This window comes from Xenopus tropicalis, chromosome 9, assembly GCF_000004195.4.
Source record: "Xenopus tropicalis strain Nigerian chromosome 9, UCB_Xtro_10.0, whole genome shotgun sequence".
Classification (NCBI taxonomy): Eukaryota; Metazoa; Chordata; class Amphibia; order Anura; family Pipidae; genus Xenopus; species Xenopus tropicalis.
Genome location: NC_030685.2, coordinates 25,348,197 through 25,474,744, shown reverse-complemented (window position 1 = coordinate 25,474,744; position 126,548 = coordinate 25,348,197). Strand labels below are relative to the sequence as shown.

Genomic DNA, 126,548 nt, shown 5'->3' with positions numbered 1-126,548 from the left:
GAGTCGCAGGTACAAGCAACATCGGTACTGGCGGGAAGAAACGAGCTGAGTGAGACAGTTATCGGAGTAAGAGAAAGTGTGGAGGTTTAAGACTAACGCTATTAAGAACGTGCTTGAGCTGGGTGAGATTGTTCTATTTTTCATCTTATTACAAACTCTACGCCACACGGATATAACGACCGGGGGACAGCCCCATTAGTCGCTAGTGTATGCTGGAAGTAGTTTGAATTGGTGGTGGTAGGAATGATCACCTAAATAACATCTATTATCTGTGCAAATATATTGGCCGCTAGAGACTGCGGTAATTTTGCATGTTGTACAGCAGCACAAATAAGTACAATTGAACTTTATTAGTGACATGGTTATGCACAAACCTCACCTGAATTATAAAAGAAGTTAACTCTGCAAGTTAAGAACGCTGGTTCTCTAATTAACCCCACCAAGTTGAATACCGTGGAAACCTGCATAAATCATATAACACCTCTCTCCTTCAGGAGCAACAATCAATAAAAGTGATTTTTGGTGGTTGTTTTTGATTTTTGAATTGAAAAGTGACTCTTTAATTTCATTTTATTTTTATACTTTGTTGGGACTTTTCTTGATTTTTAATTTTTTACCTCCTGCTATACAGTACACTTATGGTATTAATGTGATTATATGTGGTTGTGAATGATGGTAGGCTGGCCGGCCATTTCTTAAACTGATTTTAATGCGATGGTATATCAATACTAAATAAATTTGTGAAATAAATGAGTGCCTGTGAAGGTGGCCAAACACATGCCAAATGAGCAGATCTGCCCCAATATGTCCAGCTAAGGATCATAGAGCTAATCAAGTCGTTTGGCCCTAGGCCCAAATGATCACAATACAATGATGGAAATACAAACCATCAGAGGGGTGATGCAGTCCTCAATCCAACAGGAAAATCAAACCTGCCTGATTGACATTTGGCCAATTTTCAGACAGATATTGGTAAGGGGAGGCCTGTCGGAGGGACCTATACATGGACATATAAGCTTCTGATTTGGTCTGAAGGATACAAATGGTCGGCTTTAATCTACCTGTGTATATAGTACAAATGCTAGCTATTTAAACAGATTTTTTAAATATTTTCTAAGAATCTGCAATAAATCTAAAATGATAATTGTAGCTGCCCAAGACAACAACAAAACAACTTTCACAGTGAAACCAGTCACACAGGCACGGTGCTACAGAAGGAAAAATAAAACCCAGGCGCATATTCTGTGGTTTAAGAATTTATTAATTCAAACATGCATGTAAAACACTAAATTGCATTAGCAAAAAGATCAATGTAAAAACACTGTCCACGAGTTCTCGTAACAATTGCAAATTCTCTTGTTTGTTCAAGTGACAGAAAGTTGTCTCAGTTTTGTACTTGCTAGTGTTCAGCAGTGCGCAGCCATATTAACAGGCGCTCACACACCTAAGGACAGGATTAATAAAAGCATTAAAGGTTTCACAAAAAGTGAAAAGAAAGTTAAAACGCGTTACATCATGGTCTGTCAGTACAGAGATACGTCTGGAGTGAGTTAACCACTTCTGTGCCTTCTCCCCTGCTTTTGTGGCACACCGCCGGTGACATGGATGAGTAAATGCACGCACATTGCTACCCGGTGACACATGATTTTTACACCTAGTGTTAATAGAAGGAAGAAGGCCATTGCTCGCACACCGGCAAGGAAAGGAACATGGATAAACAGTATTAGGTTTAATTTGTCAGTTTACAAAATTGCAAATTACAATAATCAGAAAGATAATAAAATACAAGTTATCAAATCTACAAAGAAGCCACCATGAAGAGCTTGTACATCTTAGGATATGTGGGAATCAAAGTTGCAAAACCGTATGACAATACAGTTACTTGCCACAAAGGTACACACGAACAGTGTCAACCATTGGCCTAGGCGCCAGCCCCATACCCCTGGATTTAGCATCTCTGCAGTAACTGCCCAGGACAGGGAAAGGCAAATCTTGGCATTCTGGCTGCAGCAGAAACTCTTACGTATTTACTGTCAGGGATGTGGTTATTCTGCAGCAGCTGGAAGGCACACAGACTGCCTATCCTACATCATGATCTATGGCACACAGGCCATTACTGTAATCAGCAGCGCCCAAAACACCCTCATTCTGCCTGTTACTGCTTCCCATTGAGAAATAAGGAAACTGCAAGGCCTAAAGCAGTGACACGCAGACCTAAGCACAGTCTAAGCAGATGTCACCCCTACATGTGCTTTAGACAGCATACATCCCATAGATCCCTATGGACAGCAGTGACAGGCGATAGGACCAATGCGGTTTTCAGCCAAATTACAGAGGCAGTCACGCCCCGTGTCCATTAGCCTAAAGCTGGATGGCTTTATCGAAGATGGTTTGGTCACCCCCAGCAACAAAACGGTGCAAACAAATGCCCTATGAGTAAAGGAAAACCAAACGACAACAGAACTCAAATACTTACCTATAGCAACCCTTCTTACTGCAGTCATGAGATTCTACAGCTGATGCTTCGTCGCTGTCATGTTTAAATACTGTCACTTATTTCCACTAGTAAACCCCAAAACCTATGGTTACATTTCCATCGTAATACAAATTGTAGCCAGAAGAGCAGATTAGTACCCTTAAACCGACTATGACATTTCCCCCCACGCAGTAAGAGGATACACTGTGTTCTAAACATCTCTAAAGGAGCCGTTGGTTGATTTACAGTGTGATACAGTGAATGAAAGGATAAGAAAGGATTTAATATAAGCAGTAAAGCACCATACTGCTTCATATCTAAAAGGTACATTTTTCCCAAAAAAAAACCCGTTCCTTTGTGGATGGCTCATGTTATACGCATTAATGAGTTGGTTAAACATTTGGCAACAATTGATTAGTTACAGCAAAAAAAGATCATTTACTGTGAATAAGGCCTAGAGGACTGAGCTGCTATTCAGGATTTAAATGGGCTCAGGAAAAATGTTTGTCACTAATAGGAACGAGGGTGAAAATAAGAATTGGAGAAATTCAAAGATTATATTTATAGGCAATAAATGAATTATCACAAATAGGGTCGGGAATTGGCATTTGAGTCAATGATCCCATCAGAGCCTGCAGACTCAGCTGGGATAGAAGATGGCATGTGGGAGTTATTACAACAGCAGGCATTTTCTCTTTCGCTTCTTGACTGGAGGTGGGCACAGCACTGCTCGGATTGCTTCGTCAAACACAGTCTTCAACCCTCGCTGCGTAAGGGCAGAGCATTCCAAGTATTTTACAGCACCTGCAGAAAGAGAGATTGGGGGAAGAGTTAAAGGAAGGGACTGTGCAAGCTGGCTAGGGGCTACAGTATGTTTGAAATACTGCACTTGTATAGAAAAACTTGGGACTTGGGGTTTAGTTCCCCTTTAAATACTGCTATGCATGGATGAAATTCTCAGGCAGATGCTACTCTAAAAAGATACCAATACCAGCCCTTTTGTAAGAGAAGGAAATGATCTCCTCCAAAAAAAAAAAAAAAAACACAACCCAACACCAATGCCGATAAACAGTTCTTACCAATCTCTTTAGCCATGGCGAGTCCCTGAGGGTAGGTAATTGGTGTGAGCTTCTTTTCTTTCAGCTTCTCAATAGTGTCTTTATCATCTCTCAGATCAAGTTTGGTGCCCACAAGGATAATGGGAGTGTTGGGACAATGGTGTCGCACTTCTGGGTACCACTGGGCAGAAGACAAACATTTACATAAGCACCAGAACAGTAAAGGGCTTCAGTTTCCTTTACAGAAAGGTTAGTGCCGTTATGTTATGTGAGAACCCAAGTGTTAAACAAAAAGAACAATTCTACAGAACAAAGGGTGTAGCTATACATACCCAGCCCTTGATCACCACCGCACAAAATGTAAATGCGGGTGAGAATGAAGGAGCCACAGTTACTGCACCAGGTGAGGGGGTTGTTGGCCCGGGCTACACTGTCCCTACAGTCAGGCCACCCCCTAAAGCAGTTTGCAGCAACCTGTCCTTTATACTCTACATCATTTCATATGGCTTGTCCATTTAATCACTCTGGCATGATAGCTGTAACTTATTATTATTATTATTATTGCTGTATGAGATATTCTAGGCCTACTACATGTAATATCTCATACAGGTTCAGATTAAATTAAAATGATTATGGAGCCTCTGAGCGGTCTGGGGGACATAAAAATCTTTTGGAGCTCCAAATCTGGCCCATGGGTCTCCAGTTGGACAGCCCTGGTCTAAACCAACACAACCCCATGGCACTAAGACTATAATTTAGAAAGTAACAAAAGACAGCCCCAGTACACCAGTCTTTGTTTTGGACAATCTGTATGTAGGTCAGTGCACTGGTAATATTAATGAATGGCAGCAGCCCCTGTGGCTTTATGTCACTGCCCAAACACCCCTCCTTCACCAGTTCATGTCATATTAATACGCAGCATTTCAGGACGCAGCTCTTACCTTAGCACGAACATTTTCGAATGAGGCTGGGCTAACCAGTGAAAAGCAAATTAAGAACACATCCTAAAAAAGAAAACAAAATAAACCACTGTAAAAATTCAAGTTGGCCCTCTGACTGCATGACAAGAGACACATACAAAATAAGCGCAAGCTACAATATATTAACAAGAAAGAATAAACAGGAGTAAATAGAACATAAAAATAAAATCACTTCCTGTTATTTTTCTGTGTTACCCCCGATCAGGGTATAATTTGAGATCAAGGTGACATTAAAGCATTAATTGTGCGCCACATGCAAGGGAAACAAGCTCTGTTCCAATTACAGCCCACACCAACAGAAGGTGGTTTGCATTGCCACCCACTCAGCTAGCGAAAGGGGAGAAAAACTCACCGACACATTGGAGGCTTTGGGGCTTGGGCTAAGGGCCTAACAGAAAATATTTAAGTTCAAATGCAGATTTGAATCTACAAGGCTTATTTTCTGTACATTTCTGAATACTGTATGAAAAAAATGGATTTTCATACACAGAATATGCAATGAGATTATCTTGTTTGTAAACACTATTTACATGCAGCAGTCGAAAGCTATGTCTGTTGTGTACGCCGCACCTGAAAATAACACACTTCTCAACAGCCCTATCCCATAGCTTTATAGGGCAGGTCAGCATCCTTCAGGTGTGTTGCAAGTCATGAGACTAATACAGTGAGTCAAAACCATAATAACTGGAACAGCTTATCTGTTCTGGCTGCTAATCTCTAGCCAGATTCTCAGGCATACTGGTTCCCCACAGAGTGGTTTGAGCAGATCATGCAGCCCCAATAACAACGGATGCCTTAATAAGAAATTCCGCTATATTCATACAGGGCACAACAAAATTATAAAGGAAAGGCAGCCAAACACTGCGTGATGCTACCTGATTCATCCGCCCACTGGCTAATTGGCCAGACAGGAAACAACGGGGCTGTACATGGAATATCCAAATTTCTATTTATCTGCATACATGATCAGAACTACAGGAGGAGAAGTGGAGCCGTGGATCCTCTTCACTTCATTTATTGATACCCCATAGACTAACAGATATAGCGAGCTGGCATATTAATTGTATGCCATACACACACAGAGAACCATAAAATACTCAATTTTCTACAACTGTATAGGTGCATGCATGGCCAAGCTTAAAACCTCTGCTTTCATTGCAGTAAACACACATACAGATATGGTAAATTACATAAGCACCATAATCTCCCACAGGTTGGACAGGGGAAGGGGAGTGGATACAAACACAAGACAATACACGTACAAACAGGTTTGCTATGGAAGATACTGTACACATTACAGCATTTGTGCAGAGCTAGATACAGTATCCATGGCATCCTGTGAGTGTACATGGACATTGTGACAACTGGCAAAATGTAAACTTTAAATAATTTTAAATCAGGACTTATATGGTGAAAATGGAATAGTGCAGCTAAAAAATAATGCAGGAAGTCCAGAAGAGCAGGGTGTAAGTTTAATTACAATCTTGCACAGCAGGAGGTCCTGAGAAGGTTTTACATTGGCGCCCAAAGGATGCTGGTCATTGCTGAATAAGTATAAGCGATAATGCTGGCTTTAATGCAAGGGGTAACGAATCAGGCATTTACCGTTTGAGGGTAAGACAATGGACGTAATCTGTCGTAGTCCTCCTGTCCGGCTGTATCCCATAACCCCAAATTAACTGGTTTTCCATCCACCATAACATTGGCAGAATAGTTGTCGAAACTAAAATGGAGAAAGGAAAGCAAGGTTTTTATATGAGCAGTAACACAAGAAAGTTACAGTCTCTCGTCATGTCTAAACAGGCAGAACAAAGGCAGTTTCTCCTTGTTTATTTCCTTGGATCACAGGTAGGTAAACAGTACAACAGAAACGACTGTCAGCTATAAACGGAACAAGGAAGCTAAAAAATAGCCCACAGGAAAGGCATTTGCTGGGCTTAGAAAACTACAAGAACAAAGTTCAGATTATCCAACTATCAGACCCTGCAGTCCATGGGTGGAGTTTGTTATATAAAATGAGGGTAGTCAAGTATCCCAGGAACTGAAATAAGGAGAAGAAAAAGCCCATAAGCAAAGCCCTCATGCTGAACTGCTATATAAGGGAAGGGAATGATTAATGCTACTTAACCGTTTGATCCCTATAATATAATTCAGACAGGGTGACCGGCTAGGAACTAGGAACAGATACGGAGCAGCTATACACCTACAGCCAAAACCTTTTATGGCTTTGTTTATGACTGACAGTAGCCTCTTTAAAGTAAATAAAAAGGTCTTTAAGATACTCCCTTTCACCCACCAACCCCTGAAGAATTTGAAGCATTTTGGAGACATCACAGGCCCCAGGAATAATCCCAAACCTGGAGACTTTTGACACTGAATCGCCACAAAAACAGTTCAATATTTTTCTACGAAATTAATTGCAACTATTTTATGAAGCCATATGCAGATGGCTTAGGGCAATGACATAGCAGTCAGCGTCCCACTGGTAACCGCCTCTCCCATAAGTGACAAAGCATCCAAAAAAATCCATTCAAACTGGTTGTTCACCGTTAACTTTTATTATGACATAGGCATAGGGCCTAGTTTACCTTAAGGTCCCCATACACGGGCCAACTATAGCTGCCGATATCGGTCCCTTGGACCGATTCGACAGCTAATCGGCCCGTGTATGGAGAGAGTAGAGCAGCCTGGCCGACCGATATCTGGCCTGAAATTGGCCAGATATTGATCGGGCAGGTTAGAAAATCCGGTCGGATCGGGGACCGCATCGGCTCGTTGATGCGGTCCCCGAGCCGACTGCCCCATTGCTGCCCACATAATCCGATCGTTTGGCCCCAGGGCCAAACGATCGGATTATTATTTTTTTTACCTAAATCCTCCCCGATATCGCCCACCCGTAGGTGGGGATATCGGGTGAAGATCCGCTCACTTGGCGACATCACCAAGCGAGCGGATCTGCTCGTGTATGGCCACCTTTAGTATCCAAGAACAATTGGGATCAGCGCATATAAAGCAGTGATTCTATGTAATTTGGTCAAAATCCCTTCTTTCATATTTTCCTGTAATTACCCCAAATCATCCATAGCCGACAAATAACTCCATCTGTCTGTCAATAAGCACTGACTTGTTAATAAATAATAATAATAAAATAAACCGTGCAGTGTTTGTGTGTGTGCGCGAGTGTACCAGACTCGCTACAGTGAGCCCAACCAATCGCAGTCTAGTACAGAAAGGCTTATAAATCTAACACCTTACAAAATAAAGAAAGATAAATAATGCTAATAATTTTGCTCTAGTAACTAGAAGTTACTGTAAAGTCCATCTTCTCCTTTATGGAAATTCCATTTCCAGGCACAGCTAAGTAGTAACTAAGCCTGGAAGAACATTACCCTGTGGTCTGAAAGCAATCATGTAGCATTGTGCTGCTATTCCTTACGGAGCTTTATTGGGGTAAAACATTTACAAAATATGAAAGAAACAAGAATATGCTGCAGGGGGGGGGTGCCTGTGCGCGGAGAAGTTTTGCAAGCAGTGTGCAGATAGCAAGGACATCTCTGAGATGCAAATGCTGATAATTTTAGAGCCACCCACACAACTAATGAGTCAGGGCCCAGAGACTCCCAGAGTCAGGGAATTCTGCCTGCATGTTCATGTCAGAGCCTTCCACTGCACCGGGCTACAAGGAGGGCACCAAGCCTCAAATTGGCACTGCGTTATTTATGCTTAAACTGGTAATATATGAATATTGTAACCCCTTTAACAACAAGCATATGCATCTAAAACAATTGACACAAAGGGCAAAGCTAGATGTACACAGTTCCTGCAGGGTAATTAAAATGTTTTGGTTGTCCGTTAACACATTCACCATTATGGGCTATATACCAAAGTGGTCCAAGAGCAGATACAAAGCTAGACCCACTTTTAAAGGGCCGGGTAACCATTAAGATAGCACTTAGTATGTTGTAGAATGGCCAAAAACAACTTTCCAATTAGTCTTCATTATTTTTCTTTAATAGCATTTGAAGTATTTGCTTTCTTCTTCTCTTTGCAGCTTTCAGTAACTCCAGCAGGCAAAATACTATTGCTCTGTGAGAACACAATTTCATTGTTACTTTTTATAACAGGTATGGGATCTGTTATCCAGAATGCTCGGGACCTGGGGTTTTCTGGACAAGGGATCTTTCCGTAGTTTTGATCTCCTACCTTAAGTCTGCTAATAAAATTATTTAAACATTTAATAAACCCAATAGGATTGTTTTGCCTCCAATAAGGATTAAGTATACCTTAGTTTGGATCAAGTACAAGGTTCTATTTTAATATTACAGAGAAAAAGGAAAATCAATTTTTAGAAATTAAGTGAGATGGCCTTTCCATAATGCAGAACTTTCTGGATAACAGATCCTATACCTGTATTTATTTTTATGTTCAAGCCCTATCCAATTCATATATCAGCCTCTCATACAAACCCCTTCCTGGTTGCTAAGGTAATTTGGACGCTAGCAACCAGACAGCTGCTGAACGGCAAACTGCAATTGTACAGCCATTGTAAATTGTCTTTGAATATAACTCTCTACATCACTCTAAAAGTTAAGTCAAAGGTGAACAACCACTTTAAGTAATGGATGAGGGGAGAAATTAGGGATGGGGTGACTTCTAATGTCAGGCCTGTACACGTGCCTTTATTCAGTAATTTCTCATTACCCAAATCAAATGCAGTTAAAGGAGCAAGCATCTGTTTGGTCATGCTGGTTGCACCATCTTTTAACGGCCTTACATACCAATGTTTCCTAGCCGACAGTGAAAACTGTTAAATACAAGATATGACATGCTACCAAGGCAGAAAATAACCACCCAGCAAAAGGAAAACATTATTTAAATAAACAGAGGCATGGATTTGAAATAAGGTATTAGAACGGAATACTTACACAGTTGGGATATATTCCCCAGGAAAAGCATTGGTAGTGTAACTGATCAGCAAACATGTTTTACCTACAGCCCTATAGGAAAAAAGAAAACATTGATTATTCAGTTGCTTCATAAAATATAACACTTTGCTGTTCATTTGACATGCAGACAACCCAATAACCTATAAAGGTGTATTGGAAAAAGACCAAGTGACTGATGCACTGTTGGTGACGACTCTTACTCTGAAGCTTGTGTTGCCAGGTGCTATATGCAACAGGCTATACAATGGCGGGGGGCACACTGTGTGACCCCAATGGGACATTGCTCTACAGCTTCTGCTTGGTTTGCATTTGTTGGAATAGTTTCGCAGTTTTCATAAGAATTGATGCAAACACCATCTGCGTTTGTATAGAGACTTGTGGAAAAAATGTACACTTTGTTGAGCACAAAATAAAAGCTTAAATTATTATTAGCGAGACCAAAGAGCACCTTGACTGTTACTATGGCAGGGATTCTTATCCTATTGGTAGGTATCTGTATAGTGGAAGTTCTCCATAATTCCCCTAAATAGTAAAATTTCTTCCTAAAAGATAAAAATGTAACAGAAACAATGTGTGCAACAGGTTCATAAACAATTGTTGGTTTGGTGGCTCATCCTCCAACTTAATCTGTGCATCCAAAAAATCTCATGATTTTTAGTCAGTGTGTGTGGTCCCCTATATCAAGCACATTGACAGATTAATCTCTGAGGCAATCACATCACAGACAATTAGCCAAGGGGGAAAGTCAAACCAATATCCGACATGGAATGTATAGGGCCTGGGACACAGTGGGTTAGCTGGCAATCCCTAGCCATTCATGCACGTGGGCATTTCTAGAAGACCTCCCCATGAGGGGCCAGCTAAACATGCTGTATGTAACTTTGTCCTGTAACTGAACCAAGAAACAGCCCTTAAAACGTTTATAATAAAAAAACCAACTCATCCCTGACACTTATTGCAAAGACACTTCCTTTTAAAATGATAAAGTACCTAATGGCGTGCGTCAGGGTAATATGATGCTATGCATGCCTTTCAGGTTCTTCTCAGATATGTTCCTGGTTTGTACAATGTCAGTTTGTTTTTATAAGGCCATAACAGGTGACATTCTACAGATCACAGAGATTACAGGGATTTACCAAAACATAATCTATGTATTTGTGCCCATAAACAATGCACAATGAATTGGGAAAGAGCAATTTACGGCTCACTGCTGCATTCTCTGAGCGGTAATCACCTGACACGCGACTGCTCTGGCAGGATGAGCGGCAATTCCATGCCAGTCTATGGGGGGGGGGGGGGCATTCTGATTGTGATGCTGCCTGTCCTCAAACTGAAAAAGTGTCAATAGCAAAACATGAGGAGTTCAGTTGCAGTAAGTAAAAAATCTTCCCAATAAAAGGAGAAGGAAAGCAAAAACATTTGGCAGACCCCAGTGATTTTCTATTTCCTTCCCTTTAACAGGAAAACACAACGTGCCAATGGCCAATGAGACACCAGTGTTTTACCTTCTAAGAACAAGCGCAGCTAAGTTACACCTGAAATCAGCAGCGCTGCCATGGGCCTTTACAAGAAAGAAAATCAAATCCTGGCCTAGACTGAGAAGCAAAGCAGTAAATAGATGATTATATACAAGATGGAGGGTGCCCGTTTCAACTAATTTCCCCAACTCCATCTTAAACCAACATGAATTCTACTGTCGAACTTGTTAAACTGCTTGTTTAGCAGTTTATTACATAGACAACTGTTTTAATACACATTCATTTTTGCCCACTCTCCAGGAAGCTAATTCTGCCCCCACCCCTACATAACTTTAATATGTAATAACATAAATGATATAACTATACTCTATTCAGTTTTTAAAATGTCAAACTCGATTGTTGGAAAAAAAACTGGTTACATTACTCCTTTAAACTCAGATAATATAGGAGGTAAAGAAGTACAAGGTATAAGTACAAAGTTGAATTCATACTCATACATATCACATAGATTTATCTAGTTGCCCAAGCAGGGTGAGTTTTAACTGACGTCAAGGCAAATGACATGGCCTAAAGAACTATATGTCACCATAAAACTACAGTGCCATTTAAACTGCTGCAGCACTATCCAGGTGCAACTCTGCAGCAGTGAATAGCAAAGCTCTGGCATTCTGCAATGGTTGCAGCATGGCATATATACTCTGGGCAATTGAGAATAAGAAGATTTAACAGGAGGAAAACTGCTGAGCTAAGGCCGATTCCTAAAAAAAAAAAAAAATCTTGTAATGATCTACCAGTGTAGAAAGGAAAATGAGCTTTTAGTGGGTTAAGGAATAGTCATTAATCCTTATCATAACATAGATAATATATTAGTATGCTATCATTTTAAACATGCACAGAGATAAGTTGAAGCAGTGGAACAAAATGGTTTACTTAGAAAATATATTTATATACATATATATATATATATATATATATATATATATGTCACACAATATCCTTATTGCACAAATCAGCTCCAGAGTGAATTCCATTATGGGATCTGCAAAGAGCATAAATAGACTAAGGGAAAACAGGACTTCCCACCGCACAGATATATTACTTCCTGCAAAGGCCTTACTAGTTCCAAGCACATCTATGTCTCCAACTGCAACAAATCAGCCAGAATGCAGGCAGAGAAATCGAGCACAACCCACAACATTCTCTCATTTACCTGCCTAGCCTCCACTGCACTAATCACAATAAGGTAAAATAAATAAGACTGACATATATATTGAAATCTAGATATGCATAATCATACAGAACCCTCTAATACAAATATGTAGGATATTATTTTTTTTACAATGATTGTTACTTGTATGGGCAGCAACCCCTCGGATATCCATCGGTCATAAAGCTACAACAGGTATATTTGTCTCCAGCTAAAGGTTTCATACCTCCCTTTGGGTCTCACAAACTTTTTTTTTTTTTATGCTGTGTTCCTGTGTGCTACAAGGGTACAGTTTAGTTAAGTCATGTTAAACATTCCTACTTTTACCTACTGCAAGTACAGTGTATGGTAAAAGACAAGGTATTTTGGTCATCCAAAAGCCTGTATGTCCATGCCTGTACGTTATTAAAGGGATGCTGTCCCTTTCAACAAATGAATTTGTCTGCGAGCATTTAACATGGGACAGCTTCTACAGTAACGTGCTGCACTACTTACAGCCACATATCAGGATTGCAAAAAGCAAATTCTTATCAGGGCTGCCTTAGACTTGTGCATACTTGCATTATATACGCGATAGACATTCCAATCGCTCACATATAAAAATCACAGGGGAGCAGAGCAAACGTAAAGAAGCCAAACGGACACTTGTATCCGATTTTTTTTTTTTTTTTTTTTAACACTCACATCACTGATAGTGCACATTTAAATGCAAGTATGAACAAGACCATACTGTGATTAGCCAAGCATTACATAGTGCTTCACACGCTTGCTTTCTAACACTCTGCCACCTTCAATTCAATACATGGAATGGTGACCCTACAGCAGCGCTATGGTGCCAAGTGGAACATACAAAGTGCTGAGTGATGCTGCCCATGCAATAAGCTTGGCAGGATTTGAAGATGGAGTCATTCTTATAATCCTGAATAATTCTTTGTGGCGCGGTGGTAATCAATGAGTGAATGCTGCCCTTCAGTGTACCTTTTTAAAGAGTCAGTGTAAAACAGCAATCATTAAAGGTGTTAGGTGAATGTGACACAATTAAACATTGCAACACACACTGGGTCTCATAGGGGGACTTTCCCAGTAAAATGAAAGCAATGGACTTTAACATTAGTCACACCAGTGAGTGACGGTAAAAATCTTTTCTATTTAATACAGCTGCAGCCTGTTAGCATGTAAGACATAGCACAGAAAATGATAAGAGCTGTACTACTGATGGAGGGGTTGGGGCACCCTGAAACATTTAGTCTCTGTACGAACAAAAAAACAATTGTTTTTCTATTTTGTGTGCCTTTTTCTTGTGCGTCTTTTAGACAAAATGATACACAAGTTAAGCTTGGCCACCAAGTTGCCTAATAATATGCTGAACAAGTCGCCATGTCCACAGGAAAAAATAATTGTCTGATTGATAGTCTTAATGAGGAAAGAGAATATACACAATGCAGCCATAAGCAAATCGGTACTGGGTGTTAAGCTGCTGTTTACTGAAAATGAAGAAGATTTGTGATTGGGAGAGCAATAACTGAACTGGGGAACAGTGAGGACAGAGGGCACCATAGCTACAACATGGTAACACCCAAAAAGTATAAGGGAATGATGCTAAAGAAACTCTAGGACAGTGATCCCCAACCAATGGCTCATAGCAACATGTTGCTCACCAACCCCTTGGATGTTGCTCCCAGTGGCCTCAAAGCTGGTGCTCATTTCTGAATTTCTGGCTTGGGGCAAGTTTTGGTTGCATAAAAACCAAGTATAATGCCAAACAGAGCCTTCTGTAGGCTGCCAGTCCACATAGGGGCTATTAAATAGACAATTATTGCTCTTATTTGCACCACCAGGAACCTTTTTTCATGGTTGTGCTGCTCCCCAACACTTTTTCCATTTGAATGTGGCTCACTAGTATAAAAGGTTGGGGATCCCTGCTCTAGCATATAGATGTAGTAATTTAGCCAAGTTTGCCTAAAGAGATGGACAACCTCTGTGTAAGAACAATCAGCACTCCATTGACTGGCACATAAATAATATTTTTGACAGCAATACAGTTACACTGCACAAACACCATACAAAATTTACCTTAAGATTATCAAATGATCTGAAAAATCAGGAAACATACAAAATACCCAACTAGCAGAGCTGAACTGATTGGCAAGTTACTAAAGTGCTAGGAAATGCCATCAGTGCTGCCCCACAAGTTGGGTTTCCTATTACTGGTCCTGATTTTCAATTGTTCTAATAACCTTATTTATCCTAGCTCTCGGGGGCACCATCCCATGCCTGCCTGCCACTAGTGGTACCCTATGAAACACATAATGCGGCATTATGGATGCAGCCAAATACAATTCATGTGACCGAGGCATTTGTGGCACATGTACCCTGCATTTAAACTGACGAGAAGACATTTAAAAATACCCTCATATACTAGAAAGGAATATTGTCTAAATGAATGTCTTGTTTACATGTCGGGGCAGGGACCTCCTTCCTACTGTGTACTTAAATTGTAAGCTCTACGGGGCAGGGACCTCCTTCCTACTGTGTCTCATGGCACTTATATATATATATATATATTAATTGTATTTATTTATTATATCACTTGTCCTCCCTTGTATTCTGTGAGATTGTACAGCGCTGCGTACCCTTGTGGCGCTTTATAAATAAAGTTATACATACATGTCCACTTGATGCTGGAACTATACAATAACATTTTGAATGGACAAATTTACAGTCTATTAAATCAAAGCCCAGGACAAAGAGAGAAACCATAGTAAGTAGAAAATATAACAGCTTAAATAGCAAAGGAAAGATTTAAAGTACATTACCCAGTGAAGTTTCAATATATCTAACCATGGAGTGAGGAACATGAGCCGATCTGGTCTATAATATTGACCATAATCATACGTATGCATCTAACAGTGTTTTTCCTACCATTTTTCAAGGGAAATAGGCTCTAGCAACGGTGATTACTGGGAGAACACACACTGCCTCTGGCATAGGAGGACTCTTCTTCCCTTGCAGCAGGAAGCATCAATCTAGAACATGTTCCATGCTGCAGCTATAGCCTTAGGGCACTGAAATCCAAGAATGTAAAGCAGCCCATATGAACTGAGAGGGTTTTGCTCTATATTCTGTATACATATACTGGGGGGCACAGCGCATCAGCACATGAGGAAGTGAAGGGGAGATGAAACGGCGCTTTACTTCCTGGTGCTCCAATCGTAACAATGGGAGGGTGGCCGTATAACTGTATAGTCCCTCCTGACGTATCTTTCCATTCGCTCCTGGGTTGATTGCTGGATATTGATGAGTATCAGTTAGTAACCGGACATCTAATATATATATATATATATATTTTTATTATTTTTTTTACACTACAGGATTTAAGACTCATCACTGCGGACGAAGGCACCTTGGCCCAAACGTTATCCATTTTATATAATATTAGCACTATAATTTGCTGACACATTTACAATATATTACAAACATGGACCCTTATGCCAATTGTGCCCCCAGCACCCAGGGAACAGCTGGAGGGCAGCAGTAAAAATGAAACCCCAAATAAATATCTAGTAATCAGAGACCTGCAGAAAGATTTATCTAAGAAACCCAATGAAGAACGAAATGAGTCCAACCAGCTGTTATGAACTACAGTATCCGACATCCTCTGCGGGTCTTGTAGTCCCCAGCAGCTGGGCCGCTATGAGGCTGACATGCCACAGTTCCAGCCGAGGAAGGTGAAAATTCCACCGCAGAAGAACGCGTAGATCCCCAGAGCCCCAGGCCAGACGCGACACACTGCGATTCAGCGTCTAACCCCATTCATTCGAATTAAAAATAAGCGATAGAAGCCCGTCACTTACCCGTCTCCCACGACCACACATTTAATGGCCTGCATGGCTGCGCTGGCAGCGGATCTCCCTGCAGCCCGGGCGCAAAAGCGGATACAGATGAAGGCTGTACGTATGGCCCAAGCAAGCTAGGCCGCGAAAGGGCTTCAGTAGCTCAGAACACACCCTCTCTCTCTCACTCACGACTCCTTCTCCTTTGCTCTCCCTTCAGCGTCTATGAAGGAAAAACCTAGAGCAGCCAGCGCCCGACAAAATCAACTCTTCGGCGAGATAACAGGAAGCTTCCCCGCCTGCGTCACTTCCGGCCTCGCCTCGAAAGCCCGCGGGAGCGAGTGGGGCGCGCCCAGGAGTCGGGAGCGCGCATTGAGTGACGTCACTCCCTTAGCTCTTCTGTCGGGCAACTGGCTGGCGGCGGAGAGTTATGGGAGGTGGAAGGGTAGTTCCAGGGTTCTTTTAAGTATTAACATGAATATTAAAGATGTGTCAGTTTTACCTTTATTTTCTCTGTAACATATGTGGCAGACCAGCAAAAGCGCTCTCTTTCCCCTGCCTCAGGGGGAAGAAACAAAAATACCGGGGCCGCTGCTGGCCAAATGGGTGCCCTAAGCAGAAATTTACTTTTGTGCCCCCTCTCCCAAATATTACGGAAGTAAAAATAAAATAAAAAAAAACACCTACTATGGGGGCCCCACACACAGTGCCCCCAATTGCCCCCATAGACAATGCCCCCATAGTAAGTAAGTTATAATATAGAAAAATGTTTTTTTTTTTGGAGTAGCTGGGATGGTGCCCCCCTGGGAGTTGGTGCCCTATGCAGACTGAGTACTCTGCTTATAGGGAGCGGCGGCCCTGAAAAATACAAAAATAGACAATGCTTGATAATTGCCTCTGTGTTTTTGCAAATGCAGCTGTTAGTATTGTCTATGGCAGGGTATATTCTGGCGCTTAGTAGCCCTGACAATAGCTACTACTAAGTAGCTTCCTATGTTTTTATCCTAAGGGCCATGACACACGGAGATTAGTCGCCCTGCAACAAATCTGTGTTGTTGCGGGCGACTAATTTCCCCGCAATGCTATCCCACTGGCTAGAATGTAAATGTAAATCCGGTTGGATGGCATACGCGGCACCGTGATTTGCCGAAGTTGCCTTAAGAGAAAGCTTTGGCGACTTCGGCAAATCACGCCACCGGTGATGTACATTCTAGCCAGTGGAATGGCATTGCGGGGAGATTAGTTGCCCGTGACAATGGAGATTTATCATGGCCCTAAAGCTACATGTATTTTAGGTGGGTTTTAGGCCCTTCCAATAATGGGGGGGTCATAATTAGGTTAGACATGGGAAGGGGGGCACTCGCTGTGAGTGGTGGGGTCCCAAAAAGAGTGACTGACCCCCAAGAAACGTGACTTGCCTCCTTAGCCAGTTCTCTTATGCTATAGTTTCTAAAAACATTTATTTTAATGGAATAATTGTAAAACTTACAAACCCTCCTGAATTTATCTGTGTAAAGGTCCCCATACACGGGTCGATTGTAGCTCCCGATATCGGTCCCTTGGACACGCTCCCTTATATCGCCCACCCATAGGTGGGCATATCGGGTGAAGATCTGCTCGCTTGGCGACCTTATGAGTCAGAGATGGGGGCACAATGGGGCGTGTCCATAACACTAGAATATATATATATATATGGCAGAAGAGTGTTGACCTCTCTGAAAAAAGGTCTCAAAAACTCTTGGCTTATGACCCGCGGTTTGTTGGCCTCTCCAAATAAGGTCTCAACTAACCCTTGTTCTTCACCTGATGAACAAGGGTTAGTCGACATCCCTGAAAGCCTAGGGACCAATTGGCACTTGCACCTTCCTAGCCAGCAGTTCATTGTTGTTTTTATTAATTGGGTGACTAAGGGCTCTGGCACACGGGGAGATTAGTCGCCCGCGACAAATCTCCCTGTTCGCGGGCGACTAGTCTCCCCGAGTTGCCATCCCATCGGCGAAAATGTAAGTTGCCGGTGGGATGGCACACGCGGCGGCGCGATTTAGTCAAATCGCCGAAAAATGCCTCGCGCGGCAACTTCGGTGATTTGCCAAAATCGCCTGTGCAGCGTGTGCCATCCCACCGGCGACTTACATTGTCGCCGGTGGGATGGCAATTCGGGGAGATTAGTCGTCCGCAAACAGGGAGATTTGTCGCGGGCGACTAATCTCCCCGTGTTCCAGAGTCCTAAGCAGGCTTGAGCTCGAGCAGAGAGGATCCCTGATAATTCTGTTAGTCTGGGGCCTTGATGTGAGTGTGTAATTACATAAAGTTTGCGTATTGGCGGTATTCTGTGGTTTGTAGTCCAGCAACACTTGGGAAGCTGTAGGCTGGAATCTCTGTCACCGTTTTACAGTGTCTATGTATAATTCAGCGTGTGAGTACCATGCTGTTTTTTCTACAGTTTGTAAAATAGGCCCTGGCATTCCAGGTGCTAAAGGCTTAAACAGCAACTGTCTAATGCATCTTACAGCAGCCCCTCTGGCATTTTCCAGAATCTACTGATTGCCAGTCCAGGCGCAAGCACCCCACAGTTAACACAGAGTGACTATGTTAGAAAGTCATCTCCAAGAACAGTTTGTTGCTGGTCCTTTGACTCATACAGGGAAGGGCTTCTTTACCTCTGGGTACGAACAACAGCTTTACAGCAATGGATTAAGCCATTTAGTTAGCCAACCATGAGGGAGTGGAGAGGATAACAGACAGTGAGGACTGATTGGATCACCCAGCTACTGTGCATGTGATTAAGGACCAGGGACTTTCTCTGGTAATTACGGTTTTGTGTTGTGTTTACCAAATCCACACTTGGAATTTTTTAATGTGCAAGGTTACTGTCGTAGAAACAAGAAATGTCACCTTATGCTTGAAAACAATGACTACTATTGTGTTATGTACCAATGTACTGTACTTTTGGAAAAGTTGTTGTCACTGCATGTGCAAGTGTGCTTCTTGGTGCTCCGGGCTGGTCTTACAGCTTCTCTCACAAACAGCAGTCTTTTATTATCCTACCTAGAGAGTCTGAAAATAGAGTTCCTATCTGGCAAATTCTGATTCTGCAAAACATTTGACAAGATCAGCTTATCTCAAAGGCACCTTTACTGCTGTTTTGCCTGCAAGTGACTTAATCTATCTGTAATAGGAAATAGGAAAACATGGCTGAGGCAGAACAAATAAAAATGGTTTTGAAAAGAAAACTAGATTGTCCAGCCATTTGTTTTAACCTTTTAAAGGTCCCCATACACGGGCCAACTATAGCTGCCGATATCGGTCCCTTGGACCGATTCGGCAGCTAATCGGCCCGTGTATGGGGAGAGCAGAGCGGCCTGGCCGACCGATATCTGGCCTGAAATTGGCCAGATCTCGATCGGCCAGGTTAGAAAATCCGGTCGGATCGGGGACCGCATCGGCTCGTTGATGCGGTCCCCGATCCGACTGCCCCATTGCCGCCCACATAATCCGATCGTTTGGCCCCAGGGCCAAACGATCGGATTATTTTTTTTTTTACCTAAATGCTTCCCGATATCGCCCACCCGTAGGTGGGGGTATCGGGGGAAGATCCGCTCGCTTGGCGACATCGCCAAGCGAGCGGATCTGCTCGTGTATGGCCACCTTAAGTCCCTGCCCTCAGTGGCTTTACCCACACCCCCACCGGCAAAAAATGTATACATCTAAATGAATTGGCAGCCCACATGCTAAACATGCTAAATTGGCATTTAAGGAGAAGGAAAGGTAAAATCACTGGGTGGTACAAAACTTTAGGCACTGTCCATTGATTGCTCCAATTTGCTTTAATGTATGCGATTGGTCTGCCATGTTTTTTTAATTTGCAGAACTATCATCTATAGACTCCTATATACAGTAAGATCACCTTACACTGATTAACAATATAAGATGGGGGTTCAACTGAAATCTCTTAATAATGCAATTGACAATGAAGACAATATTGTAGTTCCCTTATGTATTTGTAAATGAAAATCTATAAAAATGGCTTATTTTCCTATTAGTCTTCTAACCTGTCATTCAAACCACTCAATGGTTGCTAGGATCAAATGGATCCTAGCAACAAAATAGCTGCTAAAATTTCAGACTGGAGAGCAAATGAACAAAAACCTAAATAATTTAGAAAAACCAAAAAATTCATTACAGGTATGGGATCCCTTATCCGGAAACCCGTTATCCAGAAAGCTCCGAATTATGGAATGCCAGTCTCCCATAGACTCCATTTTAATCAAATAATTCAGAATTTTAAAACTGATTTCCCTTTTCTCTGTAGTAATAAAACAGTATCTTGTAATTGATCCCAACTAAGATACAAATAATCCTTATTGGATGCAAAACAATCCTGTTGGATTTAATTGTAGTTTTATTGATTCTTTGGTAGACTTAAGGTATGGAGATCCAAATTAAGACCCCTTATCCGGAATACCCTTGGTCCCGAGCATTCTGGATAACGGGTCCTATACCTGTATTACTATTATTGTTAACACACCAACATATTCTGTAGCTCTGTACAATAAATAACTGATACAAGGGGTAAAGAAGGCCAAACAAGTTTACCATTAACGAAGACCCGCTGCAAAGTAGCTTAAAGGTATCATATCCTTTTAAATACAATTAAAGTAAAGTTTAGACAACTGAATACAGTTCTTTTTTGTGGGATAAGGTCAATCAAGCTTTATAAAAACCATATCAGTAGTAGCAGTGGGACAAGGCAATTTAGGCCATGGCCCATGATTATTAATGACCACTGTTTCTGAGATAATTACTGAAACAGTGGCACAGGCCCTGTTTATTTTGTAGTTCCACCACTGACTGAGAGCTCTCATAGTAATGCAAAACAAAAGATGCATACATAACTTGCCAAGGATCAACACAAGCAGAACCCAGATAATGTAGCAGCCTTAAGATTGCTGTAAGCATGGAGAAGTATGAACATCAACATTGTTTCTAGGACTGTAACTGCAGCATGGCTTCTCATAGACAGACCTCTCTGGATACAACCACACTGCTCTGGTGGTGCAAGCCTTCCGTAGGACTGGCAGGTCCCTGTCTTCGGCAAATAGTATTGTGACGGAGCCCTACACACACAAAGATATATGCAGTCGGGGAGCTTAAGCTGGCCATACACGCACCGATACTATCGTACGAAACCTCGCTTCGTATGATATTCGGTGCGTGTATGGCATGTCGGCGAGTCGACCGATATCGCAGGAAGCTGCTGATATCGGACGACTCGCCGATCGGCCAAGTTAGAAAATTTTGATCGGGCGCCATAGAAGGCGCCTGACCAAAATCTGCCGTCAGGGCTGAATCGGCAGAAGGAGGTAGAAATCCTATTGTTTCTACCTCCTTATCTGCTGTTTCAGCCCTGACTGTGTATGGCGGATCTGATGAAACATCGTTAGATCGCCACGTGTATGGCCAGCTTTACTCTTACTCCATTTATTGTGACCACCTAGATCAATGTTTCTGAGGGGGGGTATGCCCTCCCTTCATCGGGATGACGAAATGTTGATGTAGTTGGGTAACTCCCCGACTGCTTATATCGTCGTATGTGTGCGGCTCTGTCACAATACTATTCTCACAGACAGACCAACACCTTTAGGTTAACTTTTTATTATGTAATTTAATGTCCTATTCCTAACAACTTTGCAATTGGTATTAATTTTTTATTTCTTTATAGTTTTTAAATTATTTGCCTCCCACTTCTACATCAAGCTTTCCAAAAAATCAGCCAAAATCTTCTGTTAAGTGAGCTAGAGTCCTGCTGCAGTTTAAATAAAAAATAGCAGGTACTCTGTGGGTTTGTGAGTAGGCTTTTCAGATGCAGGTATAGCTGTGGGTCGCAGGTTGGGATATGGGTCTTATCTGTATTTCTTATCTAACTATCTATCTATCAATCTATCTCCTATAAACATTTTTTTAAAAAATTTTTGTACTTCCTCGTGCTGATTTCAAAAATAGGTTCTGCACAGGACTTTAATGTAGGGTTGCCACCTGCCCCGTTTGGGCCCAGACATCCCAGATTTGGGGATACAGCGTCATTCTTTCTGACACGTGATGTCACCACCCCCTGCCCTGAGTTGCCGAAGACGGAAGGTGGCAACCCTACTATAACGTGAGCTTACAATTTTATTATTATGGTGACTTTTTATTATTTATCGTTCTGTTTAGCCCTTCTACTATTTATATTCCAGCCTCCCATTTAAAGCATTCCCTGGTTGCTAAGGTAAACAAGATTCTGGCAACCAGATAGCTGCTGAAATTCCAAACTGGAGAGCTGCAGAACAAAAATCTAAATACGAAAAACCCACACAAAAAAAATGAAAAACAATTGCAAACTGTTTCAGAATATCAATGTCTACATCATTCCCCTTTTAATAGGATGTCAACCTTTAAAGGGAACTTGTAGGGACATATTTGTCTGAAAGGGTTAACTCTCACTTTTAAGCCTTTGTTAAATATTTCTCTAAAAACTCCATACAAGTGAGAGTGGCAGAATTTCCCTCTGGTTGCTTGTGGTGAGCTCTCCCTATGTTTTCCATTGCATTATACACCTCTAATAACAGAGGAAATGTATTTTAAAAGCTGCCTTTTGTATAGCTTTAATGAAAATTCCCCCTCCAAACCTTGCTGGCAGAATTGTGTTCCACTTCCTGCTGGCTGCTTTCCCAGACTGTGCACAAGAGCTGGCGTCTTATCAGGACTTTGCACTGCTAGGCAGAACTGACAAGAAATTGCAGTTTATCTTTTCTTGTGTAAAGGCAGAACTGTGATTTGCCCTATCCCTACTGTGCTTCAGGGGGTGTTAGGACACACCCATGTTACATAACCAGAGAGGATCTTGGGGAAACTTTATAAAAGCATCATTTTTTTTACTTAAGCTTTTTACAAAGTAAACATAATTTCAAAAACTTTGCAATATACAGCAGTTAAAAAATATGCAGGCTTTTTGTCACAGGTGATGTCAATGAGGAAAGGAACATCACAGTGCAATGCATTGTGGGTTAAGTAGTTCCTGCATGTTGTCTGTAAGCTGTGGAGATGGTGTTACAATTTTGTAACAATTTGTAACACCAGTGTTTTAGTCCCTTCTCCCCTGCCAGGATTTGAAATCCTGCAGAAAGAGGAAAACTGTTTTGCAGCTGGATTTCAGCATATAAAAAAAAACTTTTGAAGGACCAGATTACGGTGATAGGTAGGGGCTTCTGTGTTGTGTGGGGCTATGTTATCTACATGAGAGGGTGATTTTCAATATCCTACATGTCCCCTTTAAATTAGCTCTTACCAGCCTTTTCTTAGCAACTTTCCAATCAGTTCAAAGTTGTGACTTTTTAATTATTTATCTTCTTATTTTGCCTTTATCCAGGTTGCAACTTATTTTGTTGCATAAGTCACTGACCACAGCAAACGAAAAAATGATTCATTGCTAGGATAATATATTTGACTGTTATTGCTTAAGCCTTATCTTTCTGTTGAGGCCCTCTCCTATTTCATATTTCTATTCAGAGCAATATGTTAGATGTTTCTTAAACCACAAAAAAAATGAAGCACCAGTAAAACTGCCTTGTACACATCATAATGAGAGTCAGTTTTAATGTGAGCTAAACCCATTAACAGAACAGGGAAACGTTAGATTGGTCACGGAGGCACCAAAATACAGTGTTCTGCAGGGGAAGTTACAGGGGCCGGTTGTGTCACTTTTACAGAAAAATCTCATTTTGAAAAGAAGTTGGTGCAGTTTCATCATCTAATATCGACCGAGAAGGTTTTAAAATCCCATCAAGCGAGGACCACGTTGGCTTGTTGATGATTCTTGATGATAATACAGTGACTAAATATGCCATTTTAAAGTATAAGTAAACATTTTATAAACACTTTTGCAACTTACATTATTTTTTTGTTCCATTTCACAGCTATTTTAAGTTTTTCTAACTGGCAATATAATACATTTTGTAACCACCTGCTGGTCAGTTCCCATAACTGTACAGTCAAAGAGATATTTTCCTTCAGAAGGAAAAAAGATAAAGGAGAACAGAGAAGCATCTGGGGCTTCCGATTCTAAGCAGAGCGACATCAAACACTTCTCTGTTTCTCGTCTGAATTTCTCTCTCTCTGACTGTACAGTTACAGGAACTGACCAGCAGGCGGTGCTGTTGTTATGAAATTAATTATATTGGCAGTTAATAATGAATGTAAATTGCAGAACCGCTTAGAAAAGCACTCTGAGCAATTTCACTTTCATTTTTATTTTTTTTTTAAATAGATTTGTGTAATTGTTTGGCAAGGTCACCAAATGAGCGGATCTTTACATGTATGGCCAACTTTACTCTGCTGTCTGCATGGTCCCACAGCCACCCAATCGGCCGCCTACTTCCTCCCACACCTCATGCATCCATTCAGAGTATGGGCCACTATTGCTGCACCATCATGTGTGTCACTATCTAATTGAGAAATTGCATTTTATCTTGCCCTGTGTGAAAAAGTGGCAGAGGCAAAGTGAATTTAAAGGCCCATCTTCATATATGTAGCTCTTGCAATGGTGATACAAAGAGGGTTTTGCTGTTTAGAGGCATTGGGAAGAAAACATGATTCAGTGATGGATAACAGTATCCAAAGACAGACAAGTACTCCATGAAAAATGTCTGTAAACAAAGCAATCAGAGCCTTACCTCAGGTAGATCTTATGTCACAGTGTCAAATTAGTAGTAGTTTAGGTGACATTAAGGGCCTCATTGCAAACTGCCCTACTCCCACTAGTACATAAATAGATGTTGGCAACAGAGATCTCAACAAAGGCTCTATGCCTGAATTACCACTCCCATCTCAGTTATCACACCCCCCTCTAATTACAGTTGTCAACTCAGGATTATCCCTACCAATACAATTATATAAAGGAAAGAGAAATCTAGCACTTAAAGGGACAGTAACATTTAGCAACTAAAATACCCTAAATGCATTTACACATAACATATTATTTGCAAACATATGTGAAGGGTGCAAAATGCAATTTTTAGTGCGAATCACCATGTTTTTTACACATCATGATGCTCCCCCCCCCACTACATAATTCCAGCTTGGTTGTTACTGCTTTGAAGCAAATCAGATGCAGGAGTGGGGGTTGCATAACTAGCAGAGCGCATGTTTCAATTGGAATTTGCATACTGGGTGCAAGTCTGATGTGTCTATCGACTCAGCTCAATATTGAGACCCTCAGGGTGGTAGCTTGGTGGTTCCCTTGCATTAATGGGCACAGTTACACACAGGAGCGATTCTCACTCTGGAGCGCCCTGAGGTGGCTCCTACGTTTTGGCCCCCCTCGCTTCCCAGTACTTACTTTTCTTTTAGCTGAAGGAGGTCCAGGGGCCCACATTGTTAGTGTAGAGAGCTTAATTGCACTCTCTGCACTTGCAGTGCCAAATTTCCAGTTTAAAAAACGAAATTTGTTTCTTAAAGTTACCAGGAGCTCCTTTTTGCTGCCCCTGATAACTATGGTGTTACTCAACTTGCCCCTAATGGCAGCAGCAGCTCTGGTTACAGACCATTCTTCAGAAGAGGCAGGAAGGACACATTGGCAACCATGGGGAGTACAGTATATTTGGACACGAGTACGTTAATGAATTGTATCACTATGTGCTCTCCACTGTACTGTATCTATTTTAGAGCACCTGATGCATTCATAAATTATCCCTGTCTTCTTCATTTAGTCTTCTTTTATTAATTCTATTTAATTTCTAGAATGCACAACAGTTTTTCCAAAGTACCTGTAGTTTTGCTGGGCTGTGAGTCAGGTCATAAAATTGCATTATCTCACCTATGAAAGAAGTGGTGTGTGCATGGAACACTGCACTAAGTCTTTTCCCAAAATAACCAAATTACTGAACCCCAAGCCTGGGCTAGTTTTAAAATAAAATATGTCCATGATACAGTGGTGGAGGTTAAACTATTGAACTTCCAGACCCTCAAAACTAAATACAGCTTGCATGTAGTGCACTCCTATTTTAAAGGAACAGATATAAAGGCACACCTGTGTGCGTACAGGTAAAACCTATAGATTGTTATGGCATTAGAGTAATCTGCACCCCCAAAATGACTGAATAATAATCCCATCTTGTCAGTGGTATGTAATGATCCTATTACAGGCCAAACCTTAGGTGCTCTGAGCACCAAGGAAAGGTTCAGTCCAAGGTGGGTCCAGTGAGGCAGAATGTATAATGCATGCCCAGGGTCTGGGCAAATTTGGGGGTAACGTAAAAAAGATGTACATATAATACACTGAAAAATCTGAGATGTCACATAAGCCGAACACATTTTAGTTACATAGTTACATAGGGTTGAAAAAAGACCTGTGTCCATCAAGTTCAACCCATCCAAGTAAACCCAGCACACCTAACCCACACCTACCAATCTATACTCACATACATAAACTATAAATACAACCACTAGTACTAACTGTAGATATTAGTATCACAATAGCCTTGGATATTCTGATTGATCAAGAACTCATCCAGGCCCCTCTTAAAGGCATTAACAGAATCTGCCATTACCACATCACTAGGAAGGGCATTCCATAACCTCACTGCCCTCACCGTGAAAAACCACCTACGCTGCTTCAAATGGAAGCTCCGTTCCTCTAATCTAAAGGGGTGACCTCTGGTGCGTTGATTGTTTTTATGGGAAAAAAGAACATCCCCCAACTGCCTATAATCCCCTCTAATGTACTTGTACAGAGTAATCATGTCCCCTCGCAAGCGCCTCTTTTCCAGAGAAAACAACCCCAACCTCGACAGTCTAACCTCATAGTTTAAATCTTCCATCCCCTTAACCAGTTTAGTTGCACGTCTCTGCACTCTCTCCAGCTCATTAATATCCTTCTTAAGGACTGGAGCCCAAAACTGCACTGCATACTCAAGGTGAGGCCTTACCAGGGACCTATAAAGGGGCAAAATTATGTTCTCATCCCTTGAGTCAATGCCCTTTTTTATACAAGACAGCACTTTATTTGCTTTAGTAGCCACAGAATGACACTGCCTGGAATTAGACAACTTGTTATCAACAAAAACCCCTAGATCCTTCTCCATTAAGGAAACCCCCAACACACTACCATTCAGTAGATAGTTTGCGTTTATATTATTTCTACCAAAGTGCATAACTTTGCACTTATCAACATTGAACCTCATTTTCCAGTTTGCTGCCCAGTTATCTAATTTTGTCAAATCGCTCTGCAAAGCGGCAGCATCCTGCATGGAACTTATAGTTTTGCACAATTTAGTGTCATCAGCAAAAATAGAAACAATACTGTCTATGCCCACCTCCAGGTCATTAATAAACAAGTTAAACAGCAAAGGCCCAAGGACTGACCCCTGCGGTACTCCACTAACCACACTGGTCCAATTAGAAAATGTTCCATTTACAACCACTCTTTGTACTCTATCCTTCAGCCAGTTCTCTATCCAATTACAAATATTATGTTCTAGGCCAATATTCCTTAATTTGATCATTAACCTTCTGTGAGGTACTGTATCAAACGCTTTAGCAAAGTCCAAGTAGATGACATCAACTGCCATTCCAGCATCAAGGTTCCTGCTCACCTCCTCATAAAAGGCAACTAAATTAGTCTGGCAAGATCTGTTACGCATAAAACCATGCTGGCACAAACTAATAGTATTGTGAACTGCAATGTATTCAAGTACCCTATCCCTTATTACCCCTTCCAAAAGTTTTCCTACTACTGATGTCAGACTAACAGGCCTATAGTTTTCAGGCTGAGAACGGGATCCCTTTTTAAATAACGGCACCACATTAGCAATCCGCCAGTCTCTTGGCACCATGCCAGACCTCAATGAATCCTGAAAAATTAAGTGAAGAGGTTTGGCAATCACAGCGCTCAGCTCATTTAATACCCTGGGATGAATCCCATCCGGCCCTGGACCTTTGTTTACCTTTACATGTTCAAGTCTCTTTTGAATTTCCTCCCGAGTGACCCATGCGTCAGTAGCTAAATTACTAGAACTGGGCATATTACATTTGTCTTCAGCCTGCATATTAATTGCCCTATGAATAGAATGCATGTCCAGCTTTAAACAGGTGATCACACCATACTAGGGATGTTATACCAGCAAAGGCTGGGGCTAATATGACCTAGGCAGCCCATTTATACCCCCCAGTCCCCCCCAGAAAGTTTTACGAGCATATCTGGCAATCCTATACATAAATCCCATATATAAAGTCATTTGTTCCAACAGTTTTGCTGGTTTTGGCTAAACAGCCAGAAAGCCATGGGGTTTTTTGTTCTTGTTCACATGTGAAAAGGCTGGCCAGGTTGACTACGGCACCTGCCCAGCTTGGCCTGGCATTGCAGAATGCTAAAAAGTCTTTTACCAAAATACATTTATTAAGAGTATATTGTGGGGGCGGTGCCACTCTGTCGCAGGAAGAGCTAGAGGTTTCCAGTCAGGGAGAGCACTGTGACTCCTGCTGTCCCAGGGAGAGCAGCATCTCAGCCACACTTGGCCTGTGCTAGAGAAACACAGATAAACAGAAGAGGATTACTGGGTCACTGGTGAGTCTTACTGCAAGTTAGCATGTTAACTATAACAAGGCAGCAACAAGCAGCGAGAGATACAAAAAACAACAATCATCTTCCCCACCACTACTTATTCCTTTTAGTGGCAAAACACTCGTCTGTGGCACCCACACTGGCAATCAGTAGCAAATGCCAGAGAGGATGCTGTAAGATGCCATAGGCAGTCACTATTTAGTGGGCTTGTATGCTATGCACTTTAGATCTACTGATTTAGAAAGTGTTCAAAGAAGGGCCACTAAGCTGGTTAAAGGAGATGAACCTTAAGGTCTCTGGTACACAAGAATGAATGTAAAATCTTCTCGGGAGTGAAAGGTCATCTGAGGCCTGATCCCTTTCCTAAGCGCTAGGACATTGGAAGAGGTCTCCAATTTGTTCTGAATATGTTCTTCCCCAGTCAGAGGAACTGACCAGCAGGTGGCACTTTGCTTACAAAATTCATTTCTAAACAGCTTAATAGCTTTGAAATGAAAGAATAAAATAATGTAAATTGCAAAAGTGCTTAGAAATCATGCTAACCAATTCTACATTCAACATTTTTTAAAAGAAAAAGTTTGTTATGACAAGCAGTTGGCCAAGTTGGGATTGTGTACACCCGAAAAGGCTGCCGAGGGCCCTGCTGGGTGTGTGTTGGCTGCTGCCTGGGGTAAGAACCAAAGAAAAAGGGAGAAAAGGGGTGTATGCGGGGTACAAAAAGAAAAGGCCATGCAAGAAGAGTTGCATTTCATGTGAAGGAAGGAATACCAACTAACTAACTTTGCTAGTAATAAGGCCTAGCGATGCTTGGGTTGAAAAAGTTTCAGTTACATCGGTGCCACCTGTGGCAAGGTTCTTACCCTACAATATGGCAGATGCCCTGTGCAGATATATGAAATATTTAAGATATTACTTATTCAGCCCTGGGGTGTATAGATGTACTTGTGGGGGGCATTGCCTGTCCTGAGCACTAAAATACTTCCTGCCCTAATTAACTTCTATCCATATAGCAAAGAAAGTATCGTCCGCATTTTCCTATTTATCCAATAGATGTCACTGTTTCTATAGTTTTGCAGGGTATTCTGCATAGAAACTCCAAATTATATATCTGTGAGTACTTGAAGCTCTATACAGAAACTAAGCAAAATAATACACTGGCATTCAGCAGAAGATCAGCCAAGTTACCTGATTTAGAAACATTAATCACATTACATTACATTAGATTAGTTTGCCTCTGATCAACCATACAAAATCCTACTCTCCCTATGAATAGCTCTTGTGTTTATCATCTTCCAACTGAGAATCTTTCAGACAGAGTCTCCTGATACTTTTTGGCCATGTAGGGTATCCCAAGCCTTATCCTTTAATTGATCTCAGGCAGGCTGACCACAGCCTTCCTTAATTTGCACTTAAATAGATGTGTTTGTGTCAAAACACGTTCTAATTTAGTTGAAGATGGCCTGATTGTGAGTCACTTGGTCCCTGGCTAAATTATGGGAGTCTAACCAGGGCAACCTGAAAGAGCTTTCATTTTCCAGCATCCTGGTCCTTGTGAGAAGATCGTTAATCAGATACAAACAATAGGCAGAATACAATTGCCCACTAAACCAATGGAGCAGGTATGTACCACCTACTAAGCAGAAAGGGCAATAAAACGGGCATAGAATCCACTTTTGCTATTGGCCATAGACATGACTACAGGATGAGCTGCTGTGAAGTATCCTTCACATTTTGATCCCTGAACCAGTGAGACAGGCTCTTTGGCATCTAAGGGCCGTGACACACGGGGAGTGTGTGCCATGACAAATCTCCCCGCAATGCCATCCCACCGGCTAGAATGTAAATTGCTGGTGGGATGGTATTTTTTATATCTCCCTCTGGCACGCCAACCGTCAGTATTTCTGTCTTCAGTTTTCTCAAACAAAGCCTTCATAATAAAAAAAGTCTTCTGCTAAAACCACATCCTTCTTCCATATTACAAGTAATAATGATGAAGAACTTGATGATGCCATTCTTTTATTGAGGCAGATAAATATTTAGGGGCATATTTAATAAGATTCAAACCAGAGGAATACCCAGTGGACTCCCAGCAGTTCTAATATTATCATAGACATTATCCCCTTCCTACATTAATGAATTGGTGTATATCCCAAAGACTGTTGGCTCTTTATATGTATGGAAATATATCAGATTCAACTGCTTTGTGTAGTTAAATTAATTTTGCAACACTGATCTCTAACCCCCAATCTGTCCCCAAAAACAGCAGTGCATGAATATAGAGGGCTTTTTATATAAGAACATCATACAATGTGTATCTTCCATATTTCTCTTGCCTAAATATAGGGCACCCGTATGCAGCTATCATCTCAGCTTCCCTCTAAACAACATATAGCATAGATCAGCACTGAAGGCTACAAGGGAATAAGAATAACAGCCATCTAGTGTAATAAAGTTAATAGAAATATACACCCATGTGTTCAAAATTCTGATGTTTTTATCACAGTGCTTGTGCTGCATAATCCTTTGTATAAAGATGGCTCTTATTCCCTTATAGCCTTCAGCGCTGGTCTATACTATATGTTGATTTGAGGAACTATGAATTGGATCGGCAAAGGGATTTATTATAGAGGCTTTACTTCTACTTTGATTGTTATGAATTATATTCCCCTCTGAATAAGTTTGGCTCACATGTTAAGGCCTAATCGGCAAATGTGCCACCTGCATGGTTGAGGTACTTCCTGGTATTTGTTTATTGCGCCACATTCATTTATCTGTAGAGTGCCAACATGTACCATCCATGGGTTTATATTGCACTGACACAATTATACATCACATTACAGAGATTGTCCATTATTCACATCAGTCCCTGCTTATATTCTAGGGCCCCTATCACATTCGTACACACTAGGGTCATCTTTATTACAAGTCAGTTAACCTGGCAGATATGTTTCCATATGTGTCCTGTTGCCTCCAACATAAAACCCTCTCTTAACCCTGCACTTCCTGTAGAGTGTGAGCTGGGACTTTGGGTCTCTTCCCTTTGCATCAGTGTAAATGTATTGGTATTTCTTTGTATTAATTGGAACCTACCCTGTAAGGAAACACAAAGATCACAGTCTTTAAAAATAGCATGTTTTATTTTCATATATTTACATTGTTCTTCTAGTGCCATACATAAAGTTAGGTTTAATAATTAGGCAAAAGGGGCATTTAGCCAGGTCCATCAGGATAGGGGCAGCCACCATAAACCATAACGTTTGAATGCAGCATTGCCCAGAAATGGCAGACCCTCATTTTTATCAGGTGGCATGGCTCTTCAGCAGATCCTGTCATTTCTCCCCATTTCTGGATTGGGTTGCACATAAGACGCCTGGTGGAGCTCGGCAGCAATGGCTTCTTCCTGGCCGTGGTTCCTCAGAGAGCTCAGTAGGGGGTTAAATGAGATTTCCTTTCCCTGCATCCGCTCCATCTCATACCTGGAAAATAAACAGCAAGAATTAGATATAAATGGTCATTAAGGGGAACTACTGTGAAAATGTAATATCAGCTTCAACTCTTTGTAATTAGAAACTGTATAAGTATAATTAATAAAATCATTTACAGTTTCTAACAAATTAAATTCCTCTTCTCTATCCCCATCTCAGCAGTCTGTCTCTTTCCATGCAGGAGCCAGAATCAGATTTTGATGGACATTTAGCTCTAATACATCATGGTACATGCTCCCTTTGCCTAGACAATGTATTAGAGCTGGCTATCGGAATAACCAAGACAAAGTTTTCCTATAGAGAGACAGATTGCAGAGAAAGAGAGAGTGAAGAGTAACTTGGTAATTTCCATGAGATAAAGCTTATATTACATTTCTATTTTTACAGTACTTCCCCTTTAATTATAACCCAGGTTGATCTAATAGAAAATATATTTTGAAAAACTTGAAATATATGAGAACAGCTCCTTCTTATCCCCGGTTCCTAGGAGAGCGCAGGGGAGAACTCAATGAGATTTCCTTTGACCGCAGTCGCTCCATCTCACTCCTGAGAAACAGAAACACAGCAGCAATTTCATCTAAACGCCCAGATACAAGTTGGTCCAATATGAAAATACATTTTGACTTGAAATATTGGGTGTGAAATGAAAGAGTTGGTTCTTACCTTGGTACTAGACCTTTTTTGGCTGACGCAGATGGAGACATTTGTGTAGTAATCTGCAACGTTTTTGCTGTGGAAACATTTGAAACTTTTAAAATGGTGCAATTATTTGTTTTTATTTAACATGTACATAACATTTACTAATGACTTTGAGTAACTGAACTTATAAAGGGTTTATCTGTAAGAACGTGGGCTCACCTGCAGGTACTGTTGTTCCACCATTAGGCTGTTCCTCCACAACTTGACGTCAGGGAATCCAATATCCATTTCGTACCAATGAGGCTTCTCATGTGTATCTGGGGCAGGCCCGGGGTGGCAATCTGTAGATTCTGGTAAATGCCACAGGGGGCTGTTTGGATCTCTTTGTACTTGAAATGCCGGGGTCTCTTTTTAATCTCAGTCCAGAACTCTGCCCCTTAAGGCTGACGTACAGATACTTTGGCGCCACCATTAGACTGTTCCTTCAGAAATTGATGACTTGGGGCATCTGATATTAACTTTAAGTCAATGGGGCTTCTGATTTGTATATGGACTGGCCCTCCACCCGCCCTTTCCAGTCATATATCTGCCCCTTGCAATTGCCTCTCACTCAGCGGAATAGTCGAATCCTTCAAATAACGCTTGTGCTTGTGCTGATATCGCTTCAGCTGGTGGCATTAATCCCCAGGCTTGGCATTCAGATTGCCTGGTACTCTCTGTAAGGCCACTGACATCTGGTTTAAATGGAGGCATCTGTTCTCTTTCAAGAAATTCTTCCCAATCAATATCCTGTAAAATAGGTGAAATTAAATAGCTACACACATGAAACATACAGATTACATACAAACACTGACAGATACAGGGGGTATAAGGGGTTTTGTTCATTAGAGATCCTACTATATTCCTGGCTTGATGCACAATAATTACAAAATAAACTTACTTCAAAGAATTCATGGGCTTTAACCTCTTCAGCACCAGTCTCGCTGGATCCGAGGCGATGACATGGATTTTTCTCCAGTAACTACAATAAAGGTAAAACCATTGTTAAATTGACAGAACCATCAGGCCCCATCCCAGTCCGACAGCCAAATCATCCACTTACTCTTAGTATTAGGCACTGAGCTTCCTCTGACAATTCCTCTGTCAGGGCAGGTTTGTCGTTCCTGATGCTCTCAAATAATTCCATGTCATCTTCTGCATCAAATGGGAACTGAAACATGAAATATTATTTCTTTATTAAACCAGTGTTCTAATTTAATATTATATATATATATATATATTTAATAATATAAGCATTTTAAATCCCATTTATAATTATAATGACAGTGATAGCTGATTTGTAGGCATTATGCTTACCTGGAACATGAGCATGACATATAACACAACCCCAAGGGCCCACCAGTCAACGGCCCTGCTGTATGCCATCTCATCAATGATCTCTGGGGCCATGTAGCAGTTTGTTCCGCACCGGGTCTTACTGCGATCTCCATTTCGGAAACCTTAAAGACAAAAAGACACTGTAAGATGATCTGTATCCCCTATCTGTGTGAGACTTCCCTCAGCTGCTTGCATACATACTGCTCATACACAGATAGATATATATAAAAATCATCCAAATCAACCCCAACTATTCCCTTATATGCTTTGCAATTATAACAAACTTTACCATCTTTGCTCAGGCCAAAATCCACAATTTTCAGATAGCCATGCACATCCACCATTAGATTTTCCAGTTTCAAGTCTCTGAATTTAAAGAAAAATGAAAATAGTAACCATTATAGCAATGGGAAGACAGATATTAAGACACAGATAAATTAGACTTTTCTTCATTTTATATTGGATAATGTGATTTGTACAGTGCTATAAGAGCCGTAACACTTACCTATGAACAATATTGTTCCGGTGCAATTCCTCCAGGCCGAGGACTACACAGGCAGTGTAAAACCTACATAAAGAGGAAAATAATTCAATGAGTGATTTGATTCAGGACATATATGTGAGTGCTAGCCAGACACCCCAATATTTCACATGGATCAACCCTGAATCCCATCCCATCCCACTTACATGGCTTTTGACTCCTCAAATGCTCCTTGATGCTCGAGCAGATGGCACAGATCACCTCCAGGGAGATATTCCATAACAAAAAAGAGGTGATTCTCACTCTGGAATGTGGCGTATAAGGAAACCAGGAATGGGTGCTCTGTGCTGGTAACCTTCTGAAGGATTCGCTTCTCCTTGAAAACACTGGGGGGAAAGAGTATAAAACTGTCACTACATGCAGCCTGCATGGGGAACACTAAAAGATCATTAAAAGATCATTAATCACTTTTTCTTTAAAGTAGCAATAAACTTTTATCATACTGACAATACTTTGCCATTTTATGTGCAGAGACAGCAAAAGCAAATCATTATAAATATACCTGTATATGACTAAATTAAAGCTAGGAGATTGCAGAGAAACAGCTAATGATGCCCATTTAACTGACCTCTTGATATCATTCTTGGCAATAATCCTCTCTTTCTTGAGGGTCTTTATGGCACACAGTTGTTTTGTTTCCTTGTACTCTGCAAGGAACACCTGGAATGAGACAGTAAGGTCAGTGGCTATGCTTTAGCAGGGTACTAACCCTTATTTGGGACACAGCAACTCACCTTTCCAAATGTGCCTTCACCCAATACCTTTCCCAGATTGAAGTTTTCCATAGACATGGCAGATCTGGGTATGGAGCTGAAAAGAAAAAACACCATCAGAGAGTTATATAATAACAATGGCAAGAAGAATGATAGCAGAATACTAATACCAGAGATTATGGTCTAAACCAATACCTGTCAGAGGGTCCGTCTGCTCCTAATGACTCGGCGTCTGACTCTGAGCCATTGTCAACCATTTCACACTGCAAAGGAACAAAAGGGATTATATATCATATGATGACTGAATATTACATAGTAAGAAAGTGATATGCACATCATTTCTAAAGAATACATGGAATGTACTTACAGCTGATGGGACACTAGAAGAGGTGGCAGTGAAGTTATCTACCGTGTCCTCTTCAGGCTCAAATCCACCCTTCTCCTGTGCTGGGATAATTTGTCCAACAGTGTGGGACAGTCCAACCTCACTTTTCAGAGGCTCAATTACTTCAGGAGAATCTATAACAAATAACATGGCATCATTAGCACTGTACCTTGTGAGTGTTATTGTAACCAGGACACCCTCCCCAAAAAAAAATATATATATAATCAGGAAATAATAGACGATAATATATAATGTTACCTGATTCCTCATTGTTTTAACAAAAATTTCAATAGTGAATCAGAGTCAGGAACTCATAGTATAAACATTACAGGTGCATATTAGTCTCTTTATGATCACACTTACCCAATAATGGCGCGGGGTGGTCGGGCATCTCTACAGTGGCAATGAATTCCACCGGAGGCTCCAGCACATCAGTAATTTCATGTATCTTCACAAATGTAGGTTCAAAAGATTCAATGGAATAGTTCTGTAAATGTGAAGTGCAGAAAATTATAGAAAGAATAATTAGAAACAAATCAAGGGGGTTATTTATAAATGTGGGCAATGTGCTGTGCAAGTGACCATGTTTATTTTCACCTGCTGAAATGTTGTGTTTACTACTATACACAAGCTATGCTAGGCTATAGGTGTGAGTTTTATGCCCATTTGTAAACAATGCACACTTTGCATCTGTGTCATTGTGGGAATTAAGACGGTGGGCATGGGCATTCTCTTATATGCATCTATTGAAAAAGAGAAGAGAATCTATTTACCTTGGATTTAGATAAAGTAGTAGTATAACAGCAACCCATCACCTTTTCTCCTGTAAAAGAAAAAGACATGGAATTAAATACAGGCCATGGAAACTGCTCAATGTTGAATCTCCCAGTGACATGTACTTACACATCTGTAATAAACATACATCATATAAATGCACTCAGATAGAGAACTTATTTTTTTATTAAAACGCATTTCATCAGATATAATCTTTGATGTGACAGGAGGAAATATTATTGGGATTAATAAAAATGTATAGAGAAGTGCCAGTATTGCTGTAATTACAATAGAAAGTCACGTGCCAGTGAGCCCACTGGATATGGGAAAAATCATACGTCTTGTGCTTTTAGTTTTTAGTAAATGCAGCCCAAGGACTGGCAATGGCTCCCTATTAAGGAATTAGCAATGTAATAACAGGATTATTTCCATATTTAGCAGGAAAATGCACTTACAGAGAAAGCAGGCAACAGGCAGGATCTTTAGCTTTGCAGCCAACTGTCTTAAAAAGCAGTTGGGCAGTAAGAGCATCATGTGACAGTATCTGAATGCAAGCATCTGATTGGTTGCTCTGCGACACTAGACCTGGTACAAACTCTGTGACAGTTATTACATTGTCCTAATAGGATTTCCATACTGTGTTACCTTTCTTTCAGCCATCGACCAGCTGTGTGTCTTTAACTGTCAAAATAAAGCTTCAAATCCATTCTCAGTAATGGCTGGAAACATGGAAACCTCTGATACAAGAAGCTGGAGTGGAAACAGTAACACAACAGCATTTTGTATCTCATTAGAACTGTCATTAACTTTTCATATAAACTTTTATATAACTTTGTCCACTATGCCAACATTTGCCAGTCCTCCCAACCCCCTGCTGTCTTTTATTTAGTACATTCCAACATTGTAGATTATAAGCTCTACGGGGCAGGGACCTCTAGTCTCTTGTCTGTTTGATTCTTATCTTATTGCAACTTTTTGCTGCCCCTGGTAACTTTGGGGAAGTTGACTTGCCAGTCCGGGCCTAACCATTAAAAGCCACCAATTAAATGGGACATATAACCTACCATATAGCAATAACCCTACCATATAACAATGTAACACCGCTCAAACAACTCTTCTGAGAACTTTTCCAATTTTCTTTATTTTTAGGGACTTTTTATATTAATACTTTTCACACTGCCAATATTATAAATGTGTAATCTGAAGACCCCCTGCTGTTTAGCCTGGGCGAGAAACCCAGGAGGAATGGTTATAACTTATTTTACTGAACCAGGGGTGATTCACCTTTAAATTCACTTTTATTATGTTATAGAACATATAATTCTAAGCAACTTTTTAATTGGTCTTCATTATTTATTTGTTATAGTTTTTCTTCTAACTCTTTGCAGCTTTCAAATGGGGGTCACTGCCCCCACAGCCAAGAAACTATTGCTCTGTGAAGCTACAGTTTATTGTTATTGTTACTTTTTAGAACTAATTTTTCTATTCAGTCCCTCTCCTATTCATATACCAGTCTCTCGTACAAAGCACTCTCCGGTTGCTAAGGTAACTTTGACACTAGCAACTAAATTGCTGCTGAAACTCCCAACTGGAGAGCTCCTGGAAATTAAATAACTAAAAAAAAAACTACAAATAATATAAAAAAAAGACCAATTGCAAATTGTCTCAGCATATTACCCTCTACATCATAAAAGTTAACTGAAAGGTGAACATCCCTTTTAAAGCTTTCCTACTTGTTTCTGTTGCTTTATTGTCTCCCTCTAAATATCATTATTAGGTATCAACATTGGTAGGTACTGATATGGGATCCCTTAACTGGAATCCTGTTATTAAGAAAACTCCGGATTACAGAAAAGTCAAAATCACTTTACACAATTATAATTTTTAACTTGAAAGGGAAATTTGAGAACAAACTTCATGTTGGTTTGAAAAACAGGTGAAGTCACTGAGAGAAATCTGATTGGCTGTTTTTGGCTCCACCCAGTTTTTCTAACCATGGACCACAGTTATATAGTAATTTGTAAAATATAGTAGTTTGGGGACCCTGGTTTTAATAGTGTCTGATTGGCAGCAATTTAAATTTCCCCCACTGAAAGTCAATGAGTGACATCTGATTGGTGGTATGTGGCCCTGCCCATTGTTTCTAAATAATAATCCTGAATATTAGTCCCCCCATGATAAACTGTACAACGATTGGGAACCCTGGTGTAAATAGCGTGAGAATGGCAGCATTTTAGATTTAAACCAATGAAATTCAATGGGTGAAATCTTATTGGCTGATGATGACCCCACCCACTTGTTCTAACCTTTAGCCCTAGTCCGCCAGTGACCAACTGTGAAAACTTTGGGGACACTGGTGTTAAAGGTGAGAAAGGCAGCGGTTTAAATTCCCCCATTAAAATAAATTAGATAAACTAAGGGGCACATTTACTAACCCACGAACGGGCCGAATGCGTCCGATTGCGGTTTTTTCGTAATGATCGGTAATTTTGCGATTTTTTTCGTATTTTTTCCGATTTTTTCGTATTTTTTGCGATTTTTTCTGCGTCTTTACGATTTTTGCGAAAAAACGCGAGTTTTTCGTAGCCATTACGAAAGTTGCGCAAAGTCGCGATTTTTTCGTAGCGTTAAAACTTGCGCGAAACGTCGCGCCTTTTAAGTTTTAACGCTACGAAAAAGGCGCGACTTTGCGCGCAAGTGTTAACGCTACGAAAAAATCGCAACTTTGCGCAACTTTCGTAATGGCTACGAAAAAAAGACGCCGAAAAAATCGCAAAAAATACGAAAAAGTCGCAAAAAATACGAAAAAGTCGCAAAATGTTCGTTTCCAATCGGAATTTTTCCAATTCGGATTCGAAATCGTGTCTTAGTAAATCAGCCCCTAAGTCTGCAAAGTTATGGGTCTCTGGCATAAATTGTATGAAAATGGCAGCATTTTATAATTCAAACTTTAATAGGTAGAATATGATTGGCTTTTTTTGGCACCGCCCACTTTTTCAATCCTAAACCTGCAATTCCCTAGTGGCCAACTGTGTAGAGTTTGGGGACCCTGGTGTTAATATTGTGAGAATGGTAGCAGGCTCAATTCCCCCACTGAAAGGTTATGGGTGAAATTTGATTGGCTTTTCATCACTCGGCCCACTTTTGGGCATCCAACAAATGTCAGGGTGACCCCATGATTATGTTATTCAAGTTTGGGGTGTGTAGCTTCAAAGCTGTAAGAGTGGCAGCAGTTTGAAAACCTTCGCTGTCAAAGTCAATGGAAAAATTGGGCGTTTGGATCGGTGCCACAAAAAGACAGTTTTCACCACAAGGGGGCTCTGTGATGCTGGGCAACATCATTCCAGGTGGCATTCAGGGACCTGGGTAGGTGCCAGTCGGTAGGTACAGATGTAGCGTTTGCCCTGGGAGAAACATTAGAGAGATAAAAGAGACGCCCGTCACATACTGAGCAATTGGCTGTTGGTTGGCAGAGGCGCTGCTATCGCTATGGAGTATATGGTTATCGTTCCCCACCTCGTCATAAATCAGATTCGCCTAGAGCAGTGGTCCCCAACCTTTTTTGTACCAAGGACCGGTGGCAAGCAGATAAAATTTTCCACGGACCGGGGGGTGGGTAGACGGGGTTGCGCACACGCTTTTCTACGCGCATATTCAGCGCGGCCAGGAACAGAGGCGGCCCACTACAAAGCGTCCCGCAGCCCGGCGGTTGGGGACCCCTGTCCTAGAGAACTGCAGATACGCGGGGCCCTGAGAATGGGTCCTGGAAAATTCTGCTCTAGAGAAGTTTCATAAATGCTCTCAGCGGGAATTGGTGCGTCTGACGCATGTTTTAAAGAGATATCACTGTTACCCATTCGGTGGTTTGTTTCCCCTTTCCTTCCTATGTCTGGCCAGAGATTAGTGCCCAGCAAGCTGCCTATTAGTCCGACTCATGAGCTCGTTTGCCTCTTGGTATCGGGCAGGGGGGTTAATGAAGAAGGAATTTTCTTTCTGATGAGTCCACTAATTGCAGTAGCACAAGCACCACAACCACACAGACCGGACCTCCAAATACCCCAGCACCTGGGTCTCTACATTCTGGGTGGAGTCTGCAGCTGGTCAGAGACCCCAGTAGCTGAGTTACCCTCAGCCAAGTCTGGTCTGGGCTTCAAAATAGGCCCTGGCATTTGTAGTACACAGAGGCCCAAACAGCCCCACCAGGCCAATAAATAGTGACTGTCTATGGCATCTTGCAGCAGCCCCTCTGGCATTTGCCAGTCTGGGCCTGACCCCTAAAACTGTAGGAAGAGAAGTGCTGAGAAAATGGGGGGGGGGCGCTAAGAATAAGAAGCGGAAGAATACGTATGTTGGGTTTGAAACCAACATAATAATGAATTCCTGTTACTCTGTAATAATAAAACAGGAGCTTGTTATTGATGGGAATTAATCTGCCTAAATCCATACTGAAGGCAAAACATTGCTACTGGGTTTATTTAATGTTTCCATGATTTTACCCACATCTATTTATGTATTTGAAAAAATATGGGCACCATGGATAGATCCTGAGCCCCGTCAGGACCCCTAAATCTACCCTAAGCCAGGGATCGGTCCGTTCCCCCCTGTTTACCCCTCAGTTCACACACTAATACTTACTGAAGCAAAGTAATACGGTCCCAACAACGTTGTTAAATAGCAGCTAATGTATGTTCTGATACAAATGGCGCTGGAATGCTTTCTTCTTTCCTCGTTACTTTAATTTTCTTGTACAACAAGCGCAAATGATAATGCAATCGTTTTCAAAGTTTCACCATTGATTGAAATATTTCATGACACAACTTCTCCAAATGTAAATAGAACTTTGGAATCATCTTCAACCAAAATTTATTTAATTTATTTTATCCGCCCATAAAGGTAAGAGTTAATGCAGTTTACAGTGTAAGAGAATGTACGTCAATGATGAGGTTTGCTAATAAAGTTACATCAGAAAAAAACTTCTAACATCTGTCATCAGGTGTTTCTGGATATGCAAAAGTCAATGATGATGTGGCAGATAGAAAATGGCCGCCTGGTTAAAGCAGATCTTTAAATCTGGAAAATGGGACAGTTCAGACTAATGGAGGGGGATGAGAGAGAAAAGTCTGCACTTCAGGTGGCGAATATGTGACCAACCTAAAGACATGGTAAGCATTTATAGCGTTTACATATCCTTTAAGGTGTAACTGTCATCTTTCATGGACATCCGAAAAATACGAAATCTGTTCCTGTGCAGGGAGTTTATTAGTGCACTAGGAAATCAATTACCCGCTATATACCAAGGGATCAACTTTTCTAGTGAAGTATATTAAAACTGTAAGGCAATAGGGGAGTGGCCAAACTGCAGGTGCCCCTTTCTGTCCCCACGGAAATCTGCTCACCTTACTGAAGGGACACATGACTTACCTGCTGCTACAATCTGATGCAGAAGAGCATCTGTACTGGTCCCCCTGTGGCCAGAGTCCAGGATCTAGCTTCTTCCTATCTCCTCCTATGCTGCCTGCCCTGATCACTGAGTTAGAGAAGAACAAAACAAATAAGGTTTCAATCACTAAGGGACATTTTACAGCCTATTTCCCTGGGCTTTGCAAACAATCCCAGGCATTGCTGGATCACATGGTGCCACAGACCATAATGCACTAGTGAATAACAAGGAAAAGGGCAAAGAGAAATGCAAATTTGGTAGGAAAGGCTAATTGAGTCAGTTCTAAAGCATGGGGCCTGCCAGGCTTGTTGGTTTTCTTCCCCACTTGGGCTATCAGGGCTTCATAGCAGCAATCTTCATTCCATGCATTCCATCATTCAGACTCTTTATAGCATTAGTGCTTGTCACTGAAAATTGCTGTTCTAGCGTATGTATATATTTTTAATGGACTCTAGGCACAAATGATGTTTGGCGTGGGGACCGGCTGCAGGAAGATTTTCATTTCCTTCCCAAAGTATAAATGAGTGTGAAGCTTATTGTGGCAGTGAGATTAGAGAGAGAAAACACATACATCATGGTGCTCTAGGGGATGATTGGGTAAATACAATAGCAGGGCAGCTGGCCCCAGATCTGATGATGCTACAGCAACATTGATTAATCCCATTCTGTCCGGTGGTTATGTTCATGAACAGCTATTTGAGAATTATTACAATCTACACAGTTTTATGTAGAGTTATAACCTAGGTCGCCTGGTCTACGTTCATAACCTGGCATATACAGGTCCTTTTCAAAAAATTAGCATATTGTGATAAAGTTCATTATTTTCTGTAATGTACTGATAAACATTAGACTTTCATATATTTTAGATTCATTACACACAACTGAAGTAGTTCAAGCCTTTTCTTGTTTTAATATTGATGATTGTGGCATACAGCTCATGAAAACCCAAAATTCCTATCTCAAAAAATTAGCATATCATGAAAAGGTTCTCTAAACGAGCTATTAACCTAATCATCTGAATCAACAAATTAACTCTAAAAACCTGCAAAAGATTCCTGAGGCTTTTAAAAACTCCCAGCCTGGTTCATTAAGGTGGCCATACACGTGGCGATCCGACGATGTTTCGTACGACCATCGGTCGCACGAAACATCGTAAGATCCGCCACACACCATTCAGGGCTGAATCGGCAGGTAAGGAGGTAGAAACAATAGGATTTCTACCTCCTTCTGCCGATTCAGCTCTGAAGGGAGAATTTTGGTCAGGCGCCTTCTATGGCGCCCGATCAAAATTTTCAAACTTGTCCGATCGGCGAGTCGTCCGATATCGGCAGCTTCCTGCGATATCGGTCGACTCGCCGACATGCCATACACGCACCGATTATCGTACGAAACGAGGTTTCGTACGATAATATCGGTGCGTGTATGGCCACCTTAACTCAAAACCGCAATCATGGGTAAGACTGCCGACCTGACTGCTGTCCAGAAGGCCATCATTGACACCCTCAAGCAAGAGGGTAAGACACAGAAAGAAATTTCTGAACGAATAGGCTGTTCCCAGAGTGCTGTATCAAGGCACCTCAGTGGGAAGTCTGTGGGAAGGAAAAAGTGTGGCAGAAAACGCTGCACAACGAGAAGAGGTGACTGGGCCCTGAGGAAGATTGTGGAGAAGGACCGATTCCTGACCTTGGGGGACCTGCGGAAGCAGTGGACTGAGTCTGGAGTAGAAACATCCAGAGCCACCGTGTACAGGCGTGTGCAGGAAATGGGCTACAGGTGCCGCATTCCCCAGGTCAAGCCACTTTTGAACCAGAAACAGCGGCAGAAGCGCCTGACCTGGGCTACAGAGAAGCAGCACTGGACTGTTGCTCAGTGGTCCAAAGTATGTCATTCGGAAATCAAGGTGCCAGAGTCTGGAGGAAGACTGGGGAGAGGGAAATGCCAAAATGCCTGAAGTCCAGTGTCAAGTACCCACAGTCAGTGATGGTCTGGGGTGCCATGTCAGCTGCTGGTGTTGGTCCACTGTGTTTTATCAAGGGCAGGGTCAATGCAGCTAGCTATCAGGAGATTTTGGAGCACTTCATGCTTCCATCTGCTGAAAAGCTTTATGGAGATGAAGATTTCATTTTTCAGCACGACCTGGCACCTGCTCACAGTGCCAAAACCACTGGTAAATGGTTTACTGCCCATGGTATTACTGTGCTCAATTGGCCTGCCAACTCTCCTGACCTGAACCCCATAGAGAATCTGTGGGATATTGTGAAGAGAAAGTTGAGAGACACAAGACCCAACACTCTGGATGAGCTTAAGGCCACTATTGAAGCATCCTGGGCCTCCATAACACCTGAGCAGTGCCACAGGCTGATTGCCTCCATGCCACGCCACATTGAAGCAGTCATTTCTGCAAAAGGATTCCCGACCAAGTATTGAGTGCATAACTGAACATAATTATTTGAAGGTTGACTTTTTTTGTATTAAAAACACTTTTCTTTTATTGGGCGGATGAAATATGCTAATTTTTTTAGATAGGAATTTTGGGTTTTCATGAGCTGTATGCCACAATCATCAATATTAAAACAAGAAAAGGCTTGAACTACTTCAGTTGTGTGTAATGAATCTAAAATATATGAAAGTCTAATGTTTATCAGTACATTACAGAAAATAATGAACTTTATCACAATATGCTAATTTTTTGAAAAGGACCTGTATTGGGCGCTTAGCATGTTAAGGCAGAAGCAGATGTTTTTTAATCACTAGGATTATGGCACCTGTATATAACCAACTCTCAAAGTGCTCTTAGCAAAAGGATTTTACCTTTATTTAAAGGAGAAAAGCAGTAGAGTGAAATGCCACACTTTACTGCGCATACGTGGGCCCAGGGATCACAGCGAAGGCAGAAGGAAGGAAGAGGATTGCTCGCCTACATGTACCCCAGGCTGGTGCAATCTTTTGCCAATAGGAGCACCAGCTTGGGTTATCAGGTAAACGATCTTAAACACCCCCAGTGATTTTAACTTTTTTAATTTAAAACAATGGGGGCATTTATTTACACCCCGGACAAAAGTACAAGAGCACTAAGCGGGGCACAAATGCTCCCTCTAGTGCTCGTTAAGAAAACTGCCATAGGGAGGAAGTAAGTACCAATATGGCCTGTGACTGCCGGTGCTTCCTGAATGATGGGCAATTAAGGGACAGGCAGAAGGGGGTATATGTCAATGTGCCTCCTCTTGCCTGGCCCACTTGTACAATTTAACACAGGCAGAACTGTATTCAAGTGCGAAAGACTTGGCAGACTGTGCACAAGTCACATTTTACACCTTGCCTTGTGGGTAGCAAATGGGCCCATATATTTCACTCTGATGGGCAGCAGCATTACTTTCTCCACACTGTACTGCCTGCCATCCAGACAGCATGCAAAGACGGCAGTGCTGCCCACCTAACCATATCTGGCACCGCGGGGGGGGGGGTCTGGTCCAAAGGAAGCCTAAAAACCAATCAAAGAACCCTTAAAAATGCTATAAAATTGATCACTGTCAGACACCACGTAATGTCGCAGACATGAATGCAGTGTTTCTTTCTAAGGCAGCAGGAATCCTATTCATCTTACCATCCATGAGGAGAAGCCGGCCCAAAAAGAAGCAGTGGCAGCCAGGAATCTTCCAACAATATACATTTTAATGATAGTCTATGAACAATATCTGCAAAGGATTCATTGCTGTAATAATCAGTTTGTATTGTAGCTTTTCTCTGGAAAGATACATAATTCTTCATGCAAATAACTGACTTCAACATAAGCAAACATAATGTACAACTTTACAATATTTACACTTTAAAATTATATTTCAATGCAAATAGAAACATTCTGAATTGTACTAAAATAAATAATGATGAACACCACGTTATTTGGAACTGTCCTTTCAGGTCTATGAATGACCTATTAACACGGGTAATGCACTGGTGTAACAGGGGAGGCATCACGCTGCTTCCCTAGAATACAAAACAATGGGTTTTATGACCTTTAAAAAAAGTTCTCCAAGTACAAGATTTAGGCCAGCTCAATCTTGAAACATATTTCATATATCTTCCCCATGACCAGACTGGGGTCTCTATATGGACACAGAATGAAGCAAATGTAATTAACTGAACATGGAATAAGTCCTTTACACATAACAGGGGGGGGAGTTAATGTTACAGCACATAACATGGCGACACTAAAGGGTTACTAGTAAAGAACAATGGAACGTCACCGGCAGATTGTACTGAAGGGTAAATACAGCGGGGGGGAAAAAAAACACTAACACCGACTTATAGTGTGTGGTTAGATAGATGGCTACAACCCTGCTATAAAACCATATACAGATAGTGGCTATACCATTGGAGTGGTAAGGATAAATTGCTTCTTACTGGTGTAGTATCTGAATGGTTATAGCCAGTAAGTAGAAGCCTGCAGCGTGGGCGTTATAGGGGACTGCAAAGCCACTGTAAAACTGCTCAACAATACGATACACCAGCAGATGCTTCCTGCATCAGTAAATTAAGCTTTTGCTGTTCTGTTCAGAGCAGGGGGAGCTCTTTTAAAAACATAATGAACCTATTCAAATTGCATGTTTACAGTTTTAACAGGCATTTCTCTATTTTAATGTTTATTTTGAATGTGCGTCTGGTGCAAAAAAATGAAGTGGAACACAACTATGCTTAAAATGCAGATCTGAAAGCTTGTTGGTGCAACCGGTTACAGTCTAATGGGATTAGCTCATGCTTTTAGGTGCACTTGAACCTCAAACGTGTGAAAAATGTGTGTGTGTAAGGGTCATTAATTCACACTGCAATAGTATCGAATGGCATTAGTTTACCCCAGAGAACTCACACTGCTATAAGGCAGTGCCCTACATTGGCATCAGCTTTTCTCTGTGCCTGCACCCGGAGCCACAAAGAGTATGCTCGAGTATGCATCTCGGCACCAAAATCCACTACGTGTTGTGCCTGCACCCAAGTAGCATAGCGGCTGCAGTGAATCAGCCTCGTGTGGCTTAAAGAAGTGCAAGCTTTAATGGACTATAAAAGTGCGAGCCCTGTTCCTGTGCCTGCTAATTCTCTTACAGCAATGCAGTACAGAGATACCACATTTGACTGGGAAGGCAATTATGGCGCAACAGCATATGCTGGATACTCAGGTGGGACCAATGGGAAAATGTGTTCATTATTAATAGATTGCACAGCAATCAATAGTCAGACTTAGTCCAGAAAAAAATGGGGGTGGGGGTGTGGCTTCTCTCAAAACCACTAAAAAATGCCCTGTACATTGCGACTACAAACTAGATAGACTATGGTTAATTAAGCCTAACATACTTTTGATTACAGTCTTAATGGAAAAAAAAGTATAACCACCCCCTGCCCCTGACTATTCTGTCATTTGGAATTTTGGTTTCATTTTACAGAGGAGTTGTCTCAGAAAATGTAGAAAAGTCAGCACCTTTGAGCCGTCTAAAATTTCTACTGAAACATTTAGCGAACGAAAAAGTCTGATGGAAATTTGAGGTAGGTTCATTAACTGCCTGTCAGTTGCCGCACAAGCGGGTCTGTGAAAAAAATGTAAGCCATACACATTCTCTCTTGAAATATACATACGGCAAATATCAAGGCGGCCGCTGAGCAGCAGGAATGCATTAAGGCATAAGCGCTGAGAATTTGCAATATGAAAACATGGGAGAATTCTTGCTGAAGCAGTGTGTGCTTAACATGGCTTCCCATGCATTGGCGGCTGCGTTTATCAGATTATAATAGTGCACTGTTGTTTCTCAGGGCGGGCACGCTTTGTGGCATCACAAAGAGTAAGTTGGCTTAGGGCAAGAGAATGATACAGAGGCACATTCTGTAGGGTTGAAAGGGGGTGTATAGCTTACAAAGATCCAGAACCCTGTTGAAAGTATTGGTTTGTTCATCTCTAGGCTGCAGCACGTGACATGATGGGGCAGTGTTACCTGTGCTCTCGATAATGTATCCCTTGGGATACCCATAGGATTATCTAGCCTATATATATGGCCAACATGCAGAGGTAACATTGTAGCTCATCGGGACTAGGGGATTTAGTACCATTTATATACCACTCTAGGGAATATACATTTGCAAATACTTGTTTATATAGACTTTATATACTACACGTAAGTTCTCTCTCTCGCTCTTTCTCTTCAGGAGTAGTGTTTTTGGCTTAACGCCAATTAAGCCAAAGGAGTTGATGTTATTTACATTGTGTCAAGAGTCAAATTCTGGAAATACGTTGTCCCCAAGGTTAAAGAACTGACAAATAAAAAAAAACCCCGAAAATAATGTTTAGCTTCTCAAGGGGGTAGGTCAGTATAAGGTTTCTATACCAGGATAAACGGCCAATAATAGTTATAGCAGAAGTCCTCTCTGGTAGTAGCTCTTCTTCCCATGAAGCTTTGTGGAACTTTGAAACCCAAAAATCACACTGGACTGTCAGTTAGTACCATGCATTCAACTGCTAGAAATTTTTGCAGCAATGTTGTCAAGGGAGCACAGTTATTTTTTATTGGCGATTCTCCTCTTCCTAGTTGCCAGCATGTCATAAAATGGATCCCTGCTGATGCTTGCTCTGGAAAACAGAAATAACAGATTCTTATTTAAAAGAGAAATATATTTTGTACTTTGCTATTCGCATGGCCAAGCAAGGCTTAGGTTTAAGATATTCATTTATACACCTCTACAAGGATTGAAGGGAGTAAATGCCTGGGGCTCAGCCTCAAGAGAAATGAGGGTAATATTTGGGGTAAATGATGATTTACTGTTCTGGACACTCAAAGGGCACTACAGGAGCTGTAGCTATGGGTGCTTGACTTAAATGGTATATTTCTGTGCACAGGTATGGAACCTGTTTTCCAGAATGCATTTACCTGGTGTTTTCTGGATAAGGGTTTTTTCCAAAATTTGGATCCTTAGGTCTACTAAAAAATCATTTAAATATTAATTAAACCCAATAGGATCATTTTGCCTCTAATAAGGATTATTTTATGTTAGTTGGGATCAAGTACAAGGTTCTGGTTTTTTTTTTATTACTTAGAAAAGGAAATCATTTTAATAATGTGATTATTAAAATGGAGCTTATGAAAGATAGCCTTCCCGTAATTTGGAGCTCTTTGGGTGACGGATTTCCAGATAACAGATCCTATACCTGTACCTCCAATCTTGCTGGGGAGTGTAACAAATACTGGCCAAATGAAACCCTGAGAACTTCTGGTTAAAGGGACAGAGCACCAAGGGCCAAGCAGTGTGAGCCCTACACAAATAGTTTAGTCTCATGCTGTAGCCATAATTTAGAAAAGCCACTATGTTTTTTCTTTATGTTAAATCTCGGAATAATTAAAGTCCCGGTGTATTCTATGAAGGAAAAATTATAAGAGTTCCATGCAATGCTAAGGTGACATAAGATCTGCTAGCATTTCAGAGCCAACCATTAAGGTGCACACACTCACTTGATTGATTTTATCCATTCCTCCTTCTCTTCGGGAGTTGGTGCCGATATTCTGTACACAACATGGTTTCCCTCTACCACCCTTCCATCAGCTTCGGTTTTGCAGGCTTTTATTACTTGTCCTTTGTGACTTGGATTGTACAGTTCAAAGCAGTTCTGAAAGGAAGGGAGTGCATGTTCTGTTAATTAAACTGAATTGATGAACTGATGGGACTTAAATCCCGCAATCTGCTTCACAGTACAAACTGGGGCACATTGGGTTTGCTGGGAAGGATACATTTTGTTTAGTTTGCATTAACTGATTCTAAATGAATTTGGCACATGGGGTGGTTATGAGTTTACTGAATACCATTATATGAGTATGATATTTAAACTTTGGTATTTCTATAAAGCAAAGACCAATAATTGGTAATTCATATACACATATAACTGTTTATTAGGGTAAGCTTCCTCTGCATGGAGACATTGGGGCTCATTTATAAACACTGGGCAAATGTGCACCTGGGCAGTAAACCATAGCAACCAATAAGTGTTTAGCCTTTTTCAGCCAGTTGCAGGTAGAACAATGAAAGCAAACATCTTATGTTGCCATGGGTTACTGCCCAGGTGTAAATTAGTCCAGTGTTTACAAATGACCCCCACTGACTCCGTTCTTCTTTGTGATTTGGCTAGTGAATATACGCTGGTGATCCCATTATGTGAAGGTTGGGAGGAGGCTTTGTACAAATGTATCTTGGCATTTATATATGTGTGTATAACTTTATTTATAAAGCGCCACAAGGGTACACAGCACTGTACAATCTTACAAAATTACACACAGGGAGGACAAGTGTTATAATAAATACAATAAATATATATAAATGCATAGGGAATAAGTGCCATGTGGTATGAGACACAGTAGAAAGGAGGTCCCTTCCCCCGTAGAGCTTACAATCTAAGTATATATTAATTTAAGAGAAAGAAATCTTACTGGCTTTCGAGGATCTTCAACTTCTCTAATACTAAGGTTTTCCAAAGGAATTATACCTCTTGGTTCTTTATCCTGTTGATCAAAAGATAAAATCTTAATGAGGAGAAACAGAAGGAACGTAGTGCAACTACTTTACTAACCACTAGGGGTAGACAGAGATACAGCAGATGAGATTGTCAAAGGAAAAATCTTCTGAAAAGGAAAAGTGTACAAAAGGAGAAAGTCTCACCGAACCCCCAAAATTATACAGATTAAAAAGCAACATTTTTATTTTATACACATTGTGCAGAGTTAGTGGAACATTTTGAAAGCATATATACCAAAGTAAAAGTCAGATATTTAGGTAGCCCATGGCTGCGGAATGAACCAATACACACAGACAAATCTCTTGTTTAGCAGGCACACAAATGTACCAGATTTAAAGCACAGACAGCTTAGGAACCAGCCAAAAGTGCTTAAAAGATTAACACTTTAACACAAGTATACACCACCTATACATATTAGTAATTCAAGTCTTAAGGTGGCCAGATCCATTCATTTGGTGAGGCTGCCAAACAAGCAGATCTGGGACCAATTTGTTCATCCACATGCTGAGTGGATCATCCATTGGGGTCTGTGTATATATACAAATAACTCAAAAACATTACAAATTTGTAATTAATGTATATTGCAAAGTTACTAAGAATTTGGTTTTCTTTTATTAGGCAAAACATTATATTCTGGGTTGACTTGTCCTTTAAAGGAAAAATAATCCCCCTAGGGCTGGCATTCCAACACTGGACTTGTTGTAAAAGGGATTATGGTAATAATCTCCCACCAGATGCTCATATATAAGAGAAAAAGCCAGGATAAAGATTCCTATACATCATTTAAATATTTGTTATTTATTTATATATGGGGAAATCTGGATATCATTGGCCATATTTCAAAACTGCCTGGTGAGTCTATCCCAGAAAAGATTTGTATCTGTGCAGTATCTGATTCTGTCAGGTCACCACCGAAGGAATGCCTTCTTTTGTGCCATTCCCACCTTTTTTCTTGATTTCTACGTTGCCTTACCCCCCTGAGTTATAATGGAGAGGCATCCATGCCATATGAATCATGGCGTGTCTGTGCTCCAGCTAAAATTAAGGATGGGGGGTGTAGTAGGAAAGGTGGCAAAGAAAAATACAGAGAAAGCAGTCAAGGCATTACCTATATGTGGTGTTACCCTGGGTGTGTCAGCCAAGCCAATATATTACAAAACTGATGAAGCCAATGCCATTATTAAATCACAGGCATCCAGTTGTAAGGAGCCTGATTGGAATGCAGACATGATTGAGTGCATATACACTGGAGGCATCTGTTGCTGTAGCAGGAATCAATAACACCCCCATCAGGCCGGACACAATGACGTTTGTTATAAGACACTAATGAGAATCTTCCATCTATATTCACCCACTGAATATAGATGGGAGATTCTGGGGAAATGTAAAGAGCTCTCTGCAAACAGGCTACTCTTGTGGAATAAAATTAACCACTTTTAATAACCAACAAAGTAAGAACAAAACATGTGAATTACAATTGTATCCTCACCCATTAGATCACTTAATTAAGTCTGAGATTTGGTTTTGTGACCCAGTATAAAATTAACAACAATGGGGACCATTTTTTTGGGTACCACTGAATTACACAGAACAAAGAGAACAATTTTTTTTCTTCCTGGAAGGCTAGGGGTTCTCATTTGTGTAAGCATTAAAGCCAATTCAAAGGCATAATGTCCCCAAAATGAGGCAGAGGTGTTGTAGGTAAACGAAAAAGACAAAGTGCAAAGAGTAAGCCCAAATTTCCATGCAAAATTGCATGTAGTGTAGAACTGTCCAATGTTCCCATCTCTGGTTTTATAACAGAGTTTCCTTGCGAAACTTTTAGCCCTGTTTGATGGCTTCATTACATGAACACACTGCAGAGTATTGGGCAGGTGCTCTGTGTGGCCTTCAGATCTGGGCAGTAAAGGGAGGGGGCTACCAACTGGGCCCATAAATGTTATTACTGACCTTAAAGTTATGATATACACAGAGAGCAATTAATGGCAGTCTATGACATGCAATTTGTCACACAGTTTAAAAGAACAGAGGGTCGGCTTTTGTAAGTTAGGATAGAATTTCAGCACCTGCTTGCTCTGTTGTGAAGAAAGGGGGCTGTGTGTGTGTGGGGGGGGGGGGGGGGGGGGGGGGGGGGCGCTTGCAATATCAATGCTGTATTTTGCCTGTTTTCAAACAAAACCCAAGAATATAATTTCCATGAGTGACCACAATCTGGCTACTGTCCCACAACCCACTAGCAACACTATGCTGCTTCTTTAGATGTCAGATCAAAGTTATATTCCTCCATTTTAGGTGAACAGAACCACATAAGCTTTTATGTTTTTATACTTTTCATGGGGTTTATTTATTTAAGGCTGATCTGGGGAACCCAGAAGCATTATTTTAATTCCAATTGATCAAAACCTTAATGACTGGCAGGAAGAAAAAAAAGATGCATTTATCAATGCTGATGACACGTCAATTAGTCTGCATGCTATGAGAAGCCAATCACATTAGTGTTCCAGGGCCCACCAGTGGTTTACTAGCCGAGGCTGCCCCCACCCCCACCAGACTTGTGCTGCCCTTTATCATACCACTAAGGTGGTACAGACCATCAGTCCTTTTATCTGCTTTAACTTTTGCATGAAGCAAACCCCAGAAAAGGAAGACCCTGTTATTTTAATTTAGCTCTACAACAATCATTTCTGTGTTTTCTGAGGGTAGTACAATCTAAGAGGAGATCTTGCCCTGGCCCTGAGTTCAGCAGCAGCACTGAGACCTAATGCCCAAAGCCCTGGTTAATCCCAATGAAAAATGCATACAGGGATTAATAATCCAGAAAACTATTTTGGGAGCTGGACAAATCATTTCAGCATGGAAAACAGGTACCGCTTCAGTGAAAAGAATATGACCAATGGTTAGTCCCTTAGTCTGTAAAGAAATGGCTGATGAGCCATTTTCTAGCCCCAGAATATAAAATCCATGGTGCTGTCTATCAAGGACCAAACTTCAGTGCTTCAGTTTCTAGGTTCCAATGTACCCTAAGGGAAACTGGGAAGTCTTGCAAGGCATGATGGTGGCTGTCGTAGTGGGCATTAAAATGGTTCAAGGTGTTAAGTAACCTCTGTGAAGTGTACTCCCCCATAGCCAAACTCAAATAATTCTACCCATGTGGCCCTTCGTGCCATTTATTACATGTCTGCTTCACAGGGTTTAACCTTCATACTTACTGTTGTGTATTCAAAATAATAGAGACAGTTATCAGTCAGGATAAACCACCTGCGCTTCCAAGTTTTAACTCTTCCACCTAAAAAACAAAGAGCCATCTCATTAGAACACCTTCAATAATGCAGGCTGGCCATGTACATACACCACTATTTGCACACTATGTACTACAAGGGGGGCCTGAGTTTCTCACAAACAGGCACCTTTCCTTTAATAGTCCTTGTGTGGCTTCTTCTGAACTTTAATTTGGATTTGTTTGTAGTAGCCTGTGTGTCATTTTTTTTGCCAAATATTTGCTTTCCAGCAATCATTAAGCCAGCATATCAAAGGAGAGCCTTTCAGCTACAGAAGTGCAACGCCCGGCATCCTCACTCAGCTGGGTGGGGTTGCACTTTACTGCACTTTTATGGCTATGCCTATCATATGCCAGGGCTCAACCATTCAAGTGTGTTTCATTTTCTAACACTGCAGACTGAATTTTAAAAGATTGCCAAGAAAACGGCAATTGTGAGAATTTTGTCCCCTAACCATGGTGCAGCAAAGTGCAACAATAGCCCCGTGTGCCATTGCCCTAATGGCGAGGAATTTTCCTCACAAATAAATTGATGCATAAGAAGTTTCTTGATTGCTTTCCATGCTGTTTGTAGAAGACATTTCTCAGCTGGGGCACAGTAGGGCTCTGCTGTTAATCTGTCTGCACAAAGAACAGAACCCAAGGCTTGCAGGGAAGAGCCATGTGTTCCTCCCAGCTGAGAAAACATGAAACATTAATGAAACAGAAACACAATTTAATCTCATTTATAGCAGCATACTTTTTTTTACAAGATGTATCCCCCTAGTTCATGTATGGGGGGGCTAAATAAAAGCATAACTCTTTCATTGCTGAATTTGAGCTCCTACCAGCACTGAAAGGGTTTTGCTCTGTAAAGGCATTTTCAATGGAATGAGGCAAGTGACCAGACCTCCCCTATGAAACATTATCCCAATAAGAGGGTGGCTGCACTGGTTCCTGAACAGTGCTGCGCAATTATTTTCCCACCAGACCCTGAATTAAGAGAAAGGTTTGGCCACCTAAGAAATGTAAAAAATATATCCAAAGAGGAATAAAACTAAACAAACAAACGTCTGGATACAACAGTGAAATGAGAGCACAAACAGCAGCCAATGGAGAAGCAGACCACCAGAGTGAATTAGAAGCCGAGATGTTAAAAAGCTGCAAAAAAATGCATGCTTCTTAGACCGAATGCTTTGTTCCCTACAAAGTGAATTTCTATTGGTGCCTAGGGATAAATGCTCTTCTCCCAGTTGCCTGCGAGGTTATTATAAGTGGCCTAGCCTGGGAACAAGTAATCTCTTGATTAGAAACATGCACTTATTTTTCCGTTCCCGGTGACTGTGTTGTTCCTTTGCTGGCTCTTTCTTTAGGTGTGGAGCCCGAGTATCCAGAGAGTAACCAGGTTATGGAATAAAGTAATTACTGATCATGTTATTAAAGGTAATTCCTAGATGAAGGAAATTTCATTATGTCCTTTACCTATGAGTCATCGGACTTGTCGGAAGCATCCCATGCCCACCCTATGAGGCGCCACCGCCAAGACGGAAGTGTGGAATATGTAGGTTCATTACAAAATACACCACCATCACATGACCTCTCAGAAAAGATACACACAGACAGTCCTTTTTAATTGTTAAACAGGCTGTGGCAGAAAAAGAAATTAGTACGACCACAATGACTCCATGGAGAGACACAACATGGAGTTAAAAAGGAATGGCGGCCCCCTGAGAATAATGTGGTTGCAGGAAGCACTATATGGCAGGTCACTTATGCACCAAGCCTCACAAGCATTAAAGGATTCTAATGAAAAATTAAAGAACATGATGTAAAATTCAGAGACAGATATCAGAGGTGGATCTCTGTGCTATCTGGTTAAAATTAGGTTGATCCGATTGTAAAGGAAAATGATTGGCTAGAGGCCAACGCAGAACCACAGGGAGAGGACCATACTAAAGGGGCAGTGCACCCCCTTTGGTCAACATGAGTGCAATGAATAGCACTTGTGCTGAATATGCTTTGTGCCTATTATTTAATTCAGGTAAAATCTATGGTTTTTGTTATTTCTTGAGCTAAACAGGGTTATTAAAGGGGACATATTGTGTGAAAAACAATATTGAGCCAATGAGCTGGACTCATCTAAATACAGAAGGAATGTGCTTTAAAAAGTAGTGTTTTGGGCTGACTGAAAGTTTTAACTGCTCCGCTTCCTGCTGCCTCCTTTCCCAGGCTGTGCAGTGAGGCCGGGGACACTCAGCACACTGCACTGTAGGATAGGAACCAATCAGCAGCTAGGCTGACCTGATAGGGAACTGACGCCTTTGCTTTAACTCAAGTCTTTGCTTGTGTGACTGCAGGTCTGTGAGTGGCTACTCTCCTCCTGCTATGCTTCTGGCGGGGACCTTTAGGACATGGCCACCCCTCATTTGAAACACGAACAGGAACATGAGAGGACTTTATAAAAAGGGGCCATTTTTACAGATAGTATTAATTAATTTTTAGACCAAAGTGAAAGCAGCACCACATATTATTCATAATTGCAAGATTTTTTGTTTATCTAATATATCTCCTATAAAGCTACTCCATGGTTGGTCCTTGTCAGGTAGATAATTAGATTACTAGTATATAACTCCCTCCTTTTACCTTTTCTTTGTCAAATTTTTTAGCAGTAGTTTATTACGAACGGGGATTATCTGTGAATCTAAAAGCTACTCCACGTGACCAAACATAGATTTCCCTGTGTGACTTAAAAAATAACAAAAAAACATTTTTTTTTAATCAATACAATAGGCCAGAAGTATGTTCAGCACAAGCCTTATTCATTATCCTCATGTGAACAAAAGGGTATACTGCCCCTTAATGTCCTGATGTGGCCCATACCTGACTGGATTTTCAAAAGGTATCTATAGATATCTGGCTGACTCCTAAGCAGGTACTGATTCTGCATTAGCCAATAAGCTGCCAACTCAGTCTGGACTGCCTGAGGTGGCTGCCAATTTTGGCTCAAGCTATAGCCAATAGGTACAACCATTGGTGAATTATATTTATTAAACATAATCAACATAACGTATTCCCTATAAGATGTAATAAATATATATATGTCAAGAGTGTCCAGCATAAGTTTGTGGAGCTTTAAGCCCAGTAACCCATTTACAGCCAAAGAGCTGTTGGGAAATGCCGGGAGTTGTCATTCAAAAACAGCTGCAACTTGAGCAAACTTTTTGCTCAACACAGGGCCGCAGCAACTCTGCAATCCCTTAACCTGCCTTTTCTATAATATGTTTTAACAGAAAAATAGAGGAATACATATATGTGTGTCCATGCGACTATATTAATGCTAAATACAGTTGAACGGTACAAACTAAATATCCATATTAGTATTTCTTCACACAGAAAGACAAAGAGAGATCTGTGGCACCTTGAAAACTAACCATTCTAGAACTCGGAACATCAGAATGTATCTATCAGAAGCCCATGCCGTTCCTATCCAACACCAGCACCAAGTCATAAGGTTAAACCATTCCCAAAAATGAATCAATGCATTTTTTAGGAACAGAAAATGATTAAAGAAAAAGGCGGTTTTAGGAGTAAAATGAGAAAACCAGTGAACAAGTCAAAGCAGACCTTAAGGCCTCCTCCTGTTTAAAGTATTTTAGCCTCCCAATGTGTAAAACAAATCTTCACGCCAGAGCACCAAAACAGATGTAAGGACACAACTAGTTTCCTCAAACCGACATGCTGGACAAGTCAGAAAGGATTAAGATTATACATAAGCAAGACATCATTTTTAGCGATCCAGTTTCAGGCTTTCCACTAAAGCAGCGTTGGAAGCCCGCAGCCTGTCTACAGGATACGCAGACATTTTTTGTAACAGATTTGAACAGAATTTGGCCAGTGAACCTGTGGTATACCAGATAATCGACCGCCAAATTATACAGCACTGCAACAGGAAGTCATTCTGATACATCTCGTATTATGTAAACATAAAAAATCTATTATACAGCTACATTTTTTTCACAATCCCACAAAACAAACCAGCTGCCCTGTTGTCAACTAGTAGCATTTGTACTAGAAACCAGGACTAGATAGGTTTATAGCATGCATGCTTCTTTTCAGCAATGAGTGCCAGGGAGCAGAAGGGAACCAGAAGAACATTGCAACCACCAGTCTCGTTGTGCAACTCTGCCTAAGGTCTAAACCCTGCTTGGTACGATACAGCATGGCATGTAGAGAGGCTGATTTGGTTTGGGAGGGGCGCCTCCTTTAAGCTCTGTTGAGCTATCCACAGCTCTAGCAGAAAGAAGACACCTAGGCAACTTTGTAACTGGTCTTAAGTTACATCTTTAAAACATCAAGACCCTAGAAATCAGAGTAAAGCATGATTATAAAGCTTTTTTTTACTTGTTTTTTTTTTTTTACTAGTTTCCCTTATGAACGTTACGGTCAGGCTTTAACTGGCCTGCCAGAGTAACAGGGAATCCCCCGGTGGATATTTCCCAACTGTTCTTTATTATATGCACCTGAGAGCCATAGCATTTAGAATGTATTACTTTTGCGATGAGCCCTCAAGGTCCAGTATGACACTGGTTACTGTACAGGACTTTTCCTCTGTCTGATAGCTAGGGGCCATTAATCAACCAAAAGCATTTTAGATACCCCTTCAAAAATAATTTCATATAAGATTTATGTCTTATATATAAAGGTGCTCAATTTTGAATTTCTGGTAAGGAAATAGTTTTGGTTGAATAAATACCAAGTATAATGCCAATTAATTCTATCAACCAAAGGCTGCCAGTCCACATAGGGGCTATTATAGGCTCTAATTGGCAGTCCCAGGAACCTTTTTCATGCTTATGTTGCTCCCCAACATTTTTCCATTTAAATGTGGCTCCTGGGTATAAAAAGTTGGGGATCCCTGGATTAGAATTTAATGAGGTCTCATCTGATTCAATCTACTTTGCTCCCGTTTATACTTACCAATTGCCATAAGCACATTAATTTAGATGACTTTTCATCCAGTATAGCCTTGTGTGCTCTGTCACAGTACGCTATAAAGTGCAGTGACAACATATTTCATATTTAGAAAATAAATCAGAATATAAACTGTCACTAAAATAAAATTCCTTTGGGCTTGTCTTATTCAGAATTAGAGGTAAATATATGGTTAATGGTTTCCTGCATGGCACAGGCATCTACCTGTAAAGCCTACCTACTATGTTTAGCAGCTGCAGTACCCAGTATTGCATACAACTACCAAGAATATTTTTAAGACTAATGTCTTCTTAAAGGAAAACAATGAGGGGCAAAGATGGAACTGAAGAATCTAGGGTTCCCAGTAGTGATAAAAAGGTCCCCTATTCCTCAATAATTTTCAAACCATATTTGACGTAAGCCCTCTGGTAAAGGGATGAGCAGCAATTTGCAAATGTGTCAGCCACAGGGGTCTGGGGGCAGGACTGAATTTACCAGATGTGTTGGAAAGAATTAGGTCTGTCAAAGGAGTAATTCGTTGGCCCAAATTTTCTTTTGTGGCCAGCCTGCGAAATGCTAATTCACAGCAGTATGATAATTTTTAGATTTATCAAAGTTTAGCATTCATCAGAATGTGTTTGATTGCTTTCTTTCCTATGGGTTACTAGTGTTCTATGGGTCCTATTCCAAAGGTTAGCAACAAAAAGTAGTAAATTCCAATGAGTTCTAAATATTCTGAATCTGGCCAGGCTCCACGGGCTATCAAATTAGTATTAAGCATTGTTTCTCAATTCTCTCTTATGCACTATTAAGCTTCTTGTTATGAATGAAAAATGGCTTTTAGAGAATCTCCATCCAGGATCAGGTTAATGAATGAATAAAACAGTCACCGCTTCCTTTGAAGGTTTGTTTTTTCTGCACTAGAACCTGGCAGAGGAGTATAAATGGTGGGCTCAGTTTATTCCATGGTCCATTAGGGGCAGATGTTTCCTAATGGATTTACATGTGAATCATTTTCTTAACCCATCACATTCCAAAAAGAAGAAAAAGAAAATCATAGTTGTTTGTGGGTAAGGACAAAAAAAAAAAAAAAAAAGATATGCACTCTAAGTACATTTAATGGGGTTTCTGTGTGGAGATAGCAGGATATGCAGATCTGCTGGCGTCCATGTAGTAGTTGAGGACTGGTGGAAAACAATCCCATTTAAAAAGCACTTACGTGATAGAAATCACACCAATCTGGGGCTTTAAATGACTCACTCGCATCTGAAGGCATATTTTTTTCATAAAGTCTTGCTTATTAGCAGAGCTAGGAGAAGCAAAGTGCAGGGATCGCAAATGCAAACCCCTTGGGGACCAAAAGCCAGCGTAATGCATTGTAGCACTCTCTGGCTGTTAGGGGCTGATCTGATGAAAGCCTCACTAAAATAATACTTGAATTAAATGTAATTAAATCAATGATCTCATTTGTTAGGTGACAGTACAGTAGATACTGAAGCTGACCCGATCTCATCTGTAGAGCTCACTTATTTCTATTGGGAATTCAGTGACCAGAAAAGAGCATGACTAAGATCTATGACTGGCCATGCAATACCATAAAGATAGGGCTCTTCATGCAAACAGATCACATAACTCATGGGGGCTACAAGGCACTAGTTATTTTTCTTTCTATTCCCTAAACGAGTAATCTGCAAATTAACTCTCTGTCACTACCACCATATTTATACCTTTGGCTTCAGGACCAGCAAAGGGACTACAAAGTTGACTATATCTCAAAATAAAAGGGAAGCCAATCATTATAATGAACTATGTGGATCCAAAAAATGAACCTTAAGGAGACAAGACAGTTTTAAAACCCAATAGCTTACTGTTTGCACAAAACATTTCTGCTCTGCATATTTGCAGGAGAAGCTAAGCAGTCATTTAACTGCATATACTGCAATAGCAAAAGCACCACCTTAATAAAGTCTGAGTCCCTTCCCCTTAAAGGTAGGTGAATGACTGTTCCAAACCTTTATAGGTTTCTTCATGCGGTGGTTCTGAAACTGTGGGACTAACCTCAAGAGGACTGTAGATTGGGAAGTTGTTACTGAAGTAAGGTAGTAAAATGCCTATTAATGCTGCTAGAAACCTGGAAGCTCAACGCAAAAGAGGCCATACACAGGTTGACATAAGCTGCAAATTTGGCCCTTCTTGCCCCATTTATGGGGCCTTCCCAACAGCCTGACCAAGCTGACTGGGGCCCTTACTAAATGCTGGGATTTAAAAAGTGGCTTGAGCTGAGAAAGTTGATAACTAGTGCAGAAGAATGCCAATCTTAGACACGCAAGTATCCATTGTTTTATCTCCTTTTGGGCACCATAGTGTAAACACCCATAATAATGAGTTTTGTGCTGTGTGTCCAGTATTCATCACCTTTAAAGTGTGTATATCTAAAATCAACCTGTAGTCATCAGCATTAAAAACATTTAGGGTTCTAGTGTGAAAAACGCACATCTACAAAAAGCAAGGTTAATACCTCTTTTTTCTGTATTGCATGTGTCACCAGTACTGCTGTTAGTATTTCTCTAGACTACATTAAATGAGCAGTTACTATGAGAGCACAGGTTAGTACTGTGTATTAATTGTATAATGTATTTACCAGACTCTTTCTGCAATGACTGTATATACTCCCTCAGCATGCAAGTTATGCTCTCTCCCTCCCAGCAAGAGCTGAGATCATTTTTAGTCTCTGCTACTTGATCTGCATGGGGAAATTGCCTAGAACCAAAGGCTTTTTGTGGTTAGCAGGAAGTAAAGTGATCATGTCCCCTCTTCCTCCGAACTGAATTCCCCATTGCGCACTTACAGTCAGGGACTGGTAAATCTCCCCTGGTATTAACCAGCTGCTATTAGAATATTAGAGAATCAAAGCTTGGCAGATGGATCAGGGAGAATTTTTTTTTCTGCTAGAAAGCAAAAAAATAGAAGAAGCAAAATGATGATTATTTATGTGGAAATAAAGCACTAATCTGTGATTATTTTTTTCTTTTTTTAATCTGCCCAAAAATAAAGGGAGAAAAAAAGGAGCGGAAACGCAAACGTAAAGGTGAATGAGAAACGTAAAAAATGTGTGTGGCTGATAGCATTTGTGTACGTACCTCCTAATGCAGAATAAGCAGAGACAGCCAGTCACAGAACAGAAAGGTGAAAGGTCATAGGCCATAAGGAAAACAAGAAGGCACATTTAAACCATTCATTAAAAATCATAGCCAAAAAACCAAATCAATACAAACTCACAGAGAATATGGAAAAATAAAAGACATACAAAAATAATCACCGTTTCTAGATAAAAGCATTGCTGCAGAAAACCATCTTGAATTGTCACAAGTTAAGATACAGCTATTAAATAAAAAAAATATAAGCACTGTGTCCACATAAATATAAAAAAATATCAATGTACGTTTACAGAGTGGGAAACAATGAGTCAATTCTGTGTTATAAAACCAATTCCGCCATGTGGATTTTTATCGTATATCAACAACGTAGTAGGCTCAGGGTCTATAAAGAAGAAGGAAATGTAGGTTTTGTATAAGCAGTGCAAATAAATTCCCCAACTGCAGTACTAGAGCACTAACAGCTCACAATGATAGGATGTTGATGGTGGTCTGGAATACTCTGGTAATCCAGGTTAAATACTGATCATTTGTCTTAATATAATCCAGTATAGAGTGAGGATTTTTTTAAACTCTCTGCAGCAGCTGTTGCTGTACTACAACTCCCAGCACTTCCCCCTATTTTCAAGGCATATGCAAAACCCTGTTGGCGATTTTCCATTTTTCTGATAATTGCCTTCATGCCAGTATAAGTGGCACTGTTGAAATGTATCCTTCACTTATTCAAGCCAAACTGTATTGACTTTGGCACTTCAACCTTTAAAGAAAGGAATCAGACACAATAAAAACATAAAAATGACATATGGTAAGGGCAATTTCCACTAAATGAATATTTCATGCTCGGCGATTGTTCGTTCCCCTGAGAAGGGGAAGCCCCACCTTATATGACCTCACCAGGACGAGGCTCAGTTCTCACTAAAGATGCTCCTCTGAGACTGTGTCTGGGAATATATTGGCCATGCACAGAGATTGAAACAAGCAATGCAAGTACAGATAAACTGGGGCGTAGTGAGAAATGTCTGGCCAGAGAACCACCCAGGCCAGTTGGAAACAGGCTTAGAGTAGCTTGATTGGCCAAACAAAATACTGACAGAAACCTGCAGATCTTTAACTACTGGGTCCCTATTTATCCATTTATCAATTGGAAAGCTTTATATAATAGGACAACATGAATGTTGCTTTGTGAAAGAGCAACAATAAATGTATTAATATTTGGTGGAAGTCCATTGATTGCAGGTGATTATGCATAGAAATAATGGAACCCAATGCATTGGTGTGTTGTGGAAGAGTTATGGCACACACCACTAGCGGTACAGAAGGGACACAGTGATTTGTTGGAGCAATAAAAAGAAAATAGACTACAACACCCCCCCCCCCCCCAAAATGAAATGCAAGGCCTTACTGTCTTTTGACGAGTTTATTTTGTGTGTATGTGAAACAAAGTTAAGGTAACATCCTTGCAAGCAATAGAAACCAGAGTACCTCCCCTAACACTGTGGCAACACAAAACAGAGCTTAACATGACAACCAAAATCACAGCCAGATACAGTATAATCTGTCATGGAAATCAGAATGATATCATGGGTATTGGTGGCCCACTGTTGCCTGTGGGTCAATGCTGGGGTCAGCAAGAGTCTGTGGGGGTTATTTATAAAGACTGGGCACATTTGCACATAACAACCAATCAGACATTTGCTTTCACTATTCAACTTGCAGCTGGATAAAAAAGACTAACCACTGACTGGTTGCTATAGGTTACTGCCTAGTTTTTATAAACGACCCCCTGAATGTTTTGCCTGTGTGGGTTTTCTGGGGGTATTTCGGTTTCCTCCCACACTAGCAAGTTAACTGGCTCCTGAAAAAAGTGTTCCAACTGTTTATTGGACCCTTAGATTGTAAGCACCAATAGTGCAGGGTATAAAGTGAATTCCGTATAACAACTGCTTATAGTCACAGGCCAAGTTCTGTCTGCGCCCAAGGCCGGCACCCAGTCATCTCTCCCCGCATTCCCCCTCCCTGCCAGAGGTTCATTTGTTTATGTTTCCCCCCACATCTGCCACTTCCACTAGCTCCAGCTCCTGACTGCTGTTGGCACTATACAAATAATGAAAATAATATTTCCCCACATGGCAATAACATATTCCAGTGATACTGCCACTTCAGTACAAAATATAGCCTCTAACCAAGTAATTACAGCTAGAATAATTCTTACAACAAGAATACTCTTATATTTCCTACCTTTCTGCTCATTTTGCCCACACAGGGCTGACCTATTGGCAAAAAATCCATCTAGGCTTTTTGCCTCAGTAGAATAGATTTAAATAATTTACTTTCACGTCGGCTTTAGTTCAAATTAAGCAGTAATGTAGCCAATCAGATTTACTAACTGAGGATGCTACAAGTCTAAAACAAGTTTAAATTTGTGCAAAAAGTCACCAACCATAGCCACTTAAATATTGAATAAGCTTAGCACCAAAAAAGTTAATGGGTTTATTAAGTGCCACAGGCAACGTTTGGCCCCTGCTTGGCACTTCTTTTTGGCTTGAAGGAGCCTGTAAATGTAACTTTGATGAGTCAGTTCTTTTTAGTGTGCACATTTGGGTCATTACCCTTAGAGGGGTTGTTCACCTTTAATTTCCAAATCTTATTATACCACCAAAAATGCTCTCAGTGTGTTAAAATGTCAATTCTCCATAAAAACACTGTAAAAGCTACTTTTTACACCTGTTAGTCCTTTGTCTGTCTCTCTGATCAGTTTTCTGATGGGATAGGAGGGGCCTATTTTGAACCTGACACACCGAGAACTTCCTATTTGCTTACATCATCACTCCCAGGCTTTGCCCTTACTTTTTTTTTTCTTGGGAACTCTAACCAGTTGCATAAATCATGGAATCATTGGTTAATGTCCCTCTTGCAATGGCATAGCCATAGGCAAACAGACTGGGCATATCACTAATCTCACAAACTGTTATGTTAGATTTGCAGCAGTCTGTCACAGGCACAGGAAGCAATGATCTATTATCTTTTTTTGCACCTTCTAGCCCAACCTTCTGTGGCATCAGCAATGTCATGATCAGTATCAAAAGTCAATCAACCTTTCTACATTAGCCAATCAATATTTCTACTGCTGCACCAGGACATTCATACAATCAGGAGACAAAAAGAGGCACAGAAAAGCTAGTATAAGGATAACATACAGAACAACCAATATTTAAAAAAAAAAAAACAAATTCAAAATATCATATACAAGTTGGATGGAAAAAATTAGCCAGCGCTTTGGACCTAAACTGTGCCGTAAGATCAAAAAGGCACAAATTTTTAATACATTTTTTTGGGGTATCCTTATAGCGTTAATATGTTCCCAACCAACTCAAATATCAACACAGTTATTTTAATAGTAAATGTAACAAATGTGTGTATTTTTTCCCCTGATTTTCTGGCTCAATACAAAAACAAATGTTAGATATGACTACTCAATGAGCATATCTGTATAAGCTAGATACTTTCATGCCAAAAGTGCAGAAGAATAAGAATGTCATTAGGCAAATCATTAGAATGACAGAAAGCAACAAATGTTTTTCTCCCAAGTTAAAACAGGGTTACTGGTATTAGGATCTGAGGTTCATAATATGTACAAAGGCACATTACACAGGACATTAATAAAGACCAAATAACAGAGAGAGAGAGAGAGAGAGAGAAAAAAAGAATCAATCAAACCCCCTTCCAGTTCTCATTCCACTGACCTAATTTTAAGAGCCAGCCTTCTCTGTCTGGATTGAAAAATGTGTGTGTCAAGTCGTTTCCATCATCCTCCGGAATTTTAAAGGGCTCATTTTTAATACTTTCATACAAATTCTGTGAAAGAAGAATACAAAGTCTGAAACTAATATAACAAACAAAGCGAGAGATTTAAATAAACAGCAGTTTCAATAGAATGCCTTATCTTTATCAATACAGTATTGCCATATTCTGTATTACTACAAAGAAGAGCTGCTTTGACGTGCTCTTTACACTAAACATAGGCTCACTCATGCAAAAGGCAGAACTGATAATTGGGATACCTCCTCCAGCAAAATACCCTGAATTTGGTGTGTCATCTGCACAATCACTGTGATTAGATAGGAACAGTTTAATTTAGCTAGCAGCATAATCCGATGGATCAAAACCAAAGCTCTGTTAGAATATAGTAGTAAATAATTAGAAGGTACAAAAAAAAATGTTAATGCAGCCAGGAAGAAGACTTCTTATCTAGCATCATGTATGTAGAATCAGTGTTTGAATTGGACTGTTTCATTTAAATGAAATGAAACAGGGCTCTGGTACAAATGTTTTTAACATATAGTGGACCTGAGTTTTAGAAGCACTCGAAACAGAATTGAGAAACGTGTACTTTGCTCAAGAACATTTCCAACAAAATGTTATTTGCTGTGTACCGTATTAATCTAAGTATCTGTAAATCTGACTAAACCATCATGATAAATATGAAAAGATAGAACTACTGGGAATTCTCCTGAAATCTTGACCTTTCATAAATATGCCTTATTTTATTTTTTATTGTTATTTATATCTGTTCCAGACCTATTGTACTAGGCCAGGGTATAGCAGGGACTATTTTGGCCCAAAGATGACTAGCGACTTCAGTAATCAGCTTTACTAAAGGCTATTCTAACTTAACAAGGTAAAATAACTGGCATACACGGTTAAAGAGGACCTGTAACTCATACATAAAAAGCTGTATACTAAAAGTCCTTTTTAAAGTAAACACAATTTTTTTTTTCTTCATTAAAATCAAATTTAATTTAAAAAAATTACATTTTATTTTTTTTTCTTTTACAAAGCCCATGTACTAACTTTACAGCATGTAACAAATTACAAATACTGCAAATTACATAGTTTTAAACAAGATAAGGAAAGGGCTTTTTGCATCATGGGCTGCCTAAATCTAATTTGTCCTAGGGAAATAAGATTATAAGCAAGCAACTGTTTTTGTATAAGAAGGGCGGTGCTGTAAGCTTTTCATGCAGGGATGCTAGAGTGACGTGCAATGGTAATTATTACCCATCAACATGTTGGTTTAAACTGAGCGCACAAATCTATAGTCTTTCATGGCCAGTCATACTGATGAGCACAATTACAGTAGTTTGGGTTATAGAAATAACATTTACAAGACAAGTATATTTGACACTGGCATGAATGTGTTACAAAATGCAATGGCTTGCCAGTTGAGTAGCCATTACTGATTAATACACAAAGTTCCTTGCATTGCTACTACCAACAGAACCACAACCTTGTGCTGGGTTTTTTTTCAGAAAGGAAATCTAGTTATCCATGAAAAGATGCAGTGGGGGCCTTGCCCATACACATGGAAAATGAACAAACATTGCTTAGAGCAAAGGTCTTGAGAGAGGCATTTCTGAATTATGTATGTGATCCAGCAGTGGGCTGGCCAGACAAACCCCATTCAGCAAGCACATTTTTTCATTATGTAGTCAGCTGAAGCAATCTTCCATCCCACCCTACCTTGCTACTTTTTAAGGTAAAAAAGGGTGATATGTTGAGTTTTATATAGAATCATTTAGATTGTTATGAAGTCATTTTTTGATCAAGGGTTCATTTATTTTATATAAAATCGTAACCCTATCCATCAGAGAAATTACAATGACATTCGTGATCTAATCTGTAAAAAAATAATCACTTTAATGCTCATTAATGTTAAAAGATATAAACCCAACTGATATAACCCTGTGCCACACAAAGTAAAGACATCTGATATCACCTTCTGCCCAATCTACCACTAAACAGCAGCAATCAGCTCAGATGAGGCTGAAAATGAAAGGGCTACTTACATTTCTTGCTCAAGGCCTGGTTATAGTGATCATGTGTAGAAAAGTCTAAAGTGGTTTAACTGTGCCCAATAAAAGCAATGGCAGACACAAACTACCTATTGTAAGAGTTAATTGAGCCAGAAGAATTTTAGATACCATTTCCTTTTAAGGCTTATGTGGTTTTATGCTGCAAGCAATGAAACAAAACAAGTTCGCTCTCAACATAATCCATTTTGCAGTGGATAAAACTGCCAGGGCCAGTAAACAGCTAAAGATTTAAATATCCCCTGATCCCACCACTGAGAGGGGATTTTTAGTTCAGTAAAGTATTTGAGTATGCACATAAAGAAGCTGATACATATTCAGCTAACTAGCACTGAAATAAATACACCCAGTATCTATCAGTACCCCTCAGAGCCATTGAGCCACAGCAGAATATGGGTTCATGGAATACTTGTTTTAAAGGAAGGAAGTGCTGGCAGGGTATACTGTAGTATATTCATGTGTGGCGCTTGATATCTATTTATCTACCCTTTAAAACCACAAATGTTATTACATGGTGAAGATACCATTCCCTCCACAGACAATAATTAATCAGCATTACTAGTGATCGGTATAGGGTAATTCAATACATATGTATAAATACAGGTATGCAGAGCACATGAAAACCTATGTCCTCATACTTCACTGTTTGTTTAAGGGAAAAGGAATTGCAGATAAATACTGTATGATTATTGCAAGAAACGGTCCTTGTTGTATATATATATATTGTGCACGTATTCATGTCTCACCAAAAAACTTATTTCAGTACAGTATTTAATAACTATACAGATACATAAAGACATCATCCTTTACACTGGGTTTTAAAAAGCTTTAACAAATGTGCAATCCCAGGATTCTAGAAGCAACTTACCCGTAATAATTCCTCTGGAAGATCCCCACCTTCATTAATACCACGATTCATAGATATAAACCGCTCTACAGATGGTTTATCCCTTACATTGGGATTGTGCAAGCTGGTGTTAAGCATGATGATTGCAAAAGACAGGACATAGCATGTATCTGCAATAAAGACAGAGACAAAAAATAATCAGGCAAGAGGTAGATCAATTTGAACCAGTATCTGCTTTTGTCAATAGAGATATGACATTTTGACCCCAACAAAGGTCTTTTTCAAAGTGCATAAATATATATACACACAGACTGATAGCGACTAATAAGCTTTTGTGATTTGGTGGTAGTGTATTAAAAAGACTCTGGGCTCAAGATATAGATATTAAAATCATGCGAAAGGTCCCAAACTCTCAGGTGGTTTCTTCAACCGAATAGCACATTTCATGCAAATTGGGTTTTTCTTTTCCCAGACAAAAAAAATAAAAAGCCTGACACCTAAACCATGTGAGACTTTGAAAACTCTGCTTGGTTTTAGTATCTGAATGGTCGAGTACAAAGAAAGTCCATGAAATAATTGCACATTTTTATATTATTTTATCAAGTCCATGCCTGTTAATTATTTTCAAATATGGAGCCAGTCACTGCATTACCCAAGGGCTGTAGTCTGGGTTTCTAAAATACCACAGTGACCTAATTAATATATTTAGTAGACAGAGCAAAGTTGAAGGCAATCAAGGTTTCTTTGGGTAAAAGATAACATTATTTCTGCCCTTGGCTAAGAATGAACTGTAATCAGATGCAGGGTATACTAACGGTAAGTTCTCAAATTTACCTGTTGACTGAAAAACACCAGGATTGCATAGACAGTAACGAGATGCAAAGGCTTCCATCATTCGGTCAATTTTCTGGGCTTCACCAGGTAGTCTGAAACTCCACAGAAATTGCCTACAAGGACAAAACCACTTAAAATGTCTCTCCTCTGCATGGCAAGAGATCAGAAGGGTCACTAAATAGCAATGTCACCTCTTGTATCGGTTATTGGTTGCTTTGTATGTAATTGTGTATGTCCAAAATATAAACCCATTTATTGTACAGCACTGCAAAATATGTTGGTGTTTTAGAAATACATGTTAACAATGATAATAATAATATCCTTGTAGCAGCCGGAGTTTCAAATGCTGCATCTGGTTGCAAGAAGCCATACTGTGGCATTCCAAACTTACTCTATGAAACCAGTAGGATTTTGAAAAGATCTGCTCTTTATCTATGCAGTAAAAACTTAGACCAAGCAAAAATAAGTAAAAGCACTGTATGCCTTAATGGGATCAATAGTAACCAGAAGTTAGTTTGCTTGATTTGAGAAAGTAGGGTGTATGACATTTCTTCCTAGGAAGAAATGCCAGAGGTAATGCTGAGCTTGGCTCATGTCAGATTTCTTACTGACCTTAATGCCTGGACGAGGTTCAAATCAGCAAACTCATGGAGTTCAACAAACGCCTGAAGGACATGGATGTTGAAATCATCCCTTTCAGAGAGGGGAGAGAAAAAATAAATAAATAACAGTTTTTCTATGCAGTTGTATAAATCAGATCTTTTTTGCTTCTGTAACATAAGAATACTGTTTTTAAATCTTTAGAACTGACATCTTCTCCACTCAGTTTTCTCTACCACAATTTTCCAGATTTACAACAGAGGAAGTTATATTTATAATTAACAAGAACCACAGTGGTTCCCATTTCGCCAGCCTGCTGCCTTTTGCACGTCTAATGAACACTTGCGTGCAGACCACCAACAATTATAAAAAAAAAACCATGAACATTTAGTAGTAACATAATATTTCTATTTGCCCATATGAATAACCAGGTACATCTCAAATGTACATGCTGGATGGCTAAGTAGAAATGAATTAACTGTAGATGCAAACTACATGGCTCTATAGACTGTAACAATGTAATTCAGTCACTAACATGGGCTCAGATTGAGGATTTACTATGGTGGGTTTTTTTTTGCAATAAAATTTGGCACCGATAAGAAGAGCTACGAAAAGAAAATCAGGTTGAAATGAAAGAAAGAAAGGGTCTATATTTTCTGAAGGTTTATGTTTCAGTGTATTATTCATGCGTGCTGCTAAGGCAATCACTGTAGTAATTTTTGTTTATCTACACAAAGAAAGCAGAAACCCAAGTTTTAAGGAAATAATCGCTGTGGTTGTGGCACACACAAACACTTCTCAGACTTTTTCCCAGAGCCAATACTTTTGTTTTGTCTTCGTGACTTTTCCCTGGAAAAATATCACACAGCCCATCAAAGATTACCCCTTGTACCCTTAAGCTGGCCATACACGTGGCGATCCGACGATGTTTCGTACGACCATCGGTCGCACGAAACATCGTCAGATCCGCCACACACCATTCAGGGCTGAATCGGCAGGTAAGGAGGTAGAAACAATAGGATTTCTACCTCCTTCTGCCGATTCAGCTCTGAAGGGAGAATTTTGGTCAGGCGCCTTCTATGGCGCCCGATCAAAATTTTCTAACCTGGCCGATCGACGAGCCGACCGATTTCAGCAGCTTCCTGCGACATCGGTCGGCTCGCTGACATACCATACACGCACCGATTATCGTACGAAACGAGGTTTCGTACGATAATATCGGTGCGTGTATGGCCACCTTTACCCTTAGGGTGTGTAAAACAATGAAAGGCACATTTATCCCCTATTCCCTCACTAAATTAACTTTTACTATTGTTAGTGCAGATAAGTCCAAAAATAGTTACTTCTGAGTTCTGACATAATTTGGAAAATGTGCCTAACAGAAAAGATTAAAGGAACAGTAACATCTAAAAATTAAAGTGTTTTAAAGGAATGTCAATATAATATTATTATTATATAATATTATACTGTCGCCCTACACTGGTAAAACTGGTGTGTTTGCTTCAGAAACACTACCATAGCTTATATAAACTAGCTGCTCTGTAGCCATGGAGGTAGCAATTCAAGCACAGGACACATAGTAGATAACAGATAAGCTCTGTGGAATCCCATTGTATGCTACAGAGTTTATCAGTTAACTGCTGTGTAACATGTGCCTTTTCTCCTTTTTCGGCTTTGATTGGCTGCCCCTATGGCTACACAGCTTTAAAGAGATATTGTCACAAAAATTGCTGTAGTGTTTCCAATATCAGTTGCAACGTTTACATTTATTGAAAAGCTGTTCTACTGTAAAATTAGCACTGATTTAACCGTTCTCTAAAGCTGCAGGCATCATTATCAGTTCCACCATGACCCCCTACCCTACATATAAATGAACAAAGAGGCATTGCATACTTCACTCAGCACCAAGGTACAGAAGTGCTGACAGTGACACCTCTCAAGCTCATCTCCTTTGAATTTTATTTTTAAACGCAGAGGAGACTTTCAGTGTCTGCTGGAACTTTTAATCCAACAAATGTCCTATATTACTTGAAAATGTTTTCAGTCTATGCTTCTGTAGAGAATAATGAATTACTTTTGACACTAGTTTATTTCCTTGTGTAAGAAGTAAAACCATTGTATCTTACACAGCTTATCTGTTATATAATGTGTGCCCTACTGGACTGTGAGAGGCTGTCCCCATGGTTGGATTATGATTATAAACTGTAGTGTTTCTGAAGCAAGCACACATTTTATACAAGGGTAAGAGTGAACAGTTGTTAAATGAATACAACATGCTTTTGGTCTTACTGGTCCTTTAATATGCTAGGGGTGCATTTTTTCTTTAAGTAACACCTCACTCTTCTTAGTCTGTGCACACCACTACCCTCATGCATGTGCTAGTACATAGGGGAAAGAAAACAACTTTACTGGTCTTATGCCAATTTTACTGGTCTAGTCTGAAAAGCAGGAATGTCTGCTATTTAAACACAGGGGACAAGAGGCCCACTTGTTAGCAGTTACGCCACTAATCTCTATTCCCGACCAAGTGCTGTATTAAAATCAACAGCTTTTTATTATACAGTAAGGTGTTATTCAAGCCCTCTGAATGACAGTGCAATGCCTTTAATGCCCAAAGGGTTCATGTAGATCAGTTTTGGAATGTTGTGTATGGAACGTGAGGCTTTTCATAAAGAACTGCCTCAAAGGAAGCAACCTGACGCTGGTTGTCTCCAACATTTAGAAAGATTCATAAATCATTTTAGGTAAGAGTAAAGTACAAGCTTACTGGAAAACTGAGACAAGCTACCACCGCCTTAAGCATTTCACTCAACAAAACCAACGGTATCTCTTTAGAAATAATAAGTGACTTTCAATTTACTTTTTACTAAACTGAATTTCAGCATATAGATTTACAGGATCACAGAGAGGGAGCTACCATATTATTGCTGCAGCAAAGGGACTTCAAATCCAGGCCTGGATTGCCAATCTGTGGATTCTGGCAAATGCCAGAGGAGCTGCTGTAAAATGCCATAGACAGTCAGTATCCATTAGGCTGGTGGGGGGCTGTTTGGTCCTCAGTGTATTTGAGATGCCAGGATCTATTTTGAATCTCAGTCTAGGCCTGTCCAAATCCATAAATAAAGAGGCAACCCAGCAGTAATAAACAGTTCACACTGTTTTACTGATGTCTAATAAATGTCAAGCAATATTAAAATTCCAAGCAAAATGCAAGCAAGGTATTGGTGTAACAAGAAGTTTTTGGGATTATAAAGCAAAATCATTTCCTTATAAACTTTGGGGACATGCTATATTTCATGAACATTTATCGAAACTGATTATGAGAGTTCCACTGGGCACTCTATTCCTCCTTGGCCCTTGAATGGACGCGGGAATTGCTTCCTTTATAGGTATGTTTAACACAAAATAAAAAACTGGAAATAGTGATTAGTATGGATCTTCTGCCATAGGTGGGCTACTGTGTATACTGTACATCTACTCACCTCACTGCCTGTCTCAGAGTCAAGCCCTCTTTTAACTTTAGAAAGGAAAGTTAGTCATTTATTATGTTTTGTTTTTGTTTTTTTTTATTATGTACCCTAATTATAGAGACCTATAAAGCTACTGAAGCCTTTAAAGGAGACATATTGGATAAATGGGAAAAACTCTAATTTTGTAGGCAATTATGAATAATATTCGGTGCTGGTTTCCCTTTGGGCTAAAAATTAATCCTCTCTGTAAAAATGGCCCCTTAATTGGAGCTCCCTATAGATCGTATCACTTCTCCCTCCAGTGTGAAATGAAGAGTGGGCGTGTCCTAACGGTCCCTGCCAGAAGCACAGTAGGAGGGGGAGAGCCAATCACAGCCCTGCAGTCACACAAGCAAAGACAGGCTTCAGTTCCCTATCAGGTCAGCCTAGCTGCTGATTGGTTCCTATCCTACAGGGCAGTGTACAGAGGGCCGCCGGCTCCCTAGCTCATCCAGAGAATTCAGCCAGCAGGAAGTGGAACAGATGGGTGGGGCTAGTGGGGTTTTTGTGTAATTTCTCAATAAATCAGTCAGAAACACAACTTATTTAAGCACAATCCTTCTATATCTAGAGGAGTATAATTCAATGGTACATTCTTAATTTTTATAGAATATGTCTCCTTTAAAAGAAAAGGACAAGTACTGGAAACGTTATCCAGCTGCATGAATCCATATTGGTGAAAAAACAATCCTATTGGGTTTATGTAATGTTTAAATGCTTTTTAGCAGGTCTGGTGATCCAAATTATGGAAGGACCCCTTGAGGGAAAACAGGTAAAACTATGTAACTGCCCAGACAAAGGTAAAACTTAATCTGCCGTGCAGTTGATTTATTGTCTGCATAAGTGTGAACTTATTGATCTCAAAAGCAGATGACAGATACCTGCATATGGCATGGAACAAGAGGGAGGGGATAATATATAAGGCCGGTTGGGAGTTTACACAAAGAAGTAACTATGAGATCGAATTACCTCTCCCCCAGGTAATCTCCAATGACTGTCTTATTGAGCCCTTCCCCTTTGTACAGGAACTGAGCGATATCCTCTGGCGTGTTTTGCAGTAGGTCGTTCTCTATGAGGAACTGAATGCCCTGCAAGAAAACAGCTAAATGAATACACATTTACAATGATGCGTACCCAAAATATTACCATTGAGGTCTCAAGTGTATTCATCCTAGAACCCTAGCATTAAGGAAAAAGGTAGAGTTCTACTGCTGAAACAGTACTAAATGTATCTACCTGGCAGAAGGAAGGATGAGTAATTAATCAAAATCATGGCGCCTGAGGCCACATTATTATGCTCAATCTCTTTACAGCTGGACAAATTACTCAGATGGCAAGTATGCCTGCCTGCCTTTAGGCACACCGTCTCTACAATTATTCACCAGGATACACCATCGCTAATCTGTGGAACTGCAAGACTGGACAGGCACAAATTGGAAGTTAGACTCCCTTGCTGGAATTGACATCATATTTACACATTACTTTTTTATTTCTGAAGATAAACAGGAGAACTAAAACTACTCCATGTCTGGTCCTTGCAACATAGATAATTAGATTACCAGTATACAACCCCTTCTCTTTACCCTTTGTTGTGACAGTTTTGTAAGCAGTAGTCAGTCATGCAGGGGGATTATTTGTGAACTGGTAATCTAAGTATCTACCTTGCAAGAACTAAACATGGAACAGCTTCAATTTCCCTTAGGACACTTCCATACGGGGCAAATTCTAGGCCTGTGGATAAACACAGGCCAAGAATTTACCAATACACTCTGAAAATCTTGCTGGTATGTCTGCACCCAGAGCCAGAGTTGGCACACAGAGTGGATTCTGGCACAAAACGGATTGAAAAAGCAGCCCACTCAATGCTCCAAATGCAGGCACATCAGTATGATTTTTAGACTGTTAGGGGGAATCTCGTCCTGCATATATCCACAGGACTAGAATCCTCCCTGTGTGACAGTGTATACTCCCTTTAAAGGAAAATTGTCTCTTTTCCAAGGACAACTTTCCCTTAAAACTTAAATGTGTAGGAGGATGCTGAGATTTTCAGTTCTGCAACAAAACCAGCACTAAAATCAGCCCATCCCTGCATATTAAATTTTTTAAGGGGAAGTTTTAACCTACATTGAAGTCACAATTAAACCACGCAGTACTTAAACAAAATACCTGGTTGGGCATATTAATGTGCCTGCACACAACATTTAATTACTGAATGCATGAACTAAATTGTTTGCCTTGTTACACTGTTTGGCAGCAACCATAAATAGGTTTAACTAAAGAGGAGTGCACTGCGTCCCACCCATTGCTAACACAGGTGTATAATTAAGCACAGAGTTAAGTATTAAGCAGCAAACAGTTGCAGCAGAAATCATCATACAGAAGAGCTCAGTGATAGTGCCCCTATCAAAGGATGCCACCTTGCCAACAAGTCATTTTGTCAAACTCCTGCCCTGACCAACTGTTAGTGAAGTGCAAATGTCTGCAGCTTAATAAGAACGCATTTGTTCATATAGCGTGTACATGGAGAATGAACTATCCATCACATGTGTAATTGTGAATCTCTAAAACAACTGCACAGTCAGGTCCCTTCAACGTAGTTAGTTGCTTTCTGCGTGAGCGTTTGGATAAATCCGAATTAAAACTACAAGAAACAGAAAAGCTTACCTTTTTGGGGTCCATGTTGAATTTTTTCCTTCCCATTGCAATCTGTTTATTTCTTTGTGTAGTTTTACTGTTTTGTTTCAAAAGAGAAAATAAAAAGGATCAGTTTAAATATAATTATATATATATATATAAATCTGTAACAATTAGGCTAGTGTTATACAGTGCAACACAGTTTCAGTCTTCACCTGTAATTTCATAGATTTAGTAAGGCACCCTTGCCAATTTCTGTGCAGGCAATAAAACACCTGTATGCCCCTTGTTACTCTGACCTTGTTTGAATCAGTGCAAACACCCATTCACAGTTGCCATTAAAGCAAAAGTCTGTAAGAACTAGTGGTTAAGACCAGTGACTGCATTTTCTTCTTCCACTTGCAGAGACAAATTACAGCTTCACTACATCACTACAGCGGACCACCGGATGATATCTGAATAGCCCTATATGACTGAAATGCTGCTTGTTAATGTTAGATATTTATTCCAGTACTAAGATGACATATAATACTATTTTAATATTACTGAATTTTCATAATCATGAGCACTCAGTAACCATGGAATACCGGATGATATCTGAATAGCCCTATATGATGGAAATGCTGCTTTCTAATTGGCTGATAATGTTAGATATTTATTCCAATACTAGAATGACATTTAATACTATTTTAATACTATTGAATGTTCATAATCATGGTCTTTTAATATATATAATATATATATTACATTTTTAAATTACATACACATTGCATTTTTAAATTACCATATAAATTATATTTTTAGTTTATTACCAAATACAGCTCTATCTACGAACATATTAAATAGATGAGTTTATAACGCCATCAGACAATTAACAGAATTATTATTCTCATCAATATTTTGCTTCCCCCTCCCCCACTGAGCTTTCAAAGCGCTGGAGCCATACACATGGTTGATCCGTGCTGCCTTTGGGAAATCTGCAGCTGAACGCAGAAGGTGACCCCAGAGGAGAACAGAATGGGCAGCCCTGCTGGATTCCTGGTGGTGCTACCCACAGACATTTCTATTGTCATGCTATAACTAACCTTTCCTCCCAAGAGAAGGCTTAAATGTATGGATTACATACACTACACTGTCACCTCCCTCCCCCCAAAAACATTTATTGTATTAATCCCACATTAATCAATTCCCTTCATAGCATTATGAAGGAATCATACCTTTCTTCTACAGATGTTAAATTATCGATTTCAGTCATCACCTCTGCTATTTCAAATTTCAGTCTCTGCATGAAGATAAAATTATAAGATTAAAAGAGCATAGAACACTTTCATAGATGAATGTATACAGCAGGTTCCCAGTCTTGGGATCCCATTTCTCACTTAAAAAACACTATATTTTGTGGACCCCACATGAATTCCCCCCCCTCCTCTCAAGGTCACCCCTATCAGTGCTGTGGCAAGCTGGGAGAAGTTCCACAGCAACAGTGATTATGGGACAGGCTTATGAGCAGCATCCAAATGATGTTTAAAATGAGATATTATATATATATTTTTTTTTTATTTGTTTTTCTCATTGTAGGGATCATGTAAAAATAAAATAAAAAAATAAATAAAAATTAAATAAAACCCAAAACAGCCTAAATAAACTACTGTTCTAAAAGAGGATAAGTCAAAGGCATGCAGGAACATAAAGAATCACACAAACATAAAAGGGATATATTAATGAAGTGTGGATTGTTACACCACAAAAGTGTCAGTGTCTGAGGCCCAGTGCATGAGACTTACGCCTGATACTTATGGGAGTGAAATAACCATTTTGATAAAATGTATTGATTCAGAACTTTTTCCCTGCTCGCATGTATTTTGCAAGGGTTGGATAATAAATAAATGGATTATAATAAAGACTGGCTTCTTTTCTTGACAGGCTGAATACAAGGCTGCATTTCTTAGAAACCTTCTTCAAATTACTGGGGTCATTTTCTAGCAAGCAGATTCCCTGGGTGATATAATCAACTGTGTGTCTCTTATGTAAAATATAGATACAATTTCAGTGTAAGAGTTTTTTGAGTGCTTAGTAATATATGAGATTTCATTAACTGAAGAAATAAAGGAATGTCTGCCTATAAATATGCAATAAATCCATATGAGCAGCACCATGTTACAAACTACAACTCTCACAATCCTTACTAAGACCAATAAAAGGACATGAAGTCAGACATACCAAGAACAGACAATTCATCACAAGACATACATGGACTAATATCTCTAAAAGGACAACCTTCCTGGTAGATTTAATTGGCTGGTATTTTGCAGAGCTATAGCATGCTGCTCTACACAGCAGAAATACATTTTAGGCATCTATCAGCCAAGGCACACTCACTTGTAATGTGCTTGCTTTTGCTTTTCAGGTGCAGGGCCAAAAAGACAAATGACTTATAAGGAAGAAAATTAATCTGATTTTTTCAGAAAGAATTTATTCTGACCACATATCTGTCACACAGATTTTGCACTTGTAATGTGCAAAAAAAAAAACCAAAACACCCCAAGCACTGTCCACATAAATAGCATTCTGGCAACTGCTGCTACAACACCAGCAATCACATATATCCAGTATAGATTTACTAAAAGTGTTAGATTACACCAGTGCAACCCAATTTTGCATATAGTTTTTATCAGCCTACAACTACCAAGTTAGAAAATAAAGCAAACAATCTTGCTAGTTGCTGTGACTGCACTGGTTCAATTCAACACCTATGTTAATAAATAAATACTCGTGTCAAAACCATTCTATAGGCTGGAAGTAAATGAAATACACAATCTTGACTGTGCCATCTTGAAGAAAGCTAGCTCGTGCATTTTAACTTGATCCAATAAATTATTACAGTCCTCAGCCTACTGAAAATCAGCAAGTTGACCAGGATCTTGCTAAGCAGGGAGACTATATATATATATATATATATATATATATATAATTAGCTATATAATTATATCAGAAAGACAATACTACTTGTATATGGGCCAGAAATTCAAGTGCATTTCTAATGACAGCTGTGTACCCAAGGCTAAGAGAAACTGACAGAGAGGTAACAGCAAGGCTTCTTGCTCAACCACCCAGTCTTAGGGTCTTCTAAAACTCTGAATAATTTTACTTACTGTTTTGTGGTACACAGAACTCCACCAATTAGTATCCAAGGCTATTGTGATACTAATATCTACAGTTAGTATTAATGTTTGTATATATAGTTTATGTATGCGATAGGTAAGTATAGCTTTGTGTGTGCTGGGTTTACTTGGAAGGGTTGAACTTGATGGATCCTGGTCTTTTTTCAACCCTATGTAAGATATCATATTTCCCAACTGCTCATATATAAGCAAGGCAGGCCTAATTTGCAGACCAAAAAGGGCTTATCTGCAAGTGAGTTGGTTAGGACTTTTGAAATGCAGTTTTTAGGTAGAACTAAGTGTGGTCTTAAATATTCTAATATTCCAGATAGTAGGTATAAGAAAATGTACCCCTTAGGGCTATGGTCAATGTCATTAAAGGCTCACCAGGCATTTTGGGCTAGTGTTCTTCCCAGCAATAAAAGGTGTAAATACAATAGCCATGTTCATATTCATATTCAGAAAACAAAATATGTAAGCTCCCTGTTTCTGTGGCATACAAATAAAAATAAATGTTGTGTTTATAAGCATCTGACACAGGTGATCCCCTGCTGACTGTACAAACAACCTTTACCAACATTTACCAACAGTAATTTAATGGAATGCATAAACGTTATGATGATTTGAATACCTTCACAATACTTGTACTTGTGCATAAAATTAGGACAGAACTGCTTTGCCAGTAGGAATGGATTCCAAAAGTCAACGTTTATAGTCAGAACATATTATTACCTCAATATCATCAATGAGCTCTTTTTTTCTTCGTCGTATATTCAAAAGTTCCTCTCGCTCTTCAGGGGAGAGATCTTCAGGCACTGAAAAGATAACATTATCAAATATATTAAATGTCATTGCAGCCCGAACAGCCATAGCACAGAGATCTAGCACAGAGAAGGAGCACAACAATGTACTGTCCTATAAGCAAAGCTTAGTCACCACTTCCTTACCAAGAAGGCACTAACCCTCAGCATCAATACAAGTCATTTCCAATAAACCAAATGAGGCACTGCTAAGCCAAATATAGCACCAGTTACCCTTGATTCATTTTCACAATTCAATGATGTTTTCTGTTTTGATGTCACCAGTCTCGTTCAGACAGACGCATGCTTGGTCACCTTAATTGACCGGTCAAAACACAGCATCACATGGAGCGCAGTTTGCTGGACATTTTTAAAGGGCTCCTATTTAAAAGGCAATGGTGTATTTTCTTGCATTTTGCCGTACACAATACACGCTGCAGTGAATCACTAACGACAATTACTAGAGCCAACTAATTGCTGCTCAAAAGGTACTGCGCTAAACTATTAACCCTTGGGCACCACGTTCAAACTCCAAATGCTGAAAGGATTTTTCACAGCATCAGTGAGTAAATGTTCCTTTCTGTAGGCAGTAAAGAAACGCATGTATAAGCCACCCTGTACAGAATACAGGGTTTTACCTGGAATGGGGTCAGAGCTTAGGAATCTCTGCAACAAGAGGGGGTTAAACTATTACAAGATGTGTGTGGATGCAGACAAGCCCCTGTAGCTGAAGCCCTGCGTGGGCCTTTGATCTGCTGCTGGAGCCAGTAATCAGCTGATTGTCTGCACACGGCCCACCCAGCCAAGTCGCTCTAATGCAGATACTCACAAACATTACCCACTGTTTGCTCTTAAAGGAACTGCTACACAAACAGGCAAGCACCACGGGAATTTACCACTGCATGACCCCCTCCTGTATCTCTTAAGTTTTATGGTTCTTGGTATTTTATGGTGTTTAATGTATTACACATGAAACCCCTTTATTTTATTAAAGTCATTAAATATATGTTCATTGGCTGCGTAGGTGTGTGTATGAGAGACACCGGTAGGGACCGTAGGCTAATGCCACACAGAGTATTCTCGGCAAGCTGAAAAAATGCTTGCCGAAAATACCCCCCACTACAATACAATCCTCCTACAGTATGCCTGCACCCGAGCGTATTCAATGCTATTGGGATCAGGCACAGGTAGGGGGATTTTGAAGCGTATGTAGCGTATTCTCGCCAAGTGGTTTTCGGATTGCTTGAAAATATGCTACATACAGTATATCTGGCATTAGCCTTAGGCTGATGCCACACGTGGCGTTTTTCCGCTGCATATTTTCTAATTCTCTCGGCGGCTGAAAAACGCCCAATATCATCATCTCCATAGAAATAGCTTGAAAAGACGCGAAGCACACCACACAATGCGGAAATACGCTAGAAAACGCCTTAGCACGGATTTTTCAAGCGTAGGCCGAAATACGCCAGTACTTGCAAAGCAAGCTATTCCTATGTATACGCAAAGGCAGCTGCCAGACCTAGCGGAAATACGCAGCGTTTTTTGCTATTTTGCACTATTAGCACCATGGCAACGGAATTTGCTTACGTCAACAGTGCTAGGCTGAAAAACGCCATGTGTGGCTTGTGCGGCATTTTTAGGCTGAGAAAATACGCATCGGAAAAACGCCACGTGTGGCATCAGCCTTAGATTATAAACTCTAGGGCAAGCACTGATGTATAACCTCTGTACAGTGCTGCAGAATATGTCGGTGCTATATAAAGGAAAATGTTAATACAATTATACCGTACTGATCTACACAAGCCAAAAGATGCTGGTTTATAAAAAAAAAAACAGCAAATGATGGTCTTCAGCTTTTGGAAAATACGACTCTTCCATCTGTATTTCACATTAGCTAAATGACATTCAAGATGCAGAGTTTCAAAAACACAGCAGCCACTTGGCAAATATGACATGTGGTAAAGTGGTTTTGTTGAGACCTCTACTACATAGGCAGGGTGCCACTTCGACCCTTTAAAACCAGACACAAATATCATCCATATGCTGAAAGGTTCATTGCACGTACATGCATACATACGTGGCTGCACAGTAACCAGTGTAGACTGCAGCGTGCTTTGTAAATGCTAATTATCCATGCAATACAGTGATGGGATCCAATCTCCAAAACCAGTTATTCACAAAGCTCCGATATTACAGGGTGCCCGTCTCTGATAGACCCCATTTTAATAAAATACAAACAAAAAAAACCTCAAATTTTGAAAATGATTGCCTTTTTCTCTGTAAAAAAAAACCAGAACCTTGTACTTGATCCCAACTAAGATATATTTAATCCTTATTGAAGGCAAAACAATCCTATTGGGTTATTTAATGTTTAAATGATTTTTAGTAGACTTAAGGTATGGTGATCCAATTCCCGAGTATTCGGGATAAGTCCTATGACTTTTATTTTTGTCTGAATTGAGTGGCAACATTAACCATAAGGAAAATAAAGTATCTAAAGTATACGCATTCTCTCCTACATTTCTATGTCAGTTTTAAATTTTACATATAGTTGTTTTATAGAAAAAGACATTTGGCTTCTTTGAAATTAGGGAACATTTATTTTCCTGATCTGCTCCAAGCTATCCTCATCAAGTATTTGTCGGGTCCAGTTAAACTTACAAGTAGTGGATGACAATCCATTAGGAAACATAGTAAAGCCAAGCTGTGGTCTTCCCAGTAAGGATGGTGCCAGCAATTACTGCTTGGCTGCCCAGCAGTTCATATGCAATAGAAGTGTGCATGCCCTTTCCTCTGTCCCAAGACAATGGCCATGTTCTTCTGTATTGACAAAAAGGATTATTCACAGACGTCAGCAGGAGACCCCCATAAATATTGCTAAAGTTTAATGAACAATCTTTTTTTTTTATTCTTGATTATTCAGATGTCAAGAAGTCAGCTGAATCATTCAGTCACCAGCCAAGAGCCACTGCTTGTTAAAGGGTAACCAACTGATGAAATAACTTGCCTTTATGTCATGCAATACAGTGGGGCTTTATTTTACTTGCTTTCCTTTTGTTTGAATGAATGCAGATTTACAAGCAGGCTGCTCTTCACAATGCTATTATATATTCTTCAGAATCCCTAGACTTTATTTTTTAGACCATGGCTATAGTGCAGTTGTACCCAAACTGTGGGGCGGCCCCATCCCCAGGGGAGGACTGCAGCAGTGTCAGAGGCTTAGCCTGAAGGCTTGTAAGGGTCGATTAGAAGAAAATGCCTTTTTGCTTTCCTAGATACACCGAAAGCCCAGCTTAAGGTCAATTAGGGTGAGAGTTGAAAACTTATTTGCTGTCAATAATATTCTTTGAACTATGGCAAAAGTATTGATACAGCAATGGGACAAGAGGAGGCATCCACAACAAAGTCCAACAATAGCTATAGTGGATACAGGTATAGGATCTGTAATCCGGAAACCCATTATCCCGAAAGTTCCAAATTACGGAAAGCCTGTTTCCCATGGACTTCATTTTAAACAAATGATTCTAATTTTTAGTAATTATTTCCTTTTTCCTCTGTAATAATAAAACTGTACCTTGTACTTGATCCTAACTAAGATATAATTAATCCTTATTGGAAGTGAAACAACCCTGTTGGGTTTATTTAATGTTTAAATGAATTTTTAGTAAACTTAAAGCATGGAGATCCAAACAACAGAAAGATCCCTTATCCGGAAGACCCCAGGTCCCAATCATTCTGGATAACAGATCCCATACCTGTACAATTCCAAGCAAATTATAATTAACAGAACATGAGTATATTCCTCACTATAAAGTAACACATTTTATAGATGAGAAGAATGGGTAATTTGACACATTTCTGCTACAACAATTCTTTTTAAGAAAAAACTGTAAAGATGAGGGTTGGAATAACTAAATGGATTTAAAATGACTGGATAAAATAATTAAGAAGAACCAATTAGCTCTGTGATCAGCTATAGTATCACTGGGGGAACTACTCCAGTAAGTAACAAAGCTGACACTGACCCATCTGGCTACAGCCATGGAGGCCATGACCTTAGTGTACATAGACCAAGACGTCCAACTTCTTCTGGTCTTGAGAGAAATCAAATGTAGTTGAAAGTACTACTTTAGCAACTTATAATCTTCCTGAGTGGCGCAAGAATTAGATGAGCTTAACTTGCTTTTTTCTTTTATTATACTTTCCCTTTAAGGAGTGCAGCTCTAGAGTGATGTTATTTCATATCTATAAAACCATTATCACTGATGGGTAACAGTCTACTATAAATGCTTCATGTTAAGGCATTTTGCATGACATTGCTGCAGAGTTACTGTGCAAGGAACCACTTAGGCAGAGGAAGGATGAGCCCTGAGTGCAGAGCATCAAACAGAACCATACAGTGGTTAACACTTAGCCAACTATCACACTTCATTTTTCTGAGGTCTCTAGTCATATTACTCAGCTGATGCACTCAGGCTAAGGCCCATTACTCATAGCAGACACTAACTCTGTACACTGTACCCTGCTACAGGGCAGAAGTAGCATGAAAACACTTTCCAACAGATTCCAACCAATCCCATGTCATTAGTGGGATAATGATCCACTTTTGAGAATGTATATTTAAGTACCATTTAGAGTTAAGAGGAATAATGTTTTAAAAGATCTAGGACAGAATCACCGTAATGGAATGAGGGTTGGTTGACAGGAAATTCAAAGTTCAGTAATACAGAATTTCAATATTTTATCATTGTGATGATTCAGATAGCAACTACCCCCCCCCCTTATATTATTCATCACCAGCAACCCACAACTCACAGGTAAGAATGAATTTAATTGTAATGTAAACCATTAGCAAATAAACTCCGGTGTGGTCAGAACACCAAAAGATCAATTGACCAGACTATATATGATTGTATTTTATATGTCTATATCAGCACTCAAGAAGAAATAAAGGAGAAACACATAGAAAACAGGGGTCCTCCTTTGTGATCATTTGTGTAATCACAATACCTTTAACTGAAGTACTAAGTCTTAAGGTGGCCATACACGTAGCAATTCCTATATATTGTGCGACCATTGGTCGCACAACAGATTGTTCCCACCCTGCACGGACGTTCAGGGCTGAATAGTCATATATGGACGTAGAAACAATAGAAATTCTACCTTCACCTGGCTGATCGACGAGTCAACCGGTATCCACATCCTTCTGGGATATCAGTCGCCTCTTCGAGCCACTATACATGCACAGAATATTGCACAAAACTAGGTTTAGCGCTACAATTTTGCCATAGGTTACAGAAGTTTATGCCACCTCAGAGCCTACAGCAAAACTTTTTTAAAATGTAAAACTTTAACAAATATAATTTATTTCCAGAAAATTCACAGTTGAAGAAAATACATAGTCATGCATGAAGAAAATACTTTTTACACCAAACCTTTCATTACTAGGAAACATTTTTGCACTTGGAAATAATGCCATGGGACCATGGTTGAATGATGGCTAGTTAACTGAACAAAAGGGTGGTGTTGTAGTAAGACGCTGCTCTGCCTATTGCTACTCCCAGGGGATTTTTACAGCTGTAGTGACAGTGAGACCAAAGAAGTGTGTTTCCTCCTGCCCAGCACAGATTCCCAAGTTTCCTGCTGACAATCAGGTCCAGGGCAACATGACCTTAACCCAATGCTCTCACTAACTTTCCTCTGAAAAACTTTTCCCAGCATGTGTGCATGGGTTCCAGACTGCTGTCAGAACTAGACAGACAGTAAGTGGGGACGTAAAAGAAAACTATACCCCCAAACAATGTAGGTCTCTATAAAGTATACCGCATAAACAAGCTCATATGTACAACCCTGCTTCCTCTAAATAAAACATTTTCATAAAAATATTCTTTTTTAGTAGTATGTGCTATTGGGTACTCCTCAATAGAAATTTGCCATTTTAAGAATTAAGGGCCACCTCCTGGGATCATAGGATTCACGGTGCACACAAACAAGCCAAGGCACACATACAAGCTAGGCCCCATCAGCCAATGAATGGACTGAGTTCTGTCTTTTGCTTCCACACAACTTCCTGTTACAGTTAAAGCTGCATTATTTCTGGTCAGGTGATCTCTGAGGGAGCACACAGCCCATTACTAAATGGTGGATCAAGGGAAAGGAAGTAAAAGGGCAATATTTACTGATATATATATTCCAGTTTGGAGAGATTCTGTAATAGGTCACTTAACATAATATAAACTATCTGCTGGTTAGGTATTCATTCTGGGGGTATAGTTTTCCTTTAAGAAGAGGTTTTGGGTTGAAGAAAAGCATTCATGAAGGAGCTTATGCAAAGCACTGTCTCTATACTTAATAAACCCCTGGATCACTTCAGCTACTCTCTGAAAGTCCCCTTTTAGCAGTATAAAACTGCCAAATTTTTAGAAGAGCTATAACATAACACTGAAGCACATTATGTTATTTTTGACTTTGCATCCCCTTTACAAAAGGGTTTATTACCTTTTATAAAAAATTGTATTTTAAAAAATAAATATAGTGTGGAAACCTTTAAACTGAATAAAATGGGGTCTGTTATTACATTTAAAAGTTGTTGCTGCTAATACTTAATGAAAAATAAGAGTAAAAGAAATATATATCTGAAGAGGTGATTTTCTCAGTATGTCAGTCACTGACCAGCAAGTATTTAAGCCAATGAATGACATGGCAGGAGAAACAGTCCACCGCAACAAAATTAATCAGACCAAAAAAAAAAAAATCAACATTTTTTTCTCTATTACAAATATTTACACATTTATACAGAGGCTTTGTGACATATAAAACATGCAGCATAGGTTTATGAGGTGAGAGCTAAAAAGCGACAGGTTCAGTAGGTGGTCTAACAAAGCTGGAGAGGTGTATATAGCTGGAGACAGCAATGGAATAACACAAAACCCATCTGACCACCAATTTTAAACTTGGCAAAGGCATCATTATGACATAATTTATAAAGCTTCAGTTGTGGTTTATGGCATTTCCCTGATGCCTTGAGTTATAATTAGTGCAGAGAAACAATACAATAATTTAACTGGACATCAACCCAAAATCCGAGCTACACAATGTCACACGATTGAATTACTGGGAAAGGAGGTTTCACTTGGAGGAAAGGCATAATTGCTGTTTATGCGTCTGCTTTTCCTTCCTATTACTGCTCCTGCTGGAAATCCACCCACATGTTATTTCAAAGCTGCTTCTCAGCCACAGAAATCCCTTTCCTATTTCCCACTGATCACAACAATTCTCAGACAGGAGAGCTGTGTTGGCTGGGCCCCTGCAGTCTGGCGTATGGGAAGGAACTTTGTGATTTACAATAAGGACAGCCCAAAATACATCTGCCACCCATGTACTCTACAAAAGAATGGCCTTTGAAGCCATTACTTGGGCCCTAAAATAACATCTTCAACATATGCCCAGGCTATTAAATACAAAGGGTCAAGATGTACATTACTTCTTCCGCAAGAAAGGAAACCATGGCTAAAATCCAGGTTACTGCTATATTTAAGAGCATTTTATAGCACTCATAACCAGTACTATAAATATGGACACACATTGTGGTTGCTACAAGTCAACCGATCACTATCGTTACGGCATATGGCTATGCATGTGTGTGGCCAAATTTTACAGTATTAGGTCTTGAATGTCAGGCCAAATGTGTCTTTAACTTATCTTAATTTAGACAGGTAATGTCTTGGAATTGGCTGCCTCTCAATTTAAGGCTCGAGTTCCTGGTTCAAATCCTGGTGACAACTGCCCTCTGCTTATCTCCCGGTATCACTGTATGTTTGGTGTTTATAATATGTCTTAAAAGCTGATAAATGCTGTTAAGCATTTCACATCACCACAATCCAACAGGAGAAAATATCTATGTGTAAACACTGCCCTTACTTTCAAAACCTGCTCCACTGGTTACTGGACCTAGGCAAATGCTGGTCCTGCCTTCTGCACATCTGTGTTCTATAAGCGATTGCAGTTGTTCTGATTTCTCACACTTTAAATCAAATGTGAGTGCTTTCAGGGGCACAACTTTCCTGAGATGGACAACAGCAAAAACATATTACTCAAGCATCAGTGGTAGCCATCAATACTATAAATAGAATAGTGCATGACTGGGGTCTGGACTGGAATTCAAAATGGGCCCTGGCATACCAAGTATACAGAGGCCCAAACAGCCTTCCATGTTCCCAATAAATTGTAACTGTCTATGGCAAGGGTCCCGAACCTTTCTTACTCGTGAGCCACAGTCAAATGTAAAAAGACTTGGAGAGCAACACAAGCATCATAAAAGTACATGGAGGTGCCAAATAAGGGCTAAGATTGCCTATTAGGTAGTCTCTATGCACATATCAGCTTACAGGAGGCTTTATTTGGTAGTAAATCTTGTTTTTATTCAACCAAAACTTGTCACCAAGTCAGGAATTCAAAAATAACTACCTGGTTTGGGGCCACTGAGAGCAACATCCAAGGGGTTGGTGAGCAACATGTTGCTCATGAGCCACTGGTTGTGGATCACTGGTCTATGGCACCTTACAGCAAACACTTTTCTGGCATTTGCCAGAATTCACAGATTGCCAGTCTGGGCCTTATTCAAATCAGATACAAAACTGAGAATCTGGTTAGGAGCCTCAGATGTTTCTATGGACAGAAAAGGGATTTCCAAAAAAGTGAGTAAAAGAAAGAAAAAATAAATCATTCCACACTATACCTGGAATGTCAATGTTTTGGAATTTAGATTATCACAAAGGGTGTATTTAAGTTTCGAGTGCCATAGCAGTCTTTTCTATTTTGTATTAAAGCAGCATTGTACAGGTTTCCATGTTGTCAGACAATTATCTAATACATCAAATATTTGTGGTCTGATTAGTACTAAAATGACAAAGTCATGAAAGGACTCTATGGCAGACATAGGAAGGATGGGGCCATAAACATTCAACATTTAAGGTCACATTCCCACTTACAGGCCTCCAGCTGGACATTGGTTAGGGTCACTCTCCACTTAAATGTTTTTACTGATTTGTGCTTAGTAAAATGGAACACCAACGTTGATATAGTATGGCTGCTTTCAGTACAGTTACACCTTTATACAGGGGGCTGAACCACAGCTCGTAATGATAATTAGAACTATAAATTTAAAGAAGAACTGCACAAGCATATGCTTTTCATTTTCAAAATTCATTTTTTGGCAGAATCAGCGCAGCGTGAATGTTCCATCAGTTTTTCTTTGGATTTTGCTGCTTGACAACAGAAACTATCATGTAACAAAAACTTACACAATCCTTTAAGACGAAGAGTAAACTATCAACTTGTCAAGGGAATGAAGAAACACAGCGCGACAACACAAACTATCATTGTTGTTCCAGTACATTCTTTGAAAGGAAAGAGTAAACTATAACCATATCAAGTGAATGAAATCATTACTCAAATGCTATTGAATATATGTTTGTCATCATGAAAAGCTTGTCACATCAATGGCAGGAATTTAATGGCTTTGTGAAATGCAAAGGTGAATGTGTAGGTGTCTAATGTAACAGTTCGAATGCACAAAAAAATGCTATTCTGATGATCCTTTGCCAATTCCTACCTATTGTTTTTGCAGTAACTATGCTTACATTACATCCCTTCACGTGGACCAAAAGCAAAGGGCAGTTTGTTTATATCGGCCAAGCAGATATTCACAAGCCACAGCAGAAACCACACCAGAAATACTTGTAATTCATGAAGGCATGAATGGAAGGGCTTGCCATACCTAATGGCTTAAGGCAATAATAGAACAAAACTGTAGTGGGGAGGTCATGGCTGAACTACAGCAGGTTGCATCAGAGTGCATTAGAAACAATCATTGTAATCATCCTTAACAGAAAGTCTAGAACTGCTTTTCTTTAAATAACAAAGATAATCTTGAGAAAAAAATCCAAATGTCCCATAAACCAGATTTCTGCTAAAAAGACATTCTCAACTTTCAAGAGGCATAACCAGCAGGGAAGAAAGGGCATGTTAGATACTACTTTAATTTGTAATGAATTTTCATTCCAATGAGTTGTTTAGAAGGGGATTTTCTTTCATTAGGCAAAATTGAACTTTTGGGGGGTTTACAACCCCTGTTAGGATGCTCTCTGAATGTAGGTGTATTTTAATATTCAACTTTGGTAGTAACACACAAGAGCCCTGTTGGTTTCTTCTTTCTTCATCCTTAAAAATAGTAAATGGCAATATGAAAAAGATGTATATAACCCTAAAGCACAAAATTACGAAACAATTTACAAACCTTTTTTTTTTTTACTTTCAGCGAATTCTTGCCCAGTTTCAATGAGGAACAAGGGAAAGAAACCAACAGCATATCAATCAGCATATCAATTAGCTTTCTAACCAAACTGTGCTGATCAGAGCTATGGGTTATTGCCCTGGTGCATATTGCCAGATATTTTACGAGTAACCTGCTGCAACCATGGAAGCATTGGGATTTTTCTCAATTTCTCACTATTCTACAATGAAACTACAAAACCAAGACAAAGGCTAACATAGCTGCTCCTTCCCCAGGGCCAAATGATCTAATTAAAATGGCAGGCAAAGGCGCCATCGGTTTGGATCAACAAGCCGATGTGGTCCCCGATCCGACGGAAAAATCAAACTTCCCGATTTTAGGCCAGAGGTCGTTCCTGGAGGTCCGTCGTTGTTGCCTGTACGGGCAGATAAGCTGACAAATATAAAGGGCCGATATTAGCAGCTGAAATCGGCCTGTGTATGGCCACCTTGTGAGTCTGAGTGGTGCAGAAGTCAGAAAGCTATATTTCACTTCCTGCCTGTCCCTCATGAATACAGAGCTGCCAAACTGTCAACTCAGGTGACACTCAAACTGGTCTGTGGTGTACTGCAGCCATGTTTCATGCGGCATTAAACATCTGGCACCACTCTTAGAGACTTGTCACTATTTAAATTACACTTCAGGTTAAGAAATAAGAAGGAAACAGTACACATGTTAAAAAAAAATATGGTTTCCTAACTTATAACTGTTACCAGTACAGAAATAAGAGATTCTTTTAAAAGATACTATTGCAGTGTAGATGTTATTATTCCACATATTACTGTGGGCATTCGGTGCAGAATGCAGTTAACAGTAATGAAGGGGAGCGTTGTCTTGTACCACCTAGCAACTTGACATGATGACTGACTTTTTATAAATGGCTGTGGGAAAACTGATATACAGCCAGGCCTTGTGACAGGAATGCTGTTTATAAACTATGACAAGTGAAGGAATGTGAATTGTCCAACCTGTTTTAAGCTAGGCACTGAAGCCAATGGTTCTTTTGCAATCCCTGCCTTGCTTCTATAAATTACTTGCACAATGATGTGATTAGAATAGGTAGCTGATTCGTTATATCTTGCGGTTTTCAAGTTTTTGGCACCTGCTACATGGTTAGGAGGAAAGGTCTGACATGTGCATCTAGATGTCTTTCTCAGTCAAGAACTGTTGAGTTTTGCACATGATAAAAGAAAAATGTAATTGTAAATAACTTTCTACTTTACAAGCGGTGATCCATCTTAATCAGAGGAAAATGCATTTGTCTACATTTTCCCAATTTACCTGCAGAATCCCATTCTTCTGCATTAAGAGGTATTTTATGACATTTGGTCGCCAAAGTGATTTATGAATGCCAGAGCTTTTGGGCTTAGACAATCATAAAGGAAACCCCATGTGAGTTTTAACTCACGCTGGATTACATGCCAAAAAAGCTTGGCAACTTCCATCATTTTTACCAACGTGTTTTTAATACAAAGAAAAACTATGGCAACAAAAACCCATTCTGTAAAAATTAAGGAAATTGACAATGCTTTTTGGCATGAAACCCACCATAAGTTAGTAAACTCATGAAGGGTTTTCTTTATGAATGCCCAAGCCCAAGCTCAGGCATGAATGTGCCCTTAAGTATGCCATTGCCCAACGCTAAATAGCTACATGCGCCCACAAAGAACAATAAAGTCTAATTCACCAAGGGATGAAACATTAAAAAATGACATTTTACTAATCAACTTAATGTACAGTTCTTGATGAATGTGGCCTGGAACATATTATCTCTATTATCTTCCCTATTAACACTGTTTAAACATTATTTTTACATGTCAGGTGGCAACTCTAACAATATGGGAGTCTTGGAGAATCACTTTTTTGTAGTAATGTTCGGATATAGTGGATACCCCTAGCATTAACGCGAAGGTCTGGAAGGTTTGGGTAACAGTGTTGTTGCTGGTGTGGGTTCAGGCGGGTGGTAGGTCCAGGTATTGACAGACCTGACACCTTAAGCATTACCTTGGCTGTAATCTTTAGTCAAATCCTCCCTGTGGGTTATGTCAGTGGGTAAGGGTTTGGTTGCGGCTCAGTTTTTGTGCCCTGCATATCACTTCTTTCTTGCACTACTACAGAAAAAGCTATTAAAGTTAGTTTCATTACATACACAAACATAGCATGCTTGGTTATTACTATTTTCCAGCTAAAGCAATTGAACTACAAAGCACAGGCATACTTATGGATAGCATGGGCTGCAGATTTTTTTTTTTTAGTGTCTCCACTGAAATTCCAAATTCTTTAGCAAAATGCATGCCATTTTAAATGAACAATATCTCACATAATTTTCAGCAGAATATGTATTTTTACAAGGCCTCAGGGAGAAGATTGAGAGCAAAACACAAATATTACTTAGGAAGAATTCAGTTTGGACTGTGCTGCCACCCCACACAACATGCAGAGGCAATCAGATGTGCAGTCAGTGTACAGTGCCAAATTCCACGTTAATCTCTCCAGCCAAATTCCCTCTTGTCGCTGACCATGATGATTCATGCAATAAGAAGTTGGGTTGGATTCTGGAGTCTAATTTCAGGTTCTATTACTTGATAAGTGCAGACCTTGCCAAGGACTGCTGTTTACTCACAGGCAGAGAACATATATATGTATCCAACTAATCGAGAAGACTTTTTCAATTACTCTTTAAACCTAATGGAGGCCAGCCTGAGGCATCCCATTCTTAGTTCTTACAGCAAACCAGTAGTTTTATCTGTAGATATCAAGCATTTTTCTGCGTCTCTTTTTATTTAAGTTAAGCGTAACTGAATCACTATTCACAGATCAAAGTTTTAGCTCAATACACTCAGGGACTTAAGTACTCTCGGAGAAAAATATGTTAAATCTGCTCTTTTGGGAAAGCGATCACTCATAATATGCTCGCCGGTTCCAATGAGTTATGTGGAAGGAAATGTCGGGTGTGCCTCATATTGCATAATGTACTCTGTAATTTCCTTCAGGAATGCTGGTGCATTTATTTGACTTTATTAGTTTCAGAATTCACAGTATATATACAAAGGGAGACTGTTAAAATTGTGCACTCGAAAGGAAAAAGGAAGTCTACATACATGCAGGTAAATAAATACCCGCCTGACTTGTGTATATATACATGATCATCGTAAGATGCATGGCATATGTAAAAGCAGTTACAAACATGTCACCTCTATGTGCCATTATTTTAAGTACAGTTCTTAAAAAGCAAGGCAATGGAATAGTGCAAGCAGGCAAAAATATAGTTAGAGCTTAGAACACATTGTTAGAACACATTGCTTATTTCAGAGAGCTTCATCTTTCTCGTACTGTCCAAAAATGAGCAGCTGTTGTGCCTCAATGTGTGTATACCCACATGCAAACTTGGGTAGGTGTATAATTATTGAGTGCCACAGTGTGGCTATCATGTTAAAGGAACTATGGAGATATACCCAGGGCCTTAATTTACAGGTACTTGCACAGGTACAGCTTTGCACAGAGGGGCATCTTTTCTGACACAGTATACAGACAAAAACCTTCCTGCTTGACCACAGTGCTGCTATGTTGCAAATGCATACCACTAAATTGTCCCACTTTTAATGGGACTGTTCTGATTTTTGCAGCCCTTTTAAAGAAAAGCCCCCTATCAAGGGTTCGAGCATGCATGTGTGCTAAGGAACCCTGGAACTTTAGCCAGCTTTGGTACAGAGTTCCTCTAGTGGGCTACATCTGTACACCCAACATGCACCTAGTGAATTGGATGCTAATGCTGATGGCTTGAAAAAGACACGAAGCCCATCTAAAATCATAGGCTACAATTTGTGCACTATTCAAAAATTCCAATATTGGAATAAATCAAATATTTAATAAAAAAAAAAAAAAAAGCTTTAGCATTTTACATGTTTTTAACTGATCACATTATGTCCTCTATAAGAAACTGACTACAAGGTGATCATTGTAGAAAAGGATCAATAATGGCAGGTAGTATGTACATATGGCAAACTGCCTGTATTTAGTCTTCATGTTTTTTAAAGGAGGATGCTCCAAAAGAAAACATGAAGAATTGTCATGGATTGCTCACACATGGATTTCTATTTCAGAAGCAATTTTCCTAGTCAAAGATGGCTAAAAGTATTGTACAAGTATCGGAACCCCTTATCCGAAAACCCATTATCCAGAAAGTCCTGAATTATGGAAAGGCCATCTCCCATACACTCCATTTTAATCAAATAATTCACATTTTTTAAAAATTGTTTCCTTTTTCTCTCTGATAATAAAACAGTAGCTTGTACTGGATCCCAACTAAGATATAATTAATCCTTATTGGAGCCAAAACAATCATGTTGTGTTTAATTACTGTTTAAATAATTTATTAGTAGACTTAAGGTAGGAGATCCGAATTACGGAATGATCCCTTATCTGGAAAACCCCAGGTCCCGAGCATTCTGGATAATAGATCCCATACCTGTATTTTAAAAAGTGATAATAATTAATTTGTTTTGATACCTAAGCTACATGACCATCACACATTACAGGGCCCTATTATTTTATATATAGTTTTTATTATGATAAGTATTATATACTACTGCTACATGACCCAGAGAAACTGCCCCTGTTTGAATGCCAGTAAAGCTAGCACTGCTTAAATAAAATTGGCTTACAAGAAATAGGTACCTCTTTTTACACCCTAAATAGTGTGAAATAAGATGCTACAAATAATTTGTTTGTGGCCAAGAACAAGCCAAAGCAAAGCCCACAAGTAATCTTCACAACAAAAGCAAGATAATTTGATGGTTCTAGTCACTCTTTAGTGCCCCTGATGTTAGTAAAGGTGTCTACTTTGTGGTACTGGATTCTGTAGCAAGACAATACACAAAGGATAAGTTTTCTTCGTTCCAGTCTGGTCTAAAAATATATTTCTTACAATTGCTTGCTTTGGAATTCACATCAATTTATAGTTGATTACAAGTGAATACGGAATATGCAGACATGCCATGCAGCCAAGAAACAAAAAGAAATCATTTCCATGTGTGCAAGAGTCCACTAGCTAGACTGCAGCAGCATATAGGCTATAACATAGATCTGTCCAACAAGCCTAAAAGCCGGATGTGGCCCTCAAAGGTATTCCTATGGCCCCAGTCTCCATAGACTCCTTAGTACAACATGAAAACTTTAAAATGATCCAACTGAATATTAGAGATATTTATTATGACCTTACTTACAACCCATTATTTATAAAGTGCAATACTGTATCCCCAGCTGAAAGATGTTAGACAATCATATGCATTACAGTTCATCTATATAGATAGAGCCCTGTTACAGAATGTCCCAAAGATCATTAACCTCCTACTGCAAGATGGTATGATTATAGAAGGGAAAGTCTTACAAACATTGTCTTTAATAGTTGCACTGAGTCAAGAAGACGGATTTAAAATAAACAGCAGTGCACAGATTTAATTGGATGGAAAAATGTCATACCGGTATGTATCTAATCAAAATAAAAGGCACACACCAACAGAAGGGGGGTACTTTTACTTCTTTATCAACATAAATAGGAATATGTTACAAGCAGTCTCCATTAAGAAACTAAATGAACTTTCAAGGAAATCATGTAATATTATTGTTTAAAAGAATAGGTTTCTGTTTAACAGGGCTATTCATTCGTTAACAGCAGGCCAGGAAAAAAATGTCTATCCTTGTTATATTATAAAGGAATAATGGGAGGAACGTGACATACAGAACTGGATTTAAAGTGCAATGGGAATACATAGCACCCAAGGAAATCTGGTCATCAACTTGAAAAAAAACCAAGAACAGTTGTAGGGCCACAAGCTTTACAGCATTAATGTATTATTAATATAAACACAATCAATCACTTATAATACATATGCAGCTACAGGTACATCTTACAAAAAGGCATTCCTTCTATTCTTTAAGTATTGACTCCTGGGTTTGATCCCAAGTTTGACACTATTTGCATATATTTTGTACGTTGTCCTAATCTCATGTACTTTTTTTGTGTGTATCTGTAGCTCAAATATATTTCTCTAAATTTACTGCTGCTTTGCAGAATATAAAAGATATTTATAAAATCTGTATTCTTTAAACATATTCAAAGAGACATAGATGAACAATAAACACTAGTGAGTCATTAACCCAGGCAGTTTTAATATCTTCCCAGCGTATGTACATTTGCTATTGTTACAGAAACCAGGCAGGAGTCTCGGGTGCTACTTGATATTTTGTATTCAAGTATCAAAAGCATGTCCCAAATAAACAAATACTTTAACCTGCACCAAAATAAACCTTATGAATAAGTGTGTATGGTTGGGCCTGCCATCCAGATTAACGTAAGTGCTTCCTCCCAATTTCTCAGTGCAGCTGAGATCTGTACACTGTCCTTGTTCTCAAGCATATGAATATTGACAAGCCTGGATAGAGCAAGTCCAGACCACTGGCCAGTTTCCGAGGATGCTAAATCACATATGGCAATTGGCCCATCCATTAATATTTAATCTTCAATGGAGAAAGGGATGATGGCCTTGAAATTAAATATATATATATTTTGCAAAGGCTACAGCTGGGGGAATGGAGGCGCATACAGCCAGAATGCACTTTCCACACTTCCCTACAGAAATACAGGCATTAAAGAGGGATGAACCAACAAGGCAATATGGTTAATTGGTGCTACATCTTTTGTTACCAGGCGCTGAGGCAGCACCGGCACATGAGATCATGTACTAGCACTACAATATTTATCTACTACACTTTAAATCACTATTTACCTTTTTACTATGACATAGACATTAGTGGCCTTATTTATCTATTTTCGAGATTGTGATTCGAGTTTGTTTTTTTAAATCAAATAAAGTTGCATATCCAATGCTCGCTTATTTATTAATAAGGAAAAATTGTTCGAATAAAAAACTTAAATTTTGTTTACTAACTCGAAAAATTTGAGTTTGTAAATATGGCTTAACTTGCCTTGTGACTTCTATAGAATCTTGCAAGCTTTTAGATTTTGACATTCATGTTTTCGAGTTTTTTGCACTTAAATACCAGACATTGGGTTTTTTGAACCATAACCTGAATTCAAGTTTTTATAGCATAAAAAACTTGGATCCTGAGAAAAAATCAAACCCCAACATTGATTAAGCTCAAGAGCAATACTTTTTTGGCTGCTGGGGTCAGTGATTCCCATTAAATCTGTAAATATGTATCAGAGGAAGGAAAATAATTCAGAAACTAAACCAATTGCAAAGTTGCTAGGATCAGGATATTCTACAACTAAAAGTTAATTTAAAAGGTAAAGCACCCCTTTAATGTTGATTTTGCATGGAGATGGCAGTGGTGCCACATAAAATGAGGCAAGGAACTACAAAGCCCAACCTTATAATAAAAATAACAAATTTTAAAGTAAAGAGCAATATTAAGCAGCGGAATTTCCTAGTTCCTTTCGTGTACATAAAAGTGTTAATAATTCAGCTTTTACACAGACAACTGAATTGAAAAACCAATAATTCCACTGCAACCTTTCTGTTCTTTGCATCAAGGGAAACTAACTTTCTGTGTGTGAGCAACTGCAACTGGGCATGAGCAATTAGGGGTTCAGTGACCCGTGACACACAATCCTCTCAGGATACGGGCGCAAAAAAGAGACAGCATGCCCCTTTTTTCTAAAAAAAAAAAAAAAAGTGAAGAAAATCAGCTACCGGGCTAGATTGTCTGAAGGCATATGGCTTCCTTGTTACTCATTATCAGCAAACAGAACTTCTTTTGTTTTGTCATTCCTTTTTGATAACAAGGGAAATGATCTTCAAGTTCTAGCAAATGAGAAGCAATGCCAGGCCAGGAAATATGGGTCAGGGAAACAAAAGACACTCTTTCTGGCAATAGTTTATAAGCCCATTAATGTAATGAGCAAATAATTAGTTTCATCTTGTTGGGTAGTTAAGTGAAATCTCAAACAAACAAATAAATGCATGAAAACAATAAAATCCAGGCAGCCCCAGATTGCCCAGATTCTTATACCAAGGGAGCATGGCACAAGAAAACTGTACACCAAAGATAATATAGACAAAACGATGAACTAAAACAAATAAAACTTTCTAAAGAATGAAAATTTATGAAAGATCACTCACATACACATACATAGATACACACATACAGTTATGGGACCAATAATCCAGAATGCTCAAGACCTGGGGCTTTCCGGATAAGGGGGCTCTATAATTTGGATTGTCATACCTTAAGTCTACTAAGAAACTCATTTTAACATTAATTGAACCCAATAGGAGTGACGGACAGGCTGGTTATATAAATGGCTAAGCTCTTATGTTAAAATGCACACCCCATACTGCTTTCACCAAGGACGTGGGAAATGTAATGTTCTCGAATGCTATCTGATACCAGACGTACTTTCATACAAGAGTAAAGGTGGCCATACACGTTAAGATCCGCTCACTTGGCGATCTTCTCCCGATACCCTCACCTAACGGTGGGCGATATCGGGAAAATGTAGGCTAATTCGATCGTTTGGCCCTGGGGCGAATTACAATGGGAGCAATGGGCACAGTCGGTTCAGGGACCCCATCAACGAGCCGATGTGGTCCCCAGTCCGACTAAATCTTTAGCTGCCCAATCTATATCTGGGCAATTTCAGGCCAGATATCGGTCGGGCAAGCCCCTCGTTCCTGCCCCTACACGGGCCAATAAGCTGTCGAATCGGTCCATGGGACCTATATCGGCAGCTACAATTGGCCCGTGTATGGCCACTTTAAATGTCATATGAAAATATGCTGATGTTTGTACTGTGTGTAGGTGTGGGTTAAGAAATTTTCTTAAAATAATTATTTGCCCAAAGAAATAAACCCTAAATTAACAGCAACAAGAATGATAGCCAGAGCCCACCATGTATCTACCTAGTGGCAACTTAGCAAGAGATCTGGTTTGTGTGTTACAGGCCTACAAGCCAGACAGTTACAACAGTGACTAATGATCCAGTTAGCAATAAATCAATAACTCATTATTATGGGGCCTCATTAGAGATGTCCCACAGGCTTCTATGGTGGCCTGGCTCTCACCCTACCTAAAGCAGCAAGAAAAACCTCAGCTCTAGCTTTCTCTTGATAAGGGTAGTTCATATCCGCATACATCCTACCTATAGGACATCAATCCAATAGATTTAGGTGACAAGTATTTAAGCAAATCTGGTAATATTATGAACAGGCTGCTGGGAACTGCCAAAATTCAGAAAATGGCAATGGGAGCAATGACAAGTAAGCCTGGTCATATTTGAGAACTAGAGCGGACATTTTATCTGCATTTTACTATAAGTCTGCTACATGCAAACAAATCTACAGCAGTCCTGTGACACCAAAGAAATACTCAACGTGCCTCTGTCACGTATGTGTCCTACATCTGACCCATCAACAGATATTGTCCATGGAGAAGACAGCTTGTGCATTAAGGGGGAGTCTGGGCTTAGGGGTTTTCAGTGTCACCAGGCTTCTGTGCCTGCGGCCTCACTCATCAGCGAGATGACAAGAGCAGGACTGGGCAGGCATAAAAACACTGGCCAGCACAAAACTATTCGATTTACCGTAATGCATTCACAGACCATAGGCTGCATTACCAAATCTGGCACATCAGTTAGCATGCATATTATTTCAACTATGATATATAACAATTGTAAATATGTCAAACGTTGTTGTGCAAAGCTTTGTGTACAAATTAAGTGTAGGCAGAAATCCAACTTGAAATCAACTTGAATGTATAAATTCCTGTACACGATCCACATCACAAGAGCCTTCACGCTGGGTTCCGGCTGACCAGCCCACCACGGTGGGAGGTAATTCATTCCATCTTCTTGGTCCTGATAATAACATCCACATTTAGTGCATTTATCAAGTTAGTCCTTTCAGTTCACACAAAGCCTGCAGATCATCCCTTATTTTTAGGGTTCCAAAACAGTCATCTCATCTGGCAGAAACACATTAAAGATGTGTACAAGGATGCGTGTGAAAGCCAAATTTGCTCTAAACACATCTGATGATTCAGGCAGTGCTGCTATTGGTGCTGCAGGAGTCCAGGAGCGGATGTGGAAAATCCATGTGTCTCGGCAGATTGCATAAAAGACACATGTAAATTGCATGTACTATAATTGAGCTTTGAATCATCTGCTTTGCATTGTTCTATGAATTTCATTGAATTGAAGAAAAAAAACAAAAAAAGATAAAACATAAGGGTTCTTGTTATCACATGTGATTTTTATCAAGAGAGGGGTAATAATCAATGAGTGGACCATTTTAAACACAGGCCAAAAATAGAGCAGCATGCTAAAACCATCAATTTAATATTGCATAAGGTAAACCAGATGTTGGTTTTCACAACGGTGTAACCAAAATCACCTTGAAATGGAAAATATTTTCAACCATTAAGTGAATCAAGCCTCAAATGTATAGGCATATACATGTATGTAAGTAGCAGCCCCACTCCCAGGTTCCTAATCCATGTCTGCTGTGGGAGGTGATAAGAAAGGCTCTGGCTAGACAGTCTAAAAACAATATTTTTCACCAGTAATGGAGTCAGGGTGAAATTCCACTTTCGCCATCAGCAAATTTATTTTTTGTGAAACTGCGACAAAAAAATTTTCTGCACAAGAAAATTGCCACATAAAAAAGCCCATTGACTTCAATGTATTTTAAGCAGAAAAGAGAACCCTGCAAAGAACTTGCCCATTGACTTCAATGTGTTTTGCTCATCGCTACTTGTCATTGCCATAGTTCAGAGCATTCTGGTTACTGGGGCTCCAGATACACAGATGCAAAAGAATACTAAAAAGCAGCAAAAGATTCTTTTATGAAATACATATGAAACAGTGGAAATACGTTTGTAGGAAAAATGTGTTTCTGATCATAAATTTAGGAAAAAAAAAAAGATTTCATAGGTTAGCATACTATCAACTTGCGGTCTAAAAAGAATTTGGAAAATTCAATCTAAGAAATTGAGCCCAGATGTTCCCCAAAATACAAATAATAATGGCTTCACTTCATGGCAAAGAAACAGAACAGCCCACTTCCTTCTTAAAACAAATGCTACAAGTCCCAGAGGGACCCCCAGCTTCATTAAAACAAAACACATGTACAGCCATGTACAAATAGCGTCCCCAAACCGGACTCCACAGGTGGCCGCTCAGGCCTGTTGCTCTGCTGTCCAAAGTATTATTAAGATTTATAACATAAGCCAAATTTATTTGAATTTATAGGGTCACATAGTTTCAACATCCTTTTCCTCCAGACTAAGTCATCTGTGTTCTTTCAGAGTGAAAGTGTCGGGAGAGAGACAGACAGAGGGGAAGAAAGAAAGACAGACAAACAGACCGAATCTCTGCTTTCCAGCAAGTCCTGCACTGCAGTGCTAACACATTGAGAAAAAATATTCCAATGGGGAAAAAATGTTTATATCACATCTTCAAAGAAACACACTTTGTTGATTCTGCCTGTTCCTGTTTAATCCAATAATTGGGTATGAATATTTCCTTATATCTTTATCATGTACCATGTTCGTGTGACATTGTGGACCTGCAGCTGTCAAAGTACATAGTACATTATACATATATAAGAAAACATTAGAAAAAATTAAAACATTCTTTTAACAAAAAATGCAGGTTTATTTACCCCCAAGGGCGGATCAGGCTGAGAATAGGTCCCTATGCGCCAAAAATTTTACTGATGTGCCTGCACCCAGAGCCCATTGCATTGTCCCAGGTGCAAGCACGCAAGAAACTAAATATGTGAGCAGTTTTGCCAAGAAATCCCACTCCACGTCTGCATCCACAGACCAAGAGTCCACCCAGTATGGCAGGAGCCTACTGGGCCAGGACCATGTTGGAATTCCAGTAGATGGTGCTTGGGGAGTTACAACATTTAAAGCCAAAAGCAATGATAAATAAGGTGGGAAGCACAGTAGACGCTTCAAACGGGGTTGTGCAGCTCACTGTAACTCAAATAAGGCATAGTAACAGCTGTTGTCGTCAGTGTGAATTGCCCCATTAACACATAATGGTAAAACAACATTAGTGACCTTTCTTCTAGCTGCAAGTGAAAAATAGAACCAGAAACTATGTCACGAACTGCAATTTCGGTTAATGAGACACAGATAAGGCCCAAGGTCACCATGGTTTCAGGCCGTCCTGCCATCACAATTCAATATAAAGTTCCATGAACCTCTGACCAAACAGTGTCCCATAGGCTACAAAGTAAGAGGTAACATTCACAATGCAATTACTGTATTCCTGCTCAGGAGATGGCATGGAAGAAAAACACATTATCACCAAAAAAAGAAAACACTTTCTCCCTCCCAAAAGCAACAGGTTTTTTATTCCCCATACCAAACTAATACTCCAGAAGCTGCCAAAAAGGAATTTAATCAGTGCGTGATGGATTACAGAGGTATATTGAAAACCAAAATATCAATGAAACGGCAGCACTCAGCAGGCAGGCAGGCAGATAGGATCTGGATGGAAATAAGTGACCCAGTCCCTGCTAACGGAAGGAAAACTCTTGCATGGGGCATTGCTGGAGATAAATAAATGATGATGATTGCGTAGCTTTGAAAGGGTTCAATGCAAGGCTAAGAAAGTGATGCAAGCATAGGTGTATTTAAAGCACATAGAAACAATGTCCAATGTGTAGGATTAAAGTCCTAAAAATAACAAATCGCAGGATGTTCTGACTATAATAATTGCCAGACAACCATTGTACCAAAGTGATGTCCCAGAAATGCATTTTAGGTCACCCAAGGATCAGATACACAATACATGCACAGATATTATCGTTATCCTACCATAACTTTCTAACCTGTCCGATCAACTAAATGACCAATTGCCATGGTACGAAAATTATGGGGATGATATTTCAGAAGCCCAAACATGGGCCATCAGTGTACGTTTACTGACATCTGGCAAATGCACAAGAAGCATGCCTAATGTTCTGCCTTAGCCACCGGTGATCTTCAACCCCCTACAACCCCTCAAGCACCTAAAAAGTTACATTTTAAGCTAAGGGCTGGCCAATCCTGTAACCAACAGCAGTGCGCACTCCTCCCAAACACACTAGGCAGCTGAACTCTGGCTTTCATTAGATTATTCTGCCAAGGGTGTGGAGTCACAGCACACAATTTCCTTTGACTGTGTTTCAAGTCTGGGTATCCATTTCCAGGGAATAAACAGAGCATACTTGGTGCAGTCACAGGAGCGGCGAAACCTAGGCTCACTTAAGAGCGAAGGAGCCTCTGCGCTATTAAAGAGAAGTAGCCCCCCTCCCATCTAAAGAAAAACATCCCTGCAGCAGGGACTGGAACATAACGAAGTACAGAGAGTGATTCAAGCCGCGGGATTTTTATTATTATTATTTTCTATACTTGGCTAGAGCAATGAAATGTATTATTATTGGACATTCAAATGTATGAATTGGACTAACGTTGAGTGCAGCACCCTAGGCATGGCTGGGATATCTATGAAGCATATACCAGCTGTAGATTTAGGACTTAAATCAGCTACAGTAACATCTTTTACTATCAATAACCCCCCCCCCCAATCATTCCGGCACTGCATCATAAATAGGGTTTGCCTATGGCACTCTAGAGCACAGAGACATTTGGCTATTCCCCAGCAGAGAGCTGGCCTCGTTATGCATGGCTACTGAGCAGGCTCTGTACATGCGCTAATGTACTTCAATCCACCCCAGCCTCTAATGGCAGCATAGCCCCAGTTGTATGAGCACAAGTGCTCCATGCACTCCCTGCCGCCTACTCTCAATTGCCTGCTATGTGCCTACCCAACAGGTAATGTGGGAGATTCCTGTTTACACACGCCGGCGTCCTAGCTGATCCACTATACAGTATTAATTACATTCACCTAATAATAGCCCTTACTACTCATGCCAACCCAATAACATACAAGCAAGCGCTGTTGGCTAAAAAATTGTGGCTGGCAGCAAAGGTACCAAATCCAAAAGCAATGTCCTTAGATTATTCAAGCTCCAAAGCTGTGGCCCTCCTGTCGCTTCCTAGGACCAATCAAATCCCTATGTAGAGATTACAACTGACCTACAACTCCTAGCATACCCTCACAATATAGGTCAGGTTAGGTTGGGAGCCCCAGGCCAAACATGTCTGTGTGTGTGTGTATACAGTCCGTACAACCTTGAAATCAGTAACACAAAATAACTATATACATGATACTGTTAAAGCCACATAGGTCCTTATTTTGTATTTTCTGGGCCAATGTTGGACTACTGTTGAAGGACACGCTATAAAGGCTTTCAGGCTCATTTCTAGTAAGGACAGTCATCCTTCAGCGCTCCAGATATTGCAACGCAGCACCTCCCACCATCCCTAGATTAGTGGCGCTGTTAGGAGGAATGCTGGGAGGTGTAGTTCTGCACACAAACCAAATCCAAGAGAGCTGAAGGTTGCCTATCCCTGTGCTTAGCCACGTGCTCCCCACTAGATGCCTTGCCATAAATATGTTATTGAAGGGAGTTAACCCCATACAATTCAGTTCATTCATTCCCACACACAGGTGCAGCCGCCAGGCTCCCTGCCTTGCCCAACACAGTAGCCCAAGTACACGCAGAGCCAGCTGTCGGATCACGATCGGCATGTGAATGGCATGCATTGAACCTGACACTGTCAGAGGCAAAATACCCACAAGCAGAAATACAACCTTTACAGGATATAAATGTTCACCACTGACAGAAAATATAATTCTAAGCAACTTTCCAATATACATTCATTATATATTTATATTGGCTTTAAAATGATTGGTAAATAGAAGCAGTACCGGTCTGTCCCTTTTTTTATTTGCAGCACTGCTGGTTGTGACTCCTGAAGCTAACAGCTAACAGCTAATTAACAGACCAGGGAAGAAGCATACAAGCCTCACTTCAGGAGTCAGAACTAGAGGTGCAGGAATGTGCCAGACACATACAGGCAATTTTTAAGGGGGTTTCTATTCCCTTTTTTCCTAAGGCAGTCAGTAGGGCTGGGTATAATCGCCGAGCCCGGCTGTAAATGGATATAGCGGCATTCGCGTTCGGCCAAGCCCTTCTGTCACACAAGCAAACAGAGCCGGTACACTTCCCACGGATAAACAACCCGGCTCAGGAGATAGAATACCTCCGCGCTGTCACGGCTCCAGCAGAACCCAGGACATACCGCTTCCCCCCCCCCTCAGGTCGCTGTCACCTTAAATGTGAAAGTGCCCCTCATTCCTAAAGCCAGCAGGCTGTCTCTACTCACCGCCTCCGTCTCCCTCCATTCCGGAACTGTCACACACAGTAAAGACACAGAACCGCAGCCTTGTATCCCGGAGCTCCGTCTCCCTTCTCCTCTCACACACAAACAGCACCCAGGTACGCACTCCCCACTCCTAGCTCTCTAGCAGCACTGCAACAGCTAACGCACCGCCTCTCCCTCTCTCGCCACGCCCCCTGTCACATGACGCTCTACATCCCACCCAGCCCCTCACGGTGTCATGTGGCTTCTCGGGTATAAATTGAGTGGGATTCTGCGCAAATTATCAGAAAGGGTGCAGCTTGGGTTCGTTGCTAGGGTAGCAAAATACATGTAGAGGCTAAATGGTTATTATCTTTGTGGTTGTGTTCAAACAATGTGTATGTAAAACATTAAATTGAAAAGAGACGTGGTCCTGTAATTGACCAAATTACATTTTATATTTTTATTCAGGATAAGTACCAACCCGTTTTATAGGAGTGTGTGGGCTGGGTTTTATAGGTGTTTCTCAGGTGGAGATTAACTGATATTTATGAGGTTATCCTGTAATATGTGGTTTATTTGCAGAATGCATGTAACAGGGCTGTCCAGACTGTGCCTTCCAAAGGAAAACTTCACTTCATACTCTTCATCAGTGATCCCCAACCAGTGGCTCGTGAGCAACATGTTGCTCCCCAATCCCTTGGATGTTGCTCCCAGTGTCCTCAAAGCAGGTGCTCATTTTTGAATTTCGGGTTAGGAGGCAAGCTTTGGCTGCATAAAAACCCAGTATAATGCCAAACAGAGCCTCCTGTAGGCTGCCAGTCCCCATAGGGGCTATTAAGTAGCAAATTACAGCTCTTATTGGCACCTCCAGGAACCTTTTTCATGCTTGTGTTGTTCCCCAACACTTTTTCAATTTAAATGTTGCTCACGGGTATAAAAGGTTGGGGATCCCTGCTCTTCATACTCTACTGGCTGTGGCCACTGACCTGCCAGTATCTCTGTTACAGGAACATATGTATTAATATTGAAGACAAGGTAATGTTGTTTTGCCCTTAGCAACCAATCAACAATTAGATTTGAAGGTCACCTGCAAGTTAGAGAATTAAAAAAAAATATCTGATTGGTTGCTATGGGCAACATCACTGGTGATATATGTCTCCAATGTTAGATAATATGCCACTTAAAGTGGCCATGCTCAGATGGACTTCAAATAAAAGCTGGGCCCTCCAGACTAAAGCTGGCCATACACGCACCGATAATATCGTACAAAACCTCGTTTCGTACGATATTCGGTGCGTGTATAGCATGTCGGCAAGTCGACCGATATCGCAGGAAGCTGCTGAAATCAGTCGACTTGCCGATCGGCCAGGTTAGAAAATTTTGAACGGGCGCCATAGAAGGCGTCTGACCAAAATCTGCCGTCAGGGCTGAATCGGCAGAAGGAGGTAGAAATCCTATTGTTTCTACCTCCTTATCTGCTGTTTCAGCCCTGAACAGTGTGTGGCGGGTCTGACGATGTTTCTGCCATCGCACAAAACATTGTCAGATTGCCACGTGTGTAGCCACCTTTATTTAGAAGCTTATTGGCCTATGAATGTGGGCCACCATGACAGCTTGCCTAACCAGTTCTAGTGATTTTTTTCTTGCCCAACAAGATTTTCTAACATGCCCAAGAAATATTTGTTTGATATAAAATCAGGCATTTTAGAAAATCCAGATCGGCATGTTGATATGGTCCTCTCTGGATGGGTGTTTCTACACCCATAGTATGATATGATCATTGTCCAAGTGGGTAAACATTTGAATCAGTCCAATTTGGCCCAGTGCATGGGTTATCAAAATCTTCCTGCAATGTTTAAAATTGGAGGACTAAAAATATTTTTCTGTGAGGCCTATTAACTGCTAGTGAAGCCACTGATAGTAACAACATTTGGGGCTATCTGTAGTTTGTTCCTTGTGAATGGCCACCTTAAAGCTAAGGACCCACAGAGCAAGTTAGTTGCCTGCCACCTAGCGTGGGCAACTAACCACTCCAAAATGTACCAGCAACAATAGGAGCCGCCAATGGAAAAGCCAAAGGCTTTTTTGAAGTCGGCCAAGCTTTCCACCTGCAGGCAACTTTGTGCATTGGCCTTTCCACTGGCAAATACTTTTGTATAGGTCCTTAGCCTAAAAGTGCCCATACATAGGCAGATTTGAGCTGTTTATTCTGCCCCTTCAGACCAATTTTGCAGCTTATCTATCCATGTTCTGACAGCCTACATGAGCAATATCTGATAAAATATTGGGCAGATGTTGATCAAGCAGGTTTGATTTTCCTGTTGGATCTGCTTGTTCATGTGGTCCTTGTCACCGACAGCCTGTATTCTCATAGTCGCAATCCAATCGTTTTGCCCTAGTGGATCAGCCTGATATCACCAACCTTAGGCATGTCAGAGAAAGATCTGCTGGTTTAGCGAACTCACCAAACGAGCAGATCTAATAATGTATGGCCAGCTTAAGGATAATGCTAAACCAAAAATAAAGGCACAAAATGACCAGTAGTAAACAAAACACTCACCAAGAAGAAGTGGCGTTCCAGGTGCACCCTCCCCAGACCCTCAGCATAGGGTGCATAAAGCAAAAAGCAACAACCACTATGTGCAAATAGGCACTCAAGAAATTCTACAGGGGTCACAAAATTTTTAAACATAAAAAAGACTTTATTCAAAGTTAAATTAAAACATGTACAACACCTCCAGTTTAAAGTAAAAAAAAATTTTCTACCCTGCCCCAATAATTGCCCTATCCTGCAAACCATTTATTATTTTGAATGCTTTAGTACAAAATACCTGTTAAAACTTGGCTTCCGGTTATTTGAAGAAGGGCAGTTTGGCGATGCAGGGGTAGTATCAGGGGAAGCGTCCACTATGTGGCGATTCTCTTTATTGCTGGTGGAAAGTCATTTCAGGGAGATTAGTTGGCCATGGTAGCAGAGATTTATCGCAGGCGACTAATCTCCCTGTGGGGCATTACCCTAGGAGTCCCAGAAGGCATGGGACAGGATCAGCTGAACGTTTTCCAAAAGTTTTATTTACTTGTTTACAATGTGATAACTATGACTAATTTATCTATGAGTACATGGTTGGGCAACACAACACAAAAGACAAAAATCACTAAAACCGCCCAACTTTGTTCTCTATTGATTGAAGCACAGTTGCTCCCAGATGTACTAGACTAGACACTTCATCAATACTGTACTTTCCCATAGTGCAGGGAATGTAGAGCCTAAACAAAGTGAAACTGAAAGCAAGATTTCCATATCTGATTATACAAAAAAACACTGCACTACTTACGGAATACCTGTACCAGAAAAGATACACAATCTTTTAGGTTTGGGGAATAAATCTGCTTGGGGAATAAATGCTTTACTTTTAATAATGTGTACTAGGAGGGTTATTTCCTGTGCCTGTCTCTACCTCCTTTCTGAAAAGAAAAAAAAACTTACTAATTAGCTGTTGACTGTGCAACCACTATTTTTACAAGTGATATAACTTGCTTTTCCAAGTGACTGTGGTATGGTTGTTATTGTAGGGAGAGGTGGTGCTATAGCGGCAGTGGGGATAATAGCCTCTGAGAAGGTACTGTGGCTGTTGGACAGCAAGTATAGTAGGGAGAGACGGTACCTATAGTAGCAGTGGGGGGATAATCGCCTCTGGGAAGGGACTGTGGCTGTGGGATAGCAGGTAAAGTAGGGAGATATGGTGCTTATAGTAGCAGTGGGGGGATAATAGCCTCTGGGAAGGGACTGTGGCTGTGGTATAGCAGGTATAGTAGGGAGAGATGGTGCCTATAGTAGCAGTGGGGATAATAGCCTCTGGGAAGGGACTGTGGCTGTGGGATAGCAGGTATAGTAGGGAGAGATGGTGCTTATAGTAGCAGTGGGGGGATAATAGCCTCTGGGAAGGGACTGTGGCTGTGGGATAGCAGGTATAGTAGGCAGAGATGGTGCTTATAGTAGCAGTGGGGATAATAGCCTCTGGAAAGGGACTGTGGCTGTAAGACAACAGATGTAGTAGGGATAGATGGACCTCATAGTAGCAGTGGGGATAAAACATTCTGAAAATGGACTGTGGCTGTAAGATATTATGTACATTTTGGAGTGACGGATACAACAGAGCAAAAGCATCACTGTATATCACAGTGGCCCTAAATGCTGTCTTTCAGCTGTGTATCTTAAAATGTGTGTACCTCAACTAAATGAAATGGTAAATCTATCTTAGGTGGTACAGTGGCTTAGCACTGGTAGCTAGCAGTGCTGTAGTCTTGAAATCATTTCTTCTTGGGCACCTGCAATGTGTTTGTATTATCTCTCTGTGTCTATGGGGGCTTCTATTACAGTACAACCAAAAAAAGTGAAATTGGTCTGTAGTTGAGAATCTAATTAACCTACTGCCCTGGGCAAACTTCAGCCTAGGGCCACCCATAATTTTGTTACAGTCTTGCTGCAGTCTTAACAAAATTTACCCCGTTCTTTTAAGGTAAAAGTGACCTTAAATTGTAAGCTGCACTGGGCTTAATGCAAAAATTACAATAATATATATAAATACAATGTTCCTGTCATCTTTAGCTTTGTACCAGTTGCTGTTCTTTTGGATGCAATGTAGGCTGTTGTTTATCAAGTTCTTTGCTTTGCCTTTGCCAAAAGGAAAACCTGGCTGTCTCTTTCTGTCAGTGAAATGCTGGCATAGGAAACACTGATAAAAATGCATTTAGCTTGCTATTTTTGGTATTCATATGCCAGTAACACATCTTAATTTTACATAGGTCCAATGTACAAATGTACTTAAAGCATAGTGTTATATATTGTTTATTCTGACAGTCTTCTGCATTAAAGAACTCTTCAGCAAGTGGTTTTACCTGCTGCCACAGGACCAACCTGGGTCACTTCTCAAAGTAAGGCAGAGCAAATGGATACCTGGCATAGGTAGGTAACTCCATCCAATGGGATTTGAGAATACATTGGTTGGTTCCCCTGTTATAAAATAAATACTAAAGTACACAGAGTAGCAGTAAATGAAATAATTCAAATGAGCTCACACACTTGGTACCAAAGTGACATTCAGGTCCTAACCTGGCCATCCATGGGCAGATTTTAGCTGCAGTTTATGCCACTTCAGACCAAGTTTGCAGCCTATCTGCCCGTGTTTGGGCCTTAAGCTGCCCATACACCTTCAGATCCGCTCGCTTGGCGATGTCGCCAAGCGAGCAGATCTTCTCCCAATATCCCCCACCTACGGGTAGAATCCAGGCCCTCAGGGCCAAACGATCAAATTATAACGACGTGTATAGGCAAAGTCGATCCGGGGACCGCATCAACAAGCCGATGCAGTCCCTGATCCGACTAGATTTTTTAACCTGCCCGATCCATATCTGGCCGAATTCAGGCCAGATATTGGTCGGGAAGGCCCGTCAGTAGTGCCCATACACGGGCCGATTAGCTGGCGAATCGGTCTAAGGGACCAATATCGGCAGCTAGAATCGGCCCGTGTATGGGGACCTTTACCAATAGTCAGATATCTATCAGATAGATTTAGAAATGCAAACAGGTCGACAACAGCACCAACTGCAGGTAATTTTTGGGTCTGAGGTGGGTAATAATTATGAATAATTTCTTCAATTATTCCTCAGTACAATAATATGCAGTACAGTACATTTGAGAGACCTGTGGCAAGTGTAAGCATGGGCTGCTTAACCTTCTTTCCAAAAAAAACCCCAGTGCAGCAGTTATATTATTTATAATAGATCACAATGTGGAGGAACCTTTATGTGGACAATTTACATACAGTGGAGGAAATAATTATTTGACCCCTCACTGATTTTGTAAGTTTGTCCAATGACAAAGAAATGAAAAGTCTCAGAACAGTATCATTTCAATGGTAGGTTTATTTTAACAGTGGCAGATAGCACATCAAAAGGAAAATCGAAAAAATAACTTTAAATAAAAGATAGCAACTGATTTGCATTTCATTGAGTGAAATAAGTTTTTGAACCCTCTAACAAAAAAAGACTTAATACTTAGTGGAAAAACCCTTGTTTGCAAGCACAGAGGCCAAACGTTTCTTGTAATTGATGACCAAGTTTGCGCACATTTTAGGAGGAATGTTGGTCCCACTCCTCTTTGCAGATCATCTCTAAATCCCTAAGGTTTCGAGGCTGTCTCTGTGCAACTCTGAGCTTGAGCTCCCTCCATAGGTTTTCTATTGGATTAAGGTCCGGAGACTGACTAGGCCACTCCATGACCTTAATGTGCTTCTTCTTGAGCCACTCCTTTGTTGCCTTTGCTGTATGTTTTGGGTCATTGTCGTGCTGGAACACCCATCCACGACCCATTTTCAGTTTCCTGGCAGAGGGAAGGAGGTTGTCGTTCAGGATTTCACGATACATGGCTCCGTCCATTTTCCCGTTAATGCGAATAAGTTGTCCTGTGCCCTTAGCAGAAAAACACCCCCAAAGCAAAATGTTTCCACCCCCATGCTTGACGGTGGGGACGGTGTTTTGGGGGTCATAGGCAGCATTTTTCTTCCTCCAAACACAGCGAGTTGAGTTAATGCCAAAGAGCTCTATTTTGGTCTCATCAGACCACAGCACCTTCTCCCAGTCACTCACAGAATCATTCAGGTGTTCATTGGCAAACTTCAGACGGGCCTGCACATGTGCCGCCTTGAGCAGGGGGACCTTGCGAGCCCTGCAGGATTTTAATCCATTGCGGTGTAATGTGTTTCCAATGGTTTTCTTGGTGACTGTGGTCCCTGCTAATTTGAGGTCATTAACTAACTCCTCCCGTGTAGTTCTAGGATGCTTTTTCACCTTTCTCAGAATCATTGACACCCCACGAGGTGAGATCTTGCGTGGAGCCCCAGAGCGAGGTCGATTGATGGTCATTTTGTGCTCCTTCCATTTTCGAACAATCGCACCAACAGTTGTCACCTTCTCTCCCAGCTTCTTGCTAATGGTTTTGTAGCCCATTCCAGCCTTGTGCAGGTCTACAATTTTGTCTCTGACATCCTTGGACAGCTCTTTGGTCTTTCCCATGTTGGAGAGTTTGGAGTCTGCTTGATTGATTGATTCTGTGGACAGGTGTCTTTTATACAGGTGACTAGTTAAGACAGGTGTCCTTAATGAGGTTGACTAATTGAGTAGAAGTGTCTAACCACTCTGTGGGAGCCAGAACTCTTAATGGTTGGTAGGGGTTCAAAAACTTATTTCACTCAATGAAATACAAATCAGTTGCTATCTTTTATTTAAAGTTATTTTTTCGATTTTCCTTTTGATGTGCTATCTGCCACTGTTAAAATAAACCTACCATTGAAATGATACTGTTCTGAGACTTTTCATTTCTTTGTCATTGGACAAACTTACAAAATCAGTGAGGGGTCAAATAATTATTTCCTCAACTGTATAAGTACATAGTGTTATAGACACAACGAAGGTCAGAAACTGGCACACCTAATTGAGTTAAAATATAACTTTTACTTATATATAATTAAAATGTTACTAAAAATAGATAGAAAAGTAAGGAAAAGAGTATTAAAATTCTTACTCACACCCTGATCAAGTTTAAATTTTTAGTAGTTACACTCCTGGATACTGTTACTTACAAAGTGTCTGCATTCATAATTGGTTTCTGGGCTAGCAGCGTTTATGGCGCTGACAAGAATGATTTGAGTAATATTATGTGTAAGTTGTATGCTGTGAAATCACTGGCAGTCCTATCTAAAGGTCCCCATACACGGGCCGACTATAGCTGCCGATATCGGTCCCTTGGACCGATTCGGCAGCTAATCGGCCCGTGTATGGGGAGAGCAGAGCGGCCTGGCCGACCGATATCTGGCCTGAAATTGGCCAGATCTCGATCGGCCAGGTTAGAAAATCCGGTCCCCGATCCGACTGCCCCATTGCCGCCCCCACATAATCCGAATTTTTTTTTTAATCTAAATGCTCCCCGATATCGCCCACCCGTAGGTGGGGATATCGGAGGAAGATCCGCTCGCTTGGCGACATCGCCAAGCGAGCGGATCTGCTCGTGTATGGCCACCTTAAGGCTGCTGGATACTATTACTTACAAAGTGTCTATAGTCGTAGTTGATTTTTGAACTAATAACATTTGTGCGATGGCACAAATTGGTTTGTATAATGTCCTGTATGATTTTTTGTTGTAGGAGCAGTACCAGGCCTATCTGACGATTGGGTATTTTTCAAGAAGGTTGACACTCCAACAGTACAATAAACTTTATTGATTAATCGTGTATGTGTTTATTTTTCACCACTTATTTGTAACAAAGTCAGGTGAGTTATATAAAACCTTCATGGAATCCTAATAGTACTCCCCCAGACGGAAAAAGCTCGCAAGTAATATTGAGCTCAGGGATACCCTGGACATGTGTAAATATTGTAACTGATGTTATTCCTATCGTACCAAATTTACCCAGTTCAACATTTAGTGTTACCTTCTTTGCAACGGTAAGTTGAGACCTGCTATCTTATTCATAAATACTGTGCACCCTAAAAATCACTGTAGTGCGAGGTTCACCACACTTACCAATTTACATATAAGTGTGACAAATATATTTTACTATATATATATATTTATATTGTAAATGGAAGTAGGGGTACAAAAATAATATACTGTCATGTAAAGAGGGCCAACTTGTACGGAGAACTAATATTGAAATCTGTGTCAGTTTTATGCTTGAGTTTTTGGTTAGCTATACTGCTAGAGCTGTCAGGATCACCTCTATCATATCACAGAAATTGTCAGTGTGTTTTTTTACTGGTGTGTGTCTCAATTGTTTGTGCCATTAAGGTCATAGGGTGGGGAGAGCATTCAAAGCTTCTCTGTTTTCTTTGGTGATGACAGTTTCTATGGACACAGGAAACAAACTGCACTGAAAAGAATAAAATCCTAAAAAAGCCAGGGAGGTGGTTTCCTATCCAAACAAGTCTGATGCTTATTATATGTTGGGCTATTTTTGTCAGTGTATTTGGTGTTTGTATACTGGAAAAAAAACATGGTAAAATCAGAATTTACGGGTAGTGTGTGTATGTGTTTGTGTAAGCAGCAGAACTGTGAAGGAGCATCACATCAGGAGGAGGCGATTTTGCATTAGGACCGGAGGGGGAGTTTCATTTGCCGTGGGAAATAAGGAAATGATTAGGCTCACAAAAATGTCACCCACATGTATGATTTAAAAAAGGAGGGGTCCCTGGCAATGTGGGAAAACCGTGGTTCCCATCTGAGGGGGTAACATAAATGAATCAGTAATGTCAATCAATATCATGCGATATCACGTCATTTCTAGTTTTACTTAAATATGCTGCTCCCTCATAAGGGGTCCCCCTGATGTTGGTTCTTTGTAACAAATGCCTTTCTGGACTACCGCCACCCATAAATTTTTTTTTTTTGCATAATGAAAGAAAACTTAATTCTTAGACACTTTCCAGTATATATTTATTGATAAATTGCATATTAAAGCTACATTTGTTTTTGTTCCGTGGGTCTGACTTTTAAAACAATGTAATAGGATTCAGGTCTCCTCCTCAGTTTGCTTGCAACGTTGTTTTAGGAGTCAGAGCCCAAAGTGCAGGGAATGTAAACAGTTAGGTGTTGCTTTCAATTGCAATTGCATTCACAAATACCTTTAAAACCACTGAAATATTTTACTTAATGTATATTGGAAAGATGCTTAGAATTACATTTTCTTTTACAGAAAAAAATAATTTTTGGTAGAGGACCCTTTTTAAACCAGCCCTGTGCCTAGCTACAGAGCAATAAGTAATTACCTTACCATGGCCATGTATCTAATTTTAACCTCCTGTGCTATGCCACTCTTCTTCTTTTTCTCTAACTTCCCCTTTTCTCACAGTTTTTGTAGCTTTATTGTGCACTCTGCACCCTTTGGCGGAACTCTTGCTGCTTCACGTCACCTTTGACACCTTTTGCATGCACGTTTCTGAGCACTGCTTAAGCAATTAGAAGCCAGAGAGAAGATTTATTCATTGTTTGGTCCCACCACTATCCTGTCTATACTCTGCTGTTTTATTTATGGGTTTCCTACTATACTTGCTCTGATCACATAGTTAAACCCATAAAAAATGTCTTTTGGTTCACATCACCAAAAGCAATGCAACAATTAAAGGAAAAGGGCCACTACAGCCCTTTAGAAGAAAAGATCTGTGCCTAAAGGTGCCCATACACCTTCAGATCCGCTCGCTTGGCGATGCCGCCAAGCATGGGGATCTTCTCCCAATATCCCCCACCTACGGGTGGGCCATATCGGGAGAATCCAGGCTAATTCGAACATTTGGCCCTGGGGCCAAACGATTGAATTATAACGACGGGTATAGGCAAAGACAGTCCGGGGACCGCATTAACGAGCCGATCCAAGATCTGACTAGATTTTTTTATTAATTTCAGGCCAGATATCGGTCAGGCAGGCCCGTCGGTGGTGCCCATACACGGGCCAGTTAGCTGCCGAAACGGTCTAAGGGACCGATATCGGCAGCTAGAATCGGCCCGTGTATGGGGACCTTTAAACCCCCCAAGGGCTCTGCTGATTCCCAGAACATGCTGGACCAGCTTACAATATATGGTATATATACAAAAGAAAAGCCACTGTACAAGGCTAATTAGTAATTAATTCAGAGTGATATTACATGGCATCTCAGAAACCAGTGCATTTTGTGTCTGAACAATGTAGCATTGGATTCTATGAAAGTGAGGAACCTTCACTTTCTGCACAATCCCTAAGCTTAGCTTCTCAACAGCAGCCCAGAGCATGCCGATCATTGGTCATCTACACTCAAAAGATTGCCTTACAAGATCCAAGATGGTGACCTTGTGGGCAACTTTGAAGGTAGACTAGAGCTTTAAGTAAGCGTACTGGGTTAACTGTAGAGCACAGTACTTATTGTGATAGGGCTGTGAAACTTCTGGCCTGGTACAGTAAGTTCAGTATATAAAGTGCAGTGTTTCTAGTAATATTCATTTTTAGGCTTTGGCTCTCAAATGTTATCATGGAATTGCTTGCAATGCATATATTTTTTAGGGTTTAGTTTTCCTTTAATATCCAGTAGCAAAAAACAGTAAATCGGATGCCCTTTCTAGATTTTAAGGCAGTAACCTCTATACTACTCCATCTATTTATAAGAGAGTGGGCCCTAGAAGACAGGTTCCTTGGTGGGCTATATGATTTAACACTGTATGTTTAAAAGAGGACATTAAAATTCCTGATTTAAAAAAAAAATGTACATGCTATTCACTCTCATCCTGACTTGTGGACTTGGGCTAATCAGGATAAAATAACCCAACAATGTTTTGTTTACTAATGCAGAAAATAATCTGATCACTTCATTATCTTATCTGTCCTGTGCCATTTGGGCCTCTACTTAAAGGACAATGAAAGGTTAATATAAATTAAAAGTAAGTCTAAAGGCATTCTCTTTAAGTACTTACTGCATATCTAAATTCCCAGATCCCTGCTTGCTTCTCTGAGATATGGTGCTGGCAGCCTACAGCAGTGTGAAGCCTACAGTGACATCACTGAAATCTCTCTCCCCTTCCTGTAGGTGCCAGCGGCAGCCTTCCTATTCTCTGAGCATGTGTGTAACTTGATCCTGTCTCCTGTTCTGAGCTACACATACCCACCAGCCAATCAGAAGTGGATCTGGCAGAGGGGGGAGAAGGAGGGAATGAAACACATGTGCAGTATGAAGCAAGGAGGGAAAGGAAGGGAGAATACCTTTTTAGAGATGGCTGCCTGTTCTAGAAAATGTGAAGTAAGTGTGACTAAGTAAATGTTTGATTAGGTGAGCCAAAAGTGTGGCGTTTTTACTAAACAATAGGAGGGCTATTGGGCAGTATGCTTTTTAAATTTTGACTTGCATTCTCCTTTAAGGGCTCTGGCACACGGGGAGATTAGTCGCCCGCGACAAATCTCCCTGTTCGCGGGCAACTAATCTCCCCGAAATACCATCCCACCGGCGAAAATGTAAATCGCTGGTGGGATGGCATACGCGGCGGCGTAATTTCAGTGAAATTGCGGAAATTGCCTTGAGAGGAATTGCCTTGAGAGGAAACTTCCGCGCCGCCGCATATGCCATCCCACCGATGATTTACATTTTTTGTACAAAAAACAACTGAGAGGGTGTTTTTTTCTGATAAACAGCAGGTTAAGTAGTTCTCTTTTTGCCCCTAGTCCTGTTGAGTCCTTTTCCTACCAGGCATAAGGTCTGAACCTCTGTCTTCCACCCTGTCTTCAGCTACTGTTACATGGGGCATTTTCTCAGTCTGCATGCAGACACATGGAGAATGCATATTCAGGCATTTCACCGCCAAAATTCACTCTGTTTGTCTGCACCCAGGCTGATGCAGCATCACTGGGTGCAGACACACCATAAAGCAGATTGGAGAGGAGGGTTGGTTTCTTGCCCTGAGCTTATACACAGGTTGAGAAAATGCCCCGTGTGTATCCACCACCTATTTCTGCACACAAGGCGGATTTCAACTCAAAAGTGCATACTTTCACATTTTGGCATCAAAATCCCCCTTTTCATGTATGGCCACCTTAAAGCAGATTTATGCAATGAATTTATAATGTAATGATATAATTATTTAGGCAAAAAGACTATGTGCAGGAAACCCAGTCCATACATGTTTTACTGATGAATGCAATCCATTTTTATAAATAGGGCACATTTTCCTTTTAATCTTAAGAAAGGGGCAGGAAGGATCATGCATGTCTAAGTAGAGGTGACTGGGTTTTCTCAAGGAAGATAAGAATGGGAAGATAACAAGAAAGAGTATTTCCTGTATGAGAGGCGAACACATAGCTAGGGTCCTCCCACCTACACCATCATATGTAGTTGTTGTGGGAATAAAGGGTATACCTTTGGCATGATGAGTGCTTAATTCCCTATATAGACCAAATTAGTCAGAGGGATAATTTGTTTCATGACTTTAAAACAGAAACAGAGCCCAGACTGCAATGCTGATTTTGTAATCTATGAAAGAGTTTATGCTGCCATATAGCTGGCAGAGGGAGAGGCATTGTTCAGGCAACTATATGAAAACACTAGCCATTTACACCTACTAGAGTGCTCCTGTTGTTGTTGTCTCTGTAGAATGGGACATCACTAACAGTCAATCTTCTCAAATGCCAGTATGGATTCATGCTCAGTTAAAATCAAGTACAAGGTACTGTTTTATAATTACAATTTGAAAAATTGTAATTAGTTTGCATAAAATGGGAGATGCTCTATCTGTAATTTTGAGCTTTCTGAATAATGGGATTCCGAAAAGGGATCCCATACCCATACCTCCCGATTGTAACAGCTCAGCCCACAGTCCCGGATTCTTATTGAAAAGTCCCTAATTTCCTTTTGATCTCCTGCACTGAATGCTAATAAAACCCAAGGTTTCTCAAATTTAATTACATAAGTAGCTTTTGGCAGAGAGTCCAGAATACTCAACACCAGCACTTAGATACAATCGTAACTAATAAGATAAAGAGGTCTCTTGGGGGAAATGAGACTTGCAGGAACAGTAACAACACAAAATAAAGTAATTAAAATTTAATGTACTGTCACCCTGGTAAAACTGGTGTGTTTGCTTCAGGAAATCTACTATAGTTTATATAAATAAGCTGCTGTGTAGCCGTGGAGGCAGCCATTGAAGCTAGAAAAAAGGAGAAAAGGCACAGGTTACATGGCAGATAACAGATAAAACACCACTGTGTTCTGCAAAGCTTATCTATTATCTGCTATGTAACCTGTGCCTTTTCTCCTTTTGAATGGCTGCCCCCACACAACTTTTAGCAGCGCATGGCAACAGTACATGGCAATTTCACCTTCATTAGCAAAACTGTAATAACACATAAAACAAGAACCCAAAACTCCCAAAAATGTGTTTAAACTTTACAGAACCTGGCACAGCTATCCCTACGAGGACCACACCCACTACCCGCCCCCTACCGCAATCTCATGCCTGCTGCCACCCAACTCCCTGGTGGCAGGTAGTAAAGTGACTGTAAAGGGGGGGTTTCTACATTGCTATAGAGTAAGCAGACCCTGTGGTCCGGGCCCCCCTGCAACGGGGTCTACTTCCTCTATAGTTCTGCGTATGCCTTCCCACCGGCTATTTACTTTATTGCTGGTAGGAAGCCATTTCAGGGAGATTAGTTGCCCATGGTAGCCAAGAATAAACCACAGATGACTAGTCTCCCTGTGGGCCATGGCCCTTACTGCAGTCTAATCTATGTGTATAATTGTGAGGGTGTATTACTCTGTCGGGTTTGTGCCTGGGTACAACGTGAATAATGGACAATTACTAAAATTCTAACATTTCTAATTTTTTTTTATTTTAAAATTCAAATAAACTTCGGATTCTCTTTCACTTGAAAACTGCTTATTCCACCTAACTGATTGCCTTGGTTTTACATTCCGTTCATATTATCTCCGTTTTCTGACGCTTACCCCCCTGGGTCCCAATTATTATCCCACCATTCATCTAGGCCCTATGGGAGATGGGCCCTGCTAACAAGTAGAATGGGAATAAGTGGAAAGAAAAATAATTTGAGTCATTTTTTTTTCGCTTTGCATCTGCCCCACCCCTTCATAAATTTTCCTTTTTTGAATGTGATCTCTTAGCAAACATTCAAATAACTTCCCAACTACAGATGTTAAACTTACAGGCCTGTAATTGCCAGGCGGTGACCACTTTAAATGAGTGAAATGACATCAACTTTCCTCCAGTCTGTTGGGTCCCTACCAGATGAAAAGCAGTTTAAGAAAATCAGAAATAAAGCCCTAGAGTCTTGTTCATGTTAACTTCCCTTAGATGTTTAAGTACTATATCCTGTATCAGTGACTGTCAGTTTGTGGACTAAGCCTTCTGTAGTACAGCATGAATCCTGCAATATTGGCTTCACTATTTTATATACTAAGAAAAAGCCCTTTTGCTTTTTTCCTCTGTAAACAAAGCATTTTGATTTTAACTTCAGTTGGTATACTTACAAAAATGGGATCGGTCAGTTCCTTTTCTATTTTTGCCCTTTTTTGTCGCTTTACAATACTTATTGTATTATTTACAATAATACAGACATGGGTCTGTAACCTCCGACTTGTAACGAGAAACATAGGCATATGGTATGAAATCCCAAAAGCTTTTATACTGCAACCAGTCTGTAGAAACATTGCTTGATCATTATTCAGTCAAGACACAGCTGATGGGCCAGGATATACAAATATTTCTGCATAGAGTAGTTCATCAAAAAAATCTGGTTGCAATCGAATTGTTTCATCTAAGCTTAAAGAACATCTTTAAACCCTGACCTGTTAAGCTTGCCTTGGGGCAATTTTTCAAAACCACTATCCTATTCTGCAGCATTTCTCTATTTCATGCTGTGTTTTTTCTACGCTGCATTTGACAGTATGGCTTCTGTTCATGTTAATAATGTAGTTTTTCTTTGGTCAGTTAAGGCATCTGCAAGGCATTTGGTAGACACACTACAGCACTGAATCCGTATGTGGGTTCTGATTTCACCATAAGATAAGCTGTATCTCTTTGAAGCAATGAAGCCATCAAACAGGGTCTTAATCCCAGCGTTATTTATGAAAGTAATATTGGCTGCTTGGCAGAAACAAGGTGCTCAGGGGTCAAAGCATCACAGGTACCTCAGTTGGAACTTTTCCCACGTTAATCAGTAAAGTGCAGGTCACGCGCTATAAATACTATGCTGACCGGTCATACAAACAGAAAAATTCACAGTGGAACTGCAAGGCTGGCAATGTGGAATTTAGACTGCCATAAGATAGTTGTGGCAACACTCAGTTTTGACCTTTTAACTTCCTGCAGAGGGGTTACAGTATAATAACTATTCACCATCATTTCTTAACATTACAAGGTCTATAGTCACTGTTAATGTCATTGTTATCAGCCTATTTTTGTTAACTGGCTTTTTCTATATAGCAGTGCGTGATTGGATAGGCTAATTTGGGAACCCTTATCCAGATACCTGGTATACAGAAAGTTAGGAAAAACAGGTAGGCAATTTCCCACAGAGTCCATTATAAGCAAATAATTATATATTTTTTTAAATTATTTCCTTTTTCTCTGTTATAATAAAACAGTAGCTTATACTTAATGGTAACTAAACTAAGCTAAGCTGCACAAACCCATATTGGTGGCAAAACAATCCAAATAGATTTATTTAATGTTTAAATTGTTTTTTAGTAGACTTAAGATATGGAGATTCAAATTACCAAAAGATTCCTTATCTGGAAAACTACAGGTCCCAAGCATTCCAGATAATTGGTGCCATATCTGTCTTCTTTTGTTTGAACTTTTCAGATGTAAAAACAATTGCTATTGTTTTTTTGTGATTTGGACAAGCACCTAGAATGGAAGGGCTCCTAAAAATATAGCTAGAAGGTTAGAATTAGGAAAATTACCTTGGCCCAGGCCAGGACTGGCAATTTGTGGATTCTGGCAAATGCCAGAAGGGCTGCTGTAATATGCCATAGACAATCACTATTAAGTCATCTGGTGGGGGGCTGTTTGTGCCTTTGTGTACTTGAAATGCCAGAGCCTATTTTGATTTTAGGCCTGCCTGTGTTTGCTTGATGTCAAAAACAAAAAATATCTGTTTGCTAATGCTTCACCCTTGCACCAAGAGGGGCATCAGCAGACACAGGCCTCCAGGCTGTATTGGCAGCTTTTATTGGGCTGTACATGGCCAGCTTTACTATGATCAGCTAAGACTGCAGGATGGTCTGATGCCACAGCAGGCCATCATATCACACTTCATCTTTGATACGCAAAATCCCTCTCTTTAAAAACTGTGTTCGAAAAATACAGATCCAGTGAAATGAACAATATAATTCCAGGGGGCAGTTAAAATGAACAAAAAACATATTTATTAGATAAAATGTTAAAATTTAATTAAAATGGAACAATCTTAGTAATGATAGTTCCAGGGAAAAAGTCTGAAATAGCAACATATTTCATATGAAAATTCAGCTATAAATGTATTAACAGGCTAGCAAAATATTTTACAATAGTTCTAAGTGAGCATTTAGCAAGCAGATTTTCAGGTCACATGGATGGAGTACAGGGATCTAAGTCAGTCTGGGATTTTGCAGTCCTTGCTAAGAGCCAATGGCACAGGTGTAAGGCCTCCGAACAGATGTCCTGCATCAGCAGCTGCTCGTAGCAACAAATGGCAATGGGCCACGTGGCCTGAAGGATACGGAGAGAGATTGAAAAACTCCATTAAGTTCTAATAATAACTGGAAGAATTCATACATCGGGCACATCTGGTGCGTGCTTGGGGAGTGTCTCGTTATCCTCAGTTTGGGAATTGCAGCTTAGAGTCTTTGCTTAGTGTGAATCTGGCAGGAAGTCTTTCAGGAAGCTTGCAGTTTAATTAACAGCGAATAATAGAGATGGAAGAAGAGTATCCGCTCTTTGACAATATCAAATGCGGATTAAAAGAAAAAGACAAACCACTTCCTGGATTAACTATGTTCTGATTTGAGTCGAAGTCTAAATTATATTTTACTATATTTACTGATATGATGGCAATGGAATTGTTGCAGAAAAAAAACATAACAGAAGGACAACAGCAGTTATTATTTTAAAAGCTTCTATTATCAGACACAACTTCAACATGATGCCATGCTAGGCCACTTAGATAATTTTATATATGTATATATATATATATATATATATATATAGAGTAGCTGTAGAGAAGTTTTATTCAAATCAACATCTAACGTTTCGGCTGCATCCACAGCCTTTCTCAAAGACGTCTTTGAGAAAGGCTGTGGATGCAGCCGAAACGTTAGATGTTGATTTGAATAAAACTTCTATATTTTCTTAAGACCTGTGAGTGCGGACTCTCTCTACAGCTACTCCATCTGTTATTTTGGGACTGCACCCAGGCTCCCTTGGACCTACTTATACGTGAGTGCCTGTCTTCTTGCAACATACTATATATATATATATATAAAAGAGAGAGAGAGCTTCTTTACGTCTGCAAGTACAATGAGCAAAGTGCAATTTTGAGCAATCACCCAAAAGGCAGCTTTTTTTCCAGAATTCCAGCATCATTGAGAATGCTGAGGAAGGGCGCAAGGGGGATTCCTGGAGCTACCACCTGGTCCAGAGGTGCCGGTAGTGCCAGGTTTCCCCTGTGTCAATCAGTGCAACAGTGCAGGTTTCGGAATGGAGACCAGGAAGAACTGAGCGACTGAGTTTAACTATAGGCAGGTGCAAGGGACACAATTTGATGCAAATCAATTAAAGGGATTTTACATGCAACTGACTGCAGTGTAAAGTGCAAGTTGCCCATTGCACTTACAGACTTGGTTCCCCCTTAAAGAAGAACTGAATCCCCATTTTGTAACCATTTAAAACATTGTAAACTCTACCACCACCCCACCCCCCCCCCAAAAACTGTATCAAAGGCACTCCCAAAAATGTCCCTGTTCTCCCAGACCTGTGTGGTGAGGTTGGTGGCCACCATGTTTGGTTGCGTCATTGGCCACCTGACACTAATCAGTGAGCAGGAGTGTGCCAATCTGGACCTTGCTTCTGATATTTGGGTGGCAACATGAGAGCTGTACATGGTCACAGATGCTTAAAAAGTGATATAAGCTACATACAGGTAGAAACCAAAATAAAGGAAACACTATATATTATTAACTAATATGTGCCACAATCAATTACATTTCTGTACGCCCATCAGCGTTGCTTGTGAAACATCAATGAGTTGAGCAATAGTTTTGGTTTAACTCCCAACTGTGTAATTCTAATTTACTGAATTTGGACCTGAATGGGATAATACAGAAAAGGGGTAAAGAAAGTCTCATTTATGAAGAAAGACTGGCCAAGTTAGGTTTGTTTAAACTGGAGAAAAGATGCTAATGGCGGAGACAGATGGGGCAATAATTGTCACAATTTTTAAAATCCAATTGTGGCGACTAATCACCCTTTAATTTACTATGTACAATTCAACTACTCGTACTATGCCCTGTGCATGAACGGAATAAAGTAGGCAAAGCTATACCATGATCTTGACACAATTAGCAAGGCAGTGATGGTCACTAGGCACAATAGTGCACGCACCTATGACACTCTGGAACCTCATGATTGGGATACATTATTGTACTCCTAATTCAGCATCACCAAGCTGTATCAGCAGCCCTTGGGCCTTATTAGATTCCTACTCAGTAGTAGGCGCTAATTAGAAATCACGCTGCTTTGAGTGTTTTGCATTGTATAGTTTATTCAATTTTCTCTCTTTTATTTGGTAGTAGTGTTTCTTTAGCATAATTCCTCAGAAACTGTTATTTAGCATATTGCAGTCTGTTGGTGATAAAGTTCTTTTGGGCTTTGTTTGCTTTCAGTGAATAATTTGCCAGGGTACACAATGAACACTTAACACAGCAGAACATACTGATACACAGCTACCGTTTGATGTATAGCCATTGTTATTCCATAATTCAGCATGTCATTACCATAAATTACAGCTAGATGCTGAGATGCTGTGTTTTGACCACATTTTCATATATTTAATGCAAATAAAACAGCCAGGGTGGATGGTGGGTTTCTCTATACCAAAGACAACACGCAGAGCTGGTTTCCACTATCTACATTACAAGCTACACCTGATTTAAGGTGTTGTTGCAACACAAAAAAGCAAAATCCAATAAGAATAAAGGCAACATGTTTAGATCTGAATGTAGCTTCATGATGAACAGGCTCTAAGCTTATGGTCCTTGCTGAGCAAACTGTTATTTGCATATACCTTGAACTGCCTTTGTACACTAATATAGTACATATAAACCCTGCAGTTTTGCTGTTTCTGTAGCAACCACTGGGAATGCTTATACAAAGTAGTAGAGCAGTGTAGGTATCTTTTATAGGCAGTACCGCCGCTCCCTACACGCAGAGTATGCAGTCTGCGTAGGGCACCAACAGACCAAGTTATCGGCGGCGGCTCCTTCTCTCTTAGGTTGCGGCCGTGCGTATGACGTCACACATCAGTGACGAGGCGCAACCTTATAGAAGTGCCTGTTCAGGGGCGCTTCTGCCATTAGGCGAGTTGAGAAACTCGCCTCAGGCGGCAGAAGCGCCCCAGTTACCAGGGGCGGCAAAAAGCCGCTCCTGGTAACTTTAAGAGCCTAATTTCTGGTTTTTAAACCGGAAATTCGGCTCTTCTAGTGCAGAGAGCGCAATTGCACTCTCTGCACTAGCGATCTCACCGCCCCCGGACCCGCTCCTGCGCTCAGAAGGTAAGCGCTGGGGAGCGGGGGGGGGGGGCGGCATCCAGGAGCCGCCTCAGGCGGCGATATGTCCAGAATCGCCCCTGTGCCTGTTGCCGCGGCATAAGAGAGAAGGAGCCGCTGACGATGATTTGGTCTGTTGGGAGTACTTTCTATGGGGGCAATTGGGGGCACTGTGTGTGGGGGCTACTGTCTATGGGGGGTACTGTCTATGGGGCAATTGGGGGCAGTGGCACTGTTTTTGGGGGCAATTGGGGCACTGTGTATGGGGGCACTTTCTATTGGGGCACTGTGTGGGGTGTAGTCTATGGGGGGTACTGTGTATGAGGCAATTGGGGGCACTGTGTGTGGGGGCTACTGTCTATGGGGGTACTGTCTATGGGGCAATTGGGGGCACTGTTTATGGGGGAGGGGGCACAAAAGTAAATTTCTGCTTAGGGCACCCATTTGGCCAGCAGCGGCCCTGTTTATAGGTATCTTTCAAGAGCTACAAATA

General features: G+C 40.3%; 4 protein-coding genes and 1 long non-coding RNA gene across 5 annotated transcripts; 1 reads left to right on the top strand and 4 right to left on the bottom strand.

The window, feature by feature from the left end:
• Positions 1-1,248: 1,248 nt before the first annotated feature.
• On the bottom strand, positions 1,249-16,202 carry rac1 (Rac family small GTPase 1). Its single transcript, NM_001004840.1, is given in 6 exon segments — positions 1,249-3,280; positions 3,556-3,715; positions 4,476-4,538; positions 6,120-6,237; positions 9,440-9,511; positions 16,000-16,202. Coding segments are annotated over 6 exon segments (579 nt in total). The 5' UTR covers positions 16,035-16,202; the 3' UTR covers positions 1,249-3,149.
• A 16,244-nt stretch (positions 16,203-32,446) lies between these two features.
• On the bottom strand, positions 32,447-34,200 carry LOC116407842 (serine/threonine-protein kinase N1-like; the record flags this gene model as incomplete). The annotated part of the gene is made up of 4 exons (XM_031893897.1): positions 32,447-33,489; positions 33,641-33,721; positions 33,803-33,910; positions 34,057-34,200. Coding segments are annotated over 4 exons (516 nt in total), but the record flags the coding sequence as incomplete, so codon positions are not given.
• LOC116407841 (serine/threonine-protein kinase N1-like) lies at positions 34,107-35,165 on the bottom strand. The gene is made up of 2 exons (XM_031893896.1): positions 34,765-35,165; positions 34,107-34,645 (listed from the first exon to the last, which is right to left on the bottom strand). The coding sequence occupies exons 1-2, from the start codon at positions 34,986-34,988 to the stop codon at positions 34,579-34,581; spliced, it is 291 nt and encodes a 96-aa protein (XP_031749756.1). The 5' UTR covers positions 34,989-35,165; the 3' UTR covers positions 34,107-34,578.
• A 10,417-nt stretch (positions 35,166-45,582) lies between these two features.
• On the bottom strand, positions 45,583-105,919 carry cyth3 (cytohesin 3). The gene is given in 13 exon segments (NM_001079413.2): positions 45,583-48,540; positions 49,418-49,572; positions 50,387-50,458; positions 53,682-53,758; positions 65,598-65,709; positions 68,593-68,741; positions 69,406-69,518; positions 70,018-70,098; positions 74,484-74,602; positions 76,179-76,245; positions 77,366-77,430; positions 80,042-80,124; positions 105,749-105,919. Coding segments are annotated over 13 exon segments (1,185 nt in total). The 5' UTR covers positions 105,768-105,919; the 3' UTR covers positions 45,583-48,467.
• A 4,676-nt stretch (positions 105,920-110,595) lies between these two features.
• Positions 110,596-114,015, top strand: LOC116407679. Its single transcript, XR_004220496.1, has 2 exons — positions 110,596-110,693; positions 113,929-114,015. It is a non-coding gene; the product is annotated as an uncharacterized LOC116407679 (long non-coding RNA).
• The last annotated feature ends 12,533 nt before the right edge of the window (positions 114,016-126,548 follow it).

Coding starts and splice junctions, on each gene's coding strand:
- LOC116407841 (XM_031893896.1), bottom strand. CDS start 34,988: ATGCAGGCTGCATGTAGTGACAGTTTTATACTCTTTCCCCCCAGTGTT. Junction 34,646..34,764: donor TTTGAGGAGTCAAAAGCCAT/GTAAGTGGGATG, acceptor CTCTTTATGTAG/GTTTTACACTGCCTGTGTAG.